At 41.4% G+C, this 144,179-nt stretch overlaps 2 protein-coding genes and 1 long non-coding RNA gene across 4 annotated transcripts in view; 2 read left to right on the forward strand and 1 right to left on the reverse strand.

Moving 5' to 3' along the window:
* Window positions 1-5,915: 5,915 nt before the first annotated feature.
* CFAP58 (cilia and flagella associated protein 58) lies at window positions 5,916-114,326 on the reverse strand. Its single transcript, XM_039243904.1, has 18 exons — window positions 114,188-114,326; window positions 108,334-108,615; window positions 106,118-106,266; window positions 103,052-103,208; window positions 101,785-101,979; window positions 99,525-99,662; window positions 96,936-97,095; window positions 92,456-92,538; window positions 88,246-88,437; window positions 76,934-77,095; window positions 76,103-76,249; window positions 63,479-63,619; window positions 62,024-62,247; window positions 58,749-58,860; window positions 56,344-56,448; window positions 15,109-15,228; window positions 12,672-12,805; window positions 5,916-6,602 (listed from the first exon to the last, which is right to left on the reverse strand). The coding sequence occupies exons 1-18, from the start codon at window positions 114,194-114,196 to the stop codon at window positions 6,491-6,493; spliced, it is 2,622 nt and encodes an 873-aa protein (XP_039099835.1). The 5' UTR covers window positions 114,197-114,326; the 3' UTR covers window positions 5,916-6,490.
* A 190-nt stretch (window positions 114,327-114,516) lies between these two features.
* Window positions 114,517-120,992, forward strand: LOC120239556. The gene is made up of 2 exons (XR_005530459.1): window positions 114,517-114,695; window positions 120,514-120,992. It is a non-coding gene; the product is annotated as an uncharacterized LOC120239556 (long non-coding RNA).
* A 9,808-nt stretch (window positions 120,993-130,800) lies between these two features.
* Window positions 130,801-144,179, forward strand: part of LOC120239611 (inositol 1,4,5-trisphosphate receptor interacting protein) — a 23,307-nt gene continuing 9,928 nt past the window's right edge. The window contains exon 1 of one of the 2 annotated variants that reach the window (XM_039243996.1): window positions 130,801-130,980. The gene's annotated coding sequence lies outside the window, so the exon portion shown is untranslated. Of the gene's footprint in view, window positions 130,981-132,824; window positions 132,844-144,179 lie in introns of those variants that run through there. The other variant, XM_039243997.1, reaches the window with a different exon arrangement.

Consider the following 144,179-nt stretch of genomic DNA (forward strand, 5'->3'; position numbering starts at 1 on the left):
CAAACATGATTATCTCAACATGCAAAAGAAAGGATTGATGAAATCCAATACACATGCATGATTAAAACCTCTTAGCAAACGAGAAATAAACTCAATAAAAGGCATCTGTGAAAATCCTACAGCTAGAACATCAAGAACAAGGCAGATACTGCCCTCACCATTTCAACTTAACATTGTACTAAAAGTCCTGGCCAATATAAGTATGGCAATTATGAACAAAGAAACAAATAATAAAAAGAATACTGGCTGAAAACAAAGAGAAATGGTCTTTATTTGTAGAAAATATGTTTATGTTCATAGAATAATTTACATAATCTCAAAAAGCTATAAAACAAATTTACTTACATCCTAGAATATAAACAAATATAGAAAAATCAGTTGCATTTCTACATATCAATAACAAATGGAAAGTAAAAACTAAAATACCATTTATAGTAACATCAGAAAATGCAAAACAGTTAGACACAAACTTAACAAACCTTGTGCAATATCTATACACTGAAACTACATGACGTTGCTGAGAGAAATTTAAAACTATCTAAATAGAGGCACCTAGGTGACTCAGTTGGTTGGGCGTCCAACTTTGGCTCAGGTCATGATCATGGGTTCAAGCCCCAATTTGGACTCTGTGCTAACAGCTCAGAGCCTGGAGCCTGCTTCAGATTTCTGTTTCCCTCTCTCTCTGCCCCTCCCCCACTTAAGCTCGGCCTCTCTCTCTCAAAAATAAGTAAACATTTTAAAAAATTAAAACTAAATAAATGAAAACATATACTATATTCATGGATTGAAAGCCTGAGTATTGTTAAAATGAAGATTTTCCCCAAATTAATCTATAGATTCAGGGCAATCCCAACCAAATTCCCAGCAGGCTTTGTTGTAGACATTGACAAGTTGCTTCTAAGCTGTATATAGATATGCAAGAGATCTAGAATAATAAAATAATTCTACAGTAGAAGAAAGTTGAAGATCTTACACCATCTAATTTTAAGACTTACACTAAAGCTATTGTTACCAAGAGAGATAGATATGGAACTACAGAACAAAACAAAGAGTTCATAAGCAGAACTGGTCTAATAGCCATTTGATTTTCTACAAGTGTGCCAGGGCAATTCAATGGGAAAATGACAGTCTTTTTAGCAAATGATACTGAACAACTGGATATCCTATGGAAGAAAGATGAACTTCTACTCTAACCTTATACTATACATAAAATTAACTCTAAATGGGTTATAAATATAAACATAGAAGCTAAAACTTCTAGAGGAAAACACAGATTAAAAAATCATTACTATCATGGAAGAGGCACAAATTACTTAGGACAAGAAAAGTACAAACCACATAAGAAAATAAAAATAAGTTGGACCTTATTAAAATTTTAAATGTCTGCTCCTCAGTATAAGCTGTTAAGAAAGTGAAAAGATAAGTCACAAGCTGGGTGAAAATATTAGCAATCCATATGTCTGAAAAAGGTTTTGTATACAGAATATACAAAAACTTCTACAACCCAATATGATAAAAAGTGCATAAAAGATTGAAGACATATCACATATGAATAACCAAAAGCACATGAAAATTGCTTAATATTACTATGAGGAAATACAAATTTAAACCACAATAAGATATCATTATATATTCAAAAGAATGGCTTAAAAAATACTGACGATACTGAATACTGACAAGGATTAGAGTAATTGCAGTTAACACACATTATTAGTAGGGATGTACAATGGTCCAATCAGTTAGGAAAACAGTTGAGCAGTTTCTTATCATCTTAAATGTACACTTACCTTTTGATCCAGCAATTTTGTTCTTCAGCATTTACCCAAGAGAAATGACAATATTTTTTCATGTAAAGACTTGTACACAAATGTTCACAGCAACTCAATTCATAATAGCCGAACACTGGAAACAATCTGAATTCCCATCAACAGCAAAAATCAATGGACTAATTGTATCAGGTCAATATAAGAGAATATTACTCAACAATAAAAATGAATAAATTACTGATACACAACAACATGGATGAATCTCAAAAAACACACTACACACAAAAAAAGTCAGGCACAAAAGAGTGTATAGTGTATAATTCCATTTATACGAACTTCTAAGAAAGATGTAACGAATCTACAATGATGAAAAACAGATCCTTTGTTGCTGAGGCTGGGTGGTAGCTGGGAATACTGATTGCTAAGAGATACGAGGGCATTCTTGGAAGGTGGTGATTGTGGCAGCAGTTGTCTGGGTACATGCACTTGTCAAAACCACTAAATTTCACACTTAAAATATATGCTTTTACTATATGTAAATTATATCCCAATTATATCTTTAATTTTTAAAAACAAAGTATATGTTTATATGACTTATTTTAAATGTCCAGAAAGACACACTCAAGACCATAAAATAGTAGTATTTCAGAGGTAATATTCAAAATATTTAACAGTTGGGAATGATAAGCACCAACCAGTCAGAACAAATGGTGGGCATGAACAAATGGAACAGCCAATCCATGTGGGTGATGCTCCCTGAGCGGACCATTTGCCCCAGGAAACAACAGTTATCAGTAGATGGTAGGATTATTGATGCCCTTTTCTTCTTTTTGCTCATTAGTATCTTCTAATTTTCTACCCATATTTTCAATCAGGTACTTTAAAATAAAGGGGAAAAATTTATCTTTATATAAAAAAGAAAAATGGTACCCTGTTGATACCACATTTAATACTATTATAAAATCCTAATGGAACTTTTAAATAATAGATATGAGAAATGGTATACTAAAACAGCATTGAATTAGGAGTTAAAAATGGATAATGCCATAAAAATACTTCCTATACACCACAAAGAAAATAGTGAGATATATTTTTAAACTATTTTACCATTTTAATATTTTAAAATGCCCTCCCTTTGATCTTATTCCAGCTAGATCTCCATATAATTGATTATATTTACTAAGAGACCTAGTATCTTTCCTCAAATAGTCCAGGCTCTGAAATGTCACATTGCTTAAAATTCATTATATAGTATTTTCCAATGGGTATCTTGGCCTATATCAAACTTCAGAATCTGGCTGAGCAAGCCAGGAGATCAAATGATAATTATCAACCCTGGATACATTTTTATAGCAAAATTATAGCCCATGATCAGAGAGTTGCTGCTGCCTCCTCTTAGGATAACTACCTCTGTCTCTATGGCTTATCACAGCAACAAACCTTTGCTCTGGGCAATTTCTTTAGAGGTAAGCACAATAAAAACCTGCCTATAAGAGCAGTCGCTGAGAAGCTATGATCAGCAAATAATGACCAGGGAGTCCGTTTTATCATGTCTCTCTCTATCCACAGAGAAACCATACCAGCTCCCCCATCAGCCCAGTAGTCAATGGCTGGTTTAGCAACATGACTCCTTTCTGAAACTCTGAAAACTCCAGGGTAAAACGATGCTACTATATGATCTCCTAATGTTGTTTTATAATGCAGCTCACATTTGTGATTTTAAAAGCACCTCAGCCCACTGTGAGTTCACAGTTATCTATAATGATTTGCAAATCTCGGTGTTTTTAATGACTTATTTTTGTACCGTGGCTACGCTGGTAACACCTGCACCTAAGTAGTTATGGCTTGTAATACCTTGGGCTGTCAGGGTGTGCAGTAAATGAGAAGCCACGGCAGTATCTTCTACTTTTTCAAGTCTTAATTTACTCTTCCTCCGTTTGAACATAAGCATATGGAGCCTATAGAGCTGCTGTGTCATCTCCTGGAGACAGTGCCATCTTGGCTCTTGGGACCTTGGTCATCCACTGAGGCTGACTACCCTTCTCCAACCCATGGAGAAAAACAAGAAGATGGCAGCTGGAGGCCTCCAGGGTGTTTCCCTCTGGACCTCTGATTTCTGAAAGCGAAGGATCTGTCCCCAAATCACAGTTACAAAAAATGTATATACAGAACTTTTCATGAGGTACCCAATGTGGCATTTCCACAAGATATTCAACTATAAATCACATTACCAATTCAACTTCATCCCAACATTATAGTGTCATGTTATTATTAGTATCATGTAACAATGCTTATTCTCTAATTTCAAAACATAAGTTATCTCTATGTAATAATAATAATGGCAGATATTTACCCAACAGTTACTATGTGCCTGATATTGTTCTAATCTTATCTATGCATTAATTTATTTAATCCTTAAAACAACTTATTGTTATAATGAGCCAGAACTTGAACCCAGCATTGGCCTCCAAAGTGTTTACCATACTAGGATAGATCAAGAATCACAGACCCCTTTTCCTTAGAGAAGTGAACCTCTCATAGGGGTACCTGCGTGGCTCAGTTGGTTAAGCATCCAACTTCAGCTCAGGTGATGGTCTCATGGTTTGTAAGTTTGAGCCCTGCATCGTGCTCTGTGCTGACAGCTCAGAGCCTGGAGTCTGCTTTGGATTCTGTGTCTCCCTCTCTTTCTGTCACTCCCCCAATCACACTCTTTCTCTATCTCTCAAAAATTAATAAACATTAAAAAAATTAAAAAATGAAGTAAACCTCTCATAAAGCCACCCAAGGACTCAGTAGGAGATTGGCTATAGATATATTTCATAATGTCCCTGAATGGACTGGAAAATCTCCAGTGTTATACATGTGTAATAACTGCCTTGCTTTACCTTACCTGCAAATGTCTTTTGTCTTATGTCTATGGCCCTGAGGTAAGATAACATCAGAGATTTTCAAAATGGAAATGGTCCCACCATGATTCTTTAGGTTTAAGGTGCTCATGGCAAACTCTCTGGAGGTACATCCCCATCCTCCACACTCCTACATGGTACATAGAGTTGATGACCACACCTCACCACAGTGACCACCACCATCTACAGTGGAGGGTGATTTCCATCTGTCATTTTTCTCCTGGGACCATGTAAAAGCAACAGAGGATGGCACTGCCTCACCCACTCCTCCTCCCACCTCCCTCCCTGTCATTATCATTTTCACTACTGACAGTCAGCAACTATCTCAGAGCTGCCTCCAGACTGCTGGACCCTGCTGTGCCTGCAGGAAGAAGAATCCCTCCAGAGCCGTCCTTGACCAAAGAGTGCCAGTATCGGGGTATCCAGCTTCCTTCCCCTGAAGGGGACAGCTCTGAGATGTGATTACATTGTCTCCAGAGGCCCTTGTGAAATGTAGTCAAAATCACCCACCATGGAACCTGACTTGAAATTGCACCTAGCTTGATTCCCTTCCCTTCTCTGACCCACTTTGCCACTCTTAATGGATTTCCTGGGGGATCACTTCATGATAAATCACTTCATAGCCATCATTGTCTTGGATCTGCTTCTGGTGGTGAACTGAGAACATGTAGACAATCACCCTAAAATCCCACCTCTCTTATAATCTGAAAGAGCATCCTGGGGTCATTAAGTATCCTGCTCCCTGCAGTGGGAACCATGGTCCCATAGCACAAATGGAATGATCCACTTGTAATGTCCTTGCTTAACCCTGAGCTGCTTACTCCTCTATAATTTAAAAAGTCACAGAGGTCAAGTTCTTGTGAGGGGGATGACCACAATGTCCTCACAAAATATCACCAGATCAGCACTCTTCAGGAGGAAACTTTGAACTGATGTCCAAGTAACTGTGGCTGGCTTCAACAGAAAGAAAATACAATGGATTCAATGACTCCAAATGTTGGCCTGCAGCCTGAAAGCCAAACAGATCCCTGTCTTATACAATTCTGTTCTCCAAGTAGGAGGTCTAAGAAACTCAAGGTCTTCAGAGGATACCAGCCCAAACCCCTCATTTTAAAGTCTTGGTTCCTCTGAATCAAATCCTATGTTAAACATTTCTCACAGTAGTTTTAAACTTTAATTACATACTCTACCAAAGCAAAGATCAAAATCTCTACAAAGGTTCTTTTTTATTTTTTGATGATGAAGTATTTATTAGTATGTCTCTTTGGAATAGATTTTCATACCCCAGGCCTGAAAAGAAATTCCACATAGAAATCATTCTCAAAACACTTTTTAAATACTTGAGAGTTTGTCCTTTTTTCTCACCTCATGCAATGACTTGTTAATGAGGAATAATTAAAATAGATTCCTATTAAAAAGAAATGCACTGCATTTCAAAAATATTTTAAGTGCAAAACCTATAAAGCAATGTTTATAATAGAGAAATTCAGATCCAAATTTTCATCTATACAGAGTATCTAGATATAGAGTGCATTTGAAATCAACCAACATAGTAGTAACAAAGGATCCGCTTTATGCAATGTGTAAGCCTAAGTGAATGATATAATTACAGTCTGTTAATATCCATGTGGACCAAGTAGAATATCACCACTCCTTTATGTACATGACGATAATAGTTTTGCATTTCTTTCCATCCTGGAATTTGAGCACTGATTTCTCTAAATAATTATGATCCAAGGGATTTGAAAGAGATTCCTCCAAAATGTTTCAAAGAGAATTTCATGAGATGCTCTACTGGACCCAGGCAGGAGCTTCAAGTTAGGACTTCACTTTGGATGGCCTGTGGAGGGGAAATCCACCCCCAGTAAAACGAGGGCCAGTTGGCTTGGCCATTGACAAGGTGTTATCCATGGATATTCTGTCCTTATTTCTGTAAGACAGGAGGTGAAAGTTAACTTCCTTAACATCTTTTTTCCTCTTCTAAGTTTGATGTTCTCTAAGTTCCAAAAGTGAGTTAGCCACTGACAACTGCTTTGATTAAAGCTTCCAGTTTTAGACAAGGTGGTTGTTTAAATCTAATTAGGTGTTTGCTGATAACACATAAAATTAGGGAAAGACACAATTAAATGTGCCCTCCTAACGTTGATCTAAATGTGGACATAAGACCTCATTATAACTCAATCACTATGGACTTGAAGCTTTCGACTTGTAATCATCTTCCTGTTTTATAAAACATCTGTTTAGTTCCAAAGATCTGTCAGAAGAATCTTTCTCTTGGCTCAGTTATAATGTGTAATTCATCATTTATCAACTTTTCTATCCCAAATTTTCAGTGGAAACATAAATATTTACCATACACATAAGGTATCTTCATCAAACTTGGACATTTATAAAATACAAATTTTCCTATAGCTTTAGACAAGCAGAAGTTATTATTAGAAATCGTTTAAGATACAAGAAAACCTGAGAAAGATAAATAAGGTAGTACATTGGGCAACAGATAAAGGGAGTCCTAACCTAAAATCTATAATGTATCTTCTACATAGATCTCCTTTAAATGCACACACACACACACACACACAGACACACACACACACACACACGTTTCCTGCAGAGGTACCTTAAATTTATACAAATTCCCTATTGTGTATTCAGGGGTCTTACATAAAATATCTTTGGAATTCCTTTTTTACGAAAAATGAATTAAGCTAACTACTAAAACCAAAACCAATTAGATTTGACAACTAGAAGTGATTTACCTTAGGGGAGAGAATTCCACCTTTTGGAAAAGAATCTGACTAGTTCTACAAACTTTAAACCAGCCTGGGGGTCCAGGGCAGGGGAGTCAGAGGCAGGTGGGTGGGGGTGCAGGTCAGGAAGGAAACATGATGAAAAAATTATTTGAGAAAAATGAAAGAAGGCATAAAGGCAAAAATGGCATGAGTTGCTATTTTATAAAGAGCAAGTATGGGGAGAACATCCACAGAGATTATTCTAAATTTTCCATTTGGAAAGAACCTGAAGAGGATTGGTTAATCAATCCAGCAGTCTCTTAGCAGAATTGATTTCATTATTATAAAAAAAATCATCCTCCATAAATAGGACAAAAGCTTTAGCCTTGAGTGGATCCAGTTAAGAGGATTCCTTCAAGTGCTTGGCAACTTGTCTACCCCCTGACTGCCGGTGGATGCAGCAAGTACCACCTCCTCCAGCCCTCTCTTGCCTTAAATTACCCAAGTTCTCCTCTCTGAAGGAACATAAGCATAATGCTTCTTTCTGGCTTTCTCTAAGCTGACTGATGGGAATGACGTCGCCTTTATAAAGCCTTTGTAATGTATTTATAGACCTGCACAATGACTCCCTCAGCCTTCTCCCTTCCAGTCCACACCATCTCAGCACTCTTGTTCTTGCCAGAGCAAACTTTCCTTCAGCACTTGAATCCTTTTACTCTTCTCCTATGAACCCCTCTCTCTGTCTACCTCCAGTTTATGGATCCTCGACTAAATGGAATTGCCAATAGCACCCTAATCAGGTCAGAATTGCTATTAGTAAGCAATCTGGGGAAAGAAGAGGACAGGTAAAGGCAAAGACTCTACAGCTTGCTACCCAAAAGAAGTTTCCATGATGATGGCAAAACTCTCTACCTAGAGCCCAATGTGGCATCCACTACTTCCATGTGGTTATTAAGCAGTTGAAATGTGACTAGTGCAGCTAAGAAACAGAATTTTTAATTTAACTGTAATTCATTTTTAAGCTAAATATCTACAAGTGGCCTATGGTTGGGGGCAGTGCAATTTTTGTAGATGTGCCACTGGGAGGGGCTGAGCCAACAGAAGTGCATTTCTGTTGGCTCAACACATTTTCAGTGTCCAGGAAACTGTTGGGGGGGTGGGGGTGGAAGGGGATCAATAAAGTCAAAGGTGACTGGGCCAAACTACAGGACCAAGGTAGGGAAGTTAGTCAGCTCTAGAAAGATAATTAACTGGTTAGCTAAGCTAGTTATTTGTAATTGTACAAACTAGACTGCTGGTCTCCAAAACAGATGCATGTACTCTCAAAGATGAGTAAGATGACCCACTGAGAAGTGCCAAGAAGGTATTTCAGATTCTGTCCATATTTTGTCTTTAAAAATTAAAAACAAAATCTCAGTTTACTAATCACTCACAATGTCACAATAGTATTTTGCATGTGATATAAAAATTAGGGGCACCTGGGTGACTCAGTCAGTTAAGCATCTGTCTCTTGACTTCAGCTCATGTCATGATCTCATGGTTCATAAGATTGAGCCCCACATCAGGCTCTGCATTGACAGTACAGAGCCTACTTGGGATGCTCTCTCTCACTCTATCTCTGCCCCTCACTCACTCACTCGCTTTCTCTCTCTCTCTCTCAAACAAATAAATAAACATTTTTTAAAATTTTTAATGTTTTTATTTATTTCTGAGAGAGAGAGAGACAGCATGAGCAGGGGAGGGTCAGAGAGAGAGGGAGACACAGAATCTGAAACAGGCTCCAGGCTCTGAGCTAGCTGTCAGCACAGAGCCTGATATGGGGCTTGAGCCCACAAACTGTGAGATCATGACCTGAGCCGAAGTCAGACGCTTTACCGACTGAGCCACCCAGGCGCCCCTAAATAAACATTTTTAAAAAGTTAAAATAATAGGGGCACCTGTGTGGCTCAGTCAGTTAAGTGTCCAACTCTTGATTTCAGCTCAGGTCATAATCTCTTGGTTCATGGGTTCGATCCCTGCATTGGGCTCTGCACTTAACAGTGCAGAGCTTGGTTGGGGTTCTCTGTCTCCCTCTCTCTCTGCCTTTCTCTCAAAATCGAATAAATAAACATAAAAAGTAAAATATATCAGAGATAGAAAGCTATTCTAAAATAAAATTTCACTTTAAAACTTAACATAAATATATATTTGATATATATGCATATGAATGGGTGTGGCTACAAGTTCAAAAGTGTTTTACTAATAAGAGTGCGCAATAAAAACGCTTGAAGGTCGCTGAGCTGGACGTGTGCCTCACACAGGAACTAGCCACATTGACATCTTACCAGCTCAACCTTGCTGCCCTAAAAGAAAACCACAGTGTCTCCACTGCAACACTGAATCACATCATCAATCTCAGCACTTCTCCAGCTTTGGTGTGCATGGACATCACCTGAGGAGTGATGGAATTGCACATTTCTGAGGCTCACCCATAGCCTGCTGAATCCAAACATCTGGAAATGGGGCCTGGGAACATGCATGTTTAATAAATCCCACCAGTGATTCTGTATCAGCTAGTTGCTAGACCCATACATTAAGAAAGACCCATAGGAATTAGCTCAAATATTTTAGCAGGATTTTATTCTACCAAGGAGCTGGCATCTGAATGTGGAACAGGGGAATATTATGATTTACAAGAAGGGCAAATTTTTACTGGCAAATCAATCTGCATCCAGTTACTTAAATTGCTGTTTGCCACTAATGAATCATAGGCGGATGTACCTCTTTTCCCATGTCCCTGCAATGCCCACGTGAATGAAATACCAAACCTGACTTACACCCACAATGTGAGTACTACAGAATTAACTAGATGAGTTGGGTAATGCCACTCAGCCAAGCGAAGGTTCAAATCTACTGATTCATCCAGGCCCACTCTCTCACCCTAGCATTAGGCAAATGATGATAACAAAGTGAAAAGAACATTTACTCTTCCACATGCAGGCATCCGGTAACCCAAAATGTTAACCTGAGACCACATTATCATCTCCTAGAAAAATAAGAGCTTGTGTCAATACACGCAGAAGATACTGAAGTCAGTTATTAGACATAAAGATGGTTCAGAGCTAGATTATCTAAAACATAGGTAACAATTATTCGTGGGCTCATCATTGTTACTGTGGCACAAGATGCATCACTGGAAAGAACAGCTTCACCAAGCCTAAACCCTTTAGCAAAATTACCTGTGTGGTTTTAAATGTGAACATGCTTTTAATTCATATAAGCCTGATTGTGAACCTCATTTGTAACCATTGTCATGGCATAATTATCTCCAAACCATAAGAACAGTGTGGGGGGAGGGGGGAAGACTATGTTTCCTCTACTCTGTGTTAGGTCCATCGGTGTTAGGATATTGTTAGGGTCCTAAGGAGAGGCCTCAGTATCAAATGAGACATGCATCTCACTCCGACACAAACCAGGGGGGACCTGTAGAATGTCATTTTTTCACCCTGTAACCTACTTTACCCCAGTGGATTCTGCGACTCCATGGCTGTTTGCCAATTATTTTCTTATCAGCAGGTAATAGGCACAACAAAATTAGAAGAACATTTGATGACAATAATTCAGATAAGGAGTTAGTATCCAAAATCTATAAAGAATTTATCAAATTCAACACCCCAAAAAACAAATAATCCAGTGAAAAAAAAATGGGCTAAAGACAGGAACAGACATTTCTCCAAAGAAGACATCCAGATGGCCAACTGACACATGAAATGATGCTTAACATCACTCATCATCAGGGAAATACAAATCAAAACCACAATGAGATACCACCTCACACCCATCAGAATGGCAAACATTAGCAACTCAGGCAACAACAGATGTCAGCAAGGATGCAGAGAAAGAGGATCTCTTTTGCACTGCTAGTGGAAATGCAGACCGGTGCAGCCACTCTGGAAAACAGCATGGAGATTCCTCAAAAAAATTTAAAAAGGAACTACCTTATGACCCAGCAATTGCACTACTAGGTATGTATCCAAGGGATACAGGTGTGCTGTTTCAAAGGGACACATGCACCCCAATGTTTATAGCAGCACTATCAACAATAGCCAAAGTATGGAAAGAGACCAAATGTTTGTTCACGAATGAATGGATAAAGAAGATATGGCCAGGCACTCTCCTACACAGCTGGTGGGAATGTAAGCTGGTGCAACTCCTCTGGAAGACAGTATGGAGGTTCCTCAAAAAATTAACAATAGAACTCCCCTATGACCCAGCAATAGCACTGCTAGGAATTTACCCAAGGGATACAGAAATGCTGAGGCATAGGAGCACATGTACCCCAGTGTTCATAGCAGCGCTCTCAACAATAGCCAAAACATGGAAAGAGCCTAAGTGTCCATCAACTGACAAATGGATCAAGAAGATATGGTTAATCTACACAATGGAATACTGCATGGCAATGAGAAAGAATGAAATCTGGCTATTTGTAGCAACATGGATGGACCTTGAGGGTGTTATGCTGAGCGAAATAAGTCAGGCAGAGAAGGACAAATATCATATGTTTGCACATATAGGTGGATTAGGAGGAAATTAACGGAGGACAAAGCAGGAGAAAAAGGGGAAAAATAGTTGGGGAGAGGTAAGGAGGCAAACCATGAGAGATTCCTGAATGCGGAGAACAAACTAAGGGGCTGCGGGGGGGGGAGAGGGGAAGGGGGGTGATGGGCATGGAGGAGGGCACTTGTTAGGATGAGCACTGGGTGTTATATGTAAACCAACTTGATAATAAACTATGAAAAAAAAAGATTTTATATATATATGTGTATATATATATATACACATATATATATACATATATATATGAATGTTATTCAGCCATCAGAAAGAACTAAATCTCACCATTTGTAATTACGTGGATAGAACTAGATGGTGTCCTGCTAAGTGAAATTAGTCAGTCAGAGAAAGACAAATATCATATGACTTCAACTCATATGAGGACTTTAAGATACAAAACAAATGAACACATGGGAAGGGAAGCAAAAATAATATAAAAACAGGGAGGGGAACAAAATCACAAGAACTCTTAAATAAGAAGAACAAACAAAGGGTTACTGGAGAGGTTGTGGGAAAGGGGACGGGTTAAATGGGTAAGGGGCATTAAGGAATCTACTCCTGAAATCATTGTTGTACTATACGCTAACTAACTTGGATGTAAAGTAAAAATAATAAATTAAATTAAAATTTTCAATATAAAATAAAAAAAGAACATTTGATGAATTCTTACTTACTTCTGAATGTATTCTTTACGTTTCTGAGCTAGGTATTTCTTCTTTAAGTTCATTAGTTCATTGGTAAGTTTCTCGATCTCATATTTATATTCTTGGCTCTGTGATTCATACATATTCAGCTCCGAAGACAAAACCTAACATGACAAATAAAGCAGCATTAACAGAAGATATGCAGTGAGACAATATCCTTTCCTGAAAATTTTTCCTGATCTGCTGCCATTTACCTCAGTGAGGCTAGTGTTACAAAACCATGTCCAAGTCTAACAGCTATTCCTCACACTTCCGCCAGCTCTCAAGATCTGCACCTAGGTAAAAATCTGACTGAGGTCTGAAAGCTCATAATCCAGTGACAAACTTAATGAAACCTCTGCTTAAAAGAACTATCAGGCCACATTCAACCAGGCTCACACATGAATGGTGTGATGTGTTTCAAGAATACTGTTGAGTACAGACAGAAAAACTCCCAGGCATACAGTATAAAATTGCTTTTAAAGCCTTTTAAAAAGCATTTGGGGAAGTCATCACTAGGGAGAGTCATTCATTTGAGGATTATAGTAAAAACTATTCTCGAACCATCCTGCCGCCACCACCATTATGTAGGCATTCAATTTCTGTGTTTTCCTAGGTTGCTGTTCTGCAAATATCTATCACCTCTTTACTGTGCTCTTTGGGACTCTTCACAGGTTCTCTCTTTCTCCAGGCACAGCAACACTTTCCTCTGAGAAGCAGGGAGCTATGATATGCACGCGAGAGTCTAAAGCGTGTGTAATAGGAACCCTGATCGCCTGTCTCTTCCACTGTGGTGTTGAATAGATGCTGCTGGTCTTGGCTGGGCAAGAAGGGTGGGAATTTACTCAACCTAAACCGGATGTGTAAAGCACGCCTGAAGTAGGGGCATACTCCACAGAAATCAAAGGGAAGAAAGGAAGGTTACCATTCCACAGGGCATGCAACAGACTCAGATTTGTTGTTTCCTTGCTTACAATTTTAAAAATTTGCACAAAAGGAGGATCTTTGTCCTTTGAGTGTTCACCTGCTTCTGAACTCTTTCCTTTACTCGCTATGAAAATGATTCTAATTGTGCTATCATGAACTAAAGCATAAGACTTTCATGTTGAGAGAAAATCTGCCTAATAATTAAGCAATTAGGAACCAAGGCTCTATTTCCAAACAATGAATATAGCATTTCTTAAAAGAGTCCAGATAATGAAGACAAACTAGCAGACAGGTTCAGCACCCCTGAATCTCTTCCACCAGGGGTCCTATCTCCTCAGAGCAAAAAATATAGATTTCCTGAGTAAAAGGGTTAAAAATACCAAAAAGCTCCAGTAAGCCATACGATGCTACCCAGCGCTGAGTGTGGTTCTCTGACAGTGGCGTGAAGACAGATGTATGAGAAAATGAGCTTTTATTTTATTTGCACTACTCAATTGTTGAGAAGGATGAACATGATCAAAAGATTATGCCTCATGCAAAACTCAAACTACATTTCAGGGATACTCATGTGAAATAAACCCTGTGAGTGATAAGTTGGAAACTAATGTTCTAATTACACTTCTGTTGCATCTGTCTTTTTAAAGAAGGATGTGATTGTACAAGGTGCTATTTGTGAGAGGATTAGCACTATATTAGTCGCATGGCATCTATGCTACCCCAGGCAGAAAGGCAGCGATCTCTTCCTCTTCATGCAGGTAAGTGCCAGAATTCAGCTGGCGTGTGCTACATTCCGTGTATGTGTGTGTATAAGACTTCCCTGATGTGCCAAGAATATCTAAGTACTTGCTTAGGAGGTAAAGCTCCAAATATAATGGGAACACACAGTTTCTGAGAAAACTTTTTAAAAGGCACGTGTAATAATAAAACATTCCGTCTCCCCAGCTGAGGTTCTTAAGGCACCAAGAAGGGAACTTATGCTAACAGAATTCTAAAATGATTTTACTTTCCTTTCACTGCAACTTATTTGAGAGATGGTCGTGAAGGAGAGCCCTGGGGTCTGGGGAGCCTGTGTTTTTTGTACATTTATTTCAGGTGGAATGGAATCACAAAAACCTATTTTGGCACAGGTCTGCTTTGGTCTGCTTCAGTGGGTGATGGTGTTAAAATATTTCCCCTGCTCTTCCCCATCATCCAAATGCTCTACCTCCTCTTGAGATAGTCCCTACATAACCCATTCCCCGAATTTCCATAGCTTTGCCATCATCCTCTCTCCAACTCTTTCCTTACTCGCTCACAACTCCCATTCAGGAAACAGAGCATTGTGAGGTCTATTAGTCTACACGCTGGGTGGAGGGTAGCTCTGAGACTGCCCTGCCCCTCCTGGGACTGGAATTTTAAAAAAAATTAAAAGGCCAACCTCTGTGCAGTCTGGCTTTGGGAGACCGGCTCCTTGTACTGAGGCAGTTGGCTTGTCTGGGAAAGCACAGAGACTCCCACTTACCTTCAGCTGCTTGGTCTTCTCCCGCAGCGTATGGCGGTAGATCTGTAGCTGCTCTGCAGCCTCTGGGCCGGGCTGCCGCGCCAGGATGTGCTTGAGTTCCACATACAGTTTCTCTTTTTCCTGGTGGAGAGCACAACCACAAGGGAGAGAATCAGTCCCATCAAGACAGGGAAAGTGCCTTTGCTAGCATGGTCAGGAGAACGTGGGACTGTCCTAGGTTACTTCAGAGTGCCCCATTGGGTACATCCAACGTAGACTCTATCAAGAAAGCGTCGAGCCAACGCTGGTCAAGGGCTTACGATGTGCCTGGCATTTGGATACAAATAATAAGGCAAGTGAGGAAGGGAAAGTCTCTCTCTACCTACACCTGTGAACCCATGACCAAAAGAGACAAGGGCAGTGATGGAAAATTGGGGCAAGTGTTATGACCAGTAAAAGTAGGGAGTGGGGGAGGTTTCACAAAAATGTCATTTGAATTGTTGCTTGGAGAAGGAGTAGGAGTTTTCCCCAAGCAGAGAGAGAAAAGAAAAGCTTTTTAGGCCAAGGTCCAGGGATAGACCAGGGGAGAAGTGGTCTATTCAGCAGGTGCACGGGAGGAAGTAGTGGAGAGAACAGGCTGGGCTCAGGTACATTCCCGACTGTGTGGTTAGGAAAGGATAAGCCATGCTGCGTTTGTCTTCAGAGGAAGAGCTCCCACAGGAAGGAAGAGAACAAAATGAAAAGACTGCTCAGGGCACCAGGAGATGCAAGCAGAAGATGGAAAAAGATGGAGCTAACGCAACCGTGTTGGAAAGAAGGTAGATATGAAGACATTTCTGAAGTAGAATCAGTGGGATTTGGTAAAAGATCAGAGGAAGGAAGGACCAGGGGCAAGAAGATTCATGGACATCTTGGGGGCTGGAAGGTGGTGGTGCTGGAGGCAGGGAGGCTAGGAAAGGAGTGGGGAAGGAGGGAGGGAAATGTTCTCGCATTCTCTTCTGATTATCAGTGGGGTCCGGGTTAAGCTTGAGGTGCAGTGGGATATCAACAAGAGGAGTTGAAAATGAGGTCCCAGAGTTTGAACTGAAGAGCACATTGGGACTGGAGGTGGGTCGCAGCTACAGCTATGAGAGCACCTCCACCAACCAAGGGTGGCTTCTGGGGTGGCCAGGAGCTCGAGGTTTTAGGGAAAGCCAGCATATCAGGAGTAGGTAAGGAAGAAAGACATAGAGAAAAGGAATAAGGGGGAGAAACCAAATGTTCCCCAAACCAAGAAATGGCAGCATTTATAAAGGGAGGCATGATTTGAGTGGGCAGTGATATCAGATGGGCTAAGAGGAGAAACAGGATAGGAAGTAAAAAGGGCTTTGGGGGAGGGCTGTTAGGATGACACCACTGACCTTACAGGGGTTGCAAGAACATTTAGGGAGCAAAAGTCACAGAGGCTGGAAAAAATCAGAAGGAGGAAGTAAGGAAACTGGGTCTTTTAAGGAATATAACATGGGAACGAGAGAGATCTGGAAGTGGTTTGAGAGAATAGATAAAAAGCCACGTAAACTAGGATGTGCACATTTGTAGAACTAAAAGAAAGGGCTTGCTAGGAACCCAAAGCAAATCATAATTTCGTAATTAAATTTAACCAACAAACAATATAGAATTCCCATTTGTACCCTAAAGCTTAATTGCTTGTAATGTGTTTTCAGATTCTTGAACTAAAGATACTACATACAAGGAAAGATTTATTTCTTAGGCATCTCAGTTCTAGATTCCCATTTCTCTAAACTGCAATAATTTGAACAAACATTGATAAAGACTGGTGTGTCTACTCATTTGTCTCTGTACGTATTTATCTCCCTAAAGTAATTATGTTAAAGGCAAAAATATAAGTAAAAGCCCTCTCAATAAATGACACATCCAAGCAAATGGAAACTAATTTCTACCTGGTGTTCACTCTTCTTAGCATTGTCATCTAATCTGTTTTTGACCAGAGAACATGAGGGTAATTTAAAAAAATTGGTAAAAGAAAGTTCATTAACTATTCATTGTTACCATTTGCTTTGGATTTTCCTTTTCCCCTGGCCAAATTATAAAAATTTGCTCACAAAAAAACCATGACTTTACTTTCAAAGGAACGTATGTAACTTAAGAACTGTTGGATGGTGGGGTGCCTGAGTGGGTCAGTCAATTAAGCATCTGACTTTGGCTCAAGTCTTGATCTCAGAGTTTGTGAGTTCAAGCCCTGCTCTGAGCTGTCAGCACAGAGCCTGGAGCCTGCTTTGGATTCTGTGTCTCCTTTGCTTTCTGCCCCTTCCCCCCTCATGCCCTGTCTCTCTCTCCTTCAAAAATAAATAAAAAATAAATACGCATTTTTAAAAAAGAATTAGTTGGATGGAATAAATTCTGGAGAATCATGTATCAAAAAGTAATACTCACCATTTAAGAAATAATTCCAGAAACGACAAGAAAATCCAAACCCACACAAAAGAAGAAAACTTGAACAAATAGAATTACAAAGTGGTGATTTTCGTTTGTTGAACAACACCTCACGTCACACTTTACAATATAATCTTCCCAGTAAATGGATGTAGCAAGCAATGGGAAAGATGTCAGGAGGTGAGTTTATTTGCTGTAGCCACTTAATGTGTGTTCTGTTGGAAAAATAACACTTCTGACAAGGCTTCAAGATTCAATTTGAAGAGAGTAATAAATATGTGGAGAAGCCCATGAAACTGTTTTGTCCATTTGTTTCAGTTCCCCTTCCTCTACACCAGATTACAGGTAGACTTGAAAAGTAAAGAACCCCATAATGACGAGGAGGAAGCAATCTGGTTTGGGATATAATAATATCTTAAACTGAAAAGATCGTCTTACTCCAAGAACCTTTGAATGTTTCCCAGGCGTAACACTTTTCAACAGCTCTTGGCAGGGAGGACAGAGAAACAGAGGAGAAAGGCTGGGAGAATCAAATACTGTTACCTAGTCTCACAAGTAAGCATACCAAGGTTAACAAGAATGAACAGTGTATCCTTAAGCCCAACGTGTGATGAGTCAAAAACCCACTTGTGAAATACCAAGAATCACTTTTCGCATGTGCCACCTCCTCTGGGGCTTTAAGACATGTTATAACCCTGAAAGAATTTGGATGAAATCATGCTACATAATTTCTAAGGGCTATGTGATACTATCAGTAGAAGATGGAGCCAGAAGGTGAAATCAGGTTCAGAGCCAGGTTAGAGCCCATAGAGGTAAGAGACTGACTCAGTCCCCCACTCTCTGAACCTACTGAGCCAGCTGAATGGGCTCTGCCCAAGCCCTCTAAAAGGGCGTGCAATCTTCACATACAGAGTGAACCCTTTATCCTGTCTTCTCCTACCACCACTTCCTGGGGGGTTTTCCAAGGCTGTAAAAGGAAGTGAAATGGATTTATTCTAAAGAAATAACTGAGTGACTGAACAGCGAGAACCCACAAGTGTGGAGAAAAGTGAAGAAGCGGAGTGAATTACCATTAAAACTGTTGGCGTATTCAAAGTAGAAAAGTTCTAAGAGTTAAATAACCCAGGCCAAGTGATGCGTGTGTGTTCATAGTGGGCAGAAAGAATCCCAAATGAAACTTCAGGGGCCAAGAAAGTGAAAATAGGAAGAGCAGAGGGAAAAGGAGTCGGAGGTACTGGCTGAAATGCATTACCAGGCTTCAATGTGCATGAATTTTGGTCTGTGTTTACAATAGAATATCTAACTGATGAAAGCAAAGTGAAGGCTGGTCAGCATTAACATTCTAGCTGTGCATATCATACAGATTTGTATTTTGGGAGAGCATGCTGGTAATTTAGATAAATATGGAGTGTTTGATGGATTGAAGGTCTTAAGTACGATTGTTTTCCAATTTATTTCTCTCCTAACCCTCTACAAGGGCCAACCAAGCTCTTCAAACATTGTGCAATGGTGTGTATAATAACCCCATTTAGAGACAAAGCGTGCAATTCTATTATAAAGAGAATCTATCTTATGCAACAGAGAGACTCATTAGCTGTCCGATGTATATTGTCTCCATAAGCCAGCAGTGGCAGAACCAGCTGCCTTGTGATATATATCCTGTCCTTCTTTGTTAAGCTGCATCCATTTCTTTTTAAACCAAGTCAATTAATTTGTCACTGGGCTAGAAGCACCATATGTCAATGAAACATCATAAGAAAATCATAAATAGTTTATTATTTCCCCACCAACAAAAGATCACATCTTCAGGTTGACATTTCTTTATACAGAGTTTGTTCATAATATACATCAATATCACTTTGTAGCATGCCTGACTCTCTAAATTATTTTGTGAACAGCTATACTGGAAAAAGCTGGACTATTAACATCAGGAGACTAGCTTTCTCTCTGGCTGAGCACAAGTTGCAAGCATCAACCATATTATGTCCATCCCTGAAATACTCCCTTGCTAGACATCCCATTCTCTCAGTTGGACAGACTGTCAGACACGGTTATGGATTCTCTGGCTGCAAGACTCTCTGCTAAGGTATGTTGGATAACAGTCTGGTTCATTGTTAATATTGGCTGAGTAGAATGGTAAGAAATTAATTACAGTATTAGCTTCAAATAATGCTGTCATTACATGGTGACAGTCAGTAACCCCAGATTGGAAACTCCAGACACGAAGTCACTCAGACTTCAGATATTTGTATTTTACCTGACAATAAATTAAAAGTCTACATTCTGAACAGTCTATGCAAATAGGAGTCAGTGCTATTCTGGGTACAATTCAGAGGAAGAAATTGAGTTGCTCACAGAACTCCTTTCCCTACTGAGCTACAATTTCATATTCACTGTCTGTTTACATTCCCTGTCTTTTGCTCTGCATCTTCAGCTGAAAACAGAAGGTAGTTCACATTCAATATGCACCTTAACACCTCTTTTTCCTCAACTCGCCTACTTTAGGCAATAAGTGAATAAGAGGAACTAATTTATTCTGTTTTAATCTGAATCTGTGCTTGGCAAATGCCAGTGCATTGATTCTGTTCACCCTGGATTCATCAGTTTGCTTGGGCGAGCATTGCAAATGATCGCTTCACCCCGTGAACTGGCTAATTCATGTGAATCAGGCAGCTTTGCTCCTGATCCAAAGTCACACACTTATCTATACCCACCAGGGTGAAAGCCACTCACTGAGATGCTTGGATACCAGGTACTCCAAAGAAAGAGAGGCTACCACCTTGTCTTCACTCTAGCTCACCCAGTGGGTTCAAGATGAAGTTGATTCATTTTTTTTTAATCCCCTAATCACTACTTCTGAGAGAGCTAACTTCACAGACTCTACAGAAAATCTCTTTTCCAAAATGTCAAGATACCATTTCTATTACTTCTGTATTTAATCTATATGAATCCATTCTTTCTCTCTAGTTGCATTATAAGCCTTTAAGGTCAGAACTATAATGGATCTTTCTATATGTCCCTCATATCTGCTATCGTGTTCTACTCATTCTAGATGCTAAATAATTTTGTTACTTGCAATTATATTGTCAGCAAACTATTGTGATCATATTTTAGTAATACACATCAACAGAGGTAAGATATATTTATGTTGAGAACTTTTACTTGAATTAGATCATTGGTTTACAACTCCCAGTTAGCAGAGCTTATATAATTCACCCTAATGACCTTGCTGGTCCTAGACACCGCGTATCTTTGAGTGAAATGTTTTCATCATGTACGTTGTGTATAACTCAGGAAAGCACTTGATATACAACCTTGATCTCTTAGTAAAATGTTTATAGTGGTTTTCTGATAATGCAAGTGGTTTCAAATACTTTTTTTAATTCATAAGACTAGCAAATGTATTCACATTAATTGGCTCTGAAACTGTTTGTATGTGCATGTGCACACAGACACATGAAAATGCAAGCATAACTCTTAAACTAAATAATGTGTGGACTTTTTAAACAGCCTCCTTAAACACAAGAATTCTAATTGCACACCTAACTCTTTTCTACAATTAAAAAATTCATTATTTTGGCCTGTTTGTTTGGTTTTAGTTCTTTTTCCATCTTCCCACCCACATCCATAATGTTTAACAAAAGACTAAAGCCAAATTTAAAATTTTAAGCAAAACTACTTCCTTCTTTGTATGAAGACAACTCCAGAACACTGCCTAATTTATCTAGAAATGCCTATTTTTGTTAGTAGGAAAATAAATTAGAAACTCTGTATACATATTGCATTTCTATCTAGCTTTAGGAAAGGAAAAAATAATGGCTGGTACCTTGGTGCTTTCTTGTTTATTAGCTTTATAACCAAAATGTCAGCTAAACTGAACCCCGGACCTATCTTGTTTATGATGTCATGAAGTGGTAAAGCCCCCTAGAGAGGATGGGAGATTCTGGATTTGGGGATGAAACAGAATTACACAGCTGAGTTCCTTATAAGCAGGAAACTACTTGGTTACACACTGGTTCTTGGCTCCAGATGTAGATGATTAAGTGTTTTATGAGGCATGTGAGAAATTTGCATGCACTAACCTTCACCATTTTTGTAATAATAGGAAAAATGCTTCTGGTGCTTTCTGATATAAGCAACACAAACTTTCTTGAGAGATTTCTTTGCAATGGGTTTTGTTTTCAAACACAAATATATGTTTGTGAAGTTCTGGACAGAGTATAAAATTGCCTAGACCAGACTGAACTTCGTTACCAAGAAGGCTGGATTGTTTAACCCTTGCACCTTATCTCACAATGTGATGTATGTGAAAATTTTGCACTTATTAAGTAATGATGGTGTTGACTCTCTTAACACCTAGAATGAAACAGGTCTAGAAAAATCAAGTTCACTCAAATTTTTTTTAGTGCCAGCACTATGCATAAGATTGTGTAGTTTCATACAAAGATAAATAAAGTCCAAACTTCAAGGAGCTCACTTTTCAGCAGAGGAAAAACAAATAACCAAGTCATAAAATAAGACAGAGTTTTGCCAAGTCCCCAATAGAGTGTGATGTGTGGATAGGTTCAAAACTAGAGACAATAATTATTTGGTGGACTGTAGAGAGGCAAATATTTCAGACAGATCTTAGTGGGAATAGTAGTTGTAGCAATAATATTTGTTTTCATGAATTAGAAAAGGGCCTCACTGCCAAGGGATAAATTTAATAAATAAAGCCACTTGAAGTCCATCCATTGAAAATGTGACCAATTTTCATAATAAATATGAAGGGGGAAAGTTTGAGTTCTTTTTCCTTGAAAAACTGATTTAAATTCATTTTAAGAATTTCTTCAGGGGTGCCTGGGTGGCTCAATTGGATAAATAACTGACTCTTTTTTTTTTTTTTTTTTTTTTACAAATAGTTTATTGAAATAACTGACTCTTGATTTTGGCTCAGATCATGATCTCACGGTTGGTGAGTTCAAGTGCACATTAGGATCTACTGATGGTACAGAGCCCGCTGGGGATTCTCTCTCTCTCTCTCTCTCTCTCTCTCTCTCTTTCTCTGTCCCTCCCCTATTTCTCTCTAAATAAATAAATAAATAACCTTTAAGTTTTTATTTGAGTATTTTGTCTTATAATTTTAAAATTTGCATGTTAATGTTTATTCATTTTTAAGAGAGAGAGACAGAACATGAGTAGGGGGAAGGCAGAGAGAGAGGGAAACACAGAATCTGAAACAGGTCCCAGGCTCTGAGCTGTCAGCACAGAGTCTGATGTGGGGCTTGAATCCACAGACTGCAAGATCGTGACCAGAGCCGAAGTTGGATGCCCAACTGACTGAGCCACTAAAATTTGCATTTTAATTATAACAATGTGCACTTACTGGATCAATTAAAATTATTGGGTTTCGGGGGACATCTGCCTGGCTCATTCAGAATAGCACGAAATTCCTGAGTTTGTGAGTTCGAGCCCCACGTTGGTTATAGATTACTTAAATAAACTTCTAAAAAATTATTGGATTTCTTTCACATAGCTAACATTATAGTACAGTTTGACTTCCTTCACCTATCTGACTTCTGCAGTACAATACTGAAAAAATTATTATGTAACAACCATACAAAAGAACATATAGCATATATAACTATAAAGCATATTAATAAAACGAATGCTCATGATGAACCCATCACCCAATTTATGAAATAGAACATCATGAATGCGCTTCCTTCTCTGTCTCATCCCTGTACCTACACAACTGCCACCATCAGCCAATGTAGGCACCTTCTGAATTCTGTCATTCCCTAGATTTTTCATATAGTTTTATCATACATTATTGCTTAATTTTGCTTTGCTTTGAGCTTTATAAATATACATCCCAGCACACCCAGTTTTCTTTGACTTGCTTGTTTTACTCAACATGATGGGTCTAAGATTACTGATGTCATTGTGTGTTTCTGTGCATGTATTTCATCTGATATTCTGGTGGGTGAGAATTCCACAATTCTCCTTCAGTGGGTATTTTGGTTGTTTCCAGGACTTTGTTTTATCAACAGTATTGCCATGAACATTCTCATGCATGTTCCTTAGTCCCCAGGAACAGGCATGCAGACCTGTAGGTGGGATTGCTGCATCTTGAAGATATATACACGTTCAACTTTGTAAGAGAATGTAAAATGATTTTCCAAAGATCAGTTTCCACTGATTTGAATTCTCACCATTGCTTAGTGTCACCAGGCATCCCTGATCAGAGAACCCAACCAAGTTATTCCTAGATACCTATCCACTGAAATTATGAAATAATGTGTATTAAGTTCCCAGATTGGTGGTAATTTATATCAATGCAATAGACAAATAATACAAACATCTGAACTTTTGTTCCTATAGAAATAGTAAAACAATGTCTCAGTGTGGCCATACATTTAATTTTCCTGCTTATGAAATAAGGTTGAGCATTTTTTTTTCAAGTTTATTCATCATTTGTTTTTCCCCTTCTGAGTGAGAAAGGCCTGTTTGTATACACTGTTTTCCTATTTTTCTACTTTTGTCTTTTTCTTATTGATTTGTAAATCTTTATATATTCTGTATAAAGATACACAAAGTTTGTGCCTTGCTTTCTTTATGACTTCTTTTGAGGAGTAGATACTCTTAATTTAATGTAGTAAGATTTATCCATAATTTCTTTTATGTAAGGCTTTTTGTATCTTAGTTAAGTACTCAAGACCAATTATTTTTAAGACTTCCTTTAGCAGAAATATTCAAAGTCCTCATTAATTTCTCCCAAATCCCCTCTTAATCCTTTGATATTTAAAACATTCTGTTTTGAGGTACCTGCACTTATAATTGTTCAATTTTCTTTTTCCCTACAAGATGCTGATTTGACATTGCCTTTGATATGATTCTAGCATTTTTCTAAGTCACTTGCATTGACTTCAAGTGATCTGGCAACTTTTGTAAAGTTGTAAAACTGCTCTACATAGTATTTGCATTTCTTGTTGGCTGTTAACAACATTGGACAATCCTGGGGCACCTAGGTGACTCAGTTGGTTAATCATCTGACTCTTGGTTTTGGCTCAGGTCATGATCTCACAGTTCGTGAGTTCAAGCCCCACATCAGGCTCTGTGCTGACACTGCAAAGCCTGCTTGAGATTCTCTCCCTCTTTCTCTCTCTTCCCCTCCCCCATCTCTCTCTCTCAAACATAAATAAACATTTTTAAAAAACACACTGTACAATCCTATTGAAAAAGAGAGACCAATGATATTAAGATGGGCAGGAGTTAGTCACATGATGCTGGTAGGGACATCTGAGTAGGTAATAGTGATATAAATGACAAGCTTATTAGTGAATATAGTTATATTATGAAAATATTCACTTTCCTGAACAATCTCACAGTTTGGGAGAATTGGACAAAAAATACCTGAAAAGAGTAATTGAAGCAGTCACAGCAACTTATCTACTGACCAGGTACATTGGGTGTGCCAGGCTGGGTGCTCAGCTCAAATGTAGTATTTCAATAACCATCACAACAAACATGAGAAGTGATTATTATTATTCCTATTTTCCAGATGAGAAAGTTAAGGCCCAGAAGTGTCAGTGGCTTACCAAAATAAAACAACTAGAAAGTGGCAGAACCAAGATTTTAACCTATATAGAGTATTTCAAAGATTGAGATAAGCATATATCTATACCAATATATGTGCATATATAGATACATAGATATTAAAAGATACATATAAATATGTGTATATGTATATAATATGCATCTGAGTATATATCTTCATCCTTGCTCTTAAGCTTATTCACAGTGCTTCCTATAGCGGGTAGAGAGTAAAAGAAGGGGAAATACAAACAAAAGTATAAAGGTAAGGAGATGAGAGCATAAAAGTATCCAGTAAGTCTGCAGTATATATAAGAAAAGTTGTAAGTGACCATCTGACTAGACTAGAAGAGGATACCATATGCATTTTGAATGATAGATGAGTTTGTTTTCAACTTGATAAGGCAGTAGGAAACAAATGAGGTGTTGGTGGTGGATAATATATTAATAACAGTAATATATTATTGTATAGTATATACATGTACTACTCCAATAATTTATAAGATATATATAAAATAGAACATTTTAAAGACTGAGATTAAAATGAATTTTATATATATATATGTATATATATATATATACATATATATATATTCTAATATTTTCTTCCAACACTCAGTAGATAGACTTAAGTGGTCTACATTGGAGAACACTGGTCCAAGATAATAGAATGAGGACAACAGAAGAGTGGTTGGGGAAAAACATACAAGGTTAGAAATAGATGCAAGAGCATGGGGAGATGGAATTTACTTGACTCAGCAACTGACTTGGTGAGAGGTGGAGGACTCAGAAGTGACTCTGGAATTTCAAGCCTTTGGGTACCTGGAGACACCAGGCATGGGGGGATACCCAAGCCAGGAAAGCAGCTGGCTTCAGGAAGAATATGGTAAGTTCCATTTTAAGGAGTCAATAGGACATCCTTTTGACAAACATGTATTAAGGAAACTGAGGCTCAGCAAGGCTACGGAATGTGTCCAAGATCACACACCTACAAACTACAGTCTAACCCAGGCCAGTATAACTCCAAGCCTGGAACGGCAAACTCTTGACTTCTTCCAACCCCTTATCAAGCACCCTGCCTCCACCATTCTCAGTCACCAGCCAAACCAGAGGGATGGCCAAAGTAGTGAGGGATCAGGAGAGAATAGAGCAGCTGTGTAACTATGCATCAACAATGACAATTGCATAAAGAAAGGACCTTATGCAATCAGGTTATTAAAACATGCAGAGGGGCCAATGAAAGGCAGCTCAGGGAAATCTTACTAACTTGGAAAATTCTTTAGAGTAGTACATAGTTTTAAATAAGCCAAATTAAATTTTAAAACAAGAAATACTCTGATGGAATTACATACTCAAGTTGAAAGAGTTCCAAGTAATTTGGATTTTGTAACTAAATCCTTAAAAGATTCCAAGGAATCATAGGACCATGACATCACAGAATGGGCTCAGAGCAGAGAAGGCTTTGTCCTTGCTTTGCTTCCCTTCATGTTCCCTGTATGCCCATCACACTAAGTCATTCTCCTACCATAGTCCACACCAGGTTCTTTTTAGCCTCCTTGCCTTTGCCTTGACCACTCATTCCTCCTTAACGCCTTTCCCCCACTCCCAGCTCCAGCCTTTGTCAAACACTTCTCACCTTTCAAAATTCTGCTCTAAGTAACTTCCTTGGGGAGCTTTCCAATTTCCTCAAATTAACTGTATCTTTCTTTAGTGTTACTACAGTGTTGTAATTATTTTAACCTTGGGTTGATTTAGTCATACACTCATCCCCATTTTTGTGCTAAGGACATGTTCCAAGACCCCTAGTGGATGTCTGAAATTGCAAATAGTACCAAGCCCTGGACATTCTATGTTTTTTCCTATACATGCATAGCCATGATAAAGTTTAGTTTGTAAATTAGGCATAGTAAGAGGTCAAAAATAACTAATGATAAAAAGAGCAATTATAACAACATACTGTAATGAACAGTATGTGAATGTGATCTCTCTCAATACCTTTTATTGTGCTGTACTCACCCTTCTTGCAATGATATAAGATGATAAAATGCCTATGTGGTGAGATGAAATGAGATGAATGATGTAAGTATTGTGACACAACCTTAGGTTACTATTGACCTTCTGATTATCTGTCACAAGGAGGATCATCAGCTTCTAGTCTGTCATTGACCACAGGTAACTAAAACCTCAGATGAGTGGAAACTACTGTATACTTCAGTTTATGATACATTATCATCACTGGTTCATCTTTAATTTTATATATATTATAGTGGGGAGGAATCAACATGGCAGAAAAGTAGGGGGACCCAAAGTTCCCTTGTCCCTCAAACACAGCAATATTGAGACCAGAAGCCTTGGAATTCCAAGAATCCAGGATACAAAGTGACAGAAACATATCCAGGGGCCCACAGGGACAACTTAGTGGGCCACAGGTGCCTGATTGTGAACGGAGAGAGCTAAAATGGGTGGCATAGGCATGGAGGGGAGGTATCCTCTTCTGGGAGAGACAAAAGGAAGAGAAAGAAAGGTTGTGGAAGTATAGAATGGTATTTGGATAGGAGAAAACCCACAGACTGGGGAATGGAAAAAATGGAGAAAGAACCAATTTCCAACTGCAGGGCTTTCTCTGGACTGGGACCAAGCCCCCCTGTTCGCACATGTGGGGAGGAGGAGTGCCAGCCCTGGGCTCAGTAGTGAGCTCAGAGTCACAGTCAGAGAGAGCAATCCCTTCCCTTGGGTGCTGTGGGAAGAAGGCAAATAGCTGCTCCAAGGATGAAGGACGCTGCCTGCACCCACCAGCTTGAGGCTCTTTGTGGGCTGGCTGGGCAGAGTGGCTCTACCCTGGAACTGGGGTGCGCAGAGTGGGATCTTTAACATATCCAACAAACCAGCCCGCTTGCACCCATGTGGCACTGTGAGGAGCCAGAGGCCATTTGTCGGCTGGCTGGGCGGAATGGCACTTCCCCAGAAGTGGGGCACATGGAGCAGGATCCTTTAAGACATCAGGATTTGAATCCCAGCCGAGTGCCTAGGAGCCATGGGAGACTGTCCAGTGGAACAAATCAGCCCACTCACACCCACATGGCACTGTGAAGACAGCCTGAACAGAGTGGCTGGGGAGATTTGGCCCAGGGAGGAAAGACAGGTATCACCATTTTTCTCCCCATCACCAATAAGGTGGGGCTTCAGGGAACAGACAGCAGGCCTACAGTGGAGGCAGGACCCACCTACACCAAACCACGCCCCTGGTGCCTGGTAACTGGTATCTACTGTAGCAAGACTGATACTGACCCAACTAGACAGCCCCTCCTCCAGTCCAGCACAGCCACGCATTCCAAAGTACCATCAGGTATCAGTCCAGTGGCTTTGTATTTTCTGATTTGATTCTTGGTCAACTCTTATTTTATATCTATATTTTTTCCTCCTTTTCTTCCTCTTATTTCTTCCCTTTTCTAGTCAGGTTATTATGGTTGTTGGTTTGTTTAAGCAGACATTTTTAATCTATTCTTTTTATACCTTTTTTGTATTTCCTTCTTTATCCCCCTCCCCCTCCCCTTTCTCTCTGGATTAAGCCGTATAGTTTCTCTGATTCTCCACCTGGTCAATTTTTTTTCTTTTCTTCTCCCCTCCCCTTGTCATTTCTCTCTTTGCATGGGATAAGGCTTCTTCCACCATCTCATTTTTAAAAATTTTTCCAGGGTTACTTCAATGAACAAATCAAAGCACACCTGGTGGAAGGCCCAAACCACCACTATGAGTAGGGAGATAAAGCAACCAGAGTCATAACATCAGAAAGCACACAACACACTCCAAAAAATACTTCCCAAAGGTCCAGGCCCTGGATAGCATATGACCCCTTTTTAATATAGAAGTGCTCATAGGTGAAGGACATATAACAAGCTATTAAAACTTATATATAAGGGACAGAAAACTAGCCAAAATGATGAAACAGAAGAATTCTCCTCAAAAGAAATTCCAGGAAGAAATGACAGCTAGAGAGTTGCTAAAAACAGATATAAACAATACATCTGAGCAAAAATTTAGAATAATAGTCATAAGATTAATAGCTATGCTTGAAAAAACCATAGAAGACAGCAGATAATCTATTGTTGCAGAGATCAAGGAATTGAAAAATAGTCACAACAAATTAAGAAATGATGTAAATGAGGTGCAAAATAAACTAGATGCACTGACAGCAGGAACAGAGGAAGCAGAGGGGGAATAAGTGAAATAGAAGATAAAATAATGGAAAATGATGAAGCTGATAAAAAGAGAGATAAGAAAATACTAGACCATGAGGGGAGAATTAGAGAATTAAATTACTCAATGAAATGTAATAATATCCATAGCACAGGAGTCCCAGAAGAAGAGAAAGAGAAAGGGGCAAAAGGTTTAGTTGAACAAATTATTGCGAGAACTTCCCTAATCTGGGGAAGGAAGTAGACATCCAAATCCAGGAGGCACAGATAACTCCCTTCAGACTTAATTGGAATAGGTCTTCTCCACAGCATATCATAGTGAAACTGGCAAAATACAGAGATGAAGAAAGAATTCTGTATACAGCTAGGGACAAACAGGCTTTAACCTACACAGGTAGACACATAACAGTAGTAGCAGACCTATCTCAAGGGTACTTGAGGCCTATCTCAAGAAACAAGAAAAATCCCACAAAACCTAACTGCACACCTAAAGGAACTTTAGAGACAGAATAGCAAAGAAACCCCAAAGCCAGCAGAAGAAGAGAAATAATAAAGATTAGTGCAGAAATAAACAATATAGAATCTGCAACTCCCCCCACCCAAAAAAAAAAACACAACAGTAAAACAGATCAATGAATCTAAGAGCTGGGTTTTTTTGGAAAAATTAACAATATTGATAAACCCCTAGCCAGACTTCTCAAAAAGAAAAGAGGACCCAAACACATAAAATCATAAATGAAAAAGGACATATCAAAACCAACACCACAGAAATACAATTAATAGAGAATACTATGAAAAATTATATGCCAACAAACTGGACAACCTGGAAGAAATGGGCAAATTCCTAGACACCCACACACTACCAAAACTCAAACAGGAAGAAACAGAAAATTTGAACAGACTGAAACCAGTGAAGAAATGGAATAAGTTACCAAACATCTCCCAATAAATAAGAGTCCTGGGCCAGATGGCTTCCCAGTGGATTTCTATCAGACATTTAAAACAGAGTTAATACCTATCCTTCTCAAGCTGTTCCAAAAAAATAGAAACAGAAGGAAAGCTTCCAGATTCGTTCTATGAAGCCGGCATTACCTTGTTTCCCAGACAGAGATCCCACTAAAAAGGAGAATTACAGGCCAATATCCCTGATGAACATGGATGCAAAAATTCTCAACAAGATACTAGCAAATCAAATTCAACAGTATATTAAAAGAATTATTCACCATGATCCAGTGGGATTCATTCCTGGGCTACAGGGCTGGTTCAATATTCACAAACCAACCAGTGTGATACAACATATTAATAGAAGAAAGGATAAGAACCATATGATCCTGTCAATAGATGCAGAAAAAGCATTTGACAAAATACAGCATCCTTTCTTAATAAAAACCCTCAAGAAAGTTGGGATGGAAGGAACATATCTTAACATCATAAAAACCATATATGAAAAGCCCACAGCTAATATCATCCACAATAGGGAAAAACTGAGAGCTTTCCTCTGAGATCAGGAACACAACATGGGGGAGAAGAAGGGGAAAAATAGTGGGGGAGAGGGAGGGAAGCAAACCATGAGAGACTCTTGAATGCTGAGAACAAACTGAGGGCTGATGGGGGTAGGGAGGAGGGGAAGGGGGGGTGATGGGCATGGAGGAGAGCACTTGTGGGGATGAGCACTGGGTGTTACATAGAAACCAACTTGACAATAAACTATTAAAAAAAAAAGAAGATGACCAGAAGAATTCGGAGAAAGAAAAAATAAAGCCTACAGGTAATTTTTTTTGCCTTTCCATTTTTAAAGTATTGTCTGCTATACTGATAATGCTTTCAACTTTTTTTGAGAAAGAGAGTGGGGTAGAAGCAGAGAGAGGGAAGGAGAGGTAATTCCAAGCAGGCCCCACGCTGTCAACGCAGAGCCTGACATGAGGCTTGAATTCACAAACCATGAGAACATGATCTGTGTCCAGATAAAGAGTCAGACACAACCAACTGAGCCACCCAGATGCCCCTAAGCTCTCAACGTTTTATGTAGACAAAGCTGTCACTCTCTTCCTTTGTGCTTTCTGCCTTTGATACTTTGCCTAAAACCTCTTTGCCCTTCCTCTAGGTACATACCCTAGAAACATGTTCACATGTGTACAAGGAAACTTATACAGGAATGCCCACTGAAATACTTTTACAATAGTGAAAGTTTGGGGAAAATAACTAGATGCCTATCACTTAAAGTATAGATAAATATAGTAGAAATATACAATATAATTATCCACAGCATCTATGTGTATCATCATGGATATTCTCAAAACTATAATGTTGAGGGGCACTTGGGTGGGCTAAGTTGGTTAAACGTCTGACTCTTGATTTCAGCTCAGGTCATGATCTCACAATTCATGGGACTGAGCCTCAAGTCAGGCTCTCCATTGACAGCATAGAGCCTGCTTTGGATTCTCTCTCTTGATCCCTCCCCAGCTCATGCATGTGCTCTCTAAAAACGCAAACAAACATTTAAAAAAAAAAAAAAATATATATATATATATATATATATATATATATATATAGTGTTGAGTGTAGGAGAAAAACACAAAATAAATAATAATACATGTACTATCACACCATGTGTGTAAATGTAAAGTACACCAAGTAATCTTCTATGCCATCTGTACATGCAACAATTTGCAGTAAAAGGATAAGAAGGAACACACATCAAATTCATGATAACTGTTGTTGCTCTCAGGAAAGGCAGGAAAGAAAGAGGACTTTGAACAGGGCCACCCAAACTGAAAGAGCTACTCTAATAAATTTTTTCATCTAAAACAAATGTGACAACACATTAGTATTCACTATTCTGGATAAATAGCGGGTGTATTTGTCCTATTATACCATACTTTCTGCATTATAATCTTTCCTCAAATGAAAAAGGGAGGGCTCCCTCCACCCTCCAAGAATATACAGAAATACACTTTCATTTCCATAATGTTTGCAATATGTCTTAAAATTTAGTGGATGGTGTGAAGTAGAACTCCAAATTAATGAATGAATGAGTGAATGAAAAGGAATGAGTGTAAGAGTAAATGAATGAAAAGAAGAATGAATGAATGATTCTTAATGACTAAGTAATTCTGTCACTTCCATGAGTGCCATCATTCAGATTACATAAACATACTCAGCAAATCAGAGAGAATTTAGTAGCCAAGCTGATATTCAAGTAATCATGGCCAAAGAGTAGATCTGTGCCAGTCAGAATGGTAGCCACTTACCACAAGTGCCTATTAAGCACTTGAATGTGGATCGTCTAAATTGACATGTGCTCAAAGTCTAAAATACAAACCAGATATTACAGACTTAGTATACAAACAGAATCTGAAATATCATCTTACTAACTTGAAATTCATCACATGTGAAAATGACAATTATTTTGGATAAATTGGGCTAAACAATGTATTATAAAAGTTAATTTCATTTGGTTCTTTTTACCCTGTTACTGTGACAGTTAGAAAATTTACAATGCAGATACGGCTTTTTATTTTATTTTTTATTGGATGGTACCAAAATAGAGCAACAACGTTGCTTTAGATCTAAAGTTGTAGAAGAAAAAACATGTCCAGTTTTCACATTTGCCTAATCTGAATTCAAACCAACCACCTCTTTATATAAATAACGGTATGGAACTAGATGAAAAAGTATGAGGTCATTACACAGCACAGCTGACAACTTGGAAAATTAGACCTTACACAAATTGTTCCATAAGGCACTTAATAAAACTTTAGGGAAGTGGAAAATTTTGTATTAAGTTCTGTAATACAAAATAGATTCATTTCCAGAAGTAGACCATAAGTTGAGACGGTAACATGAAATACAACAACCAGAAAGGAATGACATTTTGTTGTCAGTATCCTGAGGTTTCTGTTCCCCCATGGAACACCACTGAATCAGCTCATGTTATTCAGGGTCCTGGGCTTGCTTTCTTTTTAATGCAGTCTACTCTTGACTGGACAGTGGTGATTCTACTGTAGACCTATTGACAGTAGGATCCAGATGTAGCCCAGGCACAGAGGAGTATCACAGTCAAATAAAGCTACCAAAAAGTAATTTCAGACTAACTTCAATACTTCGTTGGTATCAGTGACTAGGAAGGGGGCATATTATCCACATCAATACTTAAAACCCCTTCCATCATAACTTACAGCTAATCTTACATCCTCAAGTCCAAAATTCCTAGAAAAACTTCTTTCATGTGCTGTCCATCTATTCCTTCCTTCATTGTTATCATGATTATGGACCTCAAAATCCAGAACTGTTCTGAGAAGGGAAGACCCCTTCCCTGAGTGGGGATGAGGGGTTGCCAGTAAGAGAGTACAAAGCCAGAACCCTCTCTAGCAAAAGGAAGAGGAAAATGTGGGGAAAAAAGTGATATTTACATTTGGTATCCTGTCCAAACCAGCCAAAGCCAGGAGTTATAAGTCTACACATAGCTGAAGGTTCAACATGGGGAGCTCAACTGATTAAAAGATAAGATTGTATAGAATAAAGGTGAGGGAAGGTACAAAAATGTACCTTGAGTCATGTTTTGCTGGAGAGTAATTTAAGTCGTATCAGGCCCTGTAGAATTGAAGGATTTCACAGGTCAGAGAGCATCAGTAGTAGTCTATATTAAATAGGAATTAAGTCTTCTCTATATAGGTGCCATTTGGAGACATATTGATTTTCAGAAGTGACACTTACAAAAGGACCATAAATAACAAGGAAATTTTTTATAAATTTGAGGAATAGAGCCAGATATATTACAATAGGCACTGGCTTTTTTTTTTTTTTTTTTTTTTTTTTTTTTTTTTTTTTTTTTGGCTTTTATCTGGTTGAAATACTCTACCTGAAATTCCATGACCAGTTTAATATGAATGCCACTAATTCAAGAGCTTGCTTTAAAATGCTCTAAGTCTGTGTTCCACCTCTCTAAGTACAGGCTCTTAACCTGCCTCCCTCCTTCACTCTGCCCTTGTTGGGACCTGCAATCACTCAACCCTCCCACTCTGCTCACCCCATTAGCCTCTTCCTGGCTTTATGGTTCTGCTTCCCCCCACTTTACCCCAGAGTCAAATACTCCTGAATGCCCTCCACAACACTTTCAACCCTCCTCCCTGACCTTCTGTTCACCTGCCACTCATGCTCCCAGTGCTCCCTCTCTCCAGTTGTCCATTTCTCAGTTCCCAGGTCACCCAATGCTGCTGGAAAGCAATGCAGAACATACAGAGAGGGGCCATTACAAGTTCAAGTTGGGCACATTGACTCGTTCCTTCTCTCCCCTCAGAAATTCAAATTTTCATTTCTTGTGGAGACCCAGATCTCATTGGCTCAGCAGCTTCTTCAGACCTCTCTTCTCTGGTCACACTCACACTGAGCAGATGACCTGATCTGAACAGACAGAAGGCATCTCAAGAGACCCCAATCTTCATCACAAGACACCAGTGCTACATAAATCCTCCTCCTTCCTGTCCATATCAAATGAAGAGCTGGTAGCGTTCATCTTCTCTCTTGGTATGTGCAAATGAATAAACATGTAAACATCTACTCATGCACATAAATCTACATACTCTTTAATTCTGCACACATACAAACACACATGCCTACCTTGACTCTCATCCTCTCCTTCTGTACATTCTCTTTGTGCTTATGCCTGACGCCAATGGAATTTCACCCTGTCTCTAAACTGTTTACTAAGGATTGGAAGAGCACCTCTCATCCCATTACACTCAAGGAGTGGGGCTGCAACTAAAAGGAACAGAGGTCTTTCCTGGTCCATTCCATGTTTCTAAATACTTTGAATCTTTTATATAACAAAAGCATACTTATATTATGTGCATGTTAATCTTTTTTCCTCCAATCTTTTGGAGCCACAAGTCTTATACATATAACCTAAGTCTACTGCCTCTATTCTCTCACCATCTCTTTCCTTCTGAGCCCTCGGCAGTCAGATTTCCATGCCAAACAACCTCCCAGAACTGGACTCTTAAAGAGCACCAGTGAGTGACTTCCTTGTGGCCACATCCCTCTCTGAGTTCCATTTCTTCTGGCAGATGCCAACAGTGATAACCTACTCCCTCCTTGCAGTTCTCTTTCCTTGGACTCTGTGAGACTGCCCTCTGAGTTCCACTGCAAAATTGGACACATTTCACTCAAAGGCCCTGTAACAGCCAAATGAGCTGCTTTCTAACATCGAAGAAGGGGACAGGCACTGCAGAGTGGGTAGCCTCTAAATGTGTATAGGAGTATTTGCTTCTGAAACATCACTCTCTAAACAGCACACTATGCACCCTCACACAGCCACCTTCCCTACTCTCTTCACTCTGGGGAAAGCCAAAGATGATAAGATCACTCCAAAGTTCTCATAACCCTCAGAGCTGCCAAGGGGACTTCCTATCAGCCATCTTCAACATACACCCCCACTGTTTGGGCCACAGGGCTGGATCCTCCCTTCCTGAGCTGCTTCACTAAGCTTCTGTCCACTCCACCTCTCCTTTACCTCTCTCTTGTGAGGAGAGGACAAAATAATGTCCTACCTGAACAGGATTCTAAAAAATGAAGAGGGGTTCAGTGTATGGACAAAGCAAAGATGGACATTGTCTGGGGAATTTTATTTTCCAAAACTGAAAAGAAGGGGTGCCTGGGTGGCTCAGCAGGTTGAGCATCCAACTCTTGATTTTGGCTCAAGTCATTACTGTTCGGTTCGTGAGTTTGAGCTCCATACTGGCCTCTGCACTAATAGTGAGGAGCTTGCTTGGGATTCTCTCTCCCTCTCTCTCTGACTCTGCCTCCCCTCAAAATAAATAAATAAATATTTTTAAAGAAAGAAAAGAAAATCTGTGCATAGAGAATTATAATTAGACGAACTTTTTGAGTGTATGTTAGGAACCAGAGTAAGCATTAAATAAAGTGGTTTATATGGGGCACTATGCAAAATGTAACTTGCAAGACAAATGTTAGATGCTTCCATCATCATCCATCTCAGAAATGCTGAAGACCAAATGAGACAATATATGTAAAATTGCTTTGTCAACTGGAAAAAAACATTTTTGAATTGTAATTATTATGTGATGTTTTGCCTTGGGCTAGATTAAGAGTCAGACCATGGCAATGTTGAAGAAAATTAAAATACCTGCTAATTTCTTTTAAACCTACATTCCTGGAGCTGTTTATAAACTGCAAATTCTAATTAATTTCCATTTCCACACCTCTTTTCAGATGAATTGATCACAATAAACTTCAAATTCTATTAACAACAGAGTCAAACTTCCTGGTGACTGTTAACTAAGACACAGATTTTGGAGTTGAGACCTGAAAGTTGTCTCTTGTGCCTTACCCATCATAACAAGGCCAGTCCTTTTTCTCTTGTGTCTGTTTCAGCCTTTTTTTCATCTCAATCTCCTTGGGCATTGTCATTTTATGGTTCTCCTGCAGTAGCTTCCAGGCCTTTAACTCTATCTGAGCCTCTCTGGTTTCCAAACCATTCTTCCTTCAGGTGCCCAACACTCCAACATCATTTTTGTTATTCCAACTAATTTCTTAAACTAACTAATATACAAAGTGATGAGTGAGGAAATGAAAACAAATAGAATGCTTATTGGAAAGAAAGAGGAAAACCATCATTTACTAGAGAAGGCATGATTATATAATGAGAAACCTCAGAAAATTATTAAGCATTAATAATTAAGAAGCTATGTAGTGGGATGGGTGATACAAACAAGCATGCAAAAAATCAACAGCTTTCCAATATGGCGGCAGTAACCAAGTGGAACACATAATGGGGGGGTGGGCAGAGTTGTTTCACCTTAACTGCCAATCCCTACCAGAGGCACAGTTGCCTTGATGAGTGAAATGATATGAAAAGATTACTGAAGTCTTTAGCTTTTCTGTGATAGTAACTGTTTGCAGCCTTTATGTGACATGGGTTTTCTTCCTTGTTTCTGTTTTATTTTCATCTTCCATTCAAGGTTTAAAGAGCCTCCTATTCCAAGTTTCAGCCTGGGAAGCCTCGTGGGAATAGGGAACAGGAGCAAGAGGAGGGGTGTGGTGTAGCTACTGTGTCCCAAGGCCATGAGTCAGCTGCGGCACCCAGGGAGTTATCACTGACCAGGATGAAAACTGCAAAACACTCTGACTCTTCTCCCTTAACCTTCACAAACATTCAACTCTCAAGTCCTTTAAGTTGGTCTTTTTAAAGATCTCATGGATTTACTCCTTTCTCCTCATCCCCAGTGCCTGTCTCTTACCAATATCCTCAGTAACTTGGGCCCAAATCGCAACTGTCTCTTGGCTACTTCTTCAACCCAGACCCTGACCCTTGTCCCTTTGTTTTTCCCTCCTGGTCACATTTACTGTGCCACTCCTCTGAGAGTTAATATCCTGAAGAACATAGGCTTGGAAGGCTAACCAAACTGGGCTAGAATACGGATTCACCTCTAACCAGAGACTGCATGGGTCTGAGACCCAGTTCTGCCACTGATTAGCTCTGTGACTTTGACCATATTACTTAATCATTCTGAGCCTCAGTTTCCTCATTTGTAAAACAGGCCTAATACATAAACAGTAAAAATTATTATAAGAATTAAAAATAATACATAACATAAAAGACCTATCACAGGATTGGACACATAATAACACAATAGGCATTTAAAACCTGTAACCTCTACCATGGGAGTTGTGGCCATTATCACAGTTAGTCCATAAAGTCTACTGGAGCAAGTTGAATGCCTATGGATGGTCTCTAAAACCATGTAATTGGTCCCCACCTAACACATTCAAAGATACTGTCCAATACCAAATAGCCAGCTCTGTGTCCCTGGTAGCCTGCCCCATCTCCACACTCCAAACATACTCACCCCATCTCAGAACTTGGACTCTTCATTTTCTCTCAGCCTAAAATGCCCTTTTCACTTGTTTCCAAATATGCCCCCTTCAGGAAAACTTTCCATTACCCTGTCCATGTGCTTCCACAAGCCTTTTCTATATCAATACCATCAACATCACATGCAGTTAGCTCTTACAACCCTGCATGACTAGCTCTGTCCTAGGCAGTTTAAATGAGTTATCTCACTGAGTCCTCACAACAACCCCATGAGCCAGGTTCTATTACACTGACCATTCTACAATTCTACAGCTGGGCTCTAAGAGGGTGAGTTTCTTGTGCAAGGTCACAAAGTTGGCACTGGTAAAACCAGGACTCAAAACTAGATCTCAGCTCTCAATTGCTATCGCATTCTCCTTCAACACATATTTTTAGGCAATGGCTGGATAAGTAATTTTACCAGATCAAAGTCCAGCCCAATCACATCTTCTTTGTCCATGAGGAAGCCAGTTCTAATTCATCTCCCCTACTCTTACCCCTTTGGCACTTACAGCTGTTTTAAACAACAAACACCATATTATATTCTCTCCTAGACAGCATCTCTTCTGCATAATTTGACACTGACTATTGTCAGTACCCAGGATAATGTAATGATGCATAATTGGGTATTGTTCACTAAGTGGAACCATAAAGTGATAGTCTACATTTTTTACACACTGCTCATAGAGACCAGTCTCATTTTTTCCCAGATATACCTCAAAAATCTTCTGAAACAGAAAATAAATTTCTTAAACATAAGGACCATGTCTTATATTCCTTTATGTCTCACAAACTTCTGCAGACACTAGAGATACCCCAAAATAACTTTTGGCTCATAATTGGTCTTCCAGCCAGGCTCTCTACCAGGTGGAGATGGTACATCCTTGGACATGTGCAGGACAAAAGGATTTAAGAGGGAATGGTCTTCTATTATCATCTCAGAACAGATAGCACACTCAGTCCCTATACATACTAGGAAAAATATTTCCAATTGTCAGAAGCCAAAAGCAAGCTTAGTTTGATGGCATCAATATAATGCTTAATATGCTACATATTTGGCATCTGTTCCAGAGGAGACTGCGTGTCAGGAACTCAGAAAAGTTCTCCTGGGCATATAGGCAGCTCTCAGTCTGTCTCCTACACATTAAATATGCTCAGGCTAGGGAATATACATTTTTAAATGCATGAAACATGAGCCAGACTTGACACCCATCTATCAGAGCTGCTTTAAGGATAATAAAATCAGTGCTGCCATTATAAGGAGAGGAAACTTGATGACCCACTAGAGATTTCTTCCAATCTAAACGATTCTATAAATTCCCCTAAAATCATAAAAAAGCAGATTAAGGATTCATGTAGGTGTTTGGACTATAAATACAAATTAATTTCTGCTCCAGCTGCAATTTTTATCATCCTTGCAAGAGGCACCTCTATCTCTGAGGTATTTCTGGGTGAAACACCAACAGAGCAGCTAAAGATAGATAGAACTCCCCCCAGTTGGCACCTATTTTCTTCTAATTTCACAAATAAATCTGCATCTTGAAATGAACTGAATTGAATCTTGCTGCTGTCCAAAAACATTTATCATTGAAAATCTGTTTTGTTTGGGGAGCAAGATATAATTGTGTACAGATTCAATAAGAATCTAAATGTTCCACTGAGAAATTCTTTATTGAAAATGTTTTGTTTGGACTCTAAGTAATCTATTTATTTCCATTTTCAGTTACTAGTCATATTATTGTATTTGGTTTTCTTTTTTTAAAAATTCCTGCTTAAACACTCCTCTAATGAAAAAAGTTGAATAGTTCCTGACATCAAAAACTCATATGATTCTCCTTCTCAATTGGTTTTGTGAAACTTCCAACTGACCTTTATAAAAGAAAGATAATTAATTATTTTTAATATTCCCTCAGCTTTTAGAGCTCAATAACTAGAAATCAAAAGAAAATAGTAAATATCACTCTTTGAAGATTAATTTATCATCTAATACATTTTTGGCTCTCATATTTGCTCTGATTCAATGGGAAGTCAGACAACAAAATAGAAATGAACAAATGGATTGTGGATCATTTCTCCAAATGCATGGGGATAAATGCATATCCCTAAGGAAATGTGCTCAGTTATGACATCACAGCTGTTTCTCCTATAAAAAGAACTATGTCCTGCCGCAAACTATAATTTCCCAAATAAAGGGAATAAAAGATTAAAGAAAAGAAAAACATGTCAGCAATAAAATCGAAGGAGTGCAACCAGATGCCAGGCACATTAAAATACCATATCTGACAAAGAAGTAAAAAAGAAATCTTGTATCACTTGAAAGCCTAAATGTAAAGTATTTCCATTCAAACTCACCAAAGATAAGAAATTGGGGTATATCGTTGCAATAATGGCTGCACGTGTCCATGATCCTATATGGTCTTCTCGCACATTTACCTTGGCCCATGTGACTTGCTTTTGTCAATGGGACAATAGTAAGTATGACACAAATGGAGCCTCCAGACCCATATGGAGGCTTATCCTTTCTTGCTTCTCTTAAAAACCCTGAGACTATCATGAAAATCAACATGGGCCAACCTGGTAGAGATGCAGTTCATCTGCTGACATCACCCCAGCCAACTGCCAGAATCAACCGCACTGTATATGTGAATAATGCCACTTAGATCAACCAGCTCCTAGCAACTGCCAGCTGCCTGCAGAAACATGAGTGGGGCCAGGCAAGCCCAACAGAAGAACTGGCTAGCTGAGCCTAGCCCAAATTGCCAACTGATAGAATCAGGCCTAATAAATGATTATTGTTTTAAGCTGCTAGGTTTTAGATTGGTTTGTTATACAGCAAAAGCTAACTGATACCAAGGTCATCAGAGAACCTTTCCACGAGCACACAAATTTATGGGCCAACCACCATAAAGGGAAAGGGAAAGGCAGTCCTAAGGATGAATGGGCCTAGCGATTATTCCTGAAAGTAAGTGTACATATGGAATGCTGAATTGCTACACTAAGCTGCTCATAAGCTCTGTTTTGGAGATCCTTCTAAAATCTACATCCAAAGTGCGATGTCAAGGCATTAGCAGCTACACGTATTAAATGCATGTGTTGGACTGTGGGCTTGGTAAAGACAATCTCATTTAATTGACACAAAACCTCATATGAAAGGTATTATTATTATCTATATTTTACAAATCAAGAACCGAAGCTCAAGTTAAGTAACTTGCTCAGGGTCACACACTATTAGGAGTGAGCTTGAACTCACAAATCTGATTTGCTTCACAGTCTTAGCTATTAATCACGAGGCTTTTCTACATGATACACACACACACACACACACACACACACGCACACACTATACCCCATGAAAGCCTTCTTTAATCCATTGGGCTGGGAAATTATCTGCACCAAGAGACCTACTCTCCCTTTCTTAAAGCCCAGAAGGCCAGGCAGAATGCACCCTATGAGGCTTACACCTAGTCAAAGATAGAGAGGAGTTGGAATGGACAGTGGACATGGTGGGTCTTGCCCAAGAAAGCAGACATCCCCCAAGAAGTCACAGGACAAGGTGGCAGCGGAGAAGCTGCCACAAAGAACACGCTGACCTAGGACACAGTGACTAGGAGAGCCAGAGAGCTTCCACACACGGGCAGGGGCTATGTAACGCATAACGGCCTGGCCCACCAGCAATATGTGGCCCAAGCCTCTCGTGATTATGTGCTAATCAGGTTAGCAATGCCTCCCTTTCCAGTCTTGGGGGGACATGGGTGAGGAGGAAAAAGGAGTTATGGAAGGGCTGGAAAACAGGTGGAAAGTTGGGCAGAGGTTCCTTTCTTCTTGGGAGCAGAGAAAGTGTTCCCATGAGGAGAGGGAAGACATTTGGAGTCTGGTGCACAGTTAACACCTTTCTGTCTCTTGTTAATGAAACCTCTGAAATCAGGCCTGCTGTTTCTTGGGATTCCTGAGAATTTTAACTGCCCCAACCTAATTCTTAATGTTGAGATGAAAACAAAAGTGAGGAGAAGGGCATCTGTCAAGAGAGCCCCTTTTGAAAATCACTTGTTTCCAAATAAGTAAAATGAATAAAACCCTTGTGAAGCAAATCAAAAATCTAGTGCACCAGTCAGCTGCGTATCTCCTTGGGTGAGCTGAAATTACAAGTGTTTAAGATCCTCACAGCCGAAGGTATAAACTTGTTTTTAACCTCTGCCTGCCTAATGGAGCCTACCAGAGCCAATCTCTCTTTAAGAAACTCCTAATGTGTGCGAGACTCTAACGCCTCGGGAAGTTATTACCGGCACATTTACAGAGAACTAGTGAGAGGGAAGAGAAGAAGGTCTGTGATAATTGAGCACATTAAGTACACGTAGGCAAGTGTGAAGAGGGACACAGGTTGAGAAACTTATTCATCTTAAATGAAGCTGAACACAATTTTAAGAAAAGCCCCAAACATCTGCATATTAAAAGCCTGCTCCCGCAAGGGAAACCAGTGGGTCCTGCTTGACCTTCCATGGTCAAACTCTTTCTTAAGACTGGCAGACATTTTGGGAGGGTACATACACCACTCTGAACCTTAGCTCCTTCATCTGTTAAATGGGTCCATTGTGAGGATGAAGAGGTGAAGTAGTGGCTCCTTCATTCTAGATTTCTTAGATTTTAATAACTCCCCCCCACGACGTCAAAAGGACCAGCATAATCTTACTGATTTCTTCTTTTGCTAAGTTTTAACATGAAATAGAAAAAGACTAATAGATAATACTAATGTAGTGTTTGCTGTGGTCCAGGGGCTATTTCTAAATGTTTTACATATATTAATATAATCTCTCCAACAACCCTGTGAGATAGCTATGATTATTATCCCTACTTAACAAATGAGGAAGCGAGTTACCACAGACAAGTTAAGTAAGCCACCCAGGGTCTCTGATCTCATGGCAGAGACAAGATTCAAATGGTAGTAATCTAACAATAGGATCCACTCTCTCAACAGGTAGCACCTCATCAGGAGCTCTCAGCAAGCATTTCATAAAGGAAAGGAATGCACAAAAGATAAAAGAGAATGCCATTTCAAAAAATAATAACATTTTACATCTCCAAAAGTAAGAAAGAAGAACACAGTGGTGGGGAAGAAAGAGCAGTTCCCCAAAGTTAAAAAAAAAAAACAAAATGAACTTTATGCTACACAGCCATTGTATTCATTACATTACAAACCAAGGAAACACTTGTTTGGGAACATATACATCCCCCTCGTCCCCAGATCAGTGTTTGGGAACCAGTGAATACGACAATGCACGGAAAGCACTTTGACAATGTGCCCATCAGATATTAGGGGTTGCTGGGATGCTATAAGATCACAAACCAGCTGCTCTGGAACCCACCCTCTTAAGTGTTCACACAATACAATCCAGATGCAGACAGGCATGTAGCCCCTCTCCACAGGCAGGCTACATGGATGTGCACACATCTTGTTTGTGACCAGCATTAGCCCTCTTTTTTCTGAACAACCCCTCTCCAGTTGCTGCTTCCATCCTCCCTGACACGCGAGGAGCAGGTTCAGGAAAGCAGACATCTCCCAAGAAGCCACAGGACAAGGTGGCAGCGGAGAAGCTGCCACACAGAACACGCTGGGAAGAAGCTCCCTTTAACTATTCCCAACACTTTCAATACTCTTTGGTGAGGACAGCAAGTCTGCTGGAGGTATTTCCCCCTCCTAACTCCTTCTTCTTCCCCTTGATTTTGGAACAGAACAAAAACTTGCAGATGGGCTTCTAGCCAGCAGCTTTTGCTGTGCCTTTCTGTCCCTTGGTCTCTCTGGTAAGGGAGCATTTCCAACAATTCCATCTCAGCTTTGGTGAGGGTGACCACTTAGTTATCCATGAACAGAGCAGGCAAGAATGATGTTTGGCACAGGCTACACCACCAAGTGACTGGGATGCAATATTGGAATTCTGCCTTCCACCTCTTAAAACAGTTCTTTAATAGTTGAACAATTCCTTTGGAATTAGGGAAGTTGGAAGTAGTCGTAGAAATGAAATGTTCGATGATTTTACTGGGAGGCACCATAGAACAGTGGTGAATGGTTCCAGTCTGGCTTCCAATGACTAAGGTCTATAAGTGGGGTCGGTGAGTCTCTTCTGTAAAAGGCCAGATAGTTACTTTAATGGACTTGGTGGGTCTCTGTCACAACTACCTGGCTCTGCTGCTGTCTCATGAAAAGAGCCATAGGTAATACATAAATAGATGAGTGTGTCTGTGTGCCAATAAAACTTGTTTCATGAACACAGAAATTTGAGGTGTGTTTCATCTCTTTATGTCATGAGATATGATGATTCTTTTACATTTTTTTCTAACCATTTCAATACATAAAGCCCATTCTTGGTGTGGGCCATGTTGGGTTATCATTTACCAAACCCTGGTGTATAATTGCAGCTCTGGCGTATCTTAGCTGTAAACTCTTGGGCAAGTTTTGTTTTGAAGCCTCAGTTCCCTCCTCTGTGAAACAGAAACAATAACAGCACCAGCCTCATCTGGGTTTCCCGTGGATACAGTGAAAGCAAAATGCTGTAGCATAGGGTGTCTGGGCACGTACTCAGTATGCTATAAATGTGAGCTGTGACTGCCATTTCCCTCCACTCTTCAAAACTCCTGGCAGTTTCTGCCAAATCCATCCAGGCTACCATCAAACAGGACTGAAGTTTCTCATGTCTCTATCAACAAAGAAACATTCTAGACTTTTCATAATAACAGCACTAGCCTTTGAGAGTTTATGGGGCCCTAAAACATGCTTCAAACCCTGGATGTGCTCATCTGTCCATTTCTTCCTAGATCTCAGTCTCTGGAGTTCAGGAGCTGAGGACCAGAGTGTGAGGTAGTTTCTCATGCTCTAAACCAGAAATAATGGTTTTTTTTTCTGATCAGTGGCCAATTCTTATGGCCACTGGTATTCCTCTTTATACCGTTCTTTCCCTTCATCTTTGCAATAACCGAAAGATGCTGATAAGATGGTGAGTTCTAAGTGTTAGACAAGTGTTTCAGGTTTCAGAGAAGATATGAAGTGTTGGAAGGTTAGGCAACTAGCAAGATGGTGTGCCTAGTAACCAGGAGGCATGGAGCTCCTTCCTGAATCATCACTCTTGCTTTGGAGCAAAGAAAGGATGACACCTTTTAGGGCCCCAAGGACTCTTCCTTATGAACCCATATCCTGCACCCCTGGGCATCTTGTTCAAATGCAAATTCTGATTCACTGGGCCTGGGAAGGTCCTGAGATTTTGCATTTCTAAAAAGTTCTCAGGTAATGCCAATAGCTCAAGTCCTGGGAGTAGGCTTAGTGTAGTCAGGCCCAAGACACAGTGAAAAACGTGATTCTGCCCATTAATAACCAAAGTGGACTATACACAAGATGAATCCATGGCTATGGTTTTCCATAGTCAAGAGCCTTTGGAGCCAGACTGCTGAAGTTAGATTCATACCTCCACCAGGTGCCAGATGTGTGGCCCTGGGGGCAAGTCTCCCAACCTTTCGGTGCCTCATATTTCCTGCCTATAAAGGGGAATGGTGGTGGCTCTCATCTCACAGGGTTGTGAGGATGAAGAAATGAAGTAATCCACATATAAAACATTTAGAGGAATGCCTAATGCATGGTAAATGTCCAATAAATGTAAGATAATCAAAAGATCAGGAAAAATGAAGATTTATCTAAAAATGTACTATAAGAGGTTTGTTCCCCTGCATAGCTAATGACTTGTGCTGATCCATTCAAACTCTCCTCTCACTCAAGCCATTTTACAGTTAAGTAAACCGGATGTATATCTAGTCAGTTATAAAATTAAATTAGGGAGAAAGTTCACCCTGAAAGGGCAGGACCCAGATGCCAAAATACAAGCAGTGATTTCCAGTTCTCCAGTTCAGTTTATTATTTATTCATCTAAGGGACATGCCCATTCCCTGGACATCTAGGCACAAGAAACAATCAAGAATGCATATAGCAATTTCCTTTTTTTTCTTTTTTTTTTTAATTTTTTTAAATTTTTTTTAAGGTTTTTATTTATTTCTAGGAGAGAGAGAGAGAGAGAGACAGCGTGAGCAGGGGAGGGTCAGAGAGAGAAGGAGTCACAGACTGAAACAGGCTCCAGGCTCTGAGCTGGCAGTCAGCACAGAGCCCGACGCGGGGCCCGAACTCACGAACCGTGAGATCATGACCTAAGCGAAAGTTGGATGCTTAACCGACTAAGCCACCCAGGCGCCCCTACTCATATAGCAATTTCCTAAGCAACACAAACCTGTACTTCACCAGAGTCCTTTTCTCACTGGGGTCATTTAATCTGTCACTCTGTTAGATAGTGTGCTCCCATGCATCATAAACCCCTGAAGTCCTGAACTCTTCCAGTGATACGTCACTATTCTACATATTATAAAAAATGCTTCAGTGTTCTCATCTGTAAAATGAATGCACTGGGTATGACAGTTCAGTGTTAATGTTGTAGGGGTCAAGTTTGTTTCCTTTCCCCCAAATTGTACCATCTCCTCAGGTGAATCATGCATCATGCACTTACCATAACCCCTGAGGTTTTTGTGTGGGTAAAGCATAGAGCCCAGTGCACAGGCATCATCATAAAAGATGACTGTGATTAGAGCAAATTCGGAGCACCATCTTTTGAATGAACCACAGCCTGACCATGGCATCTGGTTACTGGATATCAACTAGATACCAGGAGGTTGGAATGGAAGAAGACCAAGAGGAAATGTGGCTAAGAAAATGCCCACTGCCTTATCTAAAGTTAGACTGGCAATTTATCTCTCCAGTGAGAAGCTAAGTGAGCAAGGGCCTGAGAGGAAGAGGGTCTCCCGGTTTCTGGTCTTCATGACCTGTCAGGAAACCTCATCTCCTTCAACAGTCCTAAGTCTCATCCTCTCAGTCAGTCCATCTAGAAATCTCAGCTATGGCTGACATTCCTGGTGCACTTGACATGGCCACCATTTCCTGGAACACTCTGGCAGTTTCGGCCTCAAGTGCACATGGAGTCAGCTTTTCTGCCTCAGGCCAGGGTTTCCTCAAATGTGGGCATGGATATAACTAAAGTATCTCAATCTTCTTTAGAAGCAGCCCAATGCCCCTGGGAACAACTTTCAACCAGTGGGGAATGGGAGTCAATGAACAATGTCCCAGCCTCCCCTCCTTTAACAGGACAATTCTGCAGTGGTGTCAGTGTGGACCCTCAGAGAAATTCCAGTGGTACTGGAACTGAGATGTCCACAGAGCAACCAGCTGTCTTCCTCCCTTTACTGGCTTTTCCTCCTTCTCAGTCTCACTCTCCTGCTCCCTCACTCCAACTTTCCGAAACCACTTCCCAAACTACCAGAAGCCAAGCCCTGTCTCGGTCTCTAATTTGGGGAATCCACAGAGACCCATGATCACACCAAAGGTCTTTTCCCAGGGTCCCATAGCATCCTATACAGAATCACAGCCCTTGTCACACTGCACTGTGTTTGCAGAGCCACAAGGTCTTCCAAGACCAAGATCAAGTGGAACCCTGGAACCTCCAGGTGCCCTGGCATATAAACGGTATTCAGTAACTGTTAGCTGAATGAATGCCAGCAATACATCTGCTGTCAGTGCATTAGAGGGTCAGGAAGCAACCTTGGTCTTTTTAACAATTCACAAAATTCCTTTTCTGTTTTAGAGAAGCTTGTAAAAGGAAATTAAGACAGAGACACTAGCAGCAGGGGAAAATACATCTTAAGGAGGTCCACCTTCCATTAATCCCACCCATGGCTGCCCCACAAAACACACCCCAGGTTTCTCCACATTTTTGCTTGCCTCCTTGGAAGGAACCCAGCCTCATTCACCTCTGACTGTCCATCACTGCAAACCACCTGGAGACTCTCCTCCTCCCTCCTCATCTCCTCTTTCCTTTTTGATTCTTATGCTCTGTGCTTCCGTCAGGGAATCATGACAAAGGGCTAGATCAAAGATATTGAAACAAGTAAAGTTGACTGTGCTGCTGCTGTTTCTTTAAGTCTTTTTCACTCCTGGGCCTTGAAGCTAGAGGTTGCAAACCAGCCTCCTATGGGTCAAGGATGGTTGGAAAATGTGTTTCTGGGAAGTCCATACAATGTTCTAAAGTTTCCAATATTTAAAAGTATAGGGAGCATAAAAATACACATTTCAAGTTATTCTTAAAAAATTAAAGATCTGATGACATGAGAGCACAACTAACTAGCGTAGGGTGAGCTGCTTCCTAGAAATGGCACCCGCAGGCCCTTATGTACTGCAGTCTCCACCACTCCCTTTTGCCTGTGATTCTGAGGCCCTTGTCCATTCCATGTTGCCATTTCTGATCATGACACACAGTTTTACTATGCTTTTTCTTGTTACTGGCCCTAAGGGTGGGTATATTTGAGCTTGCTACTCAATATGTGTATGCTTCTTGTGTGTTTAAGTGCCTCTGGCAAGAGGTTAGAGCTTCCTACTGTAATGCTATCATGCTGTATGCTGTTATTTGGAATCCCATCTTGATGATGATGATGGTGGTGATGATGACATACTGATACTTGGGCAATGGATAGCAGTTACTCATGAAACGGATGCCTGCCTCGGCCTACAGATGCTTTTTTGTTTTTTAAAGAAGTCATTAACATGAGGGATTCAGAATAAATGAGGGATACATGCATTAAAAACAGAAAGAAGAGCCAACCAGGAGGCACGTCTCAGGTATGCTTGCATGGCCCTTGCTTCCTTGAAGGGGAGAGTAGATTAGTGGGCAAAAGAAAGGAAATTCTTCACATTCACACCTTAGATTCCAATTCTGGCAAGAATATAGACTTCTTCATCTTATCACTGAAGCTGTAAAGTCAAGCTCAAGAACCATTTTCACCTTAACCCTGAGCAAGGGGAGAACTTCGAGCACACCCCATGAATCAGCACACAGAAAGGACACTGACAGTTTGCATCACGTTTATAGGTCCATAAACCCATAGTAAATACCAGGCCCCTAAAAGTTAGAAGTTAGTAACAAAAATGCGAAGGCAACAGGAAGAATAATTCCCACAACCTGTCAGAGCTCAAAGATAGAACTTAAATGGCTATGAGACATACCACTTACTGAAGGACCACTGTTCTTCCAACATTTAATCTGTCACTAAACGAATATCTATCTGTGGGCAAGGAACTAGGAATAAAATGATCGTAAAGGCAGACACAGGCACTGCCTTTGTGAAATCTTATGGTCCAGCAGGAGTCTTTAAACACACAATTATAATTATTTTGTTCATTACAATTGTTTAGAGGGCATGAAAGAGAATTCAAAATATGGGAACATGTACCAGGAGACAAAACCTAGGAAGAGGGCCCCTCCACCCTGAAAATACAGCATTTAAGTTGAAGCCTAAAGGTTGAGTAGGAGCTGCCCAGGCAGCAAGCCTGTCCATCATTATTGAGTACTTCCTGCGTGTCCTGCTACCATATCAGGCATTGAGGTTAGAGAGATGAATTACCAAGTGCCTTTCCTCAAAGAACTCACAGTCTATTGGGGGTATGTAGGCTTCTATCTTATCTGCTGCTGGTAAATGATGGGGTCTCTTCATCACCATGCAACAGATTAAATAGTCATTTAGCAAATGTTCTGATACTCAGAAGAATTCAACCAAAAACCTTCCTAATTGTAAAATGTTCTAAGTACAGGGAATTTCTCGAATAATTTAATAAAACAGATGAAACTGAGTAGCTGTCAAATCCAGTGGAGCACCTGGGGCTTCCCCAAGATAATAAAGTATATTGTCTGGAGATGTGCAAGCCCCAGAAGGAAACTCACAGAAGGCACAGGGCAACCCAACCATCCAAAAGAAAGGTTAAATGAGAAACTGAATAAAAAGCAGTAAGGCTGGATGTTAAACTTTGGAAACTGTGAAAAACTATTTTGTGATTAATAATAATAATAATAATAATAATAATAATGTTAATGAGAACATTGTTAAGGATAACTAAGCACACTGGCAAATCTTTTTATGTCCTTAACACATTCAGTTCTGTGGGCAAGTGCTATTATCATTCTCATTTTATGGCTAAGAAAACTAGGGATTAGAGAAAACAAGAAACTTTTACTTATGGCAATATGGCAGACTAAATATCTGAAAGCCAAAGACCAATAAGCATTAGACCTGCTGAGTAAAACAACACATTCTTTTGATCACCAAAAAGAATTTGCAAGTAGTTTGATCCTCAGGTATCAAACTCAGAGGGTGAACTGCATATAAGAGCAGCTACCTCTTGGGGGTTGAGTGGGACAAATGGCTGGACTCACTAAACAACGGGCTTGTGTTTTAATGGTCATAAAAGGATGAAATATGAGGTTCTAGGCCTGTGTGAAGTGGGTAAATTGGAACTGAGACTCCTCCACATAAAGTTAGGGACTTAAAAGGGTTACACCCTCAGTGAAAAGAGAAAATAGATAGAAATCCACCCACTGGTACAGTAAGACCACAAAGAAACCTAACAATCTCTCCTGGGTTTTGAGTGGGGAAAAAAATTTTGGCTGTCTATAAAACTTATATCCATGGCTCTTTCAACACAAGAGCTTTCGGTTCCAATATACATGAACCAAGTAGTCAAGGGAGTTCCAAGGTGAGAATTTAACATAAAAAAAATCTTAAGTAACTCATAACTCCTAGGGCACCTGACAGAAACAAATGAAAGGACATACCCTTAACCTGAACCATTTCTGAGTCCTATAAATAAATCCCTTCTGAAAATGAGTCCACAATCCAAAATTACAACACAAAAGGAAAAATAACACACCATGAATGAAAGTCAGCAGTCATAATACACAATAGGAAAGACCTCCAAGGTCTTCAAATAATAGAACAATCAGATGAAGACTATAAAATAAATGTTTAAATTACTTGAAGACATTAAGGAAGGAACAAAAACATAAGAATAATCAAGACACACTATCAACAAAAAAACTCCAGAAAATAAAAATACATTTATTGAAAACAGGTCTTGTTCAACTGGCTACTAGCAGAGAAGCACACCTTAAGAGAAATTTAGTGAATAAGAAGATAAAGCTGAGATAAAGTAACATAAGAAATAAAGAGAAGAAAAATATCAAAGAGGCCAGTAGATAAGGAATAAAGAATGAGAAAACCCAACCTATATCTGGTAAGAGTTCCAGAAGGAATGAATAAAGAAGATAAAGGAGATACTGTTCAAAGACAGATTCAGATTCAGGAAACACAGCGAGTCCTAAATACTATCATCAAAACTAAGTTCATACCAAATGCATTGTGGGAAACTCCAGGACACCAAAGACACTGGGAAGCGCTAGCAACCAAGCAGAAGCAAAAGCAAGATGCCTGAAGAGGATCAAGAAGATGTGGTTTATCTATACCATGGAATACTACATGGCAATGAGAAACAATGAAATCTGGCCATGTGTAGCAACATGGATGGACCTTGAGGGTGTTATGCTGAGCGAAATAAGTCAGGCAGAGAAGGACAAATACCATATGTTTGCACGTATAGGAGGATTAGGAGGAACTTGACAGAGGACCAAGGGGGAGAAGAAGGGGGGAAATGGTGGGGGAAAGGGAGAGAGGCAAACCATGAGAGACTCTTGAATGCTGACAAAAACTGAGGACTGATGGATGTGGGGGGGAGGGGGGGATGGGCATGAAGGAGGGCACTTTGGGGATGAGCACTGAGTGTTATGTAGAAACTAATTTGACAATAAACTATTTGTAAAAAAAAAAAATAATAAAAAAAAATAAAAAAAAAAAATAAAATAAAATAAAAAAAAGATGCCTGAAGAGGAGCATGAATAAGAGACTAATAGCAGACTTCTCAATGGCATCGCTAGAAACTAACACAAAGCCTAGCCAGCTTCAAAGTACAAACAGACAATAGAATTTTGACTTAAACAGTTATGAGTTTGGACAAAATAAAAACATTTTCAGATGAGCAAAGGAGAATGTCAGCCTCTGAAAAATTTATCACTGAAATAACTATGAAAGGATGCCCCTCCAAAAGGAGATAGAACCTTGAAGTAAGGGACTGAGGATATGAAGAAATAGAAACAAAAGAACGGGGAGTGCCTGACTGGCTCAGTCAGTAGGGCATGTGACCCTTAATCTTGAGGTCCTGAGTCTAAGCCTCCATGTTGAGCAAAGAGCTTACTTTAAAAAAAAAACTTTTCAAAAATGGTAGATGGCTCAGTCAGTTAAGTGTCCGATTCTTGATTTTGGTTCAGGTCGTGATTTCACAGTTCATGAGATCGAGCCCCACATCGGGCTCTGTGCTGTTTGCGACTCTCCCTTGCTCCTTCTCTCTCTCTCTGTCCCTCCTCACCCCATCCCTCTCTCAAAATAAATACATATTTTTTAAATTAAAAACAATGAACTGGAAAACACCTTGGTAAATCTGAATAAATATTCATTGACTCTATAAAATCATGATGCTGGCTGATGCTGGCAGAACTGGAGTGGGTATTTAGCATTAAAGCACTCCAGGTCCTTGTACTGTTAAGAATAAGCATATGGGTCAACTGTAGATTCGTTTAGATTTGATGTCCACTATGCATTTTCAATTTTTGAAAAATTCATGAGAGAGAGAATGAGAATTACATTGAGTGGTGGCAGCTATTCAGAAAAACTAAATAGATAAACCAGGAAAAGGAGAATAGGGAATAATGAGAGAGAAGTAACTGGTGGAGGGCAAAAAGAGGGATAAAGAAAACTTTATCCAATAGAAAGCAGGAACAGACTTTTTCAAACTTAAAAAAAAATCAGGGTAAATAATAGAAAATACATAGGTAGAAATAAACCTAAATTTATCAATAAATACAAATGGATTAAAAATACCAATCAAAAGACAAATACAGTAAAACTTTGGATTTTGAGTAACTTATTCTGCGAGTATTCTGCAAATTTAAAATTTTTTAATTTTAACTTGATAAACAAGTGATGTCTTGCAATACAAGTAGTACATGACACCAAATGTCACATGATCACAACTGAGCCAATGGTTCTTCCCTCTCTCTCTCCTCTCTCTCTCTCTCTCTCTCTCTCTTTCTCTCTCTCTCTCCTCTCTGTCTCTCTCTCTCTCTCTCTGCAGGATTATGGGTGATCATCTCCCATACTCAGATGCTCGGATCTTAGGCCACAGTGTTTGAGAGAAATTAGTGATTTTTCAGAACATTAGAAGGTACCCACAACTGGCATTAGTGTATTTTTATCACTTCAAAGCACCTATGGACAGTCCTTTGCTTTTCCATACAAGAGTAAGCTTGGGAATGCTTTGCTTCATTCTAGCTCAGGGTGCCTGAAGATATAGGCCCTCTCCTCTGCTGCATTATTGCCAATTACATTAAATACAGTATATGACAAGACTTTATTAATACTATTCTGTAGTCAACATCCATGTGAGCATATACAATGACCCTCATGCAGAAGAAGATTCCACTGAGCCAACAGTGATTCTGTTAATGATAGTGAAAGTCATCCTACACAATAACCCTCCTCTCTCTTGCCTCCCTCACACCAGCCACAAAGGTTTTCAAAGGTAAGTGCAGGTTAATTTGTTTATTTTTCTTTATGTTATGTATTTTTATTATTATTTTGTATTATATTACAGTATTGTAATCATTTTATATGAATATTTTTGGGTTGTAGAACGAATCATTTGAGTTTCCATTATTTCTTATGGGGAAATTCACTTTGATATGCAAGTGCTTTGGGTTACAAGCATGTTTCTGGAACAAATAATGCCCCAAGGTTTTACTGTATATCAGTTTCTATTTTTTTTTTTTTTTTTAGTTACAAGAGACTCACCTAAAATATAAAAACACCAAAAGTTTAAAAGTATAGAGAACTTACACACAAAAACCCCTAGGAGAGCTGGATTAATATCAGACAATTCTGTAAGTAAAAGTATAGGATTGAGGAAGATTCTTGCATAATATTAAAGGGACAATTCACCAGGAAGAAATAACAATTGCAACATTTTACTCAACTTCTGAACATAATGCAAAATGTACTTAAAGGAAAACAAAAGGTGAGAAATAGACAAATCTCTAAACTTTCTTTCAGAGATTACGCAGACAAAAAAACTTAGGAAAGATATAGATCTGGACAATGCAATTAAGAAGGTTGATCTGATGAACATCATAGAGACTCCTGAGTTGTGAACATTTAGAGAGTACATCACCCTTTCAAGCACACAGGCTTCAGTTACAAAAACTGACCACCTCAGCTGGTCACAAAATCAAGTTTCAACAAATTCCAAAGAATCAGTAGAATACAGACCACAATGCAAAAAAGTAGGAAATCAGTAACTAAAAGATAACTCAAAGGTATATATATTTGGAAATTTAAAGTTGTACTTTTCATTACCACAGGAGGAATAGTGTCTACTTTTTAAGACTTACTCTCAAAGGAGAAATAATTCTGAATAATTCTGAAAACAAAAAATATTTAGAACTAAATGAAAATGAAAATGCCATACTTCAAAACCTGTGGAAAGGAACTCAAGAAATCATTTAAAAGACGTATTATAGCTGTAAATGCTTCTAATAGAAAAGTAGATTTAACATTAATGAGCTGAGCATCAGTCTTCAGAAGGTAGAAAAAGAACAGAATAAATCCAAAGCCCAAAGAAGGAAAGAATTAATAAAATTAGAGCAGTCAATGAATATGAAACAAGCTTACATCACAGAGGTTTGGCAAACACAAAATTGCCTTCTTTTTAAAGCCAACAAGGTGGTAATAAGAGAGGCAAAGTAATGCGGTGGTAGAAAGTGTGGGCTCTGGAGGTGACTGTCTAGTGTGAGTCCCCACTTTGTCACTTCCCAGTTGTGTGGCCTTGGGGTGGGGCTGTGGCTGCATTGGTGGAGTCACAGCTTAGAGCCCAGACTGCCTGCCAGACCTCAGTGCCCGTCCACTGCTTGGTTATCCTTACAACAGGACTTCTAAGTTGTATACTCCAACGGAAGTATCTGCCTCCCATAATGAAACTTGGTATTATCGTCCCCATTTAACAGGTGGAGAAACTAAGGTTTGGAGAATTTATGTGAGTCTCCTGAATCATGTAATATCAGGCACTGGAGCTGATTCAAGACCAGATCTTTCTGGCTCCAAAGTCTCATCCATAAGGAAGAGGAATATCCCCCATGGGTCCATTCAGCATAGCTATGTTCTGGAAAGCTACTTACTATATACCCAACTTCAGGGAAAATGTCTTTTTAAGGTAAAATGTAAAAGAGAAGGAACAAACACCCCTTGCTCATATACCGAAGTTCCCGCTCTTACTAATGATAACCTAGCAGTTAAGATTATGGGCTTTGGAATTATAAATAATAAGAATATTGCTAATATTCATTAGACACTGTGTGCCAAGCAGACTACTAAGCTCTTTCCATCTTCACAACGTCCCTTTCCACAGGTTCTACTGCTGTTCCATAACACAGATTACGAACCCAAGGTGCAGAGAGGTTAACCTCATGCAGCTACAAATTGGCGGAGGTGGGATTCCAACTGAAGCCACCTAATACCGGAGCTAACATTCTTATCCACACGGGACTCCGGAAGCCCGGCTTCCTCATCCACTGATCAGGGGTGATAATACCCACCCCCACGCCTCCGAACGGTAAAATGGAACTGAGACCAGTAGGGAAAGCCACCCACACAGTATCTGGCATGGTGGTGATAACGGTGGGGACAGCCTGGTCTTGCAGAGACACAGGCCTGAAAGGATGCTACCATTTCTGATTGCTCCAGGATAAATGAATGCATACAGTTCACAAAAAGAAGTCTTCCCTTCCAGTGCATCTCACAAATCCTCAAGAGGACAGATCATCTGTGCTCTATGTGAAAGCTTATTTTCAAAATCAAAATCATCGCATTTCCCATTATATGAAGATATAAAGAAAAGTATTTAAAAGAATCTGACAAATAAAACTGTAGAGAAGTGGGGGATAAAAGCTCACATTACCCAACTTAATTTTCCAGAATTCTTGAAATATCAGCGATGGCAGCATGAAAGACCAATTAATCATGTTGTTTGTTCTCTGTGTGTGAGTCACTGTTGCCATCTACAGTTAAAAATGGGCCATGCAATGCAGCCAAATAACTAATTCTAAAAACAGTCCTGGAGATGGTGATACTCAGAAAATCTGCTTGCTCAGTGAGTACAGAAAACGAAAGCGTTACCTGCAGGAGCAGCTCTTTTTCAACCGCCTCTTCCGTCTTGCTGATGAGACGTTTCTGCAGGGTGTGAATTTTCTGTATCAGCTCAAAGGTACTGGGGTCACTGGCCTATGCAAAGGGAACAAAATCAAGCAGCCAAGCTATCGTTAGTTCAAGGCACTGAGGTCCCTATGTAAAATAAGTATTGTTTTGTTAAAATGTATTGCAAATCCTGCAGACCCAATTCAGAGAGAATTAGAACCAAAATATAAGAAAGCATAACAGACTGCAATGGCCATCAAAAAAGACTGAAGTTTGGCTAATGTCTTATTTATTGGCTCTTGTTAGCCAATAAATGGAAAGCAAATATGTTTATTCCTCCAGTGGGATAATACTAATAGTAACAATAATGATAGCTACTATGTATTATACCTGATTCTTTGCCACCATCTAGACACCATGCTAAGTGCTTTTCATATAATAACAGATTTTAGGCACATAGACAGTGTTAGTCTTCCCCTTTAACAGATAAGGCAACCGAAGCTCAGAGGATTAAGTCATTTACCCACACTGGTGAGGGTCAGAGCTGGATTCAAGCCCAAACATGCCTGGTTCTAAAGCCTGTGGCTTCATTACTATGCTCTGAGGCTTTTCCTCTTATGCCCTCTGTTTCCGAATGAATGAGACAGGGTTCCCTAATGTATTCAAACTCAGGATTCTCCTTTGGTAATTGCCAACAAGAAGATTCATTATAGCCTAAGATTGGAAAGGTTTCTAGGATGTAGACTTCTGCTAATCATTGGCAGCAAAACACGACCATGGCATTTAGCTCTCAAATGAGGTTATCAATCCGTGAAGCTTTGATGCACCTTCAGTAACTATCTGTGTACAATTCAAACAAACTCTACAGTTATAAATTGATAATCTGTCCTCTCGACTTTGAGCCAAAGTTCTGCTTTCAACTGTACTAACATTTTGAATTAATCTAGCAGCTAAATATTTTCATCTGCCTCCCCGATATTTTCTAATTTTTTAAATAGAAATTGACATGGAATTGGAAACTTTAAAGATCTGCTTGAAAACACATGGAATAAACTAATGTGACAGTAAATGAGTTTTAAGTCTTTAGCTCTACTTCCCCAGACACATCCATATGATTGTTAGTTTAGTAAATGACAGACACTGCTCTTGGCATTCAAAGAGGAATAAATGAGGGTCGAGAAGAGGCGGCGAGAAGACATTCCACTGACTTTGACTTTGCTTAAGAGATACTAAGCAGTGCCAACTGATATCCACAAACTGGGACTCAATTTGGCACACATTCATCTGGCAAGAGTGGATGTCGTTAAAATTCAGGCCTCATGTTTACCTAACAATTTATAATGCATTATCTTTAATGCGTTCTTCATTAAAAGGAAAAAATAGAAATGAAAACCAAAAACTGACTTGGCTGATTGTTTTTTCTTATGTCGTGTACTTGTATCATCCCCAAACCCTAATTGTTCATGTAGCCCATGTCCCTCCTGGCACCCATGTGGCAGGGTACAACCATAAGACATGGCTGTCTTTCCCTTGAATAAAGCAGAGCTTGTCTTTAACTGTTATCTGCAGGGCTGGCTGGAACTTCCATCAGGAAGTCATAAAATAAAATATGAGGTTTGTTATCCATCACCTACCAATGAGACTTTGGCTATATCCCCAGATCCTAAAAGAAAAGTATGGCTAACACAACGCTAGTCCTTCAAAAAAAAAAAAGGGGTGGGGGTGCCTTATTTCCTGCAGGAAATTAAAAACTGCAAAGACCAACTGAAAGACAGCATAGATGCTGGTGGCCAATGTAGCTAAAGGCAATTACCAATCCAAGACGGGCAGCCTCAGGATAACCACTTGACCAAAAGCTGCATTAACAAGAAAAATGTCAACTGGTGACGCCAGTCTACATCTTTCCCAGGGTTTTCTTTAAACAGAAGGCATTTGTCCAAGACTTTGTATTGTATTGTATTGTATTGTATTGTATTGTATTGTATTTTTATTGTATTGTATTGTATCATATCGTATCGTATTTTTAGAGAGAGGGTTGGGGAAGAGGGGCAGAGGGGAGGAGAGAGAATCTTAAGCATGCTCCATGCTCAGTGAGGAGCCTGACATGACACTTGATTCCATGACCCCAGGATCATGAACTGAGATGAAATCAAGAGTTGGATGGTCAACTGACTGATCTACACAGGCCCCCTTGTCCAAGACTTTTTAAACAAAACCCAAGTAAACTATCCGGTTTTGGAACAACCCAATTGACATTTGATCCAGCCTTACATGTTAGGTAACAATTTGCATAGTATTAAATAAAACCAAGCTTCTGTGCTTTAGGTAGGACACTGTGTGGGGCAGAAGAGATTTGGGGAAGAAAGGAAAGCTCTGCCGAGTGTTACCTCAAGCTTCCTCCATCTGTGCACATTCATGGGGTTCTCCAGTTCCTCCTCCAGGGCTCGGCATCGCGTCCTCTCCTTCAAGAATTCTCTTTGCATGTGAAAAAACTCCTGCCTGAAAAGACAAACTTTCTTTTGCAAAGAAATTCTCCACCCATTTGAAAATCATGTCTTCATGTGGCTATCTACACACTACATCTTACATAAAAAGTTGAAATTATGGAGACATCTATGAACCAAGACCAGCCTCCAATCTGGGCCAGACATGGATGTTACCAATCCTTACAGAGAGCAGACTTCAGCTTTCTCTCTCTCTCTTTTTTTTAATGTTTATTTATTTTTTTTAATATTTTTATTTATTTCTAGGAGAGAGAGAGAGACAGCGTGAGCAGGGGAGGGTCAGAGAGAGAGGGAGATACAGACTCTGAAATAGGCTCCAGTCTCTGAGCTGGCAGTCAGCACAGAGCCCGACGCGGGGCTCGAACCCACGAACCGCGAGATCATGACCTAAGCGAAAGTCAGACGCCCAACTGACTAAGCCACCCAGGTGCCCCTAATGTTTATTTATTTTTGAGAGACAGAGAGAACAGAGCACAAGCAGGGGAGGGACAGAGAGAGAGAGAGACATTAAATCTGAAGCAGGCTCCAGGCTCTGGGCTGTCAGCACAGAGCCCGATGCAGGGCTCAACCCCACGAACCGTGAGATCATGACCTGAGCTGAAGTCGGATGCTCAACTGACTGAGCCACCCAGGCACCCATTCAGCTTTCTCTTTAAAGAAAAGAGAAAGGACCAGAGCTTCAGAATCATGATTCCGAATAGACAAGGAATTTAGAAGTATATAGAAAGAACAAGGAAGAAGTAAATTAGGGGAATTATAATATACGTTTTCAATGCTTCTAAATATCTCCATATAAAGAACAATATATCTTTTATGTTCTACCTCATAATACAGCACCTGACTGCAAGACACTGAGGCTCTGGTGATTACCTGACACCAATCTGGGCAGTGCAATGTACCCTGCCTGCACACTGGAATCACCTGGGGAGTCTTACAACCTACCTTTGGCTGGACCTAGTCCCATAGGAACTCCAGCTTAGTTCACCTAGCATGTTACTTGGGTTTCATAGAGGTTTTTAAAAAAAATTTTTAATGTTTATTTATTTCTGAGAGACAGAGACAGAGTGCAAGTGGGGGAGGGGCAGAGAGAGACACACAGAATCCGAAGCAGGCTCCTGGCTCTGAGCTATCAGCACAGAGCGGGACGCAGGGCTCAAACCCACAAACTGTGAGATCATGACCTGAGCTGAAGTCGGACGCTTAACTGACTGAGGTACCCAGGCGCCCCAGGTTTCATGGGTTTTAAAGTTCTCCTGGTAATTCTAATGTACAGCTAGGATTGAGATATGTCGAATTAGGAGTGATATTTTATTTCATGTTCCATAACTACACAGATGGCTGCAAAGGTCCTGAAAAACTAGCCCTGGCTCAAACCTACTTCTCCAATCGGCAGGAATCTCCAGTGAATAGATACCGTGCTATAGCCATTCACAGTACCCTGTGAGCTGGCTGCCACCCTATTGAATAAGATGCTTTGTTGGAGGGTGGAGAAGAGGCAAACACTCACATTGATACGGGCAATAAGGATATTATTATCTGTCCTGTCTGCTGTGGGTGTGCAGATTACTAATACCAAGCCATCTCTTTTACTTAATTGCTTCATTTAAACCAATAATACAACTTCCCCTCATTAGCAAGACAAACCATTAGAATTAACTGCACGATGTTCACTCAACAGGGAGCTCAGAACAAGCTGCTTAGAATTAAAAGCATATTTTTAACACTTCGATTATCTAGAGTGTCATCAGAGAGGAGGGCAGGAGCATTAGCTATTGTTACTGACGCTTATTTTGTACTAGACCCTGTGCTAGGCACATGATGTTTGTTTTCCTGTTTAATTTTAACTACAGGTCTAAAGCTCAGAGAAGTTAAATGATTTGCCCAAGGTCACACAGCTTGTGGGTGGCAAGGCTGAGATTGGAATTCATGCTGCCTTGTCTCTAATATCTTTAGAAAGTTGTCCTCCCATTGAAAAGAAAAATAAAATCTATTGCCAACAAACCAGCAATACTGACAATGAATGGGTAGAATTTGGTCCTTTGTGTATATAATAAAAATAACTCATGGCTGGCAAGTTTAGCGATGATCTTTGAGATCATTCAATAGCTACTTAGAATGAATCCGTTTGTCTTTGAAACGTCAATGGTCGGTATCTCTAGGTAGTAAACCTATGAGTGATTTTCTAATCCCATCTTTATATTTTTTCTGCATTTCTCAGATTTTCTACAATGAATGTGTACTACTTTCATCACCTGATACACGAGCAACTCTAAAAAAAAATAAATAAAAAGTATTGATCCATCCTCGATAGTGGCAACTTCCCTTGCTGTTCCTGAATATATTCGCTGCATCTGAATATCAAAACTATCTTCTAACCCAATTCATTTAAGAAGCAGATGCAAACCGTGTCCTTGTCCCAAGGTGGTCAAGGATACTGTTCATCTACAAGTCTGGGGGGAATAAGGATAGCTACTTAAACAACACCAGGCCTCTTATTTGGTTTCCTGCAATTGCCTATATAAAACATGGTGATGTTTTCCCAAAGGGGAAGCAGATCTTGTATAACATAAGATTTAAAGCAAGAAGAAGGCACACTAAGCTAAAGTAAAAACTGCAGAAGATAAATCAAGAGTGAGACAAAATTTTGGCTGCCTTCTACAGAAACAGAGTTTTTCAAATAGTGATAAAATTAAATTTTTCTCTTCTTTTCATTCTGTATATAATTCCAAGAAAAAGATGTGCAAATGTTCCCAGGATCAAATTTAAATATTGCTGCTCCATTGCTTGCACACTGCCTTCTTAAACAAAGTCTAAAGAGCTCATTGGGGGAAATTATTTCCTGCATTGTAACTAGTTTGTCTGTGGTCTGTCTTCAAGTTTCTTTTTTAAAATCCAGAATACATTTCTAAAAAATCTTTTTGCCCTCGCTTATATTTCCTTGAGAGGAAGCTAGTCCATTCTTTTGTGACATAGAATGGGCACAACGTAGATTCCGAATTATAGAAAAGTTATTCTCGTTATTCGCTAATAATTTCATCATATAAAAAAATTATTTTATACAACTTGAGAAAGACTTTCTATGACCAACAAGCATGAACAAAAGGTCATTTCAGGAGCTCCTCTCAGACTACTGTCAGCTCTGAAAGATCTTCTATTACCTGAGTTCATCGACATTTGCCACACTCCTGGCAAGAATTCCCTTTTCCCGGCGAAGTTTCTTTATTTCAAGTTTGAGAATTCTCATGTCCTCCACCTTCTGGTTGTACTGGCTCTCGCCTTTATTCAGCACGGACTGTTGGATCTTGATCTTCTCATACAGCAAAGCCAATTCGTCATTGCGCCGGACAAGCTGAGACCCGAGAATATCTCTCTCACTGATGACCTAGAAAAATCCAGAAAGGCATGGCTGTCAGGGAACAAAAAGCCTCGCTTTTCATTATGGCAGCCTCTTTCATTCTGTCAAAGATCTCTCAAATGCCCCTCTGTGCTAGGTACCCAGTGGGCAGAACACTGGAAAGATCCTACTAGACAGTCAACACTGGGCTCCTCCCATGCATGTGCAGTCCCTTTGGAAACAAAATGAGAACAACAAATCATCCAGTCGTCATCGTCATCATCATCATCAACATCATCATCATCATCATCATCCAATAATTCTTGGCCCATGGGTTTGGCTTTTCCCCAACCCATTATTTTATAAATATAAAAATTTTAAATTTATTTATTTTGAGAGAGAAAGAGAGAGCACAAATGAGGAAGGGGCAGAGAGAGAGGGATAGAGAGAATCCCAAGCAGGCTCTGCATTGTCAGTGCAAAGCCAACTCGGGGCTCAAACTCACGAACCATGAGATCAATACCTGAGCCAAAATTAAGAGTCAGGTGCTTAACTGACTGAGTTACCCAGGCACCCCTATAAATATTAAAATTTGAATGACTTTATGATGGGCTAGCTCTTACCAGTTTCCACCACTCCTTACTGTCTTACACTGGTCAACTTCTCTTTTTTTCAACCTGCCAAATCTCTGAAAGCTTATTTAAGTTTCGTTTTTTAATGTTTATTTATTTTGAGAGAGAGAGAGAGAATGAATTGGACAGGGACAGGAAGAGAGAGGGAGAGAGAGAATCCCAAGCACACTTCAAGTTGTCAGTGCAGAGCCCAACACAGGACTCTGTCTCACAAACCGTGAGATCACGACCGAGTCAAAATCAAGAGTCAGCTGCTTAACTGACTAAGCCACCCAGGTGCCCCTGATAGTATGTAAGTTTCTAACCCCCTAGTTATGCATTTGAGTTTCTAACTCTGAAATCATGCGATTTTAATTGCAATTATATGTGAATATTTATATTGTACTAGAATGTAAGCTCCCTGAGAATAGGGACCTTATTTTCTTGTTGGTCAGTGTGTCCCCAGTGCCTGGAGGATAGTAAATGCTGATAAATATGACTTGAATAATGAATGAATATTTCATAATTAATCAACAGAAGACAGGCTTCTGCTGCTGCTGTTCTTCCAATAAATTGAATGTGAGATCATAGAGAAGAATGAGGATTCATGAAAAGTTGAATCACACAGTTGTGTCTGCTGATGAGGTCTGGTGAGGAGATGTTCCTACCTGGTCTAATTCCTTCTTCTGTCTCAGCCTCTCCCCATCAGCCTCAGCGATGATTCGCAGGAGCTTTCTCTCCTCTGCTTCCTGCTTTTCAATGAAGTGTTTGGTCTCCAGAGCTTGTTGTCTGAGCTTCTGCAGCTCTGCCTGACAAAGAGTGAAAGACACAAAGTTCACTCTGTGGCAGTACAAGCCTGGACTGCAGGGCCCAAGAAGTTATTCTTCTTATACTTTCCTCTGATGTGTTGCTTAATATGGCCTGGTCACTCTCACAAGCAAAACAAGCTTCACACACACACACACACACACACACACACACACACACACCTGTAAAGAAACAGCAGTGCACATTACAGCGATCATGTTTATTCTATGAGTTGTGCCCTTGAGGGATTTCCATCATTTTTCTATATATGTGTAGCAGAGGCTTCATTGGTATTCAGCAGCTCTTCTCTCACCAGCTAAACAAGGTGAGAATTCACAAAGAATAGTGCAGAGGAGGATGTAGGGGTAAGGATGAATGGGGGAGGGTCTTTGTATGCATCAGCTCCTGTAATGGTCCTAACACCATCAGCATATCAACTACAAAGATAAAGCCTACTGCAAGCAAAAATTAAATTAACAAAAATAACAACCAAGTGTCTATCTTATATGTCTGGACGGAACAGAAGAGATGTCACAGTATAAAAAGATACATAGATCCTATCTTTAAGATGCTTCCAATCTAGATGAGAGGATAAGATATACAGGTATTCTGTGAATATTAACAAGCCCAGGCAGTGATTTTTCAGTATCTTTATTAGCACACAGACAGTGAATGGATGTTATAGGAGGTCAGAGGACTATGGTTGTCAGGGAGGCTTCGGGAGAGAGCTCAGATCTTGAGGCTGTTGAGGTCAGATGGAAATCATAAGAGTGATGGAGACAGGGTGCCATGGAATAGCCAGTTGTGGAAGGAAAATACCTCCCATCAAAGGACACATTCACTCCAATTCCACAAGTATGTTTGTGACCTACACTATCTCAGGTATTTTGATGCCAGGCATTTTGCATAGCTACTCTTATCCCCAGTTTACAAATGTGTTCTGTAAGAGACAAAGAAAAGCAAATTAACTTGCTCATGGTCACACAGCTAGTAAGTAGCAGAGTTTAGATTCCAACCCAGGTCTTCTGATTCCAAGCCTTGCACTCCCACTGCTATCACCAACCAATTGTTGCAAGTGAAATACAAAAGTAAAACTTGAAAGACTCATCATCTATTAGAAATGACAAAGACAACCACATCACAATGTGGAAATGCTATCTACTGAGTGAAAAAGGACATGGGAGAACCCAGGAATGAGTTTCTAATTCCTGCCTGCCTAGGGGTTAGAGGGAAGAACCAGTCGGAGCCTTGGCAACTGACAGTTCCTAAATGCCGAGACTTGTGTTGGGGGAAGGCATTAAACAGCCAAGCATGCAAATTGTAAAGTACCTGCTATGTTCAACACACAGCCAACATCCAGTGTGGCTGGATTAGAGTGTTAGGTAGGGAATAGGGGGAGGTAAAAATGAACCAGACTGGGAAAGGTTTTGTGTGCCACACACTGTACAGAGTCTACAATGGGGAGTCACAGAGGGATTTATATTAAAGGAAACAAAAGTATGTCTTTGGTAGGTTCCACTCCCACACGGGAAGGACAGGTTTTTATCGCAGATGGGCTGAGCACAAAAAGAAACAAATGAGACTAGAGCTCTGATTTTACCCATGCCCAGAAACACAAGGGAGAATGACAAGATGATAGTAAGGCGCCAACTTTTCAATGGCTTGCTGGTTGGCAAATGACAATGAACAAGTAATAAATTTTTCCTTCAATGAAGTATTGGGACTCTCCTCCTCCCCGACCTCCACCCATCCAGAAAGTTCACTGTGATGACAGAAAGCCCCATATTTGCAAGTGCCTGTGACCCAACTCAACTCTACTTAGGCTGGACTCACAGAAACCAAGAGTCATTAATTCCTTAAGCTTATCCAAACAGTAGAAGATACTGTACACCTAGTAATAGACGTGTAATGTCACAAACTAAAGGCATCTGGCTACTGTGAAACCAAAGGTTTCTTTTATGACATTCCATTTGTTTACTCACGAATGTTTTTGGTACAGGGATAAGCAAAAGGAAACACTTATTGAGAAAAGATCTGGTCTAATACTTACACTTTGGCAATCCTGCTGGGAAAGAGGGCAAAGAACCAGCCTCTCTCTCTTTCTTTAATCAGTTAAGGTGACAGTGAAGGCAGCCATAAAATACCTGTTTGGCTCATGTTTTCTTTAATAAAACTTTTATTTTCCCAGATGTGCAACATTCACTTCCCTGTTCCTAAGTGCCAAGAGCTGATCAGAATCCATCAGCAGAACAAAATGAAACCCCTGTTATATTAAAATGCAATCAACGGTGTGTAAAAATATCTGTCTGAAATGTAAAACCATTCACGCGTTTGGCATTGCTGTGTGGGTTTTTTTTTCATAATATATCAAAATTCCGAGTGGTCTCCTTATGTCATAAATTTATGGGCTGTAAACAAGATGTGGCATTAGACTATGGCAGCAAATGTTAACATCAACAAAACACCTTGAGTCTAATGCATTTAGCAGCTATAAATCTGAGCTGTCTCACCCAGGAAAGATGGTAACAACTGTTGTGCTTCCAAAAGCCCATCAAGCAATGTTCCAGGTGGGACCTGAGGTATCCGAGTCTCTTAAAGTGTTACCAGTGGTATGAAGTTGTAATTGTAATGTAATGACAGGACACACTTTTTAGTCACTGCCTCCACAATTACACGGCTTTGTGATAGGTGTTTACAGAACATATATCACCCAATTAGGCTGCAGGTATAAATCATATCTCAAGAACCATACTCACAGGTGTTTCACCCATTCGTACATGATCCCGACATTCACTGGGTTTCACAGAAACCATGTTTACATCTAAGACTAATAGGGCCACCTAAAGTTTTCTAGCCATGAGAATAATTAGGCTTTCTTTCCCTTTCTCTCTCTCTGTGGCAGCTCCCATCCAGGTCATCCTAGAAAGTCCACTAAGTAAAAGGATAAGGTGCCCTGAAGCCAGTTGCTAATGCGATACTGGGCTCTGGACTTAGGGAATCTGCTGCTGAATTATTCACCAGGAATCAAAGTGCTGTCAGATTGATGTGGCATGATTTGAGGGTGATGAGGCAGAATCAGAGGCTTGTTAGGACACTCCAAATGAGATGGCTCCGTCAGCTCTGATGAAACAAGACTGGGACAGAATGGGCAGATGAGTGCACATGCAGCAATGTCTCAGAGGACTATTGACATTCTGTCATAACCATAATGTGCTGACAATGTCTAGAATCCTGAGGACTCAGTAAGGTCTGGTAGCAACTGAAAAAGGAAAATAAATATGAAAGGAGCAAGATGTTTCTTTTGAGGGGAATGAATGGGGATGAGGGTGATGAATGGGGATGAGGGTGATCTACTATGGACAACTCTTTGTCTTCTTGGAGAAGTAGCAAATTGGGTTGTCCTTTCAAAAGGCGTCTCGTGGTCTATGACACAGGCTGGCGTTCACCCTTCCGGGAGGGATTAGGTGCCCATGAAGCTTCATAGAGCCCAGTATAATAATAGGCTAAATGTCTCTTGGAGCAAAGGTACTAGAAAATCTGCCCTTCCCTCCAGTGTTTTGGTTTGTGAACTTCAGATGCATGAAATCGAGAGACCTATGTGAAACATGATTCAAATATGAGGCTAAAAAGTCAAGAGGCAGAAACTCCACATTTGAGCTGTCATACTTTTCTAAAGAATGTCAAACAGGCCTAATGATAGGCCAAAATTATCCAGTCGAAGAGCCATTGCAAGTCACCCTTGGATAACCTCAAATAATAAATTGACCAGCGATTCTTTTTCTATTCCTCATTCTTGCCTCAATGGGAAATGCCAGGGGAAAAAGTCATCCTGGTTTCACAGGAAGTCCAAAGCCATCACCTTTCTATAATCAATGGCCGACAGCTATCCAGACCTAGGATTCCCCATTTAGAGCAGATTCTCTAGGGTAGAAGACCTTTAATCATCTTTCATGTTCTCCAGCTGCCAGCTCTAGCTGGTACAGGACCCAAAACCAGAGCCCTATTGCCCTTCATTTTATTATGATGCTTCTTTGGAGCTGTACCTATATGATGATGGAGGGCATAATTGAAACAAATATTAACCAGTCAAACTCTAGGGAATTGGGAATAATTGATCTTTTACATAGGGCATTGCTTTACCTAAAGCAGAATTTTGTAGAAGGCAGTTAGTTCTTACTTGGACCCCATTATGGGGTAATAATCTTTTGAAAAGAACACTAGTTGGGAACACTAATAAGAGATGAAATTCAATCCTGTAAAAAGAAAGAGATGATGTACCAAATAGAACTACACTGAAGCCTTGCTGACATGGGTCCATGAGGCCAATGGGTGAAGCACTGTTTATAAAAAGATTCTTCTGATTCATTCAATGATTAATAAACCCATCCCACTACAGGCTCCAGGGTGAAACAAGCTACCATCTACAAAACTATTCTATCAAACAAGGAGAATAGGGGCAAAGATGCAGGATATTTTCCAATTTACAAATATATATTTATATTTATTTATATGGAAATGAATTTAAATGCATATCGACTATTATTAGTTTAATTAATTTTTATTTAGATTCAAGTTAGTTAACATAGTATAGTATTGGTTTCAGGAGTAGAATTTAGTGATTCATCATTTATCTATAACATTCAGTGCTCATCCCAACAAGTGCCCTTTAAATGTCCATCAGCCTGATTCAGATCACCCCACCTCCACTTCCCACCTCTCCATCAACCCTCAGTTTTTACTCTATACTTAAGAGTCCCTCATGGTTTGCCTCCCTATTTTTATCTTATTTTATTTTTCCTTCCCTTCCCCCATGTTTTCCAGAGTGGCTACACCAGTTTGCATTCCCACCAACAGTGCTAAAGGGTTTCCTTTTCTCCACATCCTCACCAACATCTGTTGTTTCCTGGGTTGTTAATTTTAGCCATTCTGGCAGATATGAGGTGGTATTTCATCGTAGTTTGATGATGATGAGTGAGGTTGAGCATCTTTTCATGTGTCTCTTAGCCACCTGGATGTCTTTTTGGAAAAGTGTCTATTCATGTCCTCTGCACATTTATTCACTGGATTATTTGTTTTTTGGGGGTGTTGAGTTTGGTAAGTTCTTTATAGATTTTGGATACTAACCCTTTATCTGATATGTCATTTGCAAATATCTTCTTCCATTCCATCAGTTGCCTTTTAATTTTGTTGATTGTTTCCTTTGCTGTGCAGAAGATTTTTATCTTGATTAGGTCCCAGTAGTTCATATTTGCTTTTCTTGTCTCCAGAAACATGTCTAGTACTAAGTTGCTGCAGTCAAGGTCAAAGAAATTGCTGTTTTCTCCTCCAGGATTTTAATGGTTTCCTTTCTTACACTGAAGTCTTTCATCCATTTTGAACTTATTTTTATGTATGGTAGAAGAAAGTGGTCCAGGGGCACCTAGGTGGCTCAGTCAGTTAAGCGTCTGACTTCAGCATAGGTCATGATCTCGCCATTCCCAAGTTCGAGCCCCGCATTGAGCTCTCTGCTGAGAGCTCAGAACCTGGAGCCTGTTTCAGATTCTGTGTCTTCTTCTCTCTCTCTCTCTCTCTCTCTCTCTCTCTCTCTCTCTCTCTCTAGCTCTCTGCCCTTCCCCCACTTATGATCTGTCTCTCTCAAAAATAAAGATTGAAAAAAATTTTTAAAGAAAGTGCTCCAACTTCATTCTTCTGCAAGTCACTATCCAGTTTTCCCAACACCATTTGCTGAGAGACTTTTTTCCATGGGATATTCTTGTTGAAGATTAGTTGGCCATACATTTGTGGGTCCATTTCTGGGTTCTCAACCCAGTTCTATTGATCTATATGTCTGTTTCTTTGTCAGTACCATACTTTCTTGATGACTACAGCTTTGTAATACAGCTTAAAGTCCAGAATTCTGATGCCTCCAGCTTTGCTTTGCTTTGCAACATTACTTGGCTATTCAGGGCCTTTTCTGGTTCCATACAAATTTCAGAATTGTTTGTTCTAGCTCTGTGAAGAATGTTTGTGTTATTTTGATAGGGATTGCCTTGAATGTGTAGATTGCTTTGGGTAGTACAGACATTTTAACAATGTTTGGTCTTTCATTAACAATGAAATGTTCTTCCATTTCTTTACGTATTCTTCAATTTCTTTCTTTAGCAGTCCATGGTTTTCAGTGTAAAGATATTTTATCTCTTTAGTTACATTTATTCCTAAGTATCTTATGGTTTTTAGTGCAATTGTAAATGCAGTTGATTCCTCGATTTCTCTTTCTGTTGCTTCATTATTGGTGTATAGAAATGCAATAGATTTCTGTACCCTAATTTTAGATCCTGCAACTTTGCTGAATTCATGTTCTAGCAATTTTTTTGGTGGAGTCTTTTGGGTTTTCTACATAGAGTATCAAGTCATTTGCAAAGATGAAAGTTTGACTTCTTACTTGCCAATTTGGATGCCTTTTATTTCTTTTTTTCTTTTTTTGCCTGATTGCTGAGGCTTGGACTTCCAGTACTATATTGAACACCAATGATAAAAGTGGAAATCCCTGTCATATCTTGACCTTAACAGGAAAACTCTCATTTTTTTCCCACTAAGCATATTATCTGTGGGTCTTATGTATATGGCCTTTATGATGTTGAGGTATGTTCACTCTATTCCTCCTTTCTTGAGGGTTTTTATCAAGAAAGGATGCTGTATTTTATCAAATGCTTTTTCTTCATCTATAGAAATAATCATATGGCTTTTACTGTTCTTTTATTAATGTGGTATATCACAATGATTGATTTGCCGACATTGAACCACTCCTGCAGCCCAGGAATAAATCCCACTTGATCATGGTGAATAATTCTTTTAATGTATTGTTGTATTCGATTTCTTAGTATCTTGCTCAAAATTTTTGCATCCATGTTTATCAGGGGAATTTGTCTGTAGTTCTCCTTTTTAGTGGGGCCTTTGTCTGGTTTTGGAATCAAGGTAATGCTGGCCTCATAGAATAGTTTGGAAGTTTTCCTTCCATTTTTATTTTTTGGAACAGTTTCAAAAGAATAGGTATAAATTCTTCTTTAAATGTTTGGTAGAATTCCCCCCAGAAAGCTGTCTGGGGGGAGATTTTTGATTACTGATTCAATTTCTTTATTGGTTATGCATATTTTCAAATTTTTCTTTCTTCCTCTTTCAGTTTTGGTAGTCTATATGTTTCTAGGAATTTAACCTTTCTTCCAGATTGCCCAATTTGTTGGCATATAATTGCTCACAATATTCTCTTATAATTGTATTTCTGTGGTATTGGTTGTGATCTCTCCTCTTTCATTCATGATTTTATTTCTTAGGGTCCTTTCTTTTTGACAAGTCTGGTTAGGGGTTTATCAATTTCGTTAATTCTTTCAGAGAACCAGGGCTTAGTTTCATTGATCTATTCTACTGGTTTTTTAAAAAATTATTATTATTATTTCAATGTCATTGATTTCTGCTCTAAACTCTATTATTTCCCTTCTTCTGCTGGTTTTGGGCTTTATTTGCAGCTCTTTTTCCAGCCCCTTAGGTGTAAGGTTAGGTTATGTATTGGAGATATTTCTTTCTTCTTTAAGAAAACTTGGATTGCTATATACTTCCCTCTTATGACTGTCTTTCCTTCATTCTAAAGGTATTGGGCTGTTCTGTTTTCATTTTCATTGGCTTCCATGTACTTTTTATTTCCTCTTTAATTTCTTGGCTAACCCATTCATTTGTTAGTACAATGTTCTTTAATATCCAAGTATTTCTGATTTTTCCAATTTTTTCCTTGTGGTGATTTTAAGTTTAATAGCGTTGTGGTCTAAAAACATGCATGGTATGATATCGATCATTTTGTACCTGTTCAGGGCTGATTTGTGACCAGTATGTGATCTATTCTGGAAAATGTTCCATGTAAACTCGAAAAGAAAGTGTATTCTGCTGCTTTGGAGGAAATGTTCTGAATGTATCTGTTAAGTCCATCTGGTCCAATGTGTCACTCAAAGCCATTGTTTCCTTGTTGATTTTCTGTTTAGATGATCTGTCCATTGCTTTAAATGGGGTGTTAAAATCCCCCACAATTATTATATGATTATCAATGAGTTTCTTTATGTTTGTTATTAGTTGATTTGTATATTTGGGTGCTTCCAAATGTTGGGGGCATAGATATTTATAATTATCAGATCTTCCTGATGGATAGACCCCTTAATTATGATATAATGTCCTTCTTCATCTCTTGTTACAATCTTTGTTTTAAATCTATTTTTTCTGATATAAGTATGGCTACTGTGGCTCTCTTTTGATGTCCATTAGTATGACAGATGGTTCTCCATCCCCTCACTTTCAATCTTCAGGTGTCTAGGCCTAAAATGAGTATCTTGGAGGCAGCATATATATGGATTTTGGTTTTTTTTTTAAGTCAATTCTGATACCCTATGTCTTTTGATTGGAGCATATAGTCCATTTACAGTCAGAGTAATTATGGAAAGATATGAACTTACTGCCATTGTGTTGCCTGTAGAGTTGGTGTTTCTGGTGATATTCTCTGGTCCTTTCTAGTCTTTGTTGTTTTGGGTCTTTTTTGGTTTTTCTCCACTCAAAGAGTCCTCTTTAAAATTTCTTGCAGGGCTGGTTTAGTGGTCACAAACTCCTTTAGTTTCCATTTGCCTGGGTAACTCTATCTCTCCTTCTATTCTGAATGACAGTCTTACTAGATAAAGAATTCCTGGCTGCATATTTTTCCAATTCAGCACATTGAATATATCCTGCCACTCCTTTCTGACCTGCCAAGGTTCTGTGGATAGATGTGCTGCAAACCTGATCTGTCTTCTCTTGTAGGTTAGGGACTTTTTTTCTCTTGCTTTTATGATTCTATCCTTGTCTGTGTATTTTGTGAATTTGATTATGATATGCCTTGGTGATGGTCAGCTTTTATTGAATGTAATGGGAGCTCTCTGTGCTTCCTGGATTTTGATGTCTGTGTCCTTCCCCAGATTAGGGTAGTTTTCAAGTATAATTTGCTCAAATAAGCCTTTGGTCCCTTTTTCTCTCTCTTCATCTTCAGGGACTCCAACAATATGAATATTACACCTCTTTAATACGTCGCTGTGTTCTCTAAGTCTTGTATTGTGATCTTTTGCCTTTGTTTCCCTCTTCTTTTCAGCTTCATTATTTTCCATAATTTTATCTTCTGTATCACTGATTCGCTGCTCTGCTTCACTCATCCTCACTGTCATGGCATCCATTCAAGATTGTGTCACAGCTATAGTATTTTTAATTTTGACCTGACTAGATTTAACTCTTTTATCTCTGCAAATAAAGGGGATTCTCTGCTGTCCTCTGTGCTTTTTCTAACTCAAGCTAGTATTCTTATAATTGTGGTTTTAAATTCTAGTTCAGACATCTTACTTATATCTGTGTTGATTAAATCCCTGGCCATCATTTCTTCCTATTCTTTCGAGGTGAATTCCTTCATCTTGTCATTTTAGAGGAAGAAAAATTAATAAAATTAAAAGTTAAAATTAAAAATAAATAAAAACAAAATCAAATAAAGGAAGCTAGATCCTAGGTGTGTTTCTATCTATTTGTTAAGAGAAGCTTGAAAGAAGGGCTACAGGAGTGCTGATGCATAGGGGTACATGTACCCCAATGTTCATAGCAGCACTCTCAACAATAGCCAAAACATGGAAAGAGCCTAAGTGTCCATCAACGGACGAATGGATCAAGAAGATGTGGTTTATCTATACAATGGAATACGACATGGCAATGAGAAAGAATGAAATCTGGCATGTGTAACAACATGGATGAAACTTGAGGGTGTTATGCTAAGCGAAATGAGTCAGGCAGAGAAGGACAAATACCATATGTTTGCACATATAGGAGGATTAGGAGGAACTTAATGGAGGACTGTGGGGGAGAAGAAGGGGGGAAATAGGCAGGGAGAGGAAGGGAGGGAAACCATGAGAGACTCTTGAATGTTGAGAACAAATTGAGGACTGATGGGTATAGGGAGGGAGGGGAAGGGGGGTGATGGGCATGGAGGAGGGCACTTGTGGGGATGAGCACTGGGTGTTATATGGAAACCAACTTGACAATAAACTATTTTTTTTAAAAAAGTTTGAAGAGAGAGAAAGGAGAAGCTTGAAAGAAAAGAGAAAAATAGAAAACAAAAGAAAAAGAATTTTTTAAAAATTCAAAATTCAAAAAAATTTTAACAATAAAGAAAATAAAATAGAACAAAAAAGTTGCTCTTTCTGTACCCAAGAAAGAAAACAACATAAACAAAAAGAGAAGTAAAGAAAATGAACAAACAAAAAGAAATTCAAAGGAAGTTAGATCCAATTTCTCCTAGAGCTGAAACTTTGCAGCACACTCTGATTGTAGTCTAAGTAGGTGGAAGGGGTTTATGCTGGTCTTCTAGAGGAAGGTCCTGCCGCTCAGGTTCAGGCCAACTTGCCCCTACTAGAGATGTGCCTGGAAGGTTAGGTGGAAGGGGCTTGGTGGAAGTAACTCCGGCCTCCACGAGGTGGCGCTGTGTTTCTGATGTCTGATCCTGCTCCTGGGCAGGGAAGTTGGTGGAAGTGGCAGACAGTCTTTTCCTCCTCTGGGAAGGGAACCCAGAGCCTCTGCTGCTCAGGAAGCCCTCACAGAAAAGTGTCCCAAACTTTCGTCAGATCCCTATTCTTAACCTGTCTTCCCAGCGCCACAGTTCTGTATTTTCTCTCTGGCCAGTGGCTGGGTTTCAAAACAGCAAATGTTAAAATGCCCTACAAAACTCAGACCCACTTCCTTCCTCTGGAGGAGACTCACCGCAAACCCTTCACCGTTGTGTCTCAGAAAAGTAGTCGCACAGTGCACACCCTGTGGCTGGAGTCTATTGTGGCACAGAGCAGAAAGTTGCGACCAGGATATCAGCCATCTGTGGGTACCCCTGTTCCCTGCTGTTGAACTGGCCACTCAACATCTCCTTGGTGGGTCTTTTGTCTTTGGGAAGGCAAACAGCCCTCTTTCAAATATACCCTGGGGCAGGGGCAATCTCTCCCAGTGCAACCCAGAGGATCCCTGCACCACAGAATCTTTCACGAACCCTATACAAACTCACTCCCCACCACTCTCTCCTCTCTTCCCGACTGCTCTCCATGAAAAGGGTCCCCTTCCATCCGCAGCACCGCTGCTTTCCTCTCCCCCAATTTCCAGCTCCAAACCTTGCTTCTGTCACGTTCCCTCCCTCCAATTGTGCAGACTGTTTTTCTAATCCTCAGATTGATACCCTAGTTGTTCCAAATGATTTGATGTTGATCTAGCTGTGTTCAAGGGGCAGGGCAAGCTCAAGGTCCCTACTTTTCCACCATCTTAATTCCCTCCTCCTATTCCTTTTTTATCATAAGCTAGAGGGGGAAGATCAAGTCTCAGACAGGTAAATATCAATTATCATATCTTTTTTTTTTTGTAAAGGCGGTTTTGTTGCATTTTAATCTTTCTCAGCCCAAACGTGCCTTGATTTAATGTAGTAGTTTTTATTTCCATGAAGACCCATCATTAAGTTGACAAAACCCATTATGAGACTCAGAGTGCATATTTCAATCGATGGCATCTTGGAATCAAGGAAATCTGGCATTAAAGCTACACATTTTCAAGATAGGAACTACCTTTGGAAACAAATATGGGCAGAAACCGAGACACCTAGTCTCTCATTTGTTGTAGAGAGTTCCTGCAAGCGGCTCAGAGACATCCACGAGTACTCTGCATATACATTTTCAAACTAAAGTGATACCTTCATACTCTTAGAAGTTCCTTTTTCATTCTTTGGTCAAATGGATTAGAAGGGAACTATTGGATTGGATAGGAAAAGGAAAACAAATTAGGTTTAGTGAACATGTATACTAACACATATTTGGTTCATGGACTTGAAAGAGTATAATTATTTGGTATGTATTCTTGGGGAAAGTCTTTATATTATATTGGTACACATATAAGGTTCTAAGTTAGTAGATTTAAAAGGATATGTCTAATAGTATATTTAAAGACAGGTGATTCTCTGGAGGAGTGGCTAATGCTAGTACGGGTGGAAAAGCCAGGTGCACATAAAGCAAACAACTATTAGGAGCAGAGGACAAAGGCTCTTGCCAGCACAACCTTATGGAAGGTCCAGGAAGGAGTTTGGGAGGGTTGGGTATGGGTGTTGGACTCAGGTTATAAATGCAAAGAGACTGTAGCCAGCCTGCAAGCTCCAGGACTTCTTGCACACTGCTGACCTGCTAAGTTCTCTTCCACTGATGAGACAATAGCAGCACAGGTGAACTAGGTGCTTATGCACCTCCACTGGCTTCCTCCTCTGTTCTACCTGGGAGCACTACCCACGCAGAAGCCTGACCTGGAGGTGGTAGAGCTCATCCTCCCGGTTCCTTGGTCATCCTCCCTGCCCCTTGTTGCCTTCAGTGAGCATGGAGCCTGCCTCAAGTGGGCCAAACAGGTAGGCTATTGGCCCATCACTTGTATTGTAAGATCTGTACCTTCAAAGTTTCCTTCTCCTTTTCTATGCGCTGCTGTTCCAGATGTAACTTCACAAGTGCTGACTCCTTGGCTGAGATCTCTTCTTTCAGCTGATCTACCTGATGGGTCATAATCTTTAATTTTCTCTTCATTTCTGTTATTTCATCCTAAAAAAAGTGAAAGGAGAAATGTTTGAAAGTGAATTAAATAGACATCACCATCTGTGTAGAGGTTCAATACATAGGCAATGGTCTCCTGGACAAGTACCATCAGGTTGTGGTTCCTTTGTACCTTGTGCCCATCAACCTCAAAGTACTTTGTAGCATTGACTCTCAAAATATTCTCATGAGATACATACAAAGTGTGTATAATGACTATGTCACACACACATACACACACAACACACACAGCACATACGTACAACACACATACAACAAACACATACATGACACATACATTTTATTCTTCATTTTACAAAGGAAGAATTGGCCCTACAACAAACATTATAACTAAGAGATTACAAAGCAAAGATCTGCAGTTAAGTGACAGCGGTATGCTGCTCCCCTCTCAGCCATGGTAGCTATTATTAGCACTTTTGAAAATGAGAAACAAGAGAATGGCAATTCTACATAATAATTAAAAGCAGGACCATGATCTTCACATCCTATCAAGTTGTGTCATTTCTATTTCAAATAATCTGATAGTTCTGCACAAACTGATCTTCTCTTCAGGTGAATTCCATGAGATTTCTTGCTTACATTGTTCTAAATCCTGCCATTAGAATGACAGAAACTGCTTTGGACCCAGGAAGCAGAGGAGTCAAAACATAAAGACACAAACATATTCTTTACCTGAGCCTCCACCAGATTTTTGCTATACAGGTTCCTGTCTGACCTCACAGCTTCATATAGGTTCTGTTGCTGTTTTAATTTAGTTTCTGATTCAGCGATTTTTTTCCTGTAGTCAAAAATCTGCATTTCACGGATTTTTATGTCTTCCATGTTCATGAGAACCTGGGGGAGAAAGAAGTATAGGAAAATGGTTAAATCCCAATCTGTGATTATCAGCTCAGGACAAAGAGATTTTTTTTTTTTCTTGTTAAGGAAATCTTTTTTTTTTTTTTTTTTTTTTACAAATAGTTTATTGTCAAATTAGTTTCCACATAACACTCAGTGCTCATCCCCACAAGTGTCCTCCTCCATGCCCATCCCCCCTCCCCCCCCACATCCATCAGTCCTCAGTTTTTGTCAGCATTCAAGAGTCTCTCATGGTTTGCCTCTCTCCCTTTCCCCCACCATTTCCCCCCTTCTTCTCCCCCTTGTTCCTCCGTCAAGTTCCTCCTAATCCTCCTATACGTGCAAACATATGATATTTGTCCTAGGACAAACAGAGATTTTGATCTAAGGGTAGCTGGTAGAAATGCTAGCAATCAGGAAATCTGACTGCGGTTCTAATCACTGCAGTACAACACAGAAATTCTGCCCAGCTGATTAGGGGCAAACATACATTTTATCGACGCCAGAGTTCTGCTCAAGCACGAAGGCTCAGCACAGTTATTTTGTGATCACAAGAGGAAAAAAAAATTTCTTTCAATTCTGAAAACCTCTCCTGAACACCCACCCACCAAAAAAGAAAAGGAAAGTGTGCAGGTTTAAACAGATCTTCACGTGGAGCACTGAGAAAGATAAGAGATAACTTAGCTGTTTCGCCACACTCACAGCTTTATAAATTTAACCACGACAAAGAAAAGTGGCCTTTGGACATCGCTAGCAATCAAAGCGCTGTCTTGCTAATGTCAAACTCACTCCATCAGGGAAACTCAAAGGACTTCATAAAAATGCATTCTATTGTGCACAAAACACATCTAGGAAAGATGAGATGCAAGAATAACTGCCTCTTTTTTGCAACTGTGAAAAACCGAGGCACAAAATTCCACCGTGAGCCAATACTTCTCAACAAGCAATCCATACAATTGAAATTATATAATCATGACTCTTAGCTGCAACATCCACAGAAATTGATTTTTTAAGGACAAATATCTTCAAAAATCCCTTCAGAAGAAAAACTTTAGCAAGGAAGACTGAACCAATGGAACGACAGTCTAGACAAAAGCTAGAACACATAAGGGGAAAATTCTTCAGAAGATTCTTATTGCATTTTAATGCTGTTCTCTTAATGGCTACAGCTAAAGGAAACAAACAGCAATGTGACAGAGAATAGAAGGAAGGGCGTGTCCATGCAGTAACATGGGCAGAGAAGATTCCTCTCAAAAGGAGGCATTTTATCTAAAACCTGAAGGTCAAAAGTACTTACGCCTTTGCCAGGCTCATATTCATTGCGCTCAGGTGTGGGCTACCTGTGAGCAACATATTCCCAAGTCATTACACTACAGAATCCTTTTATTCCCCCTGTGGAATTAGTATTCCAGAAAATACACTCCAAGAAACCTTGTTCTAATGTTTTCCCATGAGAGTTAATGATAGCTAGTGTTTAATATATTTATCGTTTAAATCTTTAAAGAGACACCTTTCAAAGTTTTCTTAGAAATATTTAAGGAAAAGGGGTGCCTGGTTGGCTCAGTCAGTTAAGCCTCCAACTCCTGATTTCAGCTCAGGTCATGATCTTGCAGCTTATGAGTTAGAGCTCCACATTGGTCTCTGCATTAACAGCATGGAGCTTGCTTGGGATTCTCTCTCTCCCTCGCTCTCTACCTCTCCCCAACTCATTCTCTCTCTCTTTCTCAAAATAAATAAATAAACATTTAAAAAATATTTAAGGAAGGATGGGATTAAATTTTAGTAAAAGCCTTTACAGCATATATTATTTTATACTATCTTTTTCTTATTGGGTCTATTGATTTTTTATACTTGCAAATAAATGTTTCCTTTTACAAGTTTTTTAAAAAATTTTTTTAATGTTTTATTTATTTCTGAGAGAGAGAAACAGCGTGAGCAGGGGAGGGTCAGAGAGAGAGGGTGATACAGAATCTGAAATAGGCTCCAGGCTCTGAGCTGGCAGTCAGCACAGAGCCCGATGCGGGGCTCAAACCCAGAAACTATGAGATCATGACCTGAGCTGAAGTCGGAGGCTTAACCAACTGAACCACCCAGGCGCCCCTCCTTTTACAAGTATTTTAATTTTATGTCTTTATACTTAGTCCATGTGCCATAAATTTAAATAAATGCATCAATGTGAATTTTTTTTCTTTTATTTATTTACTTGGACCTTCCTTCTCTCTTCTACCCATATCAACCCTCATTGACACATAAAGTAACCAGGTTAACAACTTAGTATGTGTTCTTCCACATTTTTCTTTGAATTCTACATATTCTATTCAGGTCTTCTAGCATGATAGTAATAACAGCTAATATTTCTCAGGTACATTCTATCATTTAATCTGCACAAAAATCCTATGAGATACACATTATTAATCACCCTCATTTTACAAAGAAGGAAGTTTAAGTGAAACAAAAGTAATAGCTATTCAACTACAGACAAAGGGATTTGTTTGTCTTCCTTTATCTTGCTTTTGGGGTTTTGTTTTTCTTTTTTAGCAAAATGTGATCTTCTTATACATATTTGTATGCCCCTTGCTTTTTATCTGTTTTAATAGTTTATTGTCAAGTTGGTTTCCATATAACACCCAGTGCTCATCCCACAAGTGCCCTCCTCCATGCCCATCACTCCCCTTCCCCTCTCCCCCACCCCCATCAGCCCTCAGTTTGTTCTCAGCACCTTGCTTTTTAATCTCAGTAATACTTGGGGGGATCATGTGGAGTAGCTCTAATTCATTCTCTTTAAAGGTGGTTTAACACCCGACAGTGTAGCTAAGCCACAATATACTCGGCTCTTCCCCTCTGATGGCCATTAGCTTGGTTTCTACTTTTTTGCTACTCTGAACGCTGCTGCAATAATCATTTCTGCACACGTGTCCTTATGCTCTTGTGTTTTTACTTCTGTTGGGATGGATTCCCAGAAGTGGAATAGCTGGCTCATAAGACATATATATATCTTTAACTTTAATAGATATTGATAGATTGCTTTCCAAAATGGCTGAAACACTTTCCATTTCCATAGTGCCAGCAATAGTTTTCTTAATAGAAAACTACCCTTGCAGTTTCAGGCTAAACCCTCTTTGGTCATACTAAATCATTCTTTAAATGTACTGTTGAATTTGGTTTGCTAGAATTTCATTTAGGATGCTGTATACATATTCACAAGTGATCTAAGTCTATAACTTCCTTTTTCATTCTACTTCAATATCAAGGTTTCTGCTAGTTTCATAAAGTGAACAGAGTACCTTTCTGTTCACCCATTCATTCACTCATCCATTTATTCATTCACTCAATAAACATGTGTTGAGGATGTACCTATGGCAGGCACTGTACAAGCACTAGTGATGTAAAGAACCAGAAGACACATTCCCTACCCTCAAGTTCACCTCTGTTGAGTGACCCCACCACAAAATGGGTAATCAAGGTATGAATATAACCAAGACATGTATAGGGTGTTATGAGAGGTTCAAACACTGGAAGGTTAATGGGTAGTTTCTAAGAATGGTCTTACAAATATTATCTAAGCAGTTAATATTTGGGATTTACACAATTTGTGGAAACTATCTCTTCCTTTATATCCCTCAACCATCCCAACCAAGGACTCACCTTGGACCCCAAGCTCTCCTACATCTGGAGCCTTTATTCATTTTCACTGAGGAGGGCATGGGTTATACATCAGTAGAGCAATGCCGACCAGTATTACTCCAAAGAATACAAAGTGCATGAGCAGTACTTTTTCTAAAGTTATAGAGCCTGAGAACTGTTTGATTCTTAGAAGTTTGAAGAAACTCAATTATAAAGTTATTAGGCTTTCTATGAGTGTTGGAGCTAATTCTCCCTCAATTTTTTCGGTGGCTTCCATAATTATTGATAGTTCTACATTTTCTATTTCTTCTCAAGTCAAACCTTGATGTAGATATGTATTTTTGAGAGAATTAGTTATTTCAACCAAATTTTAAAAATTCATGCCACTAGATTTGTACAAATTATTTTCATATGCTTTTACAGTTTTATTATTTTTAATTGCTACTATCCACTTTATGTGGAAAGAAAGTAGCCCAAAGAATATATACAAAAGTGGTGAATGGTTCAGATGGTTGGTCGAGGGTTTAGAAGGAAATAAATGAGAAAATCTGGGATAAGGAGACCTGGGGAAAATGCATGTGGATAGATCTGAAATTAAAAAAACCCAAAAATAACCCTTCCTTCTCCCATCATTTCTTTGATCCATATCTGTAGAATCTATAGCAGGCATTTTTTAAGGTACCACCACAGTAACAAAAATGTATAAATTACAAAAAAATGTAAAACCCTAAATAAGGTATCCATTACTAGATCAGTTGTTTGTTTATTTAAAAAAGAAAGAAAGAAAAGAAAAAGCACTATCTTAGACTAAAATTTAGCCTTTCTATGGACATGATCACGCTCTTTGGGGTCAGTGAAACAAATGGATTGAAAATACTTTGAACAGCATCATCAGCATTCAGAATATCAAGCTTCACATCAGAGAAAAGAAAAAACTTGCTTGTTCAATCACTTTGAGATATGTTATAACAAGAATAATCCTTTGCACAGACAGAAGAATGCTCCAGAGAAAGGATGAAGCCAAGGGCATTTCTTTTGGGGGCATCCAGCATCTGGCTGGCAGGGTCCATCTTTCTGCACACAACAGTGCACAAAATCACAGTGTACTTGCTTCTGGATTCCTGAAGCTGGGAGTAATAAGAACCCATCATAATACCAAGAAGATCAAAGCTATTTTAGCTCAGTGACAATGAAAAAAAAAAAAGGAAAAAGGAAAAAGACAATTTACAAAGCAATTTAGTTCTAAGTGTTGGAACTCGACTTGTTTCAATGGAAATCATTCAAAATGATGTCAAATCCTAAAAATTCATAAAATGTGTAGGGTGTTAAGTAAGAGCAAAACCTTTAGTCAGCACATTGTCCGCTGTTGAAAATGGCATATCAGAGAATGTGGGATGCCAGCTGTGGGACTGGAGTTTAATTAATTGATTACACTTTAGATACCTCATACCAACTCATGAGATAAATCCCACACAAATATAGAAAGCTTTGTTACAGCTAGAGACTTGGTGATCCTAGCCTTCATAAGCCCACTTCAGAATAGCCCAGGAAATGCTTACAGTGCACATAAGGGTACAATCCCGGTTTATAACCTACTACCTTTTCTTTTTCTGTTAAAACAACCTGCCAATAGAAATAAGAGTGAGATAAAAATCAATAATGCATGCTGGAAATCTGCAGCATAGTCAAAACATCATATAGACTAAGAAAGTAGGTCATTGAATTTGGAACCCTTTAACTTACATTTGATGAAATATCAGTATAATAAACTTCTCCTATAAGTTTTTCTGACTCAATGTCAATGGTTTGAATGCTGACAATGCCTTTACCTTCATAATGAAACTGAAAAACCCACTCTCTGAAAACAAAACAAAACAAAACAAAACAAAATACCCTATGTGGCCAGGCACATGAGACTTTAAGTCTTCTCTGTTTTTCTTGCTTTCTTATTTTATCTTCTACCTTAAATTGAGAGAGGCATATCCATGTGTCTGTTTTTAATAACATATTACACTATATTATAAAATGAGAGATATAATAATATCAACCTCAGATGGCTATTATGAGGATCTAAGTGAGAAGATACATATATTTGCATCTTCATCTAAGTACCTAGCATATCATAATTTCATCATCTAATAAATAATAGATTATCGTGATAGGTTAACATTATGTCCTATTCTATAATATTAGTACTTAACAAATTTGATGTTTCTATGGATCAAGTTCTGTTCTGCAGGAAAACAGTAATCCCTAGTACACTAATTTTATTACAATAGAAAAAGCTTATACTTTGTGTATGTCCGGGGTTCTATCCTATGGAAGATGCTCTGTATAAAACTTCAAATTAATTATCAAAGAAACAGGAGCTTCATTTCATCATGAAGTACCTATTTAGTCAGCAATATTTCTTTGACCAACCTTTGCTTTCCTCATTTACTTCTAAGCCCTTGAAAGCACATTACTATTCATTTCTTGGAACTTTGTGTCGGAGGGTTTGGCATGACACTGTTACAGGCAAATAAGCAGAGCACTAAGGGACATGTGGGTAAGGGTCCATTGTGAAACAATGCTTTCTGGCATATAAAATGTCTGGGAGAGCAATGGCCAGAAGCTTAATATTTAAAATGAAAAGGAGGGGGTCTAAAATGATTTAAGTGTATAATGTGCAAGATGGGCCACAGATTTAATGATTAAGCAGGAATGGTTTTACCCAGAATTTACAAAAGTCAGTAAATATGGTGGACCACAACTCACAATGCCATTCCTGGTGCCTCTCGATTTATCTGAATAGTAAAATTTGGAGTGTAGCAGAGGAGAAACCATGAGGATAAAAAGTGCTGGAACATTGGACTAGGTTATCTTATGGTTCTGCAAATATTCACTCCCTCTCCCTGTCCCCACCACCTCCATGGGAAGAGTCTATTTCCCCTTGCTGTTGAGGTTGGACATGAGACTTGCCACAGCCAATGGGATGTCAGAGGACACGAGGCAAGTAGAGAGCTGTGAATTGTGCTTGCATGGCTGGGTTTGTCCTTTCCTTTCTTTCCCCATGAGAACACTATGCATCCTGGAGGATCAGAAACATGTAGAGCAAAACCAGACCCAACTCATAGCCTCAAGCCAAGTACAGGCAAGCCGAGCCTCCATCACCTGAATCCCACTCAACTGCAGATGTGTGCAAAATAAGTGCTTATTTCTGCATGCCAGGGAGATTTGGTGGTTGTGTATTATGCAGCATTATCATGGCAAGTGTTGATTGAGACAGGCACGTAAGAAAAAGTTTAGGATTCTGAGCCATCCGACTCTGGCACAGAAAAGGATCATCTTGGGGTGCCTGGGTGACTCAGTCGGTTAAGCGTCTGATTTCGGCTCAGGTCATGATCTCACAGTTCGTGGGTTTGAGCCCCGCGTCGGGCTCTGTGCTGACAGCTAGCTCAGAGCCTGGAGTCTGTTTCAGATTCTGTGTCTCCCTCTCTCTCTGACCCTCCCCTGCTCATGCTGCCTCTCTCTCTCTCAGAAATAAATAAAAACATTAAAAAAAAAGAGAAAAGGATCATCTTCGTTGTTTGCAAACGCCAAGTTAAATTAATAAACTGCAATGTAGGGCTTTTAGTATCTAAGATTTCACCTTTTTTTTCTCTAAATGGAAAGAACCAGAAGGCATATATTGACACTATTTTTGCACCCCAGAAGGCAAAAGAGACCACGCAGTAAGTCACTCAGAGCTAAAATTGCCAAGGATAGTTCAGATAAGATTGTCCATTATGGCAATGTGTTTCAAATGAATTTAAACTGAGGGAAGAAGACCCATAATGATAAATATATTATTGGAGAATAATTTAATGTAAGTACCTAAAAGTGAGCCTTTGAATATTTAATTCAGATATCTAATTATACTTTCCATCCATCTTTCAAAAAATATTTAGTACCTATTTAGGAAATAAGTAGTATGAAGAGCTCAAAATCAAATAACAACCCTTCTATGCATACAGATAAAACTAGGCCGAACCATATAAGTAATTTTGCATTCTGCTTTTACCAGATTCATATTGTGAACATGTTCCCTATTTTTAAAACTACTTTTCAAACACCTGGTTTTCATAATACATAATATTGTCTCCGGCTCAGGTCATGATCTCACAGTTCGTCGGTTTGAGCCCCGCGTCGGGCTCTGTGCTCACAGCTAGCTCAGAGCCCGGAGTCTGTTTCAGATTCTGTGTCTCCCTCTCTCTCTGACCCTCCAATTTATTAATTGTGCAATAAAATAAATTGCACAATTTATTTTAAAGAATATTCTTTTATAAAACTCTTTACATTTCTTATTTTTCCACAGATTGAGTTCTTAAAGAATTTTAAATTTAATTAAAGAAATTGCTGGGTCAAAACTCGGAACAACATATACTCACTCCAGAAATAGATAAAAACATCAGTTTTGTGACATTATCCCCAGCTCCTGATATCAGTCCTCTACTCCCTACTAGTAGAATGCATGAAAGGGAATTTTCCATTTGTCCGAAAGAGGTGTGTGTGTCTGTGTGTTTGTGTGTGTGTGTGTAACCGTAAAGAAAGAAAGAAATATGGGAAGAGGCATATTTCTTATATGTATTAAGGACATAAAGGACCTTAATAAGAAGTATAGAGATGACTGAAGTTGCCATAGCAACATATATATGCTGTCAGGGATTAAGTTAGAGACAGAAAAATGCAGTTAATAAATAATATGTTAAGAACTGTGCTCAGATGATTTAGTGATACATTATATAAGCTTATGCGATTAAACATCAGAAATTATGAAAAATGGTTACCAGCAAAATTTGGTACCTTTAGAGGCAAGCCGTAAGAGATTTTTAAATACAGAGAACAAGCTGAGGGTTGCTGGAGGGGAGTTGGGGGAGGGGGATGGGTTAAACAGGTGATGGGTATTAAGGAGGGCACTTATTGGGATGAGCACTGGGTGTTATATGTAAGTGATGAATCACTAAATTCTGTCCTGAAACCAATACTACGCTATATGTTAACTAACTTGGATTTAAGTTAAATAAAAGAAGAAGAAGAAGAAGAAGAAGAAAAAGAAAGAAAGAAAGAAAGAAAGAAAGAAAGAAAGAAAGAAAAAGAGAAAAAATTTTTTAAACTTTGTACATTTACACTTTTACAAGGAAACAGAAAAATATATAATCCCATATTAAAATCAGTGGCAGCATTCTTTTTATCATTTGTCACCTATTCATCTGTTTAACACACACTTTATTGGTGCCTAGTATTTACCAGCACACTGCAGATGAAGAAATGAATCAGATAAAGTCCCTGTTCTCAAGCACTCTCCGTAAAGCAAGATAAACAAATGTGCAAAGAAAATACTCAGGAAGATAATAAGTACCATTGCAGAGATACCAACAAATCCATAAAGGAGAGGTTATAGGACGCATGACCCCAGAGATGAGCATTTGAGCTGGGTATTGAAGGATGAAGAGTTTTCCATACAGAGAAGGGAAGGAAGGACTTTCCAGGAAGAACAAAGAACCTGGACTCTGTCTCATAAATCACAGCACACCAAATATTTTGCCTTGCATGGGTTATAGATAGGTGCCCAAATACTGACTCACTCTACCAGTGAGGGGGACCAAGGCATCTCTGGGTTAGTCCATTCCAGCCCTGAGCAGTTTTCCCCCTTATTCCCACAAGCTATAGACATATTATTTTCTGCATGCACTAAAGATGTACTACCCCAGCTGCTGAGAAGTGACAGAGGTATCTAAGGCTGGGGGTGATACTAAGATCACACTGAAATTTTTAACAGGCAGTTTTGATAGTGTGATGGCAGCCAGGAGTGGCGAGAGACTGATCATCAGAGGTGAAGTAGGAAGCTACAACACATGATTTATTCAGATATACTTACTGTCTCACCATACAGTGCCTCTCTCTGAGAAGGATTTATACACCTATCCAGGGATGTTAGGCTTGGCCACGTGACTTGCTTTAGCCAAGGGAATATGAATGGACAAGCCCTGTGCCCTCCCCTTACCTCTGAGAGCATCACAAGGTCCACTATCACTGTTTCCCCCCATACGAGGTCAGCCTAAAGTGAAGATGGCATGAAACAGGGCTGCAGCTGATCCTCAAAGGCCACTGATTTAAGCAAAAGATAAATCTTTGTTGCTATAAGCTACTGAAATTTGAGGGTTATTTGTTACAGCTTAAGCTGACGGATGCAGAGCCTAATGGGCCAGCCCAGGCTGGAAAATACGAGCTCCTGAACCGACAGCGGGTCGTCACAGAGTCAGGAAATCAATCAATGGTGCTTGTAAGATGATTAAGTCAGAAGAGAGCTACTGTATTTCCATGGCTCCCAGTTGGGGGTATGAGAATCACTGGGGGATCTTTTACAAGGAAGACACGTCCAGCCAGGGCTCGACAGAGCATATACATTCGTGTTCCTCCAAACTTATATTCTGCAAACATCTGCTCGGCATTTATTTAGTCTAAGCGGGGGAAAAGCTGATTTCCTAACAGTAACGCATGTTTCCCACTTTCTTAATGTTTATCATTCAAATGTTGGCTGTCCTCCTTGTCATCTTCTCTGAGATCCCACTCCAAAAAGACAAAACAAACGTAAACATGCAAGTGCACTGGTAAACACTGTAGAATGTACTGCAAACCTCACTGAGGAGATGAAAAAGAGGGTTTATGTTGCAAAGTAGAGAGCACTTTGCAGGGTGGCCGAGGGGGTGGTGGTTGGGAATCTCATTAAACATGTCTTTTCTCCCAAGCTCTCTTCTCTCAGCCTCATACTTAAAACTCTCCTCCATCCCCCGGCACCACCTCCTGACACCACGAAACCCCCTCATGAAAGCCCCTGCTCTATGCCATATGCTGAAGGCAGCATAGTCTAACCGCTCATGCTTAATGCCGGCAATGTGTTAAGACAACTGGTTAAGGCACAATCCAAATCTCTGAAGTCATTCTTCAAGACACTGCCTTGAGCCATTCTCCCTCCTCAGCAGTTCGCAAGAGGTAGAGATCTGGGACTTAGCTACGCAACGTGTGAATTTCTACCACCGGTGAGGTTTCGGGTTCCCCATAGTTGTGTGATCGTTTACCTGATGCTGGTAGTCACTCACATCGTAATCTGAGGTCATTTAATCAGATGCCTTGCTCTTACTAGTCACAATTCTTGGTCCGAGGGGACAAGGGCTTCAGGGCCAGATGTGGGGGGTTAGAAGAAAGGGTGCAGAGATGCTGCTGCTGACAGCTCCCCCCCATCCATCCCACCCCCATGCGCCCAGCTCCAGGAAGCTGTGCAGCACGGCGACAGGGGAGGGGGACCCCGGAGCACTGACCTTGTCCGTGTCGCAGTTTGGCCCAGAGCAGCTCTGGGACAGCTTGTACTCTGTTGACATCATTTCTCTTAAATTCTCACGCAAACCGCAAGCTCAAATCTGAATAAATCCTCTTTGTTACAGTGTGTGACAATCGGAAAGAATGTGCTGGTGTTCCACTCACATCATCAAGGAGTGACTTACCTTCTGGGTAAGGTCACTGGCTTCATTGATGTACCGATCTCGCTCCTTTTCCAGCTGAAAGATGATCTTCCTCTGCTTATGAGCCTCCTCCTTGTAGTTCTGGATTTCTTCTTCCAGGTTCCTCTTGGTTTGTTCATGGAGCTTTACCAGGTCTATCTGTTTCTGGGTTGCATTGACCGCCTTAAGCATGTTCTAAAAATAAAGACAACAGAGCAGCCACGTTACTCAAAATCCTGGGATGGAGGGGGGGTTAAAGGTACCTTGTTTCATCCCTAAAATAATTAGATACATTGTTTTTAGGTGGATAAAAATAATTATATTCTCTACATCTTACTTAGAGATTATGTTAATTTTGCACAAGGCGCACACATACGTAAGTGGACTAAGTGACCACAACATCCAAAGAAATGAGCACTTTCTTGCTCCCATTTTAAAGGTAGGAAACTGAGACTCAGAAGTTAAGCTGCTTGCCTACAGGTTCATACAATAGGGTAGTGGCAGAGGCTGTATTTGAGTCCAGGGCTGGCTGATCTCAAAGAAAACTTCAATCCCAGCTCTAGTCTTATTCTTGTGAGCTTAAAACATTGGAACCTAATCACCTAACAGGGCTTTGACTACAAAGTAAAATAAAGCAAACTCATTAAAAATGCAAATATCTAGAATTAACATATGAGCCAACAGTCTCATTCCTGGGTATACACCCAAAAGTACTAAAAATAGGTGTCCAACCAAGAATTTGTACATGAATGTTCACAGCAGCACTAGTCACAAAAGCCAAAAGGTGGAAACAATCCAAATGTCCATCATCTAATGAACAGGTCATCAAAATGTGGTATATCCACAAAGTAGAATATTATTCAGCCATAAAAAGGAATGAAATCCTGATACATGCTACAGCATGGATGCAGTTTATATCATTCTGAGTGAAAGATGCCAGACATCAAAGGTCATGTATGAGTCCAGCTACATAAATATCCAGAATAGTCAAATCCATAGAAGAAGAAGAAAGTAGATTAGTAGTTACCAGGGGTGGTGGAAACAACTGCTTTACAGGTGTAGGGCTTCCTTTTGGAGTGATGAGAATGTTCCGGAACTAGATAGTGGTGATGGCTGCACAAACTGAGTGTACTCAATGTCACTAATGTAAATTTACTAACGTAAATTTAAGGTAATGTAAATTTTGTCTTATATGTATTTTACCACGATAAAATAACTAACCCAGTTTCTTAAAGAAATGCAGATGCCTGTGTCCCAACTCCAGAGATTCTGATTCAGTGGATCTGGGATAGGACCCAGCCATCAATATTTTTTTTTAAGCTGCACTAGTGGTTTCTGATGCTGAAGTGGAAATTCCTTGGATGGGCTTCCTGAGAAGCCAGGCTGTTCCCTGAAAACATGGAGGCAACAGCAGTGTCACTCTGACAGCCACACTCATACACAAGGGTTCACCTCTCTGGTCATAGCTGAATGACCAGGGACTTTTAAAATAAGGCCTTTAGCTTTTTGCAGCTCAATAGAGCATGTAAACTCAAGAGCTGTTGGTAATAGCCTTTTTTTTTTTCCCCAAATAAACTGGGAAACAGGGAAGCAATCTTCCCTGAAAGAGAGAAATGAAAGTAAAACTCAGCAGGAAACCCAGTGGTGGTGAGAGAGGGCTTTTGTGTATCCCAAGATGTCAGGTCAGGTTCCCATCAGCTCCAGTTGGATCCCTGGGTTCCATGAGGCACCTGGTGGTCCCTTCCCAAATCTCTAACTGATACAGACCCACAGCCAGGTCTGAAAACCACAGAATACAAACATACTAAACCTCAGCTGGATGGTGATGCAGAAAATAGAAAAGGTCAACTTTATTTTCAGGTATTGAATTAAACCTTCACTCTGTAAAAGACAAAGCCACTTTAACATGACACTAAAAGAACCAAAATATATTAACATTGCTGCCTGTCAAACCGTGTCCCTCAGTCATTCAATGAAGGTGGCCTTTCAAGTTGGTGGGGAAAGAATGTATTACTAATAAAGGTTCATTGCATACCTGTGCAGAGCCAGGTGCTGTGCTAGGCGCTAAGGATGCACTGACCAGAAAAGAAAGGAAAATATACCCTTCCCCAGAGGAGGAACTGACATCAATCAAATCAGACAAATAAATGTGGAAGTAATGGTGCTCTACATGTCCTATTGTGGTAGAAAATATTGGTTGTTTACCAGAATACATAAAATATAAATGGATTAAATGTATATTTAAAAAATTTTTTTTAATGTTTTATTTATTTCTAGGAGAGAGAGAGAGACAGCGTGAGCAGGGGAGGGTCAGAGAGAGAGGGAGTCACAGACTGAAACAGGCTCCAGGCTCCGAGCTGGCAGTCAGCACAGAGCCCGACGCGGGGCTCGAACCCACGAACGCGAGATCATGACCTAAGCGAAAGTCGGACGCTTAACCGACTAAGCCACCCAGGCGCCCCTAAATGTATATTTTTAAAATAAATTAAAAGGGGGCGCCTGGGTGACTCAGTTGGTTGAGCGTTCAACTCTTGATTTCGGCTCAGATCATGATCTCAGGGTCGTGAGATCGAGCCCTGCATCAGGCTCTGTGGTAAGCATGGAGCCTAATTAGGATTCTCTTCTCTCTCTCTCTCTCTCTCTCTCTCTCTCTCCATCTGCCCCTTTCCCCAACTCAAGCATGCTTTCTAAAATTAAAAAAAAAGTTTTAATGTTTATTGATTTTTGAGAGAGAGAGAGAGAGAGAGTGTGTGTGTGTGTATGTGTGTGTGTGTGTGTGAGCAGGAAAGGGGTAGAGGGAGAGGGAAACAGAGAATCCGAAGCAGGCTCCAGGTTCTGCACTGTCAGCACAGAGCCTGAAACAGGACTCGAACTCCCAAGTTGGGAGTTCATGACTTGAGCTGAAGTCGGATGCTTAACCGAGTCACCCAGGCACCCCTAAAATTAAAAAAAAATTTTAATTAAAAATCTAAACTCAACAACATTGTTTGCATGTGCAAATTTATAGAATAAAGGAAGAGTTTCCAGGATTATGCAAAAAAAACCACTATGATTTTCTAAGGAGAGTTCAGCATATAAAGATATGTAATTTCCTACTATTTCTTAAATTTTTAAATGTTTTATTTATTTCTGAAGGAGAAAGAGAGACAGCGTGAGCAGGGGAGGGTCAGAGAGAGAGGGAGACACAGACTCTGAAGCAGCCTCCAGGCTCTGAGCTAGCCTCCAGCACAGATCCCGATGTGGGGCTCAAATCCACATGAGCCACCCAGGTGCCCCTCCTACTATTTCTTAAGATCCCTAGTCTCCGTTAAGCTTACAGGGTGGTCTATTTTGTCAATATTTGTTCAACTCTGGGAAACCTAAGAAATCATAAAAGTTGGAATGAAAAAAATAGAGGCTGTTTCTATTTGATGAGATGAAGCTCTCTTGACTAAAAGCCATCATACTAGACTGTTCTGGAAGCAGTCTCTCCACTCTGTAACTGGCCCTTCGATTTTTTTTTTGTTCCTGGAGGAAATCCTTGAGCAGGAAAGTTTACCCTAAATCCTTGGAAGTAGTTAATCTCCTAAGAGAGACTGTCACTGTAAGGAATCCTCTGGAAGGGTTTGGAAAGGAAAGGGATGGTGGTAAGGGCCCTTCCTTTAATGGAGGCTTTCCAGGCCTCAGGCTCTCCCAACACCTTCCTCAACTTTGGATCAGATTGACCTCCAAAGACTAGGAGATGTAAGGGCTGAAAATAAAACCAAAAACCTACAGTCCCAAAAAGGTGCAAGGAAGGTTGCGTCATCAACTGGCTGTTCTTTCACCAAAGACCTCAAAGTTAGAATTTTATTAGTGGTCATTTGTATCTTTTGGATTAGCAAAAGTTGCAGATTACAGATATTAAATTCAGAAATTTTGATCAACTGCTCAGGATGCCAAATAACAAACCAGCAATAAAATCAGCATCCACACAGCGCTCTGAAATCCGCTGCTCGTTTATATGATAATTCCTATGTCCCTTTGTGTTCACTGGTGATAATGCAGTTTCAATTCTTGGCCAGTGAATGGTGGACTGCGCACAGCAGCTTGGAAGAAAGCTGAGCACGATTATTTATTTCTAATCTACTTTTGTTCGCCTCAGAGTTTTCCTTCCCCGCACAACCGGTAATGGGCAGATATCATAGCACTAAGGAAAGACATTTATTTACCAGAGCTACGGAAACAAACTCACCTTATTTAATATGTCCCTTTCTCTCAGAAGCTCATCCATTGCTTTCTTATCAAGTTCTGCTTGTTTCTTTGAAGCCTCCACCTCTAAATGATGAAGAAGAAGAAGAAATATGGAGCCAACCTAAGAAAGAATCTGCCGAGGCCAAAGCCAGTGTAATGCAGAAACTGCTTTATAGGTTTATCTGCAGCTATAAAGCTACTATTTATTGAGGGTTACATGATCTTCACTATAATGCTGTGGAGGCCCCTTGTCCCATGCAAGAGATGGAAACTGAGGCTTAGTGGAATTAAGCCACATGCCAACCATCTGCAGCGAAGAGGTGAGTGGCTGAGGCTGGGAGCGTGGTTTCTCTGACTCCAAGAGTCCTTGCTCTTTTTAAATCGTTCTAATGACACAAGTAATTAGGAATACAGACAGAAATGAGACATCCAAATAACAAAAGGGGAAAAAATTTCAAGTCAACCAGAACCTATTTAGGATTTTGATACTTCTCTTTCCAGACTTTTTCCTATACAAATATGCATGTGCATAAAAATATAAATATATCCACATTCATATACACACACCAAAAGTGAATTATACTACACATACTGTTTTGTAGCTTGCTTTTGTAATTAACTAACATAAAATAAATGCCTCTCTATATTATAAATGTGCATCTACAACAGAATTTTAATGACTCTGTGATATTTCACTATATGAAAATGCGCAATTTATTTAGCCAATCCCCTACCTTAACATTTAAATTGCTTCCATTTTACTTATTTATTTGCAATTATAAGCCATAATTCTGTGAAAGTTCTTGTTCATTCGTTACTCTAGAAGAGGAAGTCCTAGATCAAAGGTGATTTAACCAAAAAAAAGACATTTCTTTCTTACTTCCAAATTTCTCTCCAGAAAACTAATAGCAGCTTAAATCCACACCCAGACCACCACTGAATATTATTATTCTCTTTGATCTTTGACAATCCAATAAAGTATCAATGCCAGTAGGTTTATATTTCATTTAGATTTCCTTCATTAGTAGTGAAATCAACTACTTTTTCATGTTTAATTGTCACTTACTTGTATTTCTGATTTTTTTTAAACAGTGGGCTTTTTAAACTTTATTTATTTATTTTGAGGAGGGGAAGAGGCAGAAAGAGAGAGAGAGAGGGAGAATCCCAAGCAGTCTCCACACTATCAGTGCAGAGCCCCACGCAGGGCTTGAACTCACAAACTGTGAGATTATGACCTGATTATGACCTGAGCTGAAACCAAGAGTCGGATGCTTAACCAACTGAGCCACCCAGGCACCCCCTCTATTTGTTTCTAAATTTGCCCATACTTGCCCTATGCCCATTTTCTCATAAATTGTTTATTCTTTTTGTGGATTTGTAAGAACTCTTTCATTAAATCTCTCAATCTTGTCTTTATGGTTTCCCCATTTGATGTTAACTTTTTTCCGAAAAAGTAACTTACTGTTATGCTACATTTTCTTAATAATCCATACTCAGTGCTGTTATGAAGCAACATCTTTACCTTGATGATAATCTTGGGTCTTTGATTCTTCTTTCACTATACTACTTGATGATTATTGAAGCTTTATAATATTAAATACCTAGCCCAGTAAGGTAAATGCTCCCTCCTCACCCCTCTTTCCAGAATTTTATGGCTATTATCACCTGTTTATTCTTCAGTAGGAACTCTAGAATCAGTTTTCAAGTCCCAACAATATAACTTACTGAAATTTTTATTGGAAATATTAAATATATAAATTTAGGCATATTTATATCTTTATCATATTGAGCATTCCCATCCAGGAACTTTGTATATCTCTCCATTTTTCAAGTCTTAATTTATACCCCTCAATAGAATTCTGGAGTGTGTTTTATATACATGTCTTGCAGATATCTGGGTAGCTTTATTTACAGATATTTTATTACTTGAGTTGCTATTGTGAAAAGGGGGTTTTCCATCATATATTCTAACTGAATCTTTGTATGAAAGGAAGCTATTGATACCTATATATTTATTTTATAACCTGCCACTCCAGTGAACTCTCATTAGTTCTGGCAGTTTATCAGTTAGTTTCTTGGGTTTTGTGGTAGAAAATCATAACCCATGGAGGACTCATGCTTCTAACTCTTATGTCCAGTGCCACTGTTTGATCAGACACATCAAAAGGAAGAAGTCTCCAAGAAGAAATAATGATGTTAACAATATCTATAAAACAACCAGAAGAGCGCATGATGACTTCTATAAATATGATTTAAGGATGAAGAATTGGGTTCAACACTGAATGAATAAATTTATTTTTTTCAAAACTTAGAACTACTGCAAGCAAAAAATACAGAAACTTAAATATAGGAGTATTTTGAAAGTCACTAAACCAGTTACAAAATATGATCAAGTAGTTCATTTTTCTTCCTAACTATCACTGAAGACATTCAATTGTAAACTCATCCAAGACTGTAAGCATCCTGAGGACAGGGACCTCCAGGCAGCCAATGGCTGCCTTGGTGATTACATATAGTAGTAGGCACTCAATTTATTGAATGAATGAATGGAGAAATTGTCAAAATAAGCTCCAGCTGTACCTCAGTAAAAGATTATTTCCTGATGTCTTAGAAGGAAAATATCTGCACTTTTCAAAGGCTTACATAACAAATACAGCTCACTGTTGAACAGCACAAGACTTAGGAATGCTGATACCCTGTGAAGATGAAAATCCATGTAAAACTTTTAACTCCCCCAAAACCTAACTACTAATAGCCTACCATTGACCAGAAGCCTTACTGATAACATAAACAGTCAATTAACACATATTTAACATGTTATATGTATTATATATTGCATTTTTACACTACAGTAAGCTGGAGAAAAGAAAATGTTACTAAGAAAATTATAAGGAAGAGAAAATACATTTATAGCAATGTACTGTATTGAAAAAAATCCACAGGTAAGTGGACCCATGAGTTCAAATCAATGTTGTTCAATGGTCAACTGTATTTCTTTTTTTTTTTTTTTTTTTAAATTTTTTTTTTTTAAATGTTTTATTTATTTCTAGGAGAGAGAGAAAGAGACAGCGTGAGCAGGGGAGGGTCAGAGAGAGAGGGAGTCACAGACTGAAACAGGCTCCAGGCTCTGAGCTGGCAGTCAGCACAGAGCCCGACGCGGGGCTCGAACGCACGAACCGCGAGATCATGACCCGAGCGAAAGTCGGACGCTTAACCGACTACGCCACCCGGGCGCCCCTGGTCAACTGTATTTCTAATAACCTTACCTAGAGATTTGGATTTTACCTAACTTTTAATAAGGCAATGTGTATTTTTATGCTGTTATGCATGTTATCTCATTCAGCGACCTACAACTCACATGAGTTCAACGAGGTGTTCCTGCCTCACCTACTCAGGTGTAGTCAAAGACAAACCCAGATCCTCTGTGTTCAAGTCCAAGGCTCTTTCTGCCATACCAAATTTGACTAGCATATCCTATTTTCAATTACATTCTTTTTCAGAATGAGATGGCATTTTTTCTTACTACTTATATAAATAGTAATATGCCTAGATGATAATAGATGCCATTTAGTAAGCATTTACTATATGTTAGGTACTTTCCACAAGTGCTTTATGTGTATGAGCTCATTTCATCCCCTAACAAAAAATACGATGAAGGCGAGATCTTAACTCAGGTAGACATGACTCCGTAGTTTGTATCCTTAATGATTTTTCTGTGCTATATGACCTTCCATAGCACTTAAATTTTTCCTCCACAGGGCAATCTGATAGCTGGTAAAACAAGGTTTCATCACATGGTAAAGTAATAACAGAGAAAAGAAGTTAGGAGCCATTGGGGTGCCTAGGTAGCTCAGTTGGTTAAATGTCTGACTTGGTTTCAGCTCAGATCATGATCTCACGGTTTGTGAGTTCAAGCCCTGCATAGGGTTCTGTGCTGACAGCGTGGAGCCTGCTTGGGATTCTCTATCTCTGTCTTTCTCTGCCTCTCCCCTGCTCACTCTCTATCTCTCTCTCTCAAAATAAATAAACATTTTTTAAAGGGAAGTTAGGGGCCACTTATTTTTGTCTCACTGATTCTTGGCACAATATTGTCCCAAATATTGCTAGTCGGGGGGACATTCGTTTTAATTTATCCCCTATCTTCTATGAGAAAAGGAACGAAAGGAAAAGGTCATGTAGAACCCAGACTTAAGAGTATAGATGTTATTTATTCCAGTGACAAATAATGAGCAATACTTTTGGCTGGATTTATATTGTGCCAATATAATCTGTTGAAGAATTTTTTAAGGTAGGAAAGTTCAAGGTATTCAACACGATGTCCCTGCATATCAGCTGCTTACCAATGTGAAAATTGTTTTACTGGTTACAATTGGCATGGTTTGTGTTTGGATGCATAGAGCCCTGGGTTGCCAAATGGCATTAGTCACCAATGAAATGTTTACAAATGAATATAACAAAGCACAAAATGGTTCTTGGGTTACCTCTCTCTAACCCCAAGATCTGATTTTTTAGGGTTTCCTTGTGCTGTTCCACCTCTGACTTTTGATCTTCAGTCTGGTGCAATTTCTTATGGATTTGTTCTCTGATTTTGTTGAGCTTCCCAATGTCAAGCCGCATCTGATGGACTTCTTCCTCTTTGGCCTGCAAATAGTGAAAGAATTAACCAGGGACATTCATAAATAAAGTACCAGTGATTAGGTGATGGTGAACTCAGAACTCATAAAAGGAAAGTATTCCTATGTCAGTGTTGTGTGGGTTAAACAAAAACACATTGTTTGGTTTTGAGAGAAATTGAAAAACTATTCTCTGAATAAAATATGTGGCTATATAAGCTAAAAAGTAATGGAAAGACTGATTAGACCTGATTTCTCAAGGTACCACTGAATTGCTGAGTCAAATAGAGTAAGAATGCTGAGTTGTACATATCACAAAAGTGTGAATTTTGTATATGAATGCTGTATTTGATTAGCAATCTTTATGGACTCACAGGGTGATCTCCCTCAGCAGGTTATTAAATTTTTTTAATGTTTATTTATTTTTGAGAGAGAGAAAGACAGAGTGTGAGCAGGGGAGGGGCAGAGAGAGAGAGAGAGACAGAATCCGAAGCAGGCTTGAACTGTCAGCACAGAGCCCAAAGTGGGGCTTGAACCCACCAACTGTGATATTATGACCTGAGCCGAAGTTAGTTGCTTAACCAACTGAGCCGCCCAGGCGCTCCTCTTTCAGAAGGTTGTTAACATGCTATAAGATATTCAAATGCACTTTTGAACCCACATGGCCACTGGAGTAGAACTATGTACACTAGAGAAAGGGCCCTCCTTCCTCAGAGGATGTTAGTCAATTGGTGTACATACAGATACATGGACAGGGCATCATTAATAGGCAAGTCTACATAATGGCAAAAGGCAACAAAATAATAACTCTAGCAAAACAAAGCACCAGGTTTTTGTCAATGGACTTCAGGTTTTATGAATTTTTAAAATTCAAATTAAATTCATTTTTTAAATCTGCCATTCCTAGAAATTACTGGAAAAGCAACCAGTGCTTCTTCTGCAAATAGACATTAGCAGTTATCCCCAGCTATTGACAAGGATGAAACTGCACTTAGCTGGGCATGTCATTCTCAGATTATTGCTAGGAGTAGAATCCCATAGGTTCAGAATCTGATAACAAAAATATTCCATCTTTCAAGGTGCCCCATTCATATTATCAAAGAAGAGAATTAATGGTGTAGATATTTTTACTTTAATTTTACCTTAAGAGCTAATATACTATTTTGCTTTAAGAAGCCATTTAATTTCTGCTTCAATTTATAGCTTTCTCGTAAAGGATGGTTTCAAGTCAAACCATCCTGGACTGCTTTAAGTACTCCTCAGCCTCAGATTTACATGGTCCAAATTAGCTGAACTAAGGTCCTTTCCTTAGTTCTAACTCCGTAGTTATTAATCCAACCCTGTGGTTAGGCTTCAGAAAAATCCTGAAAACCTGAGACTGAATTCAAAACAAGATAGAATATGTGTAAATAAGTGTGTGTGTGTGTGTGTGTGTGTGCGCGCGCGCGTGCACATGTTCTCATCAGATTCTTTAAAGGGCATAAGATGCAAAAATTGTTATGATTCACTGATCGTATCTATGTATCATTCTTGATAGGTCACTCATTTTATGCCTAGTATTCTAACATAACCAGAGAAGGGTTTATGGATTTTTTCAGAATCAGTGATAAATATAAAGCTCTGTTAAGCATGTAGGTATACAATATGTACCCAAGTATAAAACTGTTATCCAAACATAATTTGCAAGCACTCTTCATTGAGGACAGGGAGAAGAATGGGAAACCTGTCTTGAAATTTACAGTGGATAGAAGTAAAACTCATGGTTCTACAATCCTGAAAGTAGACACCCAATAGTACCAGTGCATCCCCCACCCCTCCCATTCTACCTTCTCCATACAAGTAGTAAAATATAATCTGACTTCTTTGCTACCCACTCATGTAAATGGTTTCTAGCTTAGGGCAATTAGTTACTTGCAAAGTTAAATTACAGAGATGAGTATCTGAGCTTGCTCTCAAAAATATTTGCATAATCATATGATCAATATTCAGGTTTGTGGTTTTATAAGAATGGAGGTCATCAAATTATCTGCTTCCAAGCAGAAAGCAATCACTGTAGGCTTGCGCCTGCCTCTGATGTATCAAGGCTAATACAGGTTATCCAACCAAGGGCTCCAACCACTAGAGCAAATCTGTATTAATAGGGAACGAGGGCAGCTCCTGGGTGGCTCAGTTGGTTAAGTTTCTGACTTCGGCTCAGGTCATGATCTCAAGGTCCTTGATTTTGAGCCCAGCATCAGGCTCTGCACTGACAGCTCAGAGCCTGGAGCCTGCTTCTGATTCTGTGTCTCCTTCTGTTTCTGCTCCTTCCCTGCTTGTGATCTGTCTCTCTCTCTGTCTCTCTCTCTCTGTCTCTCTCAAAAATAATTCATAAATATTTTTAAAATTTTTAAATAAAATAAATAAAATAGGGAACGAGGGAGGGAGTACTAGGCAACAGATCAGTCACTTGGTGTTTACCTTGAGCTCCAATGCCTTCTGCTGGTTTTCCTGGGATAGCTGCTCACAAACCAAACTGTGTTGTTCGTTCTCTTGCTGAAGTTTAGAATTTCGCATCTGAAACTGCTCCAGTTCCTTCGCAGCTCTTTCGTTCAATATCTGAAAGATGCATAAGGAGCTGGTTAATGCTTTTTAATCAGATTACAGTATCTGCACATCCACACAGGAGGCCCCACAAACCTCCTGGGACCAGCACAGCAACCACACTTGTTTTTTTGTCTTTGTAGATATCGTTCCTTTATCCCTGGTGGAAGCACAAATGCACTGAAATATGATGAATGTTAAATGGCTGAGGCAAATGATGCCTTCTAATGAATAACACAGAGCACAGAATTTTTTTTTTCTGAGAGCCTTGGGAAGTCTTATTCACAGGTGGTGGATAAATATTTTAATGCCTGTTTGCTGTTTGGCAAGCTTCACATAAGCAACAATTGCTATAATCTTTGCAAATGAGCTAGAGATTCAAACAGGTTTGATCGGTTGTGGAGCTGGGAAGCCACATCTTCAGAAGCAAAGCCTGCATTAACATGCCTACAACATTCTTGTGGACAGAACCGTTCACCAACACCAGCACAGAGATGATTCCCCATAAATCCGACTGAAGTCGAAGCTGTGGAACAGCAGCTGAATGATTTCTATCTGCCTGACTCCAGTGTCAGTGGGGTTTCCTCTTCCCTACCTTGACTATCCTCAGCAGACACGGTTTTATAAAAACGGGATTATATATTTTGGCAGGGCAGGGGAAGTCATTTGTATTGGCAGACTAGTGAGATGATGAAGGGGGAAAATGCGCTAAAGAGAGAAGATAGTTTAGACAGTTATCCCAAAATATAACTTGATGCAAGCAAAGGTTAAACATGGAAAGACTTCATCCAATTTCCCATCAATAGGGACTAGATAAAATATAGCCAGCTATGCTAAAAATGAAATTGTGTTTCACATGAATCCTGCATATTGCTAAACAACGAACTGTAATTTAATCGTGATGTTCAAAAACCTCTCAAATTTCATGCTCAAAGAAGTCTCATGTTTTTCTTATGGATACTTGCACAACTATCTGATTTCTACCTTTATACAAAATTAATAAGGCAATTAACAAAGAAACTTGTTCTAATATCTATTTTTAAGTGGAAAAAGTGCTGTATGGCTTGGCAATTCTTTGGAAACTTCTTAAGAGAAACTATTTTCAAGAAATGACTTTTCTCAATTACACAAATTGCTTCTTTAAGAAATGAGAAAAGATGGAGCACGATTATTACTCTTTGAGTTACCTTCCACTACTATGATAAGGGAAATGTTAAAAATAGCACCGTATTTAAAACACATAAAGACTGCATATGGGTTCCTAAACTTGAAACGTAAAACTAAGCCCCTTAAAAATAAACCATGTTATGGTCACACAAATACACTATGAGAGTGAATGGTCTATTGCACTCGGTCCAATATTCTGCCCGATACCTATTCTGTCCGATACCTATTCTGTCCGATAGATTACCTACTAGCCCATGTGGCTATTGAGCACTTGAAATGGTACTAGTGCAACTGAGGACTTGAAGTTTTGTTCTATTTTATTCTATTCTATTCTATTCTATTCTATTCTATTCTATTCTATTCTATTCTATTCTATTCTATTCTATTTTAAATAACTTAAATAGCCATGCATGGCCAGGAGCTACCATACTGCACAGTGCCACTCTATAACCATGTAGCAACATAAATGAATCTCACAAACAGAATATTGAGCAAGTTAGATACAAAAGAGCCTACCCTCTATGACTGTATCTCTGTAAAGTACAAAAACAGACAAAAATAAACTCAGTTTAGGATTCAGAATAGAGGTGACTTTTAAGGGAGAGAGTGACTGGGAGGGGGCACAAAGAAACGTCTGGGGTACTGTTCCTCGGGCCTGGTGCAGGTGACCAAGATGTGTTGAAGTGGAGAAAATCCATCAAGCTGTACACTGTTGACTTACACACTTTTTTGTGTGTATATTATACATCAATAGACTGTTAAAAAGAAATTAACCCGTTGGAGCTGGGGGTAAAAAAAACCGTCATATCTACCCATAAGAGCTGTTCAAAGAGCAATGCGGTGCTCAGGGTTGTGTTACCCACATCTCTAGTGTAGAGAGTCTGCTTATTTCCAGAGAAAACTCAAAGCGCTCCTAAGGCCCCCTTTCTTGTTTTTGCAAGGACCATGGTGCAGCCTACACCCCACGCACCTTCTGTTCCTTCAGCTGCTGCTCCAGCCTCTGAAGCTCCTCCTTGCTCTTCTGCACATACTGCTGCAGGGCCTTAATTTCTGTCTGCCTGGTGTCCATGTCCGTCTGAATCTGCCTGAGCTCTTTCTCCAGTTTTTCCTTCTTCCGAGACTCCCTTGATGCTTCATTCTGACGTTGCTGGATCTCTTGCTGGAACTAGGGGCACAGAAAGGAGAGAGGAGGAAAGGGATGAAGCCAGCACCGGGACGGATCTCAACCAGCTGACCTGCCCCCCTTCTCAAATCTTCTAGTTTCAGGGCAGTCACCTTGTGGTAGTGTTTCCCTTGCAGGACAGTCATCTTTGAACCCTAATGTTCAAATTTTCCAAGAATACTCTGTATTGTTTTTCAGAACCTTAACACCAGAAATCCACCCTGATGGTGGGAACAAATCCACAAAGAATGATATAAAATCCAATTAAATAGGGAAACCCAGGGGTGCCTGGATGGCTCAGTCAGCTGAGTGTCCGACTTCAGCTCAGGTTGTGATCTCGTGTTTAGTGAGTTCAAGCCCTGCCTCGGGCTCTGTGCTGACAGCTCAGAGCCTGGAGCCTGCTTTGCATTCTGTCTCCCTCTCTCTCTGCCCCTCCCCTGCTCACACTCTGTTCTCTCTGTCTCTCAAAAATGAATAAACGTTAAAAAAAATTTTTAAAAAGTAGGGAAACCCAGAATTCTAGAGAAGTTAAACATTGAAGAATTTACCCAATTCTTATCAATATGATCTAAATAAAATGTTGCCATTTACCCTAAATATTAAATTATGTTTTGCATGAGTCCTGGATGTTACTAAAAACAAAGCATTATAATTTTATCATGATGGCCAAAATGTATGAAAAATCTGTTATCTCATGCTCAAAGGAATCTCCTGAGGATTGCATGCATGTATCATCTATTTGACTTCTGGGCTATTATAAAAAGTGTTCAAAAGGGTCCCTTACAAAGGAGAAGGGCCAAGGGAACTACTTCCACCATCTCCAGATGCGGGGCATCCATGCCTTTGCCAGGGACACATTTTTAAGTCAAAATTGTAAGAAGTGTCCTGTATTAGTGACCTCTCAAACACGCAATGTTGAGAAGAAATGCACAAGTAAAACTGTTCTTGCAAGAACAAACCAGAAAACAAGAAGAACTGTGGATGGCACCAGGGGGTAAAGCTGAGCAAGGAACAAGATGGGAAGGACTTCTAGAAGGTAATTCTCTTTCCTCTTGCCCTCCATGACAAAGCAGACCTGGCTGATGGTCTGCTCTGCCTCTTCTCTGCATCGCTCCGTTTCCTGCTGCTGTTCAGTGGTCTGAGCTAAGGACTCTCGTAATTTCACCACTTCTGACAAGAGCTGGTCTCGCTCCTTTGTCACTTCTTCTTTGAACTTCAGTAAATCTCGGATACTAAAAAAGAAGAACACAGGAGTCAGACTAAAAGGCCATCTGCTCAGGAGCCTCTCCTCTCACCCCATGAGCACATTTTCATGGGAAAGACTTTGGGTCAAGAACTAACACCATTCAACTGTGAAAGAGGAGGATCTTTATGCCCTGACATGGACATGGCAGCTGCTTGTGAGTTGTTAATTGGAAAAGAAATTCCAATAATAATATACATAATATGATCCCTTTTCTGATCTTTAAATAATTACAGTGCCTGTATATAGGTGTATGTATGTGTTTTATAGACATTTTTATAAAGTCCAAGAAAATAGCCAAACTGGTAACTGGCAACTGGTTATCTCTGAAAAGTAGAATTTAGGGTTGGAAGAGTTGGAGAAGTAATTCTTACTTTTTAGTTTCCAAGCCTCTGTATTACTTGAATTTGTTACAGTAAGAGTATACAGCTATTGTCAACTCTTAAAATCAATCTGACTTCAAGAGAATGTTAATTTAAGAAATTATTTGTTTAATATATCCAGGGGAGGGCTGTGATCACAGCTATAAAGTCTAAAATAAAGCATAAAGGGGCGCCTGGGTGGCTCAGTTGGTTGAGCACCCGACTTCGGATCAGGTCATGATCTCACCGTCCATGAGTTTGAGCCCCACATCGGGCTCTGTGTTGACAACTCGGAGCCTGGAGCCTGCTTTGGATTCTATGTCTCCCTCTCTCTCTGCCCCTCTCCTGCTCATGCTCTGTCTCTCAAAAATAAATAAAGATTTTTTAAAAATAATAAATAAATACAGTATAAAAATAAGCAAATAATACACATTACTAGTTTTCTAACCATTCATTCATAAAGATTAGTTTCCACCAAAGGGATGCAGCTACAATAAAATGTTCCCAAGAACAAAATTTGGAAAAATCACTCTTTTTTGCCAGCTTTTGGAAAGTATGTGATGATATTTGTTAATTTGAATTATAAACCAGTTACGTCCACATTTCAAAAACCACTATATATGATTTGGCATGACTTTATGCAGAATTAGTATTTTGAAAATAGAAAGATAGTGTCTGATCTGACCTGTGCAGCAGAATGAAGGTCTAGAGCAAGGCAACCACGTGAGAACTGAGAAAACATAGAACTTGACGTACTCACTACAGGGTCATCAAATGACCATTGGAAGCACATCTGACATTGTTTATTGACCAACAACTTTGGTAGAACATAAATATTTAATAAGGAACCTTCAAGACTGCATTCAACTTCTTCTCTAGAAACAAAACCTTGGATTCCGAGGTTGCTATGAAGACAGCTACACCTAAGCACATTGTCAAAGATGAAACTTTGGGCTAGACAGTTTCTTCAGTTCTCTTCCTCACTGTCCTCCAACTCTCATTAAAACTCCTAACTGATCAGTTACCTCACATTGCTCTTCAGTAGTTGCTCTGATGATGCTTGACTTCCTTAATGAGAAAATAGAGTCCATTAGGACAGACACTACATCTTCTGTTTGTTTTTCCTATTCCCTCCTCCAATGCTGGCACTTAGAACTATCTCTCAACATTGGATAAACGCATCTAGAAAACATAAGAAACCTAGGCAGCAGTTAGAGTTGGTTAAAATGCCTAAGGAAAGGGTGCCTGGGTGGCTTGGTCAGTTGAGCGTCCAACTCTTGATCTCAGCTCAAGTTTGATCTCAGGGTCGTGAGTTCAAGCCCTGCATTGGGCTCCACAGTGGGCATGGAGCCAACTTAAAAAAATGCCTAAGAATGGGGTTATTCCTGACTCATTAACTAATGCAGTGTTTGCATGCCTTGCACAGTGATAGACTCCTAGAAGAAAGGTAAAAGTGTATTCCTTCAAGGAGTTTGTAGCCTAACAGGTAGTAAAGTATTTCAACAAATAATTTCAATACAATGTAATCAATGCCATACCTGAGATATATGTTGGGTTCTATGGAAACAGAGAACACAGTGACTCTCACTGAGGCTAGGGGTGGGGAGGAGGTTGAAATAGAGGTGCTGACAGTGATGAAGTGAAGACGGTGTTTGAGATGGGTCATCAAGGGTGTATAGTTGCTTACTGTGTGGAGAAATGAATAAAAAGCATTCCTGGAATAGAAACAGCATAATCAAAGGTATGGAGGCATCAGCAAGCATGGTGTTTCTGGACATGAGTCTAGCAAGGCTGAAGGGCAGATCCATGTAGGGCCCTAAAAGACACGTTCAAGACTGGCCTGCATTCTTTGGGACTGGTGCTTAGAACATGTGCTGGAGATGGGAGCATGCAGGTACACACTTCAGAAGCCTAAATCTGTTGCGTGGAAGATGGTGAAGAGAGGAGATGTTTCCTTGAAGGCAGGGAGAACAGTTAGCAGTCCATCACCAAATCCAGCTGAGAATGCGGGGCCTGAAGCAAGGCATTAGCACCGCTGATACGGAGCAGGGAGCAACACAAGTGATGCTTAGGAGACAGAACCAACAAGATGAAGCTCTCAGGGCTAAAAGAGTGGCCCAGAACCTGTTTTCTGACCTACAACCAGAGAAGTAAGAAGAATGGTGATGGGACTCATGGGGGTTCAGAGCATGGGAAGAAGCTGGAAGTCAAAGCAAAAGGGCAACCAGTTCCATGTCACACAACTTTGAGAGAAATAAACCTAAAACATTTACTCATTTTGAAATTGTAGTACATGTTCCTGTAGAGTCAAAATGTTAATAGAACCGCAAATTACGAGTTTTGAGGGATGGAGAAAGGGAGCACTAAAAACAAAAAATAGCAATAGATGGAAAACAATCTCCAGGAAACCACCAAAGAAGGAGACGGTTGTGTCACAAAGAATGTTCAAGGTGACATGGCAAACCCGGGGCATCTGCTGAAGAAGGGGGCCTCTGCAAAAGCAAATTCGACATACATGAACAAGTCTATGACCTACTTGCTATCCTGGTCCATTGACAATCCAGACCCCTGTTCAACTAGTTTGGTTAAGTTCACTATTTCCTCTTTCAGGGCAAGGATCGTCTCCTTCGCCTTCTGCTCTTTGTCATAGGCTGAGTCCACCATCTTCCAGGCCTTTTCGATTTCCTATATGGGCCATGGGACATTAGTGAGTAAAACCAAACTAGGATCCAGATGCAAGATAAACTGAGTAAATAGAATAATAAAACAACTCTAATATAGTTGTCATTTATGGGGAAAGAAGACTATATATTATACATTATGCATTCCATTTATATTGACTTACTAAATTGTTCAACATGAGCTAGTCGATACTGAACCACAGTGTTAGAAGGGGTCCTGGAAAATGGTATTTTTCCTTGTGTGGGTGAGTGGGGTTACAAGGCTCACATCTTGCAAGGGCCACTATAACTGGGGGATATTTCTAATAAAAGTGTTAAGATAAGTTAACAGAATTAAAAAATGAAAGTCTATGTGCTTTCCAAGTCCAGGTATTTATGGATAAATAAATAAATAAATAAATAAGGAGTAGCCTTGGATCCAAGCCCTAAATTTGAAGCTCTTGATAGATTCCAAATTTTTAAAAAACCTATTTTGTTCTCAGGTCTCAAGTAAGTGGTTCTGGATGGCCATGTCAGCTTTAGAACAATTCATAGCAAGGTGGTCTTCGCTGTCACTTAAATTGTACATAACAGCCTTGCTAGTTTCCATTCTAGAAATCCACTCTCAGGCCTTCTCTTCAGATGCTCACAGGAGAAAAACAAGGCACCTAGCTGGGAATGGGAACAAGGCTTCACGCAGTTTCGCTTCCTTACTATTATTAAATACAATATGGAATGTTAACATAAATACTTAAAAGTGAATTACAGCCATTCAAATAAGTGAACAAAGCATAGTTGCATCAGCTTTCAGTTTTACCCAGCCACTCCATTGTCTTGCAAAGTTTTGTCAAGTGGAACTTGAGTCGTTCACATGGATAAGAACCTAGAAGCTTAAGGTGAGAACATTTTGCTTTTATGTTGACAAGGAATAAAATGAATGGAAGAGAATATTTACATAAATTCATGCTCACTATTACATGACACAGAGAGAGATGAGTCTTGGGTAACTTCACATAATTTAGTGATTCGAAACAATTATAGGGTGTGTTTTTCTGTAAGCAACCATATGTACTATTTTCAGCAAAACAAATGAAGGATATTTAAAAGAAAACACAATTATATGAAGGTTTGTCCAAATCAACTTCACCAATTATATTTTAACCAGCTCATGACTTCCATTTCTAGTTTTTTAATTTGCAATAAAAAATGGGTTTATTTCCTCATTGTACAATGATTTAAAGCCTTCTTTTATTGTTTTTTTTTTCAGCAAAAAGAAGAAAATGACAATAGAAAGAAAATGGCACTTTAAAAAAGTCATTTCTAAGAAAACAGATGTCATAATTTGCACTGGTCTTGGAAATTCATTTAAATTGCCTGATGTTTCATTGTATGATATCAAGGGAATTATCTAAAAAGTTTATGAGTTATTTCTCACCACTTGGGTTTTAATTATAAATTAAAAGCTCTTAACCTCTTATCACCCTGAGATTAACAAGGAACATTTATATTTTACCCACAAAATAATGCAACACACTTGAGAATGAAAAACTCCAGGGTAGAGGAGCTATACTTCCTCAGTAGCCTCCAGACTGAATTCCTGGTCTCCCATTATGAGGAAATGGGAGGATCAAGGAGGAAACAAGGTCATGAAAAATACTACCTAGGAATTCTCAAGGCACTTTCTTCTAAAACAGTAGGAAAAACAGAAATATGAAAATATCCTTCAAAAATATCCTTAACAAGCTATCATCATAAGATATTTAATTACTCACCTATAAAACAAGATATATCGAGGTCCCTAATGTTACACTTCCTTCCCTCTAATACTTTTTGCTAACCCAGTATTTCTTAGAAAGCAAGCCAGTAAGGTTCTACATTATTTTCTGCCCAGTGAAATTCACCAGGCTAATTATTTCCTTTGAAAATAACACTATTCCCTAGGCTTAATGAATGTATAAATCACATAAATTTTTACTTAATAACTAACTTACTACCAGCCTAGAGCTGCCAATATAAGGAAAGAATGACGCCTTAAATATAGGATGCATTTATGGCAGCTCTCCATCCGTTCTGTTTCTAAGAGATCACTGACCTTCTTCAGGGATGCAATGGTGGTCTGATCATCCTGGGAGAGCTTCAGGGCAGTGGCGACCTTTGCAGAATTAACCACTATCTCTGCATTTAGCTCTCTGCATTTGGCCATTAAACGCTTTTCATTGTCATAAGACTTTTTCATGACAGCATGAAGTTTCTCATATTCAATTCTAAATTTCTCCAGACTTTTATCTCCCGAAAGTTCATTGAGAACCTCCTGAAAATCCCTTTCGATTTCTTCAAATGCAGTTTCTTCCAGCACTGGTTTTTCACTCTTTTCCTGTACAAAAGAGCAGGGAAGGGAATGAGCATTACAAGACGTATATACTACTATTCAGGGGTTGCTATTATTATCTATGAATACAAGACCTTCATAGAACCAAAATAAAAGCCACTGAAAAAGCAGAAAAATTAAGACTATATCATGGAAAGGCATCTTGTTCATCTCCTGATGCATGTATATATGTACACATATGCATTAGGATAATAATATTTCCTACCATATGGTATCAAAGATCAGATTAAAGTGGATCATTCATGGGGTGCACTTGGTCAGTTAAGTGCACGACTTTTGATTTCAGCTTACGTCATTATCTCATGGTGTGAGATTGAGCCCTGCATTGGGCTCTGTGATGACAGCATGGAGCCTGCTTGGGATTCTCTCCCTCCCTCTCTCTCTCCGCCCCTCCCCCTTCAAAATAAATAAATAAACTTCAAAAAAAAATAGGATCATACATGTTAAACACTTGGTCAAGTGCCTGGCAAACAGGAGGCACTCAATAATTTGATATCTGTTATGATTATTCCAAGCCCTGATTTGTTTTCACTTCATCCTGCAGAGGAAAGCCATAGGATGTTATGGTCAGATATATGGAGATCTTGGGAATTCACATGAACCCCATCTGAAATATGGATTCTTCTCCTAAAAGACATTCCATCATTTTTATCTCTTAAAATGATAAGGCAAGTTCATCTTCACAGGTGTATTGAGATGCCCTTTGTGCAATGCTCACAGGCCTCCTCTAGATTTGCTTTCCAAGATCAGTTGGACAACAAATGATTTTTTTAAAAAAAGCTTGGGCATACAGATGTAATTCAAACACAAGCTATGACTTAGCTTAGATAAAAACCAGGGAGTAAGTTAAATAAGAATTCTTTTTTTTTCCAGTTTATTTTGAGAGAGAGAAAGAGGGAGAGGGTGCAGGGGAGAGGGGCAGAAGGAGAGAAAGAGAGAATCCCAAACAGGCTCCGTGCTGATAGCACAATCTCACCAACCACGAGATCATGACCTGAACCGAAATCAAGAGTTGGACGTTCAACTGACTGAGCCAACCAGGCACCCCAAGAATTCTTATTTCCCTAGTGTAAGGGTTGAATTTGTCCTCCAGAAAGGTATGTCAAAGTTCTAGCTCCCCAGTACCGGTAAATGTGACCTTGTTTGGGTGTAGAGTCATTGCATATATAATCAGTTAACTTGAGGGCATCCTGGAGTAGAGTGTGCCCTTATCCAATAAGACTGGTGTCCCAAAAAGAGGGAAAATTGTAACTCTGTGTAGTGATGGATGTTAACTAAACTTATTGTGGTCATCATTTTGATATATATATATATATATATATATATATATATACACACATATATATATAATCATTTTGCTATATATATATCCAATCATTATCTTGTACAACTAAAACTAATACAATGTCATGTGTCAATTCTATCTCAATACAAAAAAGTAGAGGGCGGGATTTGGACAGAGACACTTCCTTCCTTCAGGAAGGAAGAAACACTATGAGGGGTGCTCGGGTGGCTCAGTCGGCTAAGCATCTGACTTCGGCTTACATCATGATCCCACAGTTTGTGAGTTCGAGCCCTGCATTGGGTTCCCTGCTGTTAGCATGGAGCCCACTTTGGGTCCTCTGTTCCCCCCACTCTCTCAAAAATAAACATTAAAAAAGAAAGGAAGAAAGAAATATCATGTGAAGACAGACACAGGGTATAAGCCAAAGAAAGCTAAGGATCACTGGCTGCCATCAGAAGCCAGGAAGAGGTAAGGAAGGATTTTACTTAGAGTTTCAGAGGAAGCATGGTCCTGCCAACATCCTGATTGCAGACTTCAGCCTCCAGAACTGTGGGACAAGAAGTGTCTACTGTTTTAACCACCCTGTTTGCAGTACCCTGTTAAGCCTGCCTTAGCAAACTGATACACCTTCTTCTTGTTAGACATAGCACAATAATAAAAAAGAATGGGGATGGTTAATACTTTTCTTCATTTATTCAGCAAATATTTATCAAACATCTGCTATTTGTAAGTTGGAATTAGGGAGGTATCAAGGTAAGAAATAAACAGCCCTCCCACAGGGAATTTATACATTAATAGTTTATGGGGTATGTTTTCAGATAGTGGAAGTACAGAACTTGATTCTTGCCATAAAATGGATTCAAAATTCTACAAGGACCTATAGGAAGATGGAATTACTCTCAGCAACAAGAATGAAAGCAAATTTCCTAAAAAAGGTGGTATTTGAGTATTCCAAGATGGGAGAGTGAAATTTTCACAGGTGAATATGGAGAGAAAAGGTACGCCTGGCCCATGGCAAAGCTTGAACAAAGGCTCAGGTGCAGCAAGTATCCAGGATTTGAGATTAGTTAAGAAGCTCAAGTTGGGGGCGTCGTATATAAGCGATGCATCATGGTAATCTATTCCTGAAGCCAAGAGCACACTGTGTACACTGTATTTTAGCTAACTTGACAATAAATTATATTTTTTAAAAAAGCTCAAGTTGGCTAAAGTGTAAGAAGCATGACAGGGAGAAGGAAAGAGAAGACTAGACGGGAGGTTAAAGACAAACTGGAGGCTGTGAATGGCATTCTAAGGAATATGGAGTGAATTAATCTGTAGGTCACAGAGACCCACTCAAAACTTCTGATCTGATAAAGTTTGAGAGGACTTAATTATGTATGCAACATTACGCTTTGATATGCTACATGAAAAAGAGCTTCAACATCAACACTCTATTGCTAATCAAAGAAATCAACTGAGATGATCTCCAATCCCAAAAATAAAGTAAAATTTAAATTCACCCTGCAGATTTGATGGAAGCAGTCTAGTTCACCTTCTGCCTTAACAAGCCTGTCTTGCCCAATACGGAGAAAGTCTACATATTTTTGGTTTTCAAAAACACTTGTACTATTGATTTCTAAATATGACATGCAAGCAAAAAAGAATTCACATCTTAAAATGGATGTGGAGTACCAAGCCTACCTATAACGTTTTGTATAACATTTAGTACCAATGTTAAACTCAACAGAGGTTTTTTTTTTTTTCCCAACGAGAAGCAGATTACTGTAAACATCACAACATAGTAATTCCACAAAGAAGAGAAAAATCATATTAAGGAAATATGGTGCTGCCGCCACCCTGTGTTTTCCCCTTATCGATGCTAAACATGAGCACACACAAAAATTTATCACACCAATGTTCTCAGTTCCATCCATATAAATGGTATTAATGCCAACACTTGATCACTAGCCTGGTGATTTGTTTGCAGACCAGGTTTTCCCTGTACACCTGGCACTTAGCATAGGAATGGAAAAATATCAAAGAAAGAAAAGTTTTTTTAAAACATTCATGAACAGATTTGTTCATATTGTCATTTTAGTTATACTACTATTGGGGCACCTCGGTGGCTCAGTCAATTAAGTGTCAGACTCTTTCACTCAGGGCATGATCTCACCGTTCATGGGATGCAGCCCCGTGTTGGGCTTTGCAGAGCCTGCTTGGCATTCTCTCTTTCCCTCTCTCTCTCTTCCCACACCTGCTCGCTTGCTTTCTCTCTCCAAATAAATAAATATCCAAATATATATCTATCTATGTTATATCTATATATATAGATATATCTATATTTTACATAGGATAGATATATCTTATATCTTATATATTATATCTATATATATAGATGTATATAGATAGATAGATATTTGGATATTTGGATATTTTTGGATCTATATCTATATCTATATATAGATATATTTGGATATTTGGATATATATTGGATATTTGGATATTTATGTTATTATATATATTTATAAATATAATTTATATATTTACATATTATATATTACATTTGTATATATATATATATATATATACATATGCTACGACTACTACTGAAAGCACAGCAAAAATCATCTCTGAGCTGTGACCCATAACCAGTTGGTGTCTACATTGTTAGAGCATATAATGATATCTACTTTGAAAGCACCATTTCAACATGAACTGGGTCAGAAAGGAACTATGTTTCTCCATTCAACACCTATCTATTGAGTGCTTCCTATCTGCCGGGCACTAGGTGCTGAGAGTGTCATTCGGTGGGGAGAATGACAAAGAAAAAGGACAAGAGAGCTGCAGTGATAAAAGAGGCCAGAGTGGAAATGGAGACTTGTGGAAGTAGAGGTGAAGGAAACCCGGCTGAGATCAAGTGAGAAGGAAACAAAAGAAGGGAGGAAATGAGAGGCGATAAGGCAGGGGAAGGGAGACTGGGAAATAAATTGTTTATGGTATTGGTATCTAGGCTTATGTACAGAAAATGAAGAATGAAATGAACTAAGATGACTAGTGAGGGAGAAAAGGAAGGTACGCTGAAAAGTAAATAAAGGAGAAACTAAAGAAGAGCTGGAAGGAATGGAAGGAAGGGATGGGAAGGAAAGCGACATGAATGAGTGTGGGTAGTGGGGTGAGTAAGGTGACCATCACAGTATGGATGTGAGAAGGACCTGAGAGTGAGGAAGAGGAGGGTGGGAAAGGGATTGTGTGATAAGGGAAGGAGGGAGCTTTTCCCACAGGAAGGGAGACTAGATATGGAGGAGATGGAATGGTGAGGGATGTGAGGATATACGGGAAGGAACTGGAATAGGATTGGGGGCAGGATGGTGATGAGAGAAGTGGAGACCAGTCTGGTTCCCTGGACATACAACCTGTGAGAGAGCACAGGGCCCCTTGCTCAGATAAGCCCCATCCTTGGTTTAATGCTCTGCGGTCTCATTTTGAAATTCTTAGTAATTTGTTAACAAAGGGCTCTGCATCTTCATTGAGCCCCACAAACTATATGGCTGACTCTGGCTGGGACTGAACCTGTGACGGGTGAGATGAAGGAGGACTCTGCTGGAGAGATAGAGGAATGGGCTATAGCCATGGTGAATGGGGACTGTGGCTGACAAGTGATAACAGGGACATGAGTTGTCCAAATTACAAATGAAGGTGCTAATGGATAAAGGATCAATAAAGAGCTGCAGAAATGACCTGTCATCAGTGAGGCTGAAGACGGGATGTACTACAAAGTGGGCTACAAGATTTTAACACAGTGGTCAATGACAACACAGGGCATTGGTCAGGGGTGAAGAGTTTAATGAAGATGCGTCACAGCAAGTGATCAGATGATAGGGAATCATGGTGTGACAGGTGGACAAGGGTCAGTGAATAGGGATGAAAATGGGTATCTATGAAGCCTTCCTCCAGGTCCCACCAGACAGTGAGTCATCAATATTCCTACGTACCTCTCCTGGGGTATCAGCTTATGGCTCAAAATCTAGGGGTGGGTGCTCAAAATCTGGGAAATCATGAATTTCATACTATGTTGAACACAGCGCCAATTTTAAGAGTGGGGCTGGGGTGTTGACACCCAGGTGAAGGAGGTAAAGACAGAGGGGTGGGGTGAGGCTGCGGGTTCGCGGATAGGATGTTGATGGGGCAATGTCGGAATCAGCGGATGTGACAAGAGAGAAGTCGACAGAAGAGGGACGATGGGGAGGGGTCAAGCGAGAGACGACAGGGAGAGGGGCACTGACTCCTGACCTCGGCCATCCTGACGCTCTCTGGGGGTGGCCTCAGAGGTTGCTGTAGTGATCGCGAAAACTGGGCCGGAGTCTGAAGGGCCTTGCACTACTTCTGGCGCCACGTTATTGGTATCCGCCGCACGGGGCCGAAACCCGGCGCTCGGCGCGTCCTCGCGTTGCCAAGCAACCGCCACGCCCTCTGAGGAAACTAGAGGACTTCCGAAAGGGGAGGAGCCTCTGGGAAGGGCACTGGGGAGGCGTCCTTAAAGGCATATGCAAATTAGCCTGTGAGGGGCCGGGCCTATGAGAAGCTGGGCGGAGTCCCAAGGTGCACTAGGAAGTTGGAAAACTCCCTGGAGCGAGGATAAGAGACTCCGTGACAAAGAGACTTGGTCGTGGGGACAAGAAATAATCTTCATTCGAGTCAACTCAACCCTAATGAAGCAGCTACTACTGTGTGCCAGAGACGGAGGGGAAAGTAATATGGAAAAAAGAGACCCCGCTTTCAAAGGATTTAGTCACCATCGGTAAGAAACATAGGGTGCAGAGCTCGAAATACCCTGGGAAAACGTATGTGGAGCCACATCGTGGAGAGTTGCCTTTTTCATCTAGGGCTCCTCTCTCAACCTCTCCACCTCCTCCTCCACCTCTTTAACCTTCATGTACAGAGGATAAACAACTTGGTTCATGAAACGTGTAAAACCCCTCTTGGGATTTTTTCCCCTTTAACCCCATCCTTATTCCCACCCCTCCTCAGCCTCATAAACATTCATGCTACTGTGCTTGAATATGTATTTTTGAAAAGTGTATACATTTTTATTAGTGTACTTTTTTAAAATGTTTAATAATGATTTTGGACTTTAGGATCATCTTATTTTCTTCTTTCTTCCTCGGTATTCTTTTTAATGGATCTATTCTTTTGTAGTTCATATTGTAATCCTAGTTCATCGCTTCTGATTGCTGCATAGTATTCCATATTGGACAGCCACACATGTGACTTTCATTCCCCAAATGGAGGCTACCTTCACCTCTCCAATACCACAAACAATGCAGCTATAATCATCCTTGCCCATGGTCTCTTGTGGACCTATGTGCAATTCCTTGGCAACATATGCCTAAGAATGAGATTGGTAAAGTTATAATGTATGCACAGGGCCATCACATTTGGTTATGCAGCTTGTCCTGTACAAAGATATCCAGCCATGGGCCAGTGGGAGCTGGAAAACAGCTTTCCTATGTCATGTGCCCTGCTGAAGGAAGATGTGCCTTTTTCTTCCCCCAAAAGCTCTGTTCCCTAGTCAAGTCATGAATCTGGGAGGCTATAACTATCCAGGGGGTATGCCTCTTTCAAATTCATTTGCCCAGTGGTGGACACTATTTTCCAATGGCACAGAGGTGGTCAGTAGCCTGGTAGAAGCCCTGGGTACTTAACTTCAAGTACTGCTAAATGGCACACAAGAATTGTTGCTCTGCACTATGCTCCAGTGCAGTGTAAGGGTTTCTGTCCCCTACTCCCATCCTTACCAGCACATTGTAGTTTGTTTATTCATAAACACTCACATAGTGTTTACCAAGTGTCAAATACTATTCTAAGTGCCTTACAAATACTGACTCATCTAATTAGCCAATTTTCTAAATTCCGTCAATTATCATGGAAGTAGTGTCAACATATTTTTGTTTTACTCTGGGTCTCTCTCTTAGTGAAACTGAACATGTCTTCATACATCTATAAGCCGCTTGGGATCCCCTTCTGTGAATTGTCTATAAGCCTTTGCCTATATTTCAGTTGCTCTTTTTCTTTTTCATTTGATTTGCAAGAGGTCTTTGTAAAGTCTGGACATTAATCTGCTTTCAAAGACTGAAAACTTTGCTTGTAATGTCCTTTGTAAAGCAATCACCTTTCATTTTGTAAGCCTCCATCGTGTGTGTGTGTGTGTGTGTGTGTGTTTGTTTTACTTTTTACATGCTTTTTCAGTATGATTTAAGAAGTCCTTCTTAACTCCAAGGTCATAAAGGCATTCTCTATCATTTTCTTCCATTAGTTTCATAGTTTTACTTTTTAACATTCAGCTATTGAGTCCATCCTACTTTCGCATATGGTATGAGGTAAGGATCCGATTTCTTTTTTTTCTCAAAGAGTGAGCCCATTTTCAACATCTTGGTTCCCAAATATAGATGGTTCTGTGCTGAGCTCTGTGGTTTGCTCCTATGCCAGTACCAGAAGGTTTTATTATGATCGTTTTTAGCCAGACATCATGATTGAGGGCAAGTCCCCCATTCCTACTTCTGTCAAAACTTCACTGGCTAGTCATGAACTTCCATTCATATAATTTTCAGGATGTTTTCAAGTTCCTCATGAGAAATCTTTTTTTTTAACGTTTTATTTATTTTTGAGAGACCATGTGAGTAGGGGAGAAGAGAGGGAGACACTGAATCTCCCTCTGAATCACTGAATCTGAAGCAGGCTCCAGGCTCTGAGCTGTCAGCACAGAGCCGGATGCAGGGCTCGATCTCTCGAACCGCGAGATCATGATCTGAGCCAAAGTCGGATGCTTAACCAACTGAGCCACCCAGGTACCCCCCTCATGAGAAATCTTAACTGGAACATTAATGAATTTATGATTTAACTTGGGGAAAATTCACATTTGTGCAACTGTATATCATTCATGAACAGTGACTATAAATCTGGTAGACAAAAAAGGACATGTTATGGCGGAGGCATAATACGCACGGAGCTGACAGGAGAGACAGCAGATCACACAGGAGAGACTGGATCACACTCGGGGACTAACAGGTTGTGGTACCATCGTGATCCAGAGAGACTCCATAACATTCCTGAAGATACATAACAGAGAAAGACCTAGAGGCCCCTGGCCACACATATCTTGTATTGGCATCAGTTGTAGTGCCAGATGTCTTCCCATTTCCCAAGAATCTTCTGAAGGATTATTTCACAAGCAGATGGCCTGCCAAGGTGACAGAATTTCAATCCAGAAAACAATTTTTTAAAGCATCTGCTACACTGTAGGTAAAAGGCTGGCCACAGGAACCACAGAGCTAACTATGGCAGTCACTGCCCTTTGCATTCACAATCTGGCTTTGGGGGAAAGAGAGAAAAGACAACTTGCAACTAATTCTAACACAATATGATGGTATAGTTTAGAACATGCCATGTCAACAGTGAGCACTATGGGTGCTAGATCAGTCTAGACACTAATAACCTGAGAGCGTTACTTACAATATGAGGACAAAAATGCCAGAACAAAGGAAATCAGGGAACCACAGGAGGCAGGCAGGAACATGACATGTTCAACTCACAGGAAAGAGATGCAGGTGGACATCAACTTGGATGGAGTAATGGATGAGGGGATGGGTGGTTGGACAAATTAATGTACGCTGATGGAAAAAAGTGCTTCCTTTCCAATTTTCCAGATTCCTGAAGACCCTGTTCCCCTTTGTTGTAATAAAAAGGAGCACTAGGTGGCATCATACTACCAAAAGTTCTCACCTCTTAAAGCCTCCAGGAGAAGCTCATCCACCAAGATTGGGTCATCCCCTAATTTAGACAAGTAGGAGTGCTTCTATCAATTTCATTTCACACTATATCCACTTAGTTTATTTACTAAGCATCTACTACGTGCCCAGCCTTGTGCTGCGTACTGTGGAGAATATAAAAGGAGTTGAAGAGAGGATCTCCTGCTAAGGGAGCAGGAGAAACAAAACATATGGCAGCCCCTTCCCCCCACAAAAAATTTGTAAAACACTCGAAGGCAGGATGTGATAAGCACTGAAATGAGGATGTCGGAATGTAATATCCAGTGTTATCTGGTCCCTTTCCCCTTCTAGTGCCTTATCCCACTCTTGCCCCAATGGCTTCTTTCAATTCCTTGTATGTCAGGTTCTTTCCCACTGCTTGGAGTTCACAGAGGCTGATCTTTTTTTCTTTTTTAAATTTTTTTACATTTTTTATTTATTTTTGAGAGACAGAGTAAGACAGAATGTGAGCGGGGGAGGGGCAGAGAGAGAAGGAGACACAGAATCTAAAACAGGCTCCAGGCTCTGAGCTGTCAGCACAGAGCCTGATGTAGGGCTCAAACCCACTAATCGTGAGATAATGACCTGAGCCAAAGCCAGACTCTTAACCGACTGAGCCACTCAGGCACCCCAGAGGCTCATCTTTCCGTCTGGAATACTTAATCATCCCTTTTCACCTGGCTAACTTCCATCCACCCCTACTGCAGATTTCACTTCCTTGGGAGATCTTTCCTGACTGTTCTTCAACATCAGATTACCTTTACAAGTACTATATTTCGCTTCTTGGACCCACTCAGAATGATAGTCATGTGATTAACTGGACCATTAATGGAAATGGTTACCTAAGCTGTCTTCTCTAGCAGTCTATCAAACAAGACAAGGATCATGTATATCTTGCTCAGCTCTGTCTCCATTGGTATTGTAGGCTGAACTGTGCCCCCCTAAAACTCCTATGTTGAAGCCCTAACTCTCACTCCCTCAGAATATCACTGTCTGGAGATGAGGCCTTTAAAAAGATGACTGGCCTTAAAATAAGGCCATTAGGGTGGGCCTAATACAGTCTGAATTGTGTCCTTATAAGAAGAGGACATTTGGACACAGAGACACCAGGGATGCATGTACACAGAGGAAAGCCATAGTGAAAAGAAGGCCATCTGCAAGCCAAGCAGGGAGGCCACAGGAGAAACCAAACCCACCAACATCTTGATCTTGGTCTCCTAGCCTCCAGAACAGTGAGCAAATAAATTTCTGTCATATAAGCCACCCTAGTCAGTGGTACTTTATGATAGCAGACCAAAAAACTAACATAAACGGCCATCACTCCTCTCACTTTACAACTATTAAGTGTCTATTGAATGAACTCTAAAATAAGGAAGAACAGTGAAAGATAGCATATTAGGAAAAGGGCCATGGTAGATATGGCCCTTGGCCTTAAATGATACAGATAGATTAGAGACACGTAGCAGAAAATAGAAGGAATCCCAAGTATGGGAAGTAGCATTGGGCACATATCAAGGCAAGAATGCAAAAGTCCTGTAATAGGGAGGGTGAGGTCCCTCTGAGGGGCCAGTAGATACTAACGTTGATAAGAGGGTATGGGTGAATGGTGGAAGTTTGGAAGAATAACAGAGACATGGCTGCAAACCCAAAGACCAGGGACAGCCAAGAACACACCCATTCACTCTGCCAGGTAACTTGAATATATGATCATGAACTGTAATACCTCCGCAAAGCTCTTTGTTAAAACCTGGATATAAGTGCCTCCCATGGCACCCTGCTAGGATTTCTAAGCTGTGTGTTATGACTCATAGTAACAACAGCTTTCTGTACAGAGTGCTCACTTCTTTAGTAGCACCCAGTGAGGATACATAGCAAAAACCAGAAAAGCAGAAACACTGAGATGTGGCTCTGCATGGAAAATCCCAGCCTGCAATGCAAACTGACTGTGCCCTAAAGGAAACCTGCTCCAGCAAGGGATCAGAGAGGTCCTGGGGGCAATATGGGGGGAGTCCACACAGCCCACAACTCCCTTCTCTGAGACTAGTAACTCCCACCAGGAAGTATGCTCCTTCTAGAAGCCAAAACGTTGTAGACAGCCCTATCTGACTCCCTAGGGCCACAGCTGAAGGGTCAGGTAGAGACCTGTCCCACCTGAGGTCAATCCCATTATTTTTCCTGCGGATTTATAAATGGGGTCAAAAGTTGCAAACCAGTCATTGCTGGGTCCTGCGACTGAGTATGTGAAGCCCAGAAGGAGCAAAGAAAGGTAAGCTCAACAGAGGGAAGAACAAAGCAAATGAACACGGGAGAGAATCCACAGGCCCAAGAGAAGGGAGAGCTGGGGCACAGAGCCTCCTCAGTTGTTGATGCCTCTTCAGAGCCTGGTAACGGTCCCTGGGGAGGCCTGGGAACACCCACACTCTTGAGTTCTGCTAGATACCACTTCCCAAAAATTCACCTCGTGTGTTTAAGCTAGACAGAGTTAGTTTCCATTGCTTATACCTCCCCCCCCGCAAAGCCCTGATCAACACAAATCCGGTTTATGCAGGGGTTCTTGTGATGTCGCTTGAATTTAGTATCCAAACAGCATTTGGGGCCCCAAACAACATGGTAAAAACTGCCCATCATCATATCTAACATTTCTCCTCATGGCTGTTGGGAAGATTAAACGCCCACGTGTTACAGAAAATTGTTGGCATTTATCAGTCGACCCCCTGCTCACCTTAGATGACAGAACAGAGTCCCAGCTGGCTGGCACTCTCCAAAACTGTGTGCACCATATTTTATCCCTTTAATCTGCTCCTTTTCCAGCCTGCTACAGACTGAACTTAACAGAACATTTGTTGAGCATTTGACATCGGTTCCCGAAGGATCTCCATACAAATTCCGCTCTTGATACCAAAGGAGACTACATGCTTGGGAAGATTTATCAGGAAGACTGAGAGATTGGCCATGAAGTGGAAGCAGTGGGCGATCTGCCATTGCAGGCGATAATTTTTACCAGAAGAGGATGGCAGTGTCATAACCATGCAGTCATCCAACCTGCCTTGCATTTTATTGGCTTAGCAGCAACTGGGCTTCTACCAGTCAGATTACTTTTGGGTGTGACTGGTTCATTCATTCAGCTGGTGCTCTTGCCGGAGAGAGACCAGGCCAAGACTGCAGTTTGATGTCCTTGCTAGAACCGAGGAGGACTTACACAAAGTAACCAGCTAACCAGATTAAAGACTGAGTAGCTCCACACAACCTGTTCCCACTACAAATGAATGAATAAACTGAATAAATAATGAGTGAATAAGAAAATAATTATTTTAAAACATCAAAGCACAAATCCCTGTCTTATTTCTGCTCTTTCCTGAAAACGCCATATTTTCAAACATCTCTAGACTTTCCATATCCTGATCCTGTGTAAGGAATATCCTGTCTCCTTCTTTATCCAGTTAGCCTGTTCTTTTATTTTTTCTAACTTTAATTTTTGTTATGTTTTATTTATTTTTGAGAGAGAGATAAGAGTATGAGTGAGGGAAGGGCAGAGAGAGAGGGAGACACAGAACCTGAAGTAGGCTCCAGGCTCTGAGCTGTGAGCACAGAGCCCAACGCAGGGCTTGAACCCATGAACCACGAGATCATGACCTGAGCCAAAGTCGGACGCTTAACCAACTGAGCCATCCAGGCACCCCTTTAATATTTATTTTTGAGAGAAAGAGAAAGAGAGCACAAGCCAGGGAGAGGAAGAGAGAGGGAGACAGAGAATCTGAAGCAGGTTCTGCACTGACAGTACAAAGCCCTACGTGGAGCTTGAGTCCACCAACCATGACATCATGACCTGAGCCAAAGATGGACGCTCAACTGACTGAGCTACCCTGAGGTCCCAGTTAGCCTTTTTAAAATTCAGCTCAGTGTCACCTTCTCCAGGAAGTCTTCCCTAGTTAGGTACTCTTCCTCTGTGTTGCTAGAAAACCTGTGTGTCATTCTGTCAATACACAATATTGTATGCATGTGTTTATTTCTGTCTTTCCCACCAGACTAGAAGGACCAGTCTTTTCTTTAAATATATCTATGGTGCTGACCCATAAGAGACAGTCAAAATAGAAAGTTTGATGAAGGAAGGAAGAAAGGAAAAATAGGATTAGCTTATCCACTCGGGCACAGAGCAATTACTCTTGGGAATAACTAGTGACTAAGTGAAGTTAAAAGCTATTGGAATACAAACATTTGCAATTCTAAGGTAGTTAACCAAAATCATCTTCAGGTATCCACCAGGTCCCCGAACAGAAGTATTAAGGATAACAATAAAATACATTTATCTCCTTTCTCTCCCTATCCTTGGCCAAGGTTTGAACCAAATCTTTTTTTCTTCTCCACAGGGCCAGATGCACAGTAGGTACTCAATGAAAGTTGACGACTAGCTTCTCCTAGCAGCAGATAGGCATCTATAAAATGAAACTATTTGTTATGTTACAGGAATAAACTCTCCTTTCTACCCTGTGGGTATGTTTCTTTCTTTCCAATATCTGCTTCCAGATCTACTGAATAATTTCAGCACCGGAAACTGACTACAGAGAATCTACTGTGAACAGGTGTTCTCAGAAGCAACCATGGGAGGGAGGCAAAAAGCCCCGAACCCCTCCCCCTGCCCCCCAAGGCGACTGAAACCCAGCTGAAGTCAAGCAGGACAATTCAAACCTCCAGGACTGCGGAGACCAGTCGAAAATGACATTGTGTTTTAGAATCTAGCACCAGAGTCTGTGCACATTCTCTGTAAAGGACCAGATTAAGAAATATTTTGGGCTTCATAGTCCACATGGTCTCTGTATTCAACTGCACTTTTATAGTGCAGAAGCAGCCACAGACAATACAGAACTGAATGGGCATGGTTTTGATCCATTAAGACTTTATTTACAGAAACAGGTGGCACTCTGGAGTTGGCTTGCCAGCCATTATTGCCAAGGCCTGATTTAGCACAATGCCTGGCATACAGTACGTGCTCAAATATTTATTGAATGAATGGATGGATAAATGAATGAAAGAAGGCAGGTTTTCCTAAGGTTATACAGCCTGGTGATTTGTTTTAAAGCCCCAGTGCACCACCATCTTTAGACATTAACTACAGGGAGCTCAATGAATACCTACTGACCAGAAATAAGTCTGATAGAAATTATCTGACAGTTTTCCCCATGCCAAGTGCTGCATGTGGTTGGAAATTTAACATGTATAAACCACCATCAGCTTTCATGACGTGGGGCCCCTGGCTGGCTCAGTCGGTGGAGCATGCAACTCTTGGTCTCAGGGTTGTGAGTTCAAGCCCCACATTGGGTGCAGAGATTACTTAAGAATAAAAATCTTTTTTAAAAAAGAAAGAAAGAAGCATTTCTTTCCTTACTGTGGATCATGACTCATTAGTAGTTTGTGGCCTGCATTTTCATCTTCAAAAAAGGGTAAGAGATGGGTAGAGAAAGAAGAGGGAATATACCAGAGTTTGTCACATGTCATAAGCATATTGTTTTTAAGGAATTTGCCTTTCAATTATAACAATTCAATCTGGTGAATATGTTGGGTTCTGAGGTAAAATGTATTTTCAAAAAAGTTTGAAAAACATTTTAAATAGCATTGTAATCTCATTCGTGGGGAAATTCAGTACGGTTGTGATGAGGGAGCATAAGGCAAGCTGAGGGCAAAGTACAGGCTAACAGCACCTCCCCACCCCCACCCCCGCAGGTGGGACATGTGTGATATTCCTCCCATTCTCCTGGCTGCCCGAGAACAAGGAAAAGGAAAGAAAGCAGATGGTTGACTGACAGAGATCATAGTCATACAGGACAGGAGTCTCCTTTAGTTTAGTTAGTAAACTTAGAAAACTGTAAGATAACTTAGTAAACTGAAAGAAAAAGGCTATCCTATCCATAGCCTAATCTCCAGAAACATACAGACTTGTTTCCTGGAACCCTAATATCACCCTCATCAAGATGTAAGGGGGGTTAAGTGCTGGCCATGGTGACATGGGAAACTGAGGCAAATGGAAAATTAAATTCCCTTACTGCCTATAGCCCATTGACAAGTCCTTGAAACAGGCAGAGTTAACTTCCTCTCGGATCTCAGCTGCCTCGATGATAACCCATTGTTGGGGGCAAAAGGGAATCTTGGCTTAACATTATCCTGACCGCCCCCCTCCCCCCAGGATCCTGTAAATCTACTTTAACATATAAAACTTCCTTTGGAAACTTCCTTTATCTCAACTTTCCCAAGATATATGCTAGCAATCATACTTCAAGCTTATGGCCCCCTGATGAACATCTGAAGGGTCTCATGGCTGAGATTTTAAATGACATTTTCCTAACAACAGCTAGTCCCTCAAGGTCCTGGAAACCTTGCTTCCAAAATTCCTTAGAGACTTAGGCTGTCCCTAATCCCCTCCGAACCTGAAGGTATATAATCACTCATCACTTCACAACCTCAGTGCAGCTTTCTGCCCATGGGTCCTGTCCCCGCGCGTTAATAAAATCAACATTTTTGCACCAAAGATGTCTCCAAGAATTCTTTCTTGGCTGTCAGTTCCAACCTCCACCATCACCCCAAATCCCCATCAGTTGTTCATTTGAAGGGGATTTACTCTGGAGAGAAAGACGGTAGGGTGAAAGTCGAGATTCTGAGCCAAACTGTCTGTTTCAAATCCTGCCTCTGCTACTTACCTGTGTCACCTCAGGCAAGTTGCTTCGCCTCTCTGGGCTTCAACTTCTTCATCTGTTAAATGCGAATGCTAATAATACCTTCTGTGTGTGGTTATTATGAGAATTAAATGAGTTGTCATAAGTAAAGTGCTTAAAGCAATAGTATAACCACATAGTATAAGTTTTACCTATTATGATACTGTCACTAAACAACAGTGTGACCTTGAGTATATGACTCGGTTTCTCTGGGCTTCACTTTTGGTGGAGATAATCTCTAACCTGCTGATTCCAACACTGCTAGGAGAGAGGGGGAAAATTCCCAGCACAAGGAAATTTACTCTTTTCTAGGGAAAGAAAGAGCCAGATGTAAATCATCCACCCTGTTCAACGGACACACCTGAGGTCTCATCCCAGCAAAGCAGCCTACTCCAGTGAAAGGCTCTGTAAACCAACTTGTTATTATCTCTTGAAACTGCATGCAAAGGCGAATTCGTGATGGCAAGAGATCGACCTACTAAAGGAAGACTTTTTTTTTTCCATCATCCCTCCATTTGTGACTAGCATTCCCTTCCTGTCTTTCCCATTGTCATGTATTTTATCCCACAGACTGATCATCACAGCTGGGGGTGAACAGGAAATCTGTCCCCCTATTTGTCTGGGTTGTTTTTTTTTTTCAATGTTCTTGACTGTGAAGTACAGTATGAGTCTGCCCGGCAGTTAGTCTGGTGTTGGTCACAAGTCACCTTTCTCTGCAGAACTTGAAACCACAGGTAACACTTGAGATTATGAAAACAATTCCATTTACCTTCACACACACACACACACACACACACACACACACACACGCATGCACGCACACACGAAAAACAAGCCAGCATATGGGGCACCTGGGTGGCTCAGTCGGTTAAGTATCTGACTTCAGCTCAGCTCATGATCTCATGGTTCATGAGCCCCACGTCGGGCTCTATGCTGACAGCTAGCTCAGAGCCTGGAGCCTGTTTCGGATTCTGTGTCTCCCTCTCTCTCTGACCCTCCCCTGCTCACGCTGTCTCTCTCACTCTCTCAGAAATAAATAAAAACATTTAAAAAAAGGAAAAGAAAAACAAGCCAGCATAAAAATGGGTAAAGTTATAACCATTTACAAATGAAGAAATAAAAACGGCTAATAATCCTGTTCAGCCTCACTCATAATTACAGAAATGCACATCAGCACATTGAGATATCTTTTTCACCCATAAAAGCAGCACACTAATGGAAGTTAGGAAAGCGCCAGTGCTAGAAAGGGTGTGGGGAAAACATCATTTTCCTACTTTATCACTGAGAGTCTAGATTGGAGAAAGTGGTTTTGGAGGATGGTTTTGCAATATATACCTTACTTTTGACCAGACCCTAAACCATCAAAGCATTCAACCAAAGCAGCCACCTACATAACAGACTTCTTGTTTGAAAAAAAATAAGCCCCCTATTTGTTTAAACCTCTAGTAGTCTCAAACACATATAAAATTATAGTCAGGATTCTAATACTTGCAATGAACCACACTCCAAATTGACAACTTAAAAAAAAGAGAGAGAGAGAGATGAAAGAAGACATCCTTATCTTGCACTAACTTAAACATGAAGGTTTCTATTTCCCCATGAAGCATGATATTGGTTTGGGGGCCAAACTTCACCCTGTATTTTTATCATGCCACAGAAGTGTTTAACTGTATTCTGGTGTACTGCTGGAATTCTGTATTAATCTTTTAATTTAGATTTCTGAAACAGCATTCATAAATGAGATTAATGATGTGGGGAACAAGGTCAACAGAAAAAAGTTAAATTGAATTTCCTTACTACTTCCAGCCCATTGACAAATCCTTGAGATAAGTGGAGTGACTTTGCCCTAAGATCTCAACTGCCCCAATGTTGATACTTTGGTAAGGGCATGAGGCAATCTTAGTTTAACAATATCCGGACCTCCAGGATCCTATAAGTCTCCTTTAACATATAAATATTCCTTTGGAAACTTCCTTAATCTCTACCCCCCAAATATATGTTAGCAATTATCCTCCAAGCATAGGGCCCACTGATCTACATCTGAAGCATCTCATGACTAAGGGTTTATTAGACAATAATAAATGACCTTTTCCTAACAACAGCTAGCCCCCTCCAGGTTCTGGAAACCTACTTCCCAAATTCCTTAGGGACTTATGCTATTCCCTACCCACCCTCCCAACCTGAAGGTATATAATCAGTTTCTCTTCCTAATCCCAGTACAGCCTTTTCTGTCCACTTGTCCTGTCCTCATGCTTTAATAAAACCACCAATTTGCAGGATGCCTGGGTGGATCAGTCAGTTAAGCGTCCACTCAATTTTGGCTCAGGCCATGATCTCTCGGGTTTGTGAGTTCGAGCCACACATTGGACTCTGTGCTGACAGTGCAGAACCAAGTGCTTAGGATTCTCTCTCTCCCCCTCTCACTCTGCCTCTCCCCTGCTCATGCACTCTCTCTCCCTCTCAAAACAAAACAAAAAACCTTTAAAATACAATTAAAACAAAACCACCTATTTGCACTGAAAATATCTCAAGAATTCTTTTTTTTTTTTAGTTTTTTTAAAATTTTATTTTAGAGAGAGTGAGAGCACAAGCAGGGAAGAGGGCCAGAGGGAGAGAGAGGGAGAGAGAGAGAGAGAGAGAGAGAGAGAGAGAATTCCAAGCAGACTCTAGGCTCAGAGTGGAGTCCAACTCAGGGCTCTATCCCACAACCCTGGGATCACTATCTGAGCCAAAATCAAGAATCAGACACTCAACTGACTGAGCCACGCAGGCACCCCTCAAGAATTCTTTCTTATTTGCTCTGAACCCCAACATTTCCACGTCAATTATTATGATCCTTTTCTTTATTTTCCCCTTTTTAATGAGGTATTGTTATTGGATTTTTCACTGATATATGATTACTGTCTAATAAGAAAAGAATGTCAGTCATGAAATTTTTTTAATGTAAATGATTAAGCTTTTATTTCTATATATTGTATTTGTACTTTTTAAAGTTTATTTTTTCAATTTTTTAAACGTTTTAAATTTATTTCTGAGAAAGAGAGAGACAGCATGTGCAGGGGAGGGTCAGAGAGAGAGGGAGACACAGAATCTGAAGCAGATTCTCCAGGCTCTGAGCTAGCTGTCAGCACACAGCCCGATGTGGGGCTCGAACCCACGAACTGTGAGATCATGACCTGAGCTGAAGTTGGATGCTTAACCGACTGAGCCACCCAGGCGCCCCAAGTTTATTTATTTTTGAGAGAGATAGACACAGTGCAATTGGGAGAGGGACAGAGAGAGAGGGAGAGAGAAAGCGAATACCAAGCAGGCTCCTTGCTGTGCTGGCAGTGCAGATCCCCATGTGAGGTTCAATCCCACAAACCATGAGATCATGACCTGAGCTGAAACCAAGAGTCAGACGCTCAACTGACTGATTCACCCAGGTACCCCTGTCTCAAGTCCTTAAGGGGCTAATTCTCTTTATTATACCTATCAATCTCATCCCTCGTGTGGTTAATTTATTAGTTTGTAATTTCTTATAAGCTCATTTTCCATAGGGATTGTTCATTCCCTCAGAGATCAGGGTTTTGCATTCACTTCTGACAGGGGCCAAGGAGATTCATCACTTTGGAATCAACTTTTATGTTCTGTATTGACTTCAAGATTCCCTCACCACATGGATTGTGTAAACTGGGGCCTCACACCTATTCATGCCATAGCTGGGCCAGTGGTTTCCATTTCTAGAGCAGACAACATTTGCTCTTCCAGAGCCCCAGACAAACCATAAAGTTCCTTGCTGTGACCCTGAACAAGTGGGAATTTTTTTTCTCCATTCTCTAGTCCCTAAGATCTGCACAGTCCCAGCTTTGGGCAGGGTTCTCTAGTCCAGATCTCTGCCTTTCTAGAACCCAAGGCCTGAGTGAGTACTCACCTCTAGTTAGCTGTTTGGGTTTATCTTCACATCATAGATGGGTGCTTCTGAGTTCTCTCTCCTCCTCATGCCCAGAGCTCCCCCATTCTTCCTGTCAAGCATCGCTATCTTATTTTTCAGCAATTCTGTTTGAAGCAGACAGTCCCAGACTTTTTAGTCCCTCCTGTTCCAGAAGTTGAATCTTTGTACTTTCCTGTCTTTTAAAAACTTTGTAGAGTAAGCACAAGGTGCTATGGACACTCCCTGGCACGGATGGCGGATCTAACAGAGGATGGTGGTTCAAGGAAGACTTCCTGGAAGAGAAATTGCTTATTCTGAAGACAGAGCACACCTTAGCCAGGCCCCCCACCTCCCCCAAAAGAATGTGTGTTCATTGGGGGTGACATGTTTGAGAACAAGGTGGGGGAAGGGTGCGTGGAGAAGACAGAGTCCATGTGACTATCTAAGTGTGAGGGTGGGGACAAACCCTGTATCACATTCTGAGAAGCACAAATTCCAAGAAGTGCAAAGAGTTTGGGGTGGCACATGGAGTGAGAGGTGAGGCTGGTGAGATAAGCCGAGGCCAATTCATGAACCGCCGGTGTGCCACCTTAGAACAGTGGAGTCTGTGCTGAGAGCAGAGGGGAACCAGGTGACCAGTAGTTCTCAGAGTGTGAAATCGGCAGGTTTAAAACAAAGACAAATCTAATAAATGTTCCTTCTATAAAGAAATATACACAGGAAACTTTGCAGACTGGATGGCAATCCCAGAGGGCGTTTCAGTACCAACCTTCACATTCCAGCATACATAACCCTGAACTCTTACCCCAAGGATTATAAGGCAGTGTAGGAGTGCTCAGGCCAGTGTTCCTACCCCCACCCCCAAGAATTTCTTCTGCCTGCTTTGGAGAGAATGAGTACCCCATCCATCCGACTCGCAAACATTTTGGAATACACAACTCTTGCACAAAAGTTTCCCCAGATAACTCCGTCAAAGAGGAAGAATTTCCTCTGCCTTTTAAGGTCCTTCTCTTAGGTGACAGATTTTTTTTTAAACAGGAGAAAATCAGATTTAGGTTCCTATGTAAGGGCAATCCACGCAGACACAGAAATTCCAAAGTCAGTGAGGCAACAGGAGCTTCTGGGAGCAGAGGAGAGGGGTATGGGCCTGAGGATACAAAGGGAGAAAGACCCAGGGAGGTGAGAAAGAGAAGTTTGAAAAATAGAGCTTGCCTTATTATGTAGAGAAGCTTCTTAGGTAAAGAGGAATCTCTGTTAACAGCTCTCTTCCTGGTGTGGCAGGCAATTGAGAGGGAGGTAAAGAGCTCCCCCTCCCCAATCTGCTGGGGTTTCATTACTTTTAACTCAATGGCCCTTCTTGGTGCAGCCTGCCCTTGGTCTCTACGAGCCCATTCCCCATTCCTCCCCAACAGCCCCCAAAACTCTGCCACAATTGTTCCTGACGTAAGGAAAGAGCTCTGAGCGACAGCAGAAGCTTGAAAACAAGAGTAACCTGGGCCAAGGGCCAGGGGGTCTATTTTTAGAACTTTGTCTCACTGCCTGTTTCTCTTTCAGACTCCCCCTAATGTCTTCCAGGCGAGTGTTAAAGTTATGTGGCTGGCTCGAAGAGGAAAGGAAATAAGTAGGTGATCTAAGACTCAACAGCAGTAGCAGTAGTGATAATCATTTGGGCAGTGTGATCTCATAATTTCCCCCCAAGGTGCCCTCAATGGCGTTTGACTCCCCCAAGGCCACTTAATGCAGGATGTCTTCAAGCCGTTGCGGGCCACTTCTACTGGCTGTGACACTGGAGCAGGTCACAAAGGGACAATAATCCACTAAGCGCCACGAGCGTGCTGTTGCTTGGGGTCCCTCCCAGCCTCAGTTCCTTCAGGATCGACTCCACAAGCGTAAACAGGCTCTGGACACTAAAGCGCCCCCTACGGATAGACCCGTGTGGCCACCGTTCTCCTTTGTGCAGAGTTACTCAGGGGGAAAGGCTACGATGCATTCGCTTATCGTCAGTTTGGCGAGTTCTCTTGCAACGTTCAAGCCGCAAAAAAAGAAGAGGGCTGGCGTCGCCGCTCGGTTTAGATTTCCCTCCCGAGGACAAAAGAGGTGGCCCCCGGAGTTCCGCCGCCCGAGAAACGCGCCGCGGGAAAACGCTCAGCCCACTCCCAGTGATTTAACCCCTTCCACTCCGCCGGCCTAGACCGACTTTTAAGGGCGTCCTGCCCGACTCCCTGTCCGCCCACCCCAGTTTATTCGGGTGGACAGATCCCGGCTCGCCCGGTCACCCTCCACTCCGATTGACCTCTCTGGAGTTTCTGGGGGTCAACGGGCCAACCTCTGCGGCGGGCCCGGGGCCGGCCCCCGCAACCCTCGCGGTCCTCCTTAAGAAGCCTCCGCCGCCGAGAGGAGAGGCGGGTGTTTTGTTCTTATAAGGAGGAAAAAGTTTCTGGGACGTCCAGGAAATGAGTAACCTCGCCGCCGTTAGGGCCGTGCTGATGGAGGCCAGGAGGCGGGAGCCGGCCGGGGTGTTGCGTCCCCCGTCCCTTTAAGTGCCGGGCGGGACGCTCGGGGAGAGCCGCCGGAGAACCGCGGCCTTCCGGCCCTGGACCCGCGCGCGCAGCGGGGCTGGCGCCGTCCCTGCCGCGACGGGGAGTGGGACTAAGCAGCGTAAGTCCCGCGTGTCCACCTCGCGTGGGGGGAGAACAGCGGCTCGTGGTGAGGGGGAGGGGCCGCGAGTAGACGGCGCAGCGCCCGAGGTGGCGGGGGGTGCGGGCGGCTGCTCGGCGCCGGGCTGGGGTGCCCGGGGGGGACCCGGCTGCGGCGCCCCTGCAGAGGCGGGCGCGTGGTCTGCGGCGCCCCCACCCCCCCGGCCGCGGACCCCGTGGGCGCCAGGCTGCAGCCCAGCGCGGCGGGCAGCTCCTCCCGGCGCCCGAAGCGGCCGAGCGGTGTCGTCCCTACTGTCCCGGCGATCTGTCACTTCTGACCGTCTGAGCAGAGTGCTAGGGCAGAGAGGCAGGCCCGGCCACCCAGCTCTTCAGCCAGCCTCCTTCCCCTCCGAGAAGGGGGCAGTAGGGGTGCAGCTTGGTTTTTTTCTCTGTTTAAGATAGTGTCGCTGTGAGGTTGCTGGGGTCGGGTGAAGCCTCTGCCGGCTTCCTCTTTCGGGACTATTAGTGGAAGGGACCGTACTTTCTCTTGTGGCTGCAGTTTTCTGCTGCCTGACCCTTAACCACATCCCCACCCCCTTCCCAGCGTCTGCACCTTTCTGGCTGCCAGGTGAAGGGACTCCGAAGGCCCAAAGCCAGGCATCCCGTCCAAAATGCTCCTCTTTAAAAACCAAAATGCTGCTAGCCAAGAAGGGAAAATATTTCACTGAACTACTGAGGGACGGCACGCTGCCTTTTGCATCCTCGGCCTGGTGTGGGAACCCCCACCCCAACCCCTCTTCCAAACTAGAAGAGCCCCAGATACTGGCAGATCCTGGACCCTGGTCTTTGGGATCTAAATCAGTTTGGGAATCCCATTTTCCTGTTACTCTTTTGGATTTGACCCAAGGCCCTTCCCTTTTACAAACCAGTTCTACCTGGGAGAGGCTGCCAGGGGAAGCTGGTCCGAGCCTGGTGTAGTTACACATCCAGGTTGGCTCTGCAGCCACAGATAGACTTGCCATTCATCTCTTTATTAATAGCAAAATAGGCCGTGCTTTTGAGTCCTCCTAGCAGCCTACGTGCCTAAGTGGCTTTCATTGTTTGCTAATTCCCTGGGCCTGCTGCTGCTGCAGGCCATTCTGCCCTCATATTTTCCACTTGTGGGTAACCATAAAGTGGTTGGTTACTCGGAGTCTCTGCTCTCTCCGGGTGGATGGAGAAGCTTTTGTTCAAATGCCATCCTCTTCCTCCGTAATTTTCAAAGATGCAGCCATTTCGGGCTCTGGCTTTCAGGGGGCGAAGATCTGAACTCTTAACCCGATGCCATCATCCCCAAAGTTGTCACCTTACCAGGAATGGCACCCAGCTCCTGCAGTGCTCAAAGGGAAACAAAGAAGAGGGTATGGGGGTGAACCTTTTACCTGAGAGCAAGACCCGGGAATTCCCAGTAGAGGCTTCTGGCAAAATGGCCCACCCAAGAAAGTACTGCCTGGGAGAAAGCTGGTTTTGTATTTTTCCCTTTTTGGACCCCCTGGGATGGAAGAAGAGAAAGAAGGTGGGAAATTCCATCGGATGGAGGGGGTACACATCTCGAGTGGAGCCCATGGAAGGGTGGGGTTGGGCCGCTGGAGCCCCTGAGCTCAAGTTCTCCGTGGCCGGTTCCGCACTGCCAAAGGGAACTGGCCCAGAGGAGAGGAGATGGCATGGTGAAGGGGGTTGGCAGAGTGCATCTTATGAGGGAGAAGGGAAAGAACAGGAGATTCTACCTCCAAGAGGAGAAGCCGAGGGGGCAAGGCGGTGACTCTAGCACCGTCACTTGAGAAGACTTGCCCAGCTGGCCTCAGTGACTCACTGACCAGGAGAAGCAGGGAGACGGATCTTCTAAGAAGTAAGGGGTAACTTGCAACAATTGGAACTCCATCAGTCGGTAGTGCGCTGCCCATCCTTGTCGGTAGAGACAGGTAGCCATCAGCAGTGAGGAAGGAGAGTTGCTTCAGAATCCAAAACTGTGGTAGGATCAGCAAGAGTGAAGCAGTAGTGCAAGCTGTGGGACTTCAACAGAGAAGTGTCCTTAGTGAGGAGCGGGTGCTCCAAGAGTGCTGGGCAGCTGAGGAGTGGGACCTTATTTATGGCTAAGACCAGTCTATCCCAGACCCCCCTCTAATCCAGTCTTGCTGAGGAAGGAGACCTATTTGGGAATGCCAGCAGTTGATAATAATAACTGCCAGCGCTGTTGCTACCCTGTCCTATCTCTTGTGTGAATTAGAATAAAGATGCACCTCTCAGCAGAGGGGTGGCTCCTTGGTGACATTTAAGATGTCACCTGGGGGCCTCATCTTGATGGACATGACCAAGGTGCATAGCTGGGCAATTGGCGTGTGAGTGTATTCATCCTCACTGCACCCTGGTCACGTGTTCTTGAGCAGTACACCACCTGTGCAACCATACACAGCAGCCCTGATAACCAACAGTTATTAAGGGCTTACCATTTATTTGCCAAGCTTTTTTTCTCCAAAACCATTTTCTTTTCATTAATTCATTTAATCTTCATAGTAGTCCTATGAAGGAGGTATTGTTATCCTTATACAGATGAGGAAACTAAGACACAGAGAAGTAAAGAGTTCAGGAAACTGGAAGCCAAGTCCCAGTCATTGAACGTTCACAAAGCAAGAAGCAGGTTAAGCTTAAAAAGTAGGTTTGGTTGGGGACCCTCGTGGGAAGGAGGAAAGAGCAGTTGGTTTTTTCCTTTGGTCAAAGGAAGAAATACCCACTCAGCTCAGATGAAGGAAAGATGGAAAACTCATCTGGCAGCAGAAAGGTGAGGAAAAAGCAAGCTCAGCCTTGATGGCTAATGGGAGGCCAGGGCCAAGCATCGAATGACTTTCCTTCTTAATCACTGGGCAGCGTGAGGTGGCAAATCCAGTTTGGGACCTGATTGGGGGGGGGGGGGAGATGAGTAAGTGCCACCTGGGTGTGGTGCAGAGGGGAAAGTCCACAGCTACACAGGCCCCTGACCTAGGCAGAGAATGCCCCCAGGAGCAGACCAAGGTGGCGAGAGTCTGAAGAACATGCTGGTCCAGCCCTCCCCACCCCCCACCCCCATCTCCTCCCTCTTCCCTTCCTTGTCTAGGTCCTATTCACCTGCAAATGCCCTTCCCAAACTTGATTAGGAAATCTTTCCCAAAATCCCATTTCACAGCTTCATATATATCATCACTTATTTTCCACATGATACCTGGTAGCACTTAATTAGCTGGAATGGAGCATTTTACTACATACTGTCTCGAGGCAGTATTTTTTTTTTTTAATGTTTTATTTATTTCTAGGAGAGAGAGAGACAGCGTGAACAGGGGAGGGTCAGAGAGAGAGGGAGTCACAGACTGAAACAGGCTCCAGGCTCTGAGCTGGCAGTCAGCACAGAGCCCGACGTGGGGCTCGAACCCACAAACCGCGAGATCATGACCTAAGCGAAAGTCGGACGCTTAACCGACTAAGCCACCCAGGCGCCCCTCGAGGCAGTATTTTAAACAAACTAGCTTCTCGGTGCATGAGGATGCCTTGAAGTCTGTTGGGAGGGACCCGTGTAAAGTGTGGTGTTTACCTGGATCATGTCACCAGTCCGAAGGTCTAGCTCGTAGCCATGCCTACGCAGAAACCCCATCTCACAGTTTTCACGGTGGTTTGGACCTGGACTACTGTGTCACTTGGAGAAGCTGCTAGAAGTGGGGGTACAAATTAGAATGCTAGTTTATTAATTTGGAAGACGTGTGACCATCATGCAGACTAGATGATCTCTGGTCCCTGCATCCTGGGCAAGCCACGTGGGAAACCACAGATACAGGCAGCTGGTGCTTGGCAAAGAAGGGCAGGGAGGAGAGTGTCCAATAGCATGGGCCCCTCTTCACTTCTGGGGCCCTCATCAATGGAGAGACACCTGCCAGGTAGACCAGTACTCCAGTCAGCCTGGCTGTGTAGGTCTCCTTGGCCTCGGGGATAGTGTTTACCTGATAGCATTTCTCCATGTCCTCTTGCATAATTTAGCTACTTTTATTTTACTTGCTTGTTTAGTGCTTTATAAACATCAGCTCCCAGCTACATAGTTTCATTTGCATAAGCTAACCACTGTACATTTCAGGGTTGGAAGGCCAGGCCATGGATGTGAATGCTATATGCAAGTTAAGAGGATTTGGTCCGGTGGCCTGGGTGGGTTAACAGGAAGCCAAGCACAGAGCAAAGAAACACGGTCCTAATCAGCGCAGATGCCTGGGGAAGAGGAAGACCCCAGACTGGCCACTTAGAGCAGCCCCTGTGTGAGCATGGGCGTGAGGCAGTACTAAGGCACTGCTTGCCGTGGCTGCCTTGGGTCAGCTTGGCCTGCTTAGAGGGCCTCTTTGGATTTAAAGAGCTCTCTGTAATCTCTGTCCGGGTCCCCTCATGGCTCATCTTTAGTAAGCCACAGTCTCCAGGGCTCCGTGCCCTGAAAGGAGGCGTGACCCTCCTGAGCCTTAGGAGGGTGGACTAGGGTCGAGTCCTGGCTCCACTGCTCCATGTACGGACCTTCTCTGTATTTGGGCAAGTGCTTTGACTATTTCAAGCCTCGGTTTCATCATTGGTAAGATGGGGATAACCACTCATAGGATATGCATAGAAAATGCTCAGCACTGTGCCTGGCACAGACTTCTGATTTGGCTACTGTTAGCTCTTAAAACACTAGAGGTCATTGGAGGATCCACATTTTCTGCCGAATTGGGCCCTCTACTTCCACATTAGTGCCATTGATGTCCGGCCGAAGGACAAGGCTGTAGGGACTGAGACTGTCCCAGATGCACAGAAGGAAGGAACTCATCAGTGCCCTTGCTGTGGTTTGCTCAGAGCTGGTGTCAGAGGTGTTAGTCCTGACATTTTAGCCAACTCTGGGAGAGGGAGAGTCAGGTTTGAGGCTTGGCCTGAATAGGCATGCAGTGGGGAGAGAAGGGTTAGGTTTTCTGGGAGAGGACAAGGGTCATTTGGGAGTGCCCAGCAGGTCTGTAGGGTCCTCCTCAGCGGTTTGGGACCTGTGATATTTCCCCATAGAAAGTATATTACCCCTCCATCCATCCAATGGCCCACCCCTTGACATCTGTGGAATGGAAGTACCTGGTAGGTGACATCACTGTTGCCCATGGCAACACCTCCACCTTAAGGTAGAGAGAGAGGAATAAGAACCATCCTAACTGTAAGACACATGTTGAAAGGAGGAAGCACAGAAGGTGTGACATCCACAGGTATGTTTCTCAGGGGCTGGACAAGGGGACAGAGTGGGAGGGGGGCCTGCAGTTCAGAGGTCTGGGCTGTGAGCCAGTTGGTAGTAGGTGTCTGGGTCTGGGTTTGCCCTGAGTGGATAGATCTCTGAGCTGCTACTTGGGCCAAAGAGCATGACTCCTTACAGGGGCTTCTGGCAGCTTCCATGGTTCTGGGTTTCCCTTCTACAATCTGGAAAGGGAGAGTGAGAGGTAGTGGTGCAGTGAGGGGGAGATCAGGAAAGTGGCTTTCCCTTCTTCACCCTCATCCCCGAAGGAAAGTAGGAAACAAGGATGCCCATGTCCTCACTACAGGGACTGATTTAAGAGACAACCTTCGCTCATTGCTTAAGCGAGAATTTATTGTGCACCTACAGTGTGCAAGGCAGTGTGCTAGGGATTCATTGGCCTCGTGGGGCATTATCAGCAAATGCAAACAGAGAGGAGGAATGTCTGGGATCCGCTGCCCCAAGAATTGGTACCAGCTGGGAACAGAAGCAAGGTCTCCCAGCTCCCCTCTCCCCAGCTCTAGCACACTCCATAGAATTTCAGGTGACTTAGAGGGTGCCTAGTGGCTCAGTTGATCAAGCGTTCAACTCTTGAGTTCAGCTCAGGTCATGATCTCACAGTTTGTGAGTTCAAGCACCTGCTGATGGTACAGAGGCTGCTTCGGATTCTCTCTCTCCCTCTCTCTCTGCCCCTCCCTCTCTCCCTGTTTCTCTCCTTCTCTCAAAATAAATAAACTTAAAAAAAAAAGGCAGAGAATTTCAGGTGGCTTAAACTAAAGCCATGGAAAGTCCCTTCTTCCTCAGTAGTTCATGAGGACGGTTGAAGTAGACCCAAGATCTGGGGGGTGGTGTTAGAGAGGACAGGCATGGGTATCAACTGTGTCCTGCCAAAGGACTGAATCCCACAAAGTCTGAGTATCAAAGGGTAGAAGACACCAGGCTGACCACCTACTCCTGGTTTCCTCCTGCTGTGTGACTCACTCAGTTTCTCTGCCTGTTTAATGGGGACAATAGCAGCCAGGACCAAAGAATACACAGAGCACTTTAAGTTGCTCAGATGGAAGTCCTGGAAAAAATACAAAGGCCACAATTTTCAAATGGCTTACTTCCAGGTGAAGGACCTAGTGGGACACCCACTGCCTGGGAGGAGCCCTCCTGGGCTGCTCCTGCTTTCTCCCCCCAGGTCTTTCCCCTGAAGTGGAAACACGACAGTCTCCTTCCAACCTCCACCAGACCACGGGGAGGGTGTTGTCATAATTTGAGTCGTGCTTGTTGGCACAAAACCATGTGCTCTTAACAGACTGTTCTCCTGGGAGCCTGTTTCAATAACCTCCTTAGTAGTAGTCAGGGGACCCGCCTGAAGTTCATGAAAAGGTCCTTTGTTTGCTGAGACTTTGTTCCAGAGGGGCAGGACCACAGCCAGGCCAGAGCCTGGACCAGAGAGGAAGAAAATGAGGGATCCCTCGGCCCTACCCCTGCGTGCTGCCCCCCCCATGCCACTTTCTCCCTGATGCCTCCCACCAAAACACACTACCCAGTGTCAGAGGGTCCTCACTCCCTTTCCTCAGCGCTCCATCCTTTTAGCTAAATAGTGGTCTCAGACATCCCAGATCACACTCGCAGAATCTCTGGGAGGGAGGAGCCTTGAAAGCTCATTAAGTCTGAGTCCCTGCTTCGTGTCCAGATTTCACCTAAACTGTCACCTGCCTTTCCCTAAACAGAACAGGAAAGCCCATAGGTGCACTGTAATATTTCACAGACATCAGGTCACTGAGCAGCACAACATCATGGGAAGACCAGAGGCTTAAAAGTCATCCCTGAGTTCAAATCCCAGCCCCAATAATGAGTGAGTGGCCTCACCACTCTGCCTCAGTTTCCTTATCTGTAAAACGAGGATAGTGCCTCTTTCGGAGGTTTATTGTGAAGATGATTCATGTAAAGCATCTTGCACGATGCTTAAATGTCAATTAATGTCCCACATTGGTCACTATTTTCTAAACCTTTCCATGGGGCATCAGGGCCATGAGGCTTGTCATTTTTTCCAGAAAGGGAGAACTACTTGCCACTCTTTCAAGGGTTGCTTCTCTGCTTCTTCTCTTAATTTGCTTTGAACCCGATAATCGTCCATTTATCTTACATTTGTCTAAGACTCTGAAGCAAGGAAGTGGGTGTCAAGGGCATCGGCAGCTGAGGGTCAGATAAATCTGTGTCAGGGTTCATTACTGGGTCGGGTCATCTTCTTGGTAAACATCATGGTGAGTCAGCTAGCAGTTAGCTGAAGGCCATCCAGACCTGAGATGGCTGAGGTCTGTCTCCCGGGCTGCATCTGGAAGGGTTTTTGCTCACATTTCCCAAGGTGCTTACAACTGTTGCACTCTGCTAACTTTCTGACTACAGAGTGCCTCCTGAGGAAAAAAAAAGAAACTTAGAAGTTACTTCATCAGGTGCTCCCATTTCAGATTCCTGCTTCCTGGGAGTAAATGGCAATGAGGATTTTCCCTGGTCCTGACTTCATTTATTCAGTAGGCATTTGTGGATGGCCTGCACCTCTCTTTAATGCCCAGCTTCAGGGACCAGCATTGGTTTCTCCTTCTAGGTGCTCAGAAGGAGTGGAGGGGCTGTCACTATGGATGCTGCCAGATTGGGGGCGGGGGGGTGCTACAGGCTCTCCAGGGGCCAAGCTTCCTGCTCTCCCTCTGTGGCAGCCTCTGGGGTCTTTCAAAGAAACAGGGAGGTTAGGAGACAACCAGACTAAGTCCCCAGGCTTCTGGAGTTTGCAGGGGTGTTTGTCAGCCCCCTGTCCCCAGAGGACTCCCTAAGACTCAGGATTTAACAAATCAAAAGGGAGATCCGGCCTCATTACCCATACCAACATGGATAACATCGTCCCTTATGGAGCGTGACTTACGTATGTGACTGCCATGCGAGGAGGGAGGTACTTTGTCACCACAGGTGAGAGACTGGAGATTCAAGCCCAGGCCCTCTGAGTCCAGACTTTGTACATGAAGCCTCTGCAGAGCGTTAAGTTCTTCTGAACTGAAGAGCCTTGGGCTGTTTATTTCTGGGTGGGCTTGGGGTAGAGTGTGTCCCAGTGAACTTGGTAGTGTCAGTGTCTGCTTGCTGCCTGCCCCAGCCTGACCTGCACGTACCTGTTCAGGTACACCTACTATGTGCCAGGCTCAGAAACCAGGGCAGAATATAGGCGTCACTCCATCCCCATGTCTGGATGTTGTTTTATGTCATTCACAGGGAAGGTGACTGACTCTGTGTGGTCCTAGACAATTCTGGGGGTAATTTTGCCAGCAGTTCCTGGCCTTACGGTCTAGGCCCTCTGCTTTCCGGGGCAGGGAGAACTGGTTGGCCCTGACTGTGGTGGCCCTGGTGGGGAAGGCAGGCTCACTCTGGCTCTGGTGCTCAGCCTGGGTTCCTGCAGCAGACAGGCCCGCCACAAGCTCTTAAGTTTTTTACAGCTGGGTTGGCCTCCGTCTTGCCTTTGTGTCTCTTGCTGTTCCCCTTTATTTAAGATGAAAGGGGTTTTAGATCTTTGCAGGCACAGAGAGAGAGAGAGAGAGAGAGGGTGTGTGTGTGTGTGTGTGTGTGTGTGTGTGTGTGTACATACGTGTACTTACACGAGGCCCAGAGCTCTTCCCTTTCTCCCCTCCCCTCCCCTCTCCCCCTCTCTCCAGCCCAGCTGGGGCCCAGGCATTGTGTCAGGTACCACCCAAGCCACAGGGGACCCGGGTGGGGGACTGGGTGGGGGAATGGCTTGTTCACTGTGTGGGGGCCAGAATCTCTCAAGCCAGGACGTGAGTAAGAGGCCGCAGGATAGGGAGGGTGGGAGGGGGAACTGGCCTCTCTGTGGCCATGGAAAAGTCCTGGGGGCCATTGCCCTTGCCTGAGAGGCCAGGTTGTCTTTGTGAGCAAGTCTTTGTTCTCATCCAGGGATCACAAGGAAGGTGGCGCCCAGCAGTCTATTTCATTCCACCCATCCCCAGCTTCTCTGTGAGAGGGGAGGAAGGATGGCCAAGGGAGGGCTTTGTCTCCACTTTGTTTTCTTTTGTATTTTCTCTCTGGTTCCTGCTCAACCCCCTTAAATACCCTCCCCATTGAGCCAGCCTGTTTGCTGTGTTCCGGAGCCTACTTTCTGTCCCTGACGTCTGGGCCTCCCCAGACTTCCCAGCCCTACAGCAAAAGTGCCTGAGCATTCGCTGCCTGGGGGAAGGGGCTATAGAGATCACAGGGTGCAGGGAGAGAAGGGGGACAAGTCTGGGGAGCTGTGGCATCCCTGCCTGAGGTGGGTGTTCGTGCTTCCTCCCAGCTGGTTCTCTTGTGGGCGAGATGGGGCCCAGAGATGGAGGGAAATTCTGAGAAATACTCACTCAAGCGAAGCCCGCATCTGACGGTGCATGAGAGCTGCCGCACTGTGAGAAATGGTTAGCTCTGTGTTCCCATTGTTCGTGCGCCCCTGTGACTTCAGGGCCAGAAATCTGAGGTGCGAATCCCAGGATCGAGGGACATGCTTCGGCGCACACCTCCTTGCTGTAGGAAGTGCATCCTTCCCAAGGATGGAGGGGGTATATGGTGCCTTCTCTTGAAAGTGCGGGGGGGGGGGGGAGGCTCCAGTGTGCAGATTGTGAGCCCACCAGTGGGTCCCGGTATTGCATGTGTCCTCGGTGCACTGAGCAGGCCGTGCCAACAGCAGTGGGGTAAGACCAGAGCCCAGGTGGCTCAGGATGGGGCAGACTAGGGAGGCGGCCATGTCTGGAGCAGCGGGCCTGGGGTCTGGCTCTTCTGCTCTGTGCCCGTGAGGCCTTGAGTGACTGCTCTACCTCTCAGCGCCTTGGGCTCCTGCCTGTGAAGTGGGGCTGCAGCCCTGGTGAGCCGGGCCAACTAAGGAGAGAGGCAGGGGAGCAGGCACCGTGGGGTACCCACTATGGGACATCTATGGAGATACAATGTACTTAAGGCACCAGGCTTGCCTGCATTCGGAGGGGCTTAATAAATATGCCACCTCCCCCCAGCCTGGTGCTGTATCCCATTCAAGCAAGAAGATTGGTCTCAGGCGTTGAGGGTGGAGAGGGATCAGGGAGGCTCTTAGAAGCAGCTTCTGAGGTGGACTTGCTGTGAGGACTGTCTGGGGATTTTGGCTGTGTGGTATGGACGTGGTGCAGGGAATTTAGGGCAGCGCAGGAGGTGTTCGGGGGACAGTCAGTGATCTGAATCAGCCAGGTGGGTGGGAAGGGAACTGAGGCAGACCCCAAAGCTGGGTGGGGTCAGGCCCTGAACTTCAGTCTTAAAGCTCTGACCTGTGTCACATGGAAACTGGAACCCACTGAAATGGGGGAAGGGAGACCTCCAGGGAGGTGGAGGCTGGGAATTAGAGCTCAGAGGAGCTACTTGCAGAGGTCCGTGCTGGCCAGGATGGGGAGCCCCCGTTTAGGGTGAGGAGCAAAGGCTGCGTCAGAGCGGGGTCGGGAGGCTGCGTTGTGCGTTGAGAGTGTGTGCTGACAGGACACCACAGACTGAGTGGTGAAGCAACAAGAGTCCTGGAGGCCCCAAGTCTGGTGCCAAGATCGCCGCAGGGCCCCGTGCCTCCAGATGCCGCACGACGGAATACCTCCCTTCCCCCGCCCCCTCCGGCATCCAGTGGCTCCAGGCCTTCCAGGCCCTGGCAGCTTCCCTTCAGCCTCTGCCTCTGTGTATAGGGACACTTGTCACTGGATTGAAGGCCCCCCTGGGTAATCCTGAGTGAGCTCATCTCTGTGATCCTTAATTTAATCGCATCTGTAAAGACCCTTCCAACTAAAGTCACATTCACAGGGTCTGGGCGTTAGCACGTGGATGGCATGTTTTGAGGGCCACCATTCAACCCACTGCCGCAGCTGTTGGATTTGAGGTGCCCTGGGGAACACAGACAAGAGAAAGCTGGGTGTGGGCCTGACGAAGGGCTGCTGGGGAAGCCCCGTCCTGTCTGTGTGGCCTGCAAGCCTCCGTGCCATGCCTTAGCCTCTGAGACACTAGGCCTCGGCCTGTCTGTCCCGGGATGCTGTGATTTCCCATGACGTGCTGGGGGGGGCATCAACATCAGGCAGCATGGCTGGACGGAAGGACGCCGTGTCCTTCCTGGGAGATTGATGGCTTCCCTGTCTTCTCCACCCGCTGCTCGCCAAGGGATGTGCACGAGCCGCTGATGGAGGAGCGGGAACAGGAAGGATGTGGGCTCTCCCATCCACATCAGCGAGGCCAGGCCTCCGTCCTTCCTGCACTCGGGCTGGCCGGCTGCATGACCCCGGACCAGAGGATGGGGTTGGCATCCTGGTGACTTTACGGAAACCCCTTCCTCTTCCAAAAGTGGGCCTTGAGGAAACTTAGCACTTTGGCCGGAGTGGCTGGGCACCGTCTGTGAGTCTGGCCAGTGTGGCCACGGGGCAGAGACAGCAGAGCTTACCTTGGGGAGAAGACCTCTCCCCTCACAGGATAAACTTTGCCATGAACTCTCCACTGGGAGGGGCAGGGTGGGGGTTTCTGTCCTCTCTGCTCTCTCCCTCAACCCTACCAGGCTCCAGTCTTGACCCCTGCTTCTTCCTAGCCCAGGTCCCTGCTCAGTCAGTGTGGGATCTCCCCTGGGTTGGGGGGAGGGGCACTGGGGGTCCAGTTCTCCAGTCCAGAAGACCACAGACCTCAGACAGTAATTCCAGGTGCTACTTAGTGCACACCCATTAGGCTCCAGAGTCTCTTTTCTTCTAGTTCCTGGAGAGGCTGTGGGGAAGCCCTTTGTGTAAATCCCTGGCACAGGCCCAGCACACAGCCAGCCCTCGTAAATGCCGGGTGTGGTTATTCTGAGGGGGGCTGCTGGGATGACTGGGAGACACTGGGAGCAAAGATTGAGCCAAGGAGTCTATTTCAGGCAGTCCTGTTCCCAGAGGAAATGGTGGTGGTACTGCTGAGGGGGAAGAGTGAGGAGAATCCCATGGTCAAGGGCAGCCTTGAGGGGTGCTTAATGGGGGAGGGGAGGCACTGGACAGGAAGAAGAGGGCTGTGGACCAGGGCCCTCAGGCTCTAGGTGGCCTGCTGACGTATTTTATTTGGCTTCCCTGGTTTTCAAAGAATTTTTGAAACAGTACCTGACAGCCTAAAATTGAGGGATTTTGATAAAATCCAGAGTTCTGTTTCTCTTGGAAAAAAAGAAAAGATCATGTCATTTGTGATGTGATGGATCTGTCCTTTAGATAAAGCTTGTGTGACTCAGTCGACTCCGTCCCATCACTCACACCTCTGGCATCTGCAGCCTTGCCCATTTTCTCTGGGGGTCTTCTCCACCCCCATTCCCCACATTTGGTCTTACAACCCCTGCCTTCAGGAAGGGTGACTGAAAGGAGATAAGGGAGGCAGCCCAGTGGCAGGTGGGAGGAAGGTGAGCCTGGCTAGAGGCCAAGACAAAGGTCCTGCTGTGGGGGAGGGGTGGGTGTGGCTGGGAGGACACTGAGAAGAGGCGGCACTGGGGCCTAGAACCTCACCCTCCTACCCACTTTCTCAATTATGCTTTCTTGGTCCTCTTCCTTCCTCTTTCCTCACTTCCTTTCTTTGCCTGACCCTCCCTCTCTTACCCAGGCCTGAGGCTGCCCAGACCCAGCCCCCTGCTCCCCTCCTCCCCATCCCCACCCCACCCCCATGGGGGTACAGGCAAAGAAGGCCCTCAGGGAGAGATGCTCTTGTTGCAGCAGCGTGGGCCAGCTCTGCGAGGCCTTGCTCCTCTCCTGCAGGGGACTCTTGTCCTGGAAGGGTGGGAGCCATCTGGGCTGAGTCTGTGTGCACCCCCCACCCTGGCCCCGAGTTAGGCGAAGAGGAAGGAGTTTGTGGAGGTAAGTCGCTCCCACAGCGGCCATCGCCTCCCTAACACGTGATCAAGTCAGCTCCCTCATACTGGGCACCTGCAG

This window comes from Hyaena hyaena, unplaced genomic scaffold (assembly GCF_003009895.1).
Source record: "Hyaena hyaena isolate Hyena2069 unplaced genomic scaffold, ASM300989v1 scaffold_233, whole genome shotgun sequence".
Lineage (NCBI taxonomy): Eukaryota > Metazoa > Chordata > Mammalia > Carnivora > Hyaenidae > Hyaena > Hyaena hyaena.

What these genes read in the sequence shown, in the direction of transcription:
- CFAP58 (XM_039243904.1), bottom strand. An exon ending in TCAATGGACCAGGATAGCAA is followed by an intron (nt 103,209 to 106,117) that starts GTAGGTCATAGA and finishes CTTCTTTTTTAG; the next exon opens with TATCCGAGATTTACTGAAGT. An exon ending in AGAAGACCAAGCAGCTGAAG is followed by an intron (nt 12,806 to 15,108) that starts GTAAGTGGGAGT and finishes TTGTCATGTTAG; the next exon opens with GTTTTGTCTTCGGAGCTGAA.